The sequence below is a fragment of the Stegodyphus dumicola genome, chromosome 2 (assembly GCF_044657685.1).
Source record: "Stegodyphus dumicola isolate Sdum_Otavi_A_Nest chromosome 2, ASM4465768v1".
In the NCBI taxonomy this organism is placed as follows: Eukaryota; Metazoa; Arthropoda; class Arachnida; order Araneae; family Eresidae; genus Stegodyphus; species Stegodyphus dumicola.
Window position 1 is genome coordinate 159,517,786 of NC_140769.1, and position 112,345 is coordinate 159,630,130.

Below are 112,345 nucleotides of genomic sequence, written 5' to 3' on the forward strand. Positions count from 1 at the left end.
GCAGAAATTAATGTTAGCAATAAATTTGATAAGCTAGGTGAAAATGCTAATGCAGATAATACTGCCACTATGTAATGATATGGAAGTTAGTGAAGAGAATGAGGTTATTGAAATGCAACAACCGAAGGTGAAACCGATAATGGTGAAGCCTCCAATTAAATTTTCGGATTTCTCTAAAAAATTGAGGGTTGAAACTAATTTAGACTTTGCAGCTAAAGTTACTGGCGAGTTTTTAAAAGTTTTTCCGAAAACGGAAAATGATCACCGTCAGATAACAAAATATTTGGATGAAAAAAGTGTAGATCATTATTTAATTACCAGAAAGATGGATAGGCCCATCAAAATAGTTATAAGAGGTTTACCTATCGATTGCCCCTCAGATGACATTTTGAGGAGCTGGTTAATTTAAAGTATAAACCTCGAAAAGTTACCCAAATGCACAGAACCAAATCTAAGGCTCCTATGCCTTTGTTTCAGGTTCATTTAGAGAATGTACCAGGGGTGCAATCTATTTATGATGTTAAAAAACTACTATGTTTCTTTGTTGATCTACATCCTTATAAAGTGCTTGGAAATGTTGTGCAGTGTCACAACTGCCAACACTTCCACCACAGTAGTGAAAATTGCAAACTACAACCAAGATGTGTGAAATGTGCGGGTGCACATCGTACTGATAAATGTAATGTTAAAAAATTAGACTCTCCTATTTGTTGTAATTGTCTGCAAGAAGGACACACCGCCAATTATCGCGGATGTCCGAAATTCCCCCGACGCACAGTCGGAAATAAAACTGTGAATAAGAGTGCAAACTCAGAAAATGTAAATAATGGTGTTAAAATGCCTAGTACTTCTAATGCAAATTTGAGTTATTCTGCTGTTGCCTCCGGGCGCAGTTATGCTAGTGTAGCCAAGGGTGACGTTCAAAGATCTGTAAATACTGTTAATAATTTTAATGTTGATATGCATAAACAGACTGTCAGCAGTGGTGGTGCTGCTAGTGCTACTGTTGGTTCGGGTATGCTTATGGACTTTCTCAAAATAATCAAAGAGGTGTGTGATGTTTATAAAAGCACCACAGTTATGAATGTTTTTCAAAAAATCTCGGCAGCCATGCCTGAATTGCGGGCTGCGGAGCATTCAATCGATAAGTTGTTTATATTATTTAATGTTTTTGACAGTGTTTTTTCCAATGTTGAATAATTATGTATAGTGTAAACAATAGGTACTTAAATATTATTACTTGGAACGCAAATGGTTTGTTCCGTAAGATTAATGAATTGCGGGATTTTGCAAGTGAGCACAGTCCCGACTTATTTTTCCTACAAGAACACAAGCTTGACCCTAAAATACCACTGTGTGTGGCAAATTACTATACCTACAAGTCGCACAGAAGTACTACCGCTCCTCGCCCACGTGGAGGTGGCACTGCACTTCTTGTCAAACGCTGCATTCCCCATTATCACGTGAACATTCCACAGCTCTCAGCCGTAGAGGCCACAGCTATCTGCATCACAACAGACACTAACACTCCATACACTTTTGTCTCCACCTACATTCCTCCCATGAGACCTGTGGCTGTCGTTCAGGCAGACCTTGAAATTCTACTCACACTTGGTACACATGTTATTATTGGTGGAGACTTGAACGCAAGACACCGCGCATGGAACTGCAACAGGCAGACTGATTTATTCCTTGGCCGCGTCGGCACGGTGTAAATTGGCAGTTCCAAGTACCCCAACACGGTATGCTGCTGGGTCCACCGCAATTATTGATTTTTTCCTGTTGCGGAACACCAGTTCTCCACTGGATATTTACGTACTGGACGAACTTTCAAGTGATCACAATCCTGTTAGGATTATTCTGGACCTCAGAAGATATACTACATCAGACACCAGGGCTTTTCGTACAGATTGGCAGGTCTTTGCCAAAGCCCTCTCCAACACCCAGTACACTTTACCCACGATACACAAGGGGAGTGACATTGATAGTTTGGTCAAGGACCTCACTGAAAATATACAAAATGCTTATGCGAAAGCACAAGTTGAAGTTAAACCTGGTATGAAACACAAGCCTCAAGAGCTCAGATTATTGATTAAAGAGAGAAATGCTGCAAGACGAGCGTATCAACGTACCAGACACCGTGATGATAAAAGGAACTTCAATCGCCTGTGCGAAGCGGTCAAGTTTCTTACAAATAAACTCTCACAAGATCGCTGGACTAACTACCTCAGATCTCTTTCTGCAGAGGATAACTCCTAATGGAAAGCAGTGAAGAGGTACAAAAAATGCTATAACGCCATTCCGCCCCTTCATGGCCCTCAACGGATCCATTACACCGGAACTGAGAAAGCAGAACTTTTAGCTCAGCATCTGGAATCTCAGTTCTGCATTAACAACATTTCAGACTCAAACACTGAACAGCTTATTGCTGACTTCCACTCCAAATTTACAACACAGCCATGCACAGACAACATTATCTCAGCCATGCCATCGGAGGTCTGTCTCTATATCATGCGAATTGCGAAAAGGAAGAGCCCTGGAGTAGACGGGGTCACAAATGAGATGATCAAGCACTTCCCTGTCAAGATAATACTCTACTTCACCAAGTTAGTGAATATCATACTACGATGGCAGTACTTCCCAACTTGTTGGAAAACTGCCAAGATTGTCCCTCTGCTTAAGCCCAACAAGCCTGCGACTGCTCCTGAGAGTTACCGACCAATCAGTTTGCTAAGGTCAATTAGCAAAATCGTGGAAGCAGTTATCCTACATAGACTAAACATCTTGGATGAGCAGAAGATCCTTATACCCTATCAGTTTGGGTTCAGGCGTAACACTCGACAACGCATCAACTCTACAGAGTTGTTGAGTTAATAAGCAGTGGGATGCAACAACATCGTGTCACTGGTGGACTTTTCTTAGATGTCGCCAAAGCCTTCGATAGAGTATGGCTGGATGCCCTCATATACAAATTACACAACCTGGGACTCCCAGGTTACATCACAAACATAATTAAATCCTACCTAACCAGTAGACTGTCGTTCATGTTTCTGGTTCATTATCCACAAACCGGCCTATACGGGCTGGTGTTCCACAGGGATCCCTTCTGGGCCCTACCCTATTCAATATTTACGTGAACGACATCCCCACTACACACAACACAACACTAGCCATGTATGCAGACGACACAGCGATCCTAACGCAAAGTGCATTTGTTAGTTCAGCAATACAACAGCTACAACACCACATCCATTCGCTAGAGACTTAACTGACCAAATGGAAAGTCAAAGTGAATGTCGACAAGACACATGCCATACTGTTTACTACTAAGAAGAATTTCCCGACTCACCTGCAAATGTATGGTGTGGACGTTCCCTGGGTCAAGCAGGTCCCTTATCTTGGGGTGATCCTCAGTAAATCTCTTACATGGAACCCAAACGTTACACATATTCTCAGGAAGTTTCGAGCTAGTAAAATTTCACTCTTCCCCTTAATTGCTCGAAACAGTGTTCTATCTATTGATAATAAGTTGCTCATTTACAAAACATGTTGCGTCCAATTCTTAGTTATGCATGCCCCGTCTGGGCATACTCGTGCAAAAGTTTGAGAAGGTAGTTACAAGCTGCCCAAAACGGGGTATTGCGTATGATATGTAATGCCCCCTGGTACATTCGGAATAGCCAAATTCGTAAAGAGTTAAGAATAGAGGATCTTTGTGATTTTTATTGCCGCCTATCTAGGGCATTTTATGATAAACAGGAACTTTTGGACAATCCTGTGGTTGTTAACTATTGCTATGATACTAGGGACCCCAATTTCAGTAAACGCCCAAGGGCGATCCTAAATGTTAGTAATGTGTAATTTTGTATATGTGTTATGCAAATTGTTGCTCAGATTCTTTGTTGTATATTGTTCTTTTTTCTTGCTTAAGGCGTCGCACTTAGTATTTTGTTTCTCTTGTGTGTACATGTATTCTTCTGTGAAATAGTTGTTAAAAAAATAGTTAATTATGTATGGATTAGTAATTAGGTACTTAAGGAAAAAAAATTGTATTTAACTATTAGCAATTATGAATTTAAACTCTTGCTCATTTAATTATTTAGCACATTCAGTTATATTTCTCATAATTCGAAACTTTTATCATGTTATTCGATGAGGGGTAGGGCTTTGGCGCCCAGGCACCCTGGTGGTTAAGCACCGCACATAGTAGATGTATAATTTGTTGATTGGCAGCAGTCTTTCAGTGACGCAATGTAAATAAAGAGCTGTATAAGCATTCTTGAATGTTTCCTCTTGGCAGCAGTTATATTTTTCAACTGTATTTCTGATTTGAATAGTTCGAGATGCATCTGAAACAGAGGCGTATTCTTTGTTTTGCACTTTTGTTTTGTAAGTAACTTCCCGGATTGTCGATTCTCAAGCATTTAGTTGTAAACATCACTAAAACAGCAAAATTCGGATATGTTACATTGGAAATAGGAATTACGAAATTTTATTGTTTACGCTTTTAAATGCAAGTCATGTTTGTGTAAAGATTTTTTTTTTTATAATTTATTTTGTAATCCTAATATTTTCATCAGTTAAAGATTTTGTTACACGCTAGAGATTAAGAGCAACTGGAATTTTTTTCGTTCTTTCAAATAATTTTATAAAATATCATTCAATGATAGAAAAAATCTGACTGTTATTTGCTTTACTTTTGTACTGTTTTAATAATAAAATTGCATGTTAACGTTATTCTTTTATTATCGAAAAAAGTGTGCTTATTTGATAGCATTTACTAAAACAACTTGCCAACTTTTGATGGACTTATTTTATGTTTAGATGTGTATGATAACTGTTTCAAAGCATTAAATAAATTGCTTATATGCTTGTAAATTAAAAATCTTCATTGCCATGCATATATGTCTGTGAAAACGTATTTGATTTTTCAGTTGTCAGATTTTGGCTCATGAATGGAAGGGAAATTATTAACATTAAATGAATGCTATCTTTTAAAATTAAATGGGTACTTTTCCGTTTGGCCGGCGCAATTTCCCATTTCGCCGGCGCAAGCGATAAAGTCGCTGAAAATGGTAGAACTGATGCCAAATGGGAATATCTTCGCTGATAACCTTTCACGGCACTTTTTCAAAAAAAGTCGCTGAGATTTATTATCAGATTTACCTTTTTTTTTCAATATTGGCATACAGTTACATACAATTTTTTTAATTATAATATTGAAATAATTCTTGCATTTAAACTCGTATTCCATACTGAGATTTAACTTGAAATTAATGTAGATAATTCCTGAGAGAATCGGATTTTTATAGCGTATTTTACGTGAGATGAGATCGTTTGGGATTACGTGATATTAACCTGCGAATCAAGAGGTTATACCATGAAAGCATAGTAAATCTTTAATTTAACGTCTTTAAATTCTTAAATTAACGTCTTTTACAAATATGTCAAAAATAGATGAAAAACCAATGAAAATTTGGGATTTGCCCAGGACAGAGGAAGAATCCGTCAGATTCTTTCAAGCGAAAGGCGTTTTGCCTAACATTGCTATTTGTGAAAATAATCATGAAATGAAATTATATTTCGGAGACGAAATTCAATGGCGTTGCAACCTTTCAACTTGCCGCAGTAAAAGAAATATACGGAAAGGCACATGGTTTGAATCATAGAGATTGAGTTGCTTGAAGTGTTTAAGATTCATTTATGGTTGGAGTGAAGAATTTACTTCAGTTAAATGGTGTGAAAAGCAGTTGGAAATCAGTCACGGTACAGTTGTGGATTGGAATAACTACATGCGAGAGGTTTGTGTGGATTCTTTAATGTTTCAAAGCATTAAATAAGTTGCTTATATGCTTGTAAATTAAAAATCTTCATTGCCATGCATATATGTCTGTGAAAACATATTTGATTTTTCAGTTGTCAGATTTTGGCTCATGAATGGAAGGGAAATTATTAACATTAAATGAATGCTATCTTTTAAAATTAAATGTTTTGCTTGCTCTGAAAAAAAGTGTTTGCATAATAATAAAGCAAATGCTTATGTTTGTTGATTTCTTTTAAATTTCTCCTCTGTGGATTAAACTGCTTATAACGGTAAATGATTAGTAGTTTATTTTTATTTTAATGAATGATAAGGCATTTTGGCACTTCCATGTTAAAGTGGCGACATACTTAGAAGCCTAAATTGGCAAATTTAATTGCCTAATCTTATAATGCACAAATTTCATATGTTGTTAAAAGTTTATGTACTGGCTATTTTTGGAGGGCAATAACATGCTTTTGTAAAACTATATTCTATATTCCATTGCTTATAAAATGAAAACTGTCAATGCTGATATGCCATAAAACAGCAGCCAAAAATTAATAAGTTCAAATTATTTTATAGAACAGGTTAAAGTGTTTAGCGTGCTAAAGATAAATATTTTGTGTCTTTTAGGCTTTTACTTGAATAATTATTTTGAAATAGTAGAAGCTGGCAAAACCAAAAAGATTGCAAAAACTGTATTAAAGTAAGTGATGTTATAAAATTTTCCTTTTTGTGATATTTTATTAGCTGTTTATTTTTGGTACTTTTCAATTATTGGGAGTGGTTTCAGAAATGTGTGTATTCATGCATGTGTATATGTGTGCATGCATGCATATAGGTATGTACACCTTGCACAAAAAAAGGGGACAGTTCTATATCTCCTGTTCTACTAGACCAATCGTCGAAATTTAACTTGTGTTTTCCATGTCTTGAAAGTGCAACTTAGGATATATATTAGATATATATTAGATTTATATATATATAGAATTGTGCTTACATAGGTATTTTGACACAGAATCAGACTTTTTCTGATATGAAATACTGATTTTATTCCATATTTTGATTCTACAACTCAAATTAAGCCAGAGTGCCAAGTTTTATAAAAATCACATGAGTAGTTTTTAAAAAATTAGCTCACAAAATTTTAGCTCCTCCGTGTTCATTCAATTTAGTGTATATTTATTAATATTTCTTTTTTTATTAACCTTATTTGATTTTTCCTTTCACATTTTGAAATCTAGGTTAATTCCAAATAAAATTTCCCCATTTTTCCTTCCTTGTACAAAGTAAAATGGAAGTATTGTAATCATGAAAAGTTTCAGGCAGCATATTTCAACACAAATATCCATTTTCACTGCTATCGAATGTAATTTAACAATGTTTTTGCGTAACATCTGTACGTAAAGACAGGATAAAGGACTCTTTTCTCCCCAAAAAATTGTAAAACTAATTTAAAATGAATTCTAAAGAGAATTTTTCGTGGTGTCTCTGTGCGTGCATACATAAGTACGTACCTCACATAACTCAAAAACAAGTAGCCTCAGAAAGTTGAAATTTTGTATTTAGGACTGCTATAACATGTAGATGTGCACCTCGTATTTTGGTTTCAATCGGCCGCACCAAAAGTCTCTATATACAGTCAAAAGTCGTTAATTCGGACCCCCATAATCCGGACCTCAAAGTTACAAACTTTCTGCGCATGCATCGTGTTGACGCATGCACATAGGCATTTATGGACCTTTACGGCTGCGAATATGCGTGTATGCATGTGCATAATACGTTTACGCATGCGCGTTTAATGTATAACAGACGGTATAAGCTAAGCTAAAATTATCCAATTCAGTTAATGTTGCAGATTGCTTTGTTCCTTAATCTACGAATTGGATCCAGTTTATTATTTTTTGCAGACTGTTAGAGCAATTTTATAAAAGTAAGCTTGAACTTTCGATTATGTCAAATAGAATTTCCAATATATATTTACTAATATGTAAAGGATCTACAAAGCGAAGTCCATTAAACAAAAAGTGGAATTGCTGCAAAAAATGGATAAAGGCATATCCTTTGTTTCTCTAACCATTCCGAAATATGTTTATCAATTTCACGCTGCTCTGCGGCAGGCCGGGGGGGGACACCGCAGCACGCAATGAATTGGAAGTTGATCTGTCAACACTTTCCTTATCTTCAGGGCAGATGTTTTTATTTTATTCGGCTTATTATTCCTTACTAAATGTAGTATTTCATCTCGATGTACTCCGTCTTTGATATGATTTAAATCAAATTCCTCGTCATAATAATTCACTTCCGATAGAAGAAAGTGACAGAGAGGTTATTGAAAACGAAAAAATTTCGATTGACAAATTAGTCGGTATTCTCGACACAGCAATTATAGGAATTGAACAGCGGAACTTTGTAACTGAACAAGAAATTATGTCTGTTTATAGAATTAAAGAGAATGTATTATCACATAAAAAATGAAGCAACTTAAACAACTTACATTGAAAGAAATGTTTAATAAAGTAAACAAATAAATATTAAGCTTTTTTTCTTTTGTAAATTTTGATACCCTTTAGATCATAATTGTTCTTTATTTCATAAATTATGGTTTCATTTTTTTTAACTTTATAATTTCTGCATGCCATCTTACCAGATTTAAACTGATGATCTATAATCCGGAATCGCCGAAGTCCCGACGAGTCTGGATTAATGACTTTTGATTGTATATCTAGTCTGTTACTTAGCTCAGTGATCTCAGTTTCTTTGTTCTTATATGTTTGTAAATTACGCATTTTTTGCTTTAAAAATTATTGAATTATGTTGTTCTTATCTTCCGGTTAAGGTTTTTATGCCTTTACAAAATCTGCAAGCAATATTTGTAGAATTATCAACAATTAAAAAGCTGTTTAAGTGCAGTTAAGCCTAATTTTTAAATAACATGGTGGACACGTTTGTTTACATTTGAAACAGCAGAATAGTTGATTTGTTGCCAATCTAAAGAGACTAAGTTTCGCAACAACAAAGATAATGCCTTTATTTATTATTGCGAATTAAGTCGTGCTTAATCCTTTCTGGAATTTTTTAAAGGAAATAAGTGTTTAAGATTTAATGTTTTAAATAATGATAAATAATGTTTAAGATAATTTTTAATATAGATGTTTTGAGTTTTTATGTATGTTTGCCTTGTCACGAAGTGAGAACTGAATTAATTGAATGAGAAATACTGAATCGTATGTGAAAAACTGTTTCTTTTTTGTTTTGTTTGCTTAATTTCTTTTATACATCGTTCTAGATTTATTATAGTATTTGAATAGAACATGTGGCAGCGATTAAATAATTCTTCAAATGATATATATTTTGTGCATTCTGAGTTATAATATGAACGAAATATAACGCTGTTAAGTGAACCTAGCGCCAGAGTGTCGCAGTGGTAAACAAATATAGTGAGTTTTAAAGAGTGCCTTTATTCTATTGTGGTTTATGCACTATCGAAAAAGTAGATTTAATTCAATATAATAAGTTTAAATGAAATGCAAGAAAAAATGGGTATAATTTAATATTCCGTACAAGGATATGGTGCACTCATCAGATTTTTTATGATTTATTTTTAAAATAATTTTTATAAATTTTTCAAAAAAAATGTAATTATAAAGTATAAAATCTTTTCCATCATCTTAAAGTAGATGTATCTAAGCATACCTGGAAAAAAAATAGAGTTTTTTTATTCAAAATTTCGGTACTATTCGGTTTCCTTAAGTACCTAATTACTAATCCATACATAATTAACTATTTTTTTAACAACTATTTCATAGAAGAATACATGTACACACAAGAGAAACAAAATACAAAGTGCAACGCCTTAGTGCCACTAGTAAAAACAAAATGCAATCAGGAGGAAAAAAGAACAATATACAATAAAGTATCTGAGCAACAATTTGCATAACACATATACAAAATTACATATTACTAACATTTAGGATCACCCTTGGGCGTTTACTGAAATTGGGGTCCCTAGTACAGGTTTGCCACTCAAACAGGAGAATGAAATTCCCTGACTTTTCCAGGTTTTCCAGGTATGTTTTGAGAAAATTCCAGTCTATCCGCGTAATGTTGGTTGTGCTAAGAGGTAAATTAATTATGGTATTACTTGTACTATGTAGCAAATTCACTTAATTATTCAATAAATCCCAGAGGACATTTATTCTTAATTATTCTTGGTACACTTTGATAATTTTGTTTACTTTTCCGCTTAAAACCTTAATAAAATTTAAGAAATATACATTGGATAACCAACTGTACGTTTTATTTAATTATTACTCATGATCATCCCCAGTTCAACACGAGGCTAATCCGATAACCAACTGTACGTTTTATTTAATTATTACTCATGATCATCCCCAGTTCAACACGAGGCTAATCCGGTTCTTATAAATCACAACACAATCCTAAAAGGTAAATTTAGGTAAATTTAATTTGTGTAAGGTGTATTTTTAAAAGGCACCTTAACACTTGAAAACACAAATATAATTATAATAGGAGTTGTTTTCTCCACTGAAGATTGAGATTAGAATCTGCCCAATCTGGAATAAAATAAGGTTTCTTTTGCTGACATTCTGCAGCTAAACGAAAGAAAGAAAGAAATCTATTTAATGATATTTTTTTACTAAATTGAGGTATTTTATATTTATTTCGCAGCATACAAAAGGAAAAAATATGTGCATTAAATTTCGTGATGTCATCATACTGCTAGAATTAATTTCAGGATTATGCCAGAGAAAACTTCCTGAAATTTGGAAATATTATTTACTAATGATAAATAAATTTAGAGGGAAGAAGCAACATTAAATGATATGAATAACATAAAAATAAAGATAATTACTTAAAAATTTAATTAGAATAATCAACGATATTTTAGTGAATATAGTTATATTACATGGTTATCCTAGATGATTGATTACTATTTTTTTATTTTACTGCCAAACTGACAAGGTATTTATTAAAAAGAAAAAAAATTAAATTAAATTTAAAAAAAAATCTGAAATTTTTCAGATTTTAAATTACGTTTAAAGGGGCGTTTTTTTAACGTTTTGAGTGTTACCTTTATTTATTAAATATCATGTTCTTTGCACTTAAACTATAAAATTCAGTTCAAGAGCAATATCGTAAAATAATGTTAAATTAAGCATATCTTTAGAATTTCCGATATACACAGTCTCGCGAGCTGGAGATAAAAGTATTTTTTTTCTATATAACGTTGCCATTTCTCGCTTTTAAAGCATTGAGTTTGTAAATCGAAAATTCGTTAAAGTTTTACAAAATATAAAATCTATAGTAAAACAAATTCCAAATTTGGGATTTCAGATGCCCATATCCGCAGTAGGATTTCGTCATTCAAAATTTGATGGCTCTATGTACCATTGTTTTATCACAATGCGAGAAATAGACAATCATTTATGCAGATTTTTCATTATTTAATTTCTTCAAATATAATGCAGGGCTCTAACATTTTGTGGCAACAGTTTGAAAAGTGAACCGACGTTTATGAGTCCGACGCAAAATGCCAAAACGAAAGCAATAGTCCTTCGGGACTGAAATCCCTTTGGACTAAAAAAAAAGATTTTGCAGTAAAATCCTAGTATACGATACGGCCTTCGCATGATTTTGAAAATTGTCGCCAAGAACAAAATGACCCATTTACTGCTCATCATCATGTCGCCAAATCCCGCTGTACCATACATGGAGATTATTCTGATCAAAGAACGTCATGTAAAAAGCGGAGGGAAAATTTGCCAAGGGATTTGACGACGGAACGGCCAGAATTTCCCTCTCCGCGATGTGTACAGGAAATTGAAAAACACGTGTTAAGAAGAAATGTTCTTTGACAAAAAAGAAAACTACGAAAATCCGTTTTTAAAATATTGCGAAAAATCCAAGAAGAAATGTTTTATCAAAGAACGTTTTTTCTTGGATTTTTCAGAATAATTTTAAAAATGGATTTTCGTAGATTTCCCCCCCTCAAAATAACTAATCCATGAATTAATTTACTTGCGCCAAAAAATATTTTCTTTTCCTTTAGTTTAAAGACCTTTAGTTTTCCTTTAGTTAAAGAGTTTAAAGACATTTTAAATGATATTCATTTTATGAACTCTTGATAACGTGACCTTCAAACTTCGACACCGGTTTCGAGCTTTGGTGACAGATATAACGCGCATGCACAGCTGTTTCCCGCTATGATGGAACCGAGCCACGTCTGTTGCAGAGAGGTTTTCCTTCTTTACGATACATATTTTTTTATTTCTAACCTTCATGGTACCGTATACCAGGATTAAGGCACCTGCTTGACTCAGGGAATGTCCACACCATACATTTGCAGGTGAGTCGGGAAATTCTTAGTAGTAAACAGTATGGCATGTGTCTTGTCGACATTCACTTTGACTTTCCATTTGGTCAGCCAAGTCTCTAGCGAGTGGATGTGGTGTTGTAGCTGTTGTATTGCTGAACTAACAAATGCACTTTGCGTAAGGATTGCTGTGTCATCTGCATACATGGCTAGTGTTGTGTTGTGTGTAGTGGAAATGTCGCTCACGTAAATATTGAATAGGGAAGAAGGGATCCCTGTGGAACACCAGCCCGTATAGGCCGGTTTGTGGATAATGAACCAGAAACATGAACGACAAAGTGTATACCGGTTAGGTAGGATTTAATTATGTTTGTGATGTAGCCTGGGAGTCCCAGGTTGTGTAATTTGTATATGAGGGCATCCAGCCATACTCTATCGAAGGCCTTGGCGACATCTAAGAAAAGTCCACCAGTGACACGATGTTGTTGCATTCCACTGCTTATTAACTCAACAACTCTGTAGAGTTTATGCGTAAAAATTGCTAAACATAACTGAATGGATGCCTGCATCGTTATTTCGCTACCGACTTATTGCTAAAGCATTTTATTTTGTTGGTTGTTCAAACATAATTTTCTATAATGAATGATGCCTTTTCTTTGAAAATATTCTCAGTAAAGTGCAGAATCGCTCACATATTTGTTTGCCGCTTTTTAAAAGGGTAAAAACAATTGGATTTTTGTCAATTTTCTTTTACTTTTTAAATGAAAATAGGTCGATGTGTACATAGATAAAGTAAAGGGTATGCGCAGTGCCATTTTTGTGCAATTCTAGGATTTTTTTTTAAGTGAAAATAGGTCGATGTGCACATGGATACCGAGTATGTGCAATTCTTAAAAATACGTCAAAGAATGGGTGATTCTGCACTTTACCCAAAATTCTATCGCCGACTTTTCATCATGGGCAATTCCCAAATTGTTAAATCCATAGGATATCAAAAAATGATTTAAAAATTAAACTAGTAAACTAGTATGTCAATGGCGTCTTAAGAAATATAGAAGTATATAAACTTATGCAATCTGAAATCAATGCGTACGCTAGATTTGGCGCTTTTGCGCATACATTTTCGCTGCAATTTTTTTACGGCCCTCAAAACCGAATAGTACCAAAATTTCCTAAGATATACATGAATTTACATATTAGCGCATTTTGAAATTTGCCATATTTGTCATAAGCGATAATAACACCAATTGTGGTTTATGCACTTTGTTAAAATTATTTAAAAGTATGAACAATGATCTTTTCTCCGCTTGTGTACAATGAAAAAAAGGAGGCTAAGATGTCATATTTGGCCTGGGATACATGTGGTCGCCAAATGTGACGATATTTTGTGTTGGATGGTTTAGTCGAGATTTTGTTTGTATGGGAACCCTTTTTAGATGGAAACTTTTGTGGGAAATGTGGTTTTATTTTGTAGTGGTAGTTTTTTGGTTATATGTTGAATAATGGCATATAGTTCCATGAAGAAAGTTGTGTAGTATTTAAAGCTAGATTTAGTTTGAGAAGATATATTGGAGTTATTAACCACTTGCCTGATTATTCCGAGTTATCTCGTGTTCGTATATATTGCAGTTAATTATTATCCTGAGAAAACTCGGGCGAAGCAGAATTTGTTAGTACAATTTCTTTTATCACGGTTTTACTCGGTCTTGAGGAAATGAAAGGAAATATTCAGCTTTGATTGGTAGTTTGCCAAATTTTGTTGGTTGCGCGGTTCTTTGAGGGACTGGTCGCGTGTTTCCCTATTGTGGATTAATAATGTATAAAGAAGGATGCATGCGTTGGAAAAAAAAAAATAATGCGATGATGGAAGATAGCGAAAGCAATGATTTTTCAGATAGTGATCATGAAAAGGTGGAGGAAAAAATAAAAAAAAATTAAAAAAAAAATCAAATCCAACGAGACAGTGTACTCTGTGCTCCCGTGAAAGAGATTCCAGCGGTAAGCCAGTAAGAAAAGAGACCAGATACCAGTGTAGAACGTCAGGTATCACTCTATGTTGTCCCTTGTTTCAAAAACTATCATACAAAGATTAATATTTAACTTTTTTTCGTTTGCCCGAGATAACTCGGGATAGTAAACTAATTTTAAAAATAAATGCTTTTACACCTTCAAAAAATTAAAAATTCAACTTAAAACCTACATATTTTGATTTGTTTCGTTTTGTTGTATTTAATAATAAAATAAAAAAATGTGATGATTTTTTACAATTTTTTTCAAAAACATTTGTAAGGGAAGCGGTTAATGAAGCATTTGTTCATGGTTGTCTTCATGCTGACAGAAGTGTATTTTTTAAGAATGTGGTTTTCAACGAAGTTTGCAGTTTGGATTCTGGTTTTCCTGTAGTTGTTTGTTTGAAATTAATATTTTGCTTTTTTGGGAACTATTTTGAATGGTAAGCGAATTTGCTTTGGCTAATCTTTGGAATATGGTAACAGGTAGTTTGGCGACATTTTGGTAAGGCGATAAAGGCTACTAGCTAGGACTTTAGGAGTAATCTGAGAAGTACACAGTTCCAATCACACATTATTTTGTGGTGACTTTTATAATGGATAATTTAGAGGGAAAAGAAAATTAATGTAATTTCTTGCATATTTTATTTATTTTATACGTACAAATGTTCATCGTTTGAAAGGATATATGCAAGCTAAACGTATAAAAGCTTGCATAGTATACATACCTTTTAGTGATCAGGTAATTTCATATATGTCCTTTTTACCGACTTCAAAGATTCACAAAATTTTCCTGCATTTTTGTGCACATTTTTCTAATTTGTGAGAAAAATTATTTACATGTTTCATATATAAATTTGCTCTGTAAAAACAAATTTCTGTGCGCGTTCATTCCACTGCTTTCCGGAAAATTCCGATCGTGATTTTAGCTAATAAGCACTTAGAAACAATTTCGGATCTAATCTTCGTCATGATTAAGCACTTTTGTTCCATAAAAGTTATTCCATAAGTGTAATTCGGCTAGCAGATTGTTGAAAAAATTTTGAGTTTAAAAAAAAAAAAAAAAAAAAAAAAAAGCGTAATGAAAACAAAATGGCGTAAAAAAAAATCTAGCAGGTTGTTGTAGCAGGGTTGATCGCCAAAAATTTGCCAAGTTACCATAATCCGAAGATTCACCTTTGCTTTTTATATGGTTTTAATTTTTGTAGAGAGTTATTTTAATTATTGCATTGCTTTAAAATTGTGATGTTACTTTGTGTGTAGAATTTGATGCCCCTTCGATTGGTGACAAATTTTGGCGATGTGTACATGGACAAATACAAGGCAGTGTGCAATGCAAAGTTTGTGCAGTTCTCTGATTTTTTTTTTTTTTTTTTTAAGTGAAAATAGATTGATGTGTACATGAACACAGAGTTTGTGCAAGTCTTTGATTTCTTATTTTGGTTTTGTGTAGTGGGCACCTTGAAATTCTGCCTTCCTGGCACCGATTTTGGGGTAAAAAAAATCTTCTCAAAAAACAAAGAGCACCTAATTGTAAACTTTTACCGTTATTTTTTTGTTTTTCAATTTTTAAACTTATTTGTTTTGAAATTTTTTGCAATTTATTGTTATTTTAGTTTAAATTTATAGTCAAACATTTTTGATGAGAAACTTCATGCTTATCTAAATGTTTTGCTTTTATTTCGCACTTTTAGTGTAAATTGAGTGCAAAAACCACGTTTTTTCAGACATTTTAGCCATTAAGTTTGAAATGTAAACAGAAAATTTAGATAAGTAAAATCGTGGAGTTAGAAATATTTCGCCAACCTGGTCTGTAGATGACAGCTGTTCCAAAAAGGAAAGGAAAATAGATTGCTATAAATTAATAAGTTTGCACTTAATGCAAACTGCAAAAAATGTGCCAAGATGAATTTTTTTTAATTTCACCAGAAATGACTCGCTAAAAATTACAAAATTTAATATCTAGGCATAATTGGAGTCATAGAATTGAAATATGGGGGGGGGAATGGTATGTTATTTCAGAAAAAGTCCAGTTTTGTGTTAAAATACCTATGTTAGAACAATAAAACTAAATTAAATGTGGCGCCACAAACAGCCTTTAGAGAGCCACGGCTGTCAGTGCCCTGATAATGTTAAAACAATGCTACATATAAATATAATATATATCCTAAATTGCTCTTTTGAGACATGGAAAATGCAAGATAAATTTCGACAATCGGTCCTGTAGAGCGGGAGATATAGAACTGTCCTTGTGCGTGTGTGTGCGCAAGGTCTACATACATGCATATATATGTAAGTTTTGTGTTAAGATTGTTTTGAAATTTCAAAGTTTTTTTCATTGTAGGATTTAAAATTTTTCTACAATGAAAGTTTTTATTCTTTTTAAATTGGAAGATTTTTTAATGATTTTACTTTGTATTTTTGCCATTTTGCTTCGCTTTCACTGCTGTTTGATAAGAGGTCCTTGCAAAATTTTGCGTAAAGATTATTTTGAAATTTCAAACATTTTTTCACTGTAGGATTTTAATTTTTTCTACATTTTAACGATAAATTTTCATTTTTATTAAAGATTCTTTTTAGATTAGAAAAATCTTTTTAAATTGGAAGATATTTTTAATGTTTGTATTTTTGCCATTTTTCTTCGCTTTGAGGAGGACCAGAATTTTCGGGTAAATTGTTATGATTCAAAAATACAGTCAAAAGTCATTAATTCTGACACCCATAATCCGGAATGATCTATAATCCGGACCTCAAAGCTGCAAACTTTCTGCGCATGCGTCAGGTTTACAACTGCGAATATTCATTTGCGCGTGCACAAAATACGTTTACGAATGCGCGTTTAATGTATAACGGACGGTATAAGCTAAGCTAAAATTATCTAATTCAGTTAATGTTGCAGATTGCATTGTTCCTTAATCTTCGAATTGGATTTGGCTTATTATTTTTTGCAGACTGTTTAGCAATTTTATAAAAGTAAGCTTGAACTTTCGATTATGTCAAATAGAATTTCTGATATATATTTACTAATACGTAAAGGATCTACAAAGCGAAAGTATGTTTCGAAGTCCATTAAACAAAAAGTAGAATTGCTGCAAAAAATGGATGAAGGCATAATCTAAACTTTAATGTTTGTTTATCTAAACTTTGTTTATCTTTAACGCTGCGGCCGGCACGCAATGAATTGGAAGTTGATCTGTCAGCACTATCCTTATCTTCAGGGCAGATGTTTTTATTTTATTTGGCTTATAATTCCTTACTAAATGTAGTATTTCATCTCGATGTACTCCGTCTTTGATATGATTTAAATCAAATTCCTCATCATTGTAATTCGCTTCCGATAGAAGAAAGTGACACAGAGGTTATTGAAAACGAAAAAATGTTGATTGACAAATTAGTTGGTATTCTCGACACAGCAATTATAGGACTTGAACAGCGGAACTTTGTAACTGAACAAGAAATTATGTCTGTTTATAGAATTAAAGAGAATGTATTATCACATAAAAAACAAAGCAACTTAAACAACTTACATTGAAAGAAATGTTTAATAAAGTAAACAAATAAATATTAAGCTTTTTTTTTTTTGTAAATTTTGATACCCTTTAGATCATAATTGTTCTTTATTTCATAAATTACGGTTTCATATTTTTAATTTTATAATTTCTGCATGCCATCGTACCAGATTTAAACTGATGATCTATAATCCGGAATCGCCGAAGTCCCGACGAGTCTGGATTAACGACTTTTGACTGTATATTGAAATGATTCAACTGCTGATTCTTGATTCGTAAAAGCAAGGATTTTGTTCTGGAAGGAGAACTGTAATTTAAATTCGACATATCTTATCCTTACAACATTATGCCGGAGTTGATTGGATTCCTCTTCTTTCTTATTCTTTTTTGTTTTTTCTTGTGATGGTTTATTTTAATTTTTACGTTTTAAAATATCCTTATTCTAGATTTATAGATTTTATGAAGTTCATTTTAATTTCAATTTTTAGTCTTTGTAAAAAATTGGTTCTAAATTTCTTTCTTTATATATTTACTGATTAATTTTCAGCAGCTAATGCATGAAAATTCTTGGAAGGATTTTAAATTTTCCTTTTAAAAAATTTAAAAATTGTATTTTTATAGATTTCTATAAAAGTACAATTTTTAAATATATAAATTTCTGAATCCAGTTCCTTTAACGGAAAAGTACCTTATTTTCTTATTATGTTCTGTTTCTAATTATTTTTGTTTTAAAAAAGATTAAGCAGTGATTTTTGTTTTATTTCTTTTTCTAGTTTTAGGCATTCAAAACCATTTTTTGTTTCATTTGGTAAGTCACATATTTTAAGTTTTGTAAAAAAAAATTAAATTCAGTCTTTAGTCATAAAATATAAATATGGCACAAATTAAATACTTAAGTAATATTCCACTATTAATTCAGAATATTTATTCCTTCTCCCCAAAGAGTAAGCATAGTTGAAAAAAATTACTTTTGTTGTCTTTATAATATTTTCTTTATGCAAATATTTTTACATATATATAACATATCATATCACATAATATATAATACAAGGTTGTTCAGTAAGTTCACGGAGTGCCATCTATTCGTCAATATTATACCTAAAACTTCGATGCCATTTTCATATTTGTTCTTTCTTAGGAACACATCAAAAGTTTCATTTCAATCTGTTAATTTATTCATTATTTAACCACCCTTTATATCTAACGTGTTGTGGCTTTTTTCAGGTATGGATAAAATTGAGCAACGTGCGGTTATCAAATTCTTTGTAAAGAAAGGTTTAAAGGCAATGGAAATTCATACCGAAATGGTGAATGTGTTGGGTGAATCCTCTCCTTCAAAAACAATGGTTTGCAAGTAGGCTAGTTTATTCAAAAGTGGTCATACCAGCCTTGAAGACGATCCGCGAGAGGGACGTCCAAAAACTGCATCAACACCGGAACTCATCGAAAAAATACAAGATATGGTATTGGAAGACCATTGATTGACAGAAAGAGATTTAACAGAGGCTTTAGGCATTTCAATGGGCACAGTGAGCAATAGTTTGAGTGTTAATTTGTGTTTCAAAAAACTCTGTGCTAAATGGGTGCCGCGTTCTCTAACGATGGAGCAAAAACACATTCGGATGCGACTTTGCCAGCAACATTTGGAGCATTTTAAGAAGAATAAAAGCGACTTTATCCATCGATTCATCCCAATGAATGAGACTTGGGTCTACCATCATGATCCTGAATCAAAACAGGTGGCTAAGGAGTGGTGTGAACCCGGCTCTTCAGCGCCAAAGCGAGTTTGTGTGCAAAAATCAGCCAAGAAGGTGTTAGCATCAGTTTTTTGGGATGCGAAAGGAATTTTATTTATACATTACCTTCAGACTGGCAAAACGATTAATTTGGATTATTATTGTAACCTTTTGAATCAATTAGATGAAAAAATTCGTGAAAGAAGACCCGGATTACAGAAGAAAAAATTCATTTTCCACCAAAATAATGCACCTGTGCACACAGCTCAAAAAAGCATTGCTAAAATAACTGAATTGAAGTACGAATTGTTGCAACATCCAGCCTATTCGCCAGATTTAGCTCCCTTCGATTCTGGCTCTTCCCACATCTCAAACAATATCTCCGTGGAAAACAATTTTCTTTAAACGAAGAGGTAATAGCTGCAATGGAGGGATATTTTACAGAGCTGCCGAAAAACCAATATAGTCAAGGGATCCATAAATTAGAAGACCTTCAGAAAAAGTGTATTGAAGTTGAGGGAAACTACGTTGAAAAAAAAAAAAAGTCATTTTTACAAATAAAAATTGGTTTTTTCATTTCCGTTCCGCGAACTTATTGAACAACCTGAACTAGGCAAACTCAATTTTAGAATTATGCTGATTCTAAATTAAAAGGCTGTACTTAAAAGACATTTTCGCATGGATTTTTTTAAAATGCATTTATTTATTTATTTATTAGATTTTATTTGTTTATTATTCATTTAAAACATATGTTGTAAAATTCTCTCTAACTGAAACCTCTTTCAAGTACTTTTTCTTAATAACTAAGGAAGGACTTGGGGAAGGGATATAGTGACTGAGAAAACCAATCAGAAGAACTGGTAGGGTGAGTAAAAATGGAAGTACAGGTGAGGAGCTTGGTGTGTGTGCAAGAAGATAGCTTAAAAAAAAAAAAAAAAAAAAAAAAAAAAAAAAAAAAAAAAGTATTCATGTACATTGTGTACAGGAAGTATAAAAGTACAGGTGAGGAGCTTGGTGTGTGTGCAAGAGGATAGCTAAAAAAAAAAAAAATATTCATGTACACTGTGTACAGGTACTGTGTTTGGCACCAAAAGAATGCTGTCAGTTGGTGTGGTCATGAAACGTATGAAGATACAATACAAATTGAAAGCACAAGGTGCCAGAAATACAAATTGAAAGCACAAAGTGCTGAAAGCAAAGCACGGAAAAAAAAGCTGCTGAGAAGTGGTAAGTTCATGAGTGCTGCAGAATTATGTAAATTGTTAAATTCAGCAATGTGGTGAACAAGACAGGAATAATCATTAAATGTTGAGGTTCATCAACAGTGACAGAGAGGTATTTCCTGGGTGACTTCAAATTAAAAAGTGATTTCAGTTTTTCAACAGGAGTCGAATAGAGAGAGGAAAGACTTGTAGGAAGAAGTGTAGTGACTAGGTAAACTGGCCAGGATAACTGGTGGTGCAAGCAAACATGAAGGACAGGTGAGAGCATGACTACTGAGGAGATTCGTATGTATGTGAGAGGATGGCTGAGAAAAAAAATATATTGTTGTGCTCTGAAATATAAGAAGTGTAATATAGTGCTTTATTTTCTGTACTGCTAATAAAGCTGTACATTTGAATAACAAAGTGGTATTTGAAAGTTCCTAGTACAATGAATATCCATCTAAAATAACTGAGACTTGGGGTATGAGTCACATAATGCCAAATACAACTTGGCCTCATTTTAAAATGCTACGTTTTCATACCTTTCTTGCATCTGTTGTTCTCTCTTAGCATAATGTAACAAATATTGAACTATTTAAATTAGCAGGAATAAATTTATACACTTTTTTTACTTTTCTATTGCTTTTTAAAAGGATTGATTTAAGGCATTTTTACAGTTAAAAATCTTTAAAAATACTAATTTTCTTTAGCTAGCATTTTATATATAAGAATGAAACAAATTATGAATGCTAAATTCTACAGCCCATTTGTGGATAGGAACCTAGATAGTGGTTCAACCTGGATTCAAACTTTGGCAAACATGTTAGCTGTACGGGCCTTTTTTGTGTGATTTTTTCCATGTGTAGTATAATTATTAATCAGGGTTTATTTCTTTTATGAGAGCATTTTCTTAGGTAGATGGGCCTTGTGTACTTTGCCTTTATCTAAGTTTTGCTTTAGTGAAATATTTCAGTCTTAAGTTCAAAAAGAGCTAGCACCTTAAAATTTGTTATGTGTTTAAAAAAATCACTTTTTTTATTAAAAAGAATTAATGGAATCAGGATTAATATTTGGTACTTTCTGATTATCCACCAATCCTGAAGAGAATCACCAGGTCGTGCACTATGTTGACAAAAGAGGCAAATCATAATGTGACAAAAATTTATTTATATGGCAACCCAGGTTGCAACCAATGCATATTACATGAGCGCAGATTTCAGATTTTGAAATTCAGTGGTCATTTTTTAAGTTTAAATAAATTTCCAAGTAAAAATGTACCTAAGAGTAGGGATGTCTTTGTAAACTTACACAAAATATCTAGTTACTTTAGGTTGTGAACCATGCACATACTAAGGCTTTCAAGTGTTACTCATAAGTATAATGACTGACCAAATGACATAATTAAATATTTTCAAAACATATCATTATTCAAAAAATGTACTGCAGTGTGCATCTTTATTAGCATTATGGACAGAAATTTATATTCTCTTCAAAAAAGATGTTAGATTGAACTACTATGATGATGTTAGGGAATACTAAAAGTTAAATCTGGATGATAATGAGGTGTGACAATTCCTATATTTGATTTACATTATTCCCTGTATTATCTGAAAAACATGGTCAAAACATGAGAGCATAAGATAGACTGACAAGAAAACTTGACAATAATTTTGTATGCAACATTACTTCCTTACTCATCATTCTCACAGCCATTGTATATGGTTTGGTTTAATTATGAAAAAACATTCAAGGGTTATCTGCCTAAGGGGGAATACCTTTGTGGAGGACTTTCTAAGGAAAACTGGCTTGTATACATATTACATGTGGAGAAAACCATGAAAATTCCCATGCAACCAGCCTGTTCACTATGATTCAAATCCCAGATCTAACTACCAGTGTTCAGTAACTTTACTGCTTGGTCGTTGCTGGATCGCATCATACTCATATATGAGTGGCAATATTAAATTTTACTATATTATGAAAAGTGGTAGTCTATGAAAATTGTAACAGAAGCCTCACATTTTTCTTATAAAAACAAAATATGAAAGTCTGATTAAATTTTTTAATTTTTACAAAAACAAAAAGTACAGATATTTAAAAAATATTTTAAAATTAAATATTAAAAAAATTATAGTATATTGCAAAAAATTGTAATTATTCTTTTATAATAGTTTCATAAAAGACTGATTTAATTCAGAAATTTCAATTATAATGTTTCCATTTCAAGAAAAATTAATTTAATTAACCTTTTATTTTGAAAGTAAAATACCAGAAAAAAAAATCTGATTAAACTCAGTTGCACATAATAGTTTAGTTTTACATTTTTAAAATTTGTAGTAGGTATGAAGATTTAAAGAACTAATTATTATGGAATTGGAGTTTTATATGTTTCTAAATGAACTGAAGTTGATTTTACATAAGTATAAAGAAGAGCTAATTTCAGTGGGCATTAAAAATTCCTTTTAAGTTTTTAATATAAATCACCAAATGTCACATTCTTTTGCTAAAATGCAATATTGCAGAACTGATAATAATTGGGTATGCTGTTATTAGTATCAGATTCAGAAATGTATGTAAGTATGTATGCATGATTTCTGAATCCGGTCCTGCTAATAGTAGAGTACCAATAACAGCTATATATGATTTAATTTTCAAAAGTATACATGAGGACTGTAAGTTATAATGTTTAAAGAAAGTTTTTTAGCATGCACAGGCCCAAAAAATCATAAAAAATGTATAAAACGTAAAAATTCTTTGAATATCTGTATTTATCATTTTATTCTTGTTTTTTTCTACTGATGACATAGTAAAAGCAAGAATGAAACTTCACATAATTATAAAGATTGAATTATATAATTATGTGAACTTATTACTATTATTGAATTAAACTTCACATAGATTGAAATAATGTAATACAATGTTTCCCAAACTTTTCTCTTTCAGATTTTAAGAAACAGTTGAGTAAATTTCTGTTTTTAGTTATAATAAAAACATAGATATATTAGATAAACATTAAAATAAATAGATATTTATTCCACTTTTATATCATAAATATAAAAGAAACATTTTTTGGTTTTTAATGTTAGAAACAATAACACATAAAACTAATTAAATGAAACAAATATGAAAAACAAAACATTCTTAGTTTTCAATGACTTCAGTATCTTTGGGTCTTCGTAAAGGTTTTTTTTAGAAAAGTGATCCTGAAATAACGAGTGAAATTTGACTTTTCTGGTATAGCTTTATCATAATGGAATATTGTATTCATTTCTTAAAACAATAGTTACGACCATTAGAAATGTTACACTTATTACTTAGTAAAAATTTTACATTTACTTACAAACAGGGCCAAATTAACCATTAAGCAATATAAGTACATAATTAAGACATCAACGCTTTGACTCTAAGGAAACCAAGATACAAATTTATTTACAAGGTGACCTTACAGAACAACTTGAGGTCAAGAATGGAATGAGACGGAGAGATGCATTGGCATTCTTCCAGTTAAATATTACACTCAAAAAAAGATTCTTGGATCAATACTGGAGAAAATATTTTTAATAAGATTATTCAATGTAGATGATATTTGCATTGTTGTCATTACTGTTCCTGTTCTTAAACAGGCATTCATGGCATTGAGAAAGGTGCAAAAAGATTTAACTTTTCTGTTAACAAGAATAAAACTATAGGTGTCCCACGAAGACCCCTCCTCCCCATTTTTAAAATTAATTAACTTGAAAACAAAGATCAATAGAAAAATGAAACAAAAGTTATGCTTATTGGGACAGCTATCTGATACAGAAGTTTCACATTTAGTTACAAAAGTTGCCAACAAGTGGCACTATAGTCACATTACGTTTTAGAAAAAGATAACAAACATGGCCTCTGCAAGCTATCGTTGCAATCACATCACAATCTTTTCAAAGTATCCACCTTTCATAGTACATAGGTGGCGCAAGCAAAGAAAGAAATTTTCACACACCTCCCATATTGTGTCAATAGAAATGGATGCACATGCCTCACAAATTGACTCTTCAAGCTCATCAAGTTTTGCAGGCTTCTTCTGGAAGACAGTGTCTTTCAAGGTGCCCCACAAAAATTAGTCACAAGAAGTAAGATTGGGTTAGTATGGAGGCCAAGCCATACCTGTTCTAGTAAATTTGGAATAGCCCAAAGCAATAACTATATCCCAAAATTTTCCTCAAGGTACTGAAACACCTGTTTGATGTGGAGTGGTTGGATCCCATTTTGCATGAACTACAAAGTGCCTGTTCTATCTTCCAGTGCTAATAGTGTGGCGACAAATTGTTCCAATATTTCAACATAGTGGTCAGAAGTGATCGTTTCTCGCAAGAAGAAGGGGCCATTAATATCTTTGCTGGATACTGCAGCCTAAACAGTAACTTTTGGGGAATGTAGTGGTTTTGCTTCACACAAATGAGGGTTTTCAGTACCTAAACATCACCAATTTTGTTTGTTCATGACAATATTCAAGTGAAAATGTGCTTCATCTGCAAACCATATTTGAATCTGTCATCATCAATCATTTGTGAGCATTTTGTTCGCGAAGCCCTTTCTCTATAGCACAGCTCAAACAGGAATGGTTTGGTGATCTTGAACTGAAATGTTTAACCTGTTTCTCAGTACTCTGTGTATGCTGGAATCGTGATAAGGCGGTTTCTACTGCAAGTCCTCAGATAGAGTTCCTCGGATTTTGCTGAATAAGTGTAGAAACTGTAGCAGCATTTTCAGGAGTAATTACATGCAGAGCACCAGTGTTGCACAGAACACATTTGGGGAAATGCTTATCTAGTATCACATTCCAGATTTTGAAAAGAAAAAGAAAAAAAAAAAAAAAAAAAAGAGTTAATTAGTTTATTATGATAAGCCCTAATATGTCTGCATGTGCTACATTTTACCAGCCTCAGCCTTAACATTCAAGTTTTTTTTTTTTTTTTTTTTTTTTTTTTTTTTTGAATAAAGTAATAGGCTTGATATATGACATTATATTATATTCCCCAAATTTATACATTTTTGTATCATAAAGCTTTCATTGAACATAGACATTCTGAAAACATACTGTAAATCAATTTGCTCGTAAGAAGATGATTTTCAGACCATCAGAGATCACGATAATCAGATTTTTCATCATAGATTTCATAAAACGAACTCTAAATGCTTCTTTTCATCTTTTGCAAAAGGGAAAATTTTTGTAATATTATTCTGTTATGAAAAATAATTGCTGACATACGTCTTTTTCAAAAGAATCGCAAAGTAAACCTTCATAAAATGGGAGTTAATTATGCAACTAAAGAGTCTTCATACCTTTTTTTGTTGTTTTGAATTGCTGTTAAGGAGGGAAAATTATGAATTAAAAGTTTATTTTGATATTGGGAATATTCTGAGACTCATTTTATGCTAGATATATACATACTATATGCAGATATACAGTTACTATATATGTAACTGCATATTGGAAAGCTTGTGAAATAGTTAGACAAAAGCCTTTTCAGCAGTTTCTCAATTTTGTAAGGTAACAGCTTACCCATGCCACCAGAATTTCAGTGAATGCATGATAGATTACAAATGCATTTAGCAACATAATTGTTAACTGTTGTCAAATAAATATTTTTAAAAAGGATGGAGGAGAAACAGTTGACAAAACTTTAACAGCAAAAAGAAACTTATCTGTAAAATTCTAAATTTTAATTTCTTTTACTTAATTAGATATCTGGCACTTTATATATAATAGAATAAATTTATATTCTTTCATATTATTATTCTGTTTAGTGCATATTGGATATTATCTTATATTTTAAAGCAAAATAAAAATTTTGCTTTAAAACAGGCAACTATTATAATATTAACTATTATAATATCAAATAATCTATGTATAAATGGTAGATAGAGTGATTAATCAACATTTTCTTGCTTTCCAGAAACACCGTCATGAAACCGCATCGTAAGTATTTTCTTTGCTACATACATAAAACTTTTAATATCCAGATGGAGACAATTTTCTTAGTATAAAATTACATTTGTTAAGATCTCATATTTTTATTCTGCTTTTCATTAGTAACAGTATTATTATTACATGTAGAAGTAAATTTCATTGTTCTGTAAAACTGAAAATTTAATTTTTCAAAAATAGCTCATTTTAAATAAAAATGAGTAAAGATTTACTTAAAACTTTATAAACAAAGTATTCTTTTCTTTAAAAAATACAGGGAGGCTGTTCCCAACTTGGGCAATAGTTCTACTAGTTCTTGGATCATCATCGTTTTTGGGTCTAGCAATCTTTCTGTATTGCTGCTGGAAAAGTAGACGTATGCAGACTTGCTTTTCACCTACAGCTGTATGAATGTGCACAGGAGTTTGCACTGTTTTGCATATCATTTTTAAACTTTAGATAAAAAGTTTGTAACAAGAAATGAGCTGTGCATAATATACAAATGTTTAATATGACATTATGCATTCGTATATTTTGGAGTAATGCCAAATATACATATATACTGTATTTGATGTAAATTATATATTTCATTAATTCATAGTCTGAGTGATAAAATGTTTAGCAAACATTGTCTACATGCTGATCATCTAGGCTTTGAATTAATATTAAATACAGATATTTGAACTTGTAACATCATAACAGATAGGAAGCAAATAAAAGCATTGACCTTTTTAGGTTTTCCACAAAAACTGATGTTAGGGAAATAAAAGTGCAAGATCCCTGGGTTTCATGACCTGAATAGGCTCATATCCTAGCAAATCAGCTGGTTGCATGGGCATTTTCATGGTTTTCCCCACGTGTATATACAAAACAATTCTCCTTAGAAAAGTCTGTCATAAAGGCTTCACATGCTTCACTTAGGCAAATAGCCTTCACATGCTTTGCTGTAATCAAACAAACCATCCATAACCTTAAGTGCTTTCAATCAAAATGGAGTTTAGGCAAAAAAATCCTTGTGTGTATAATCACAATTTATTAATAATCTATTTTATTAATTCATTAAGCCCTTTCAGTCAAAATTAAGATGGAGTTTAGGCAGACAACCTTTGTGTGTTTGCCATAATTTAATAATCCATTTGATTAATTCGTTACTGTAGTAATTGTTTCCTTCATGCATAAATGGAAATAACTAATAGGATGTGAGAGATAATTCTCTTGAGGAAGGATGTATTTCATACTCGGCAGATATGATTATAAGAAAAATTATTGACTTTCAATAATTAGTTTTAATTACATAAAAGTTTGTATTTCCTTGTTAAAGCAGTCATTGTATAAGTATTTAGTGACACTTAAAATTTGTATATTAGAGACTGGTTATTTAAGTTTGCCAGTTTTGGCAACTAAATGCAGTAGCTGTTTTAACGAGGAAGTACTAATGGTTTTATCATTTCAAAATGGTCTAATATTTTTAGCTTAAGTTAGGTTATTTATTGCAACAAAGCACTGTATGGCTATCTACATTTATGGAGAATTTTCTAAGAGAAACTATCTTTTAGAGTGAATTATTAATAAATTCAATTCCACCAGACTAGCAAAACTTTCGAGTTATCATATCCTCAGTTTATTATAACCGATTGGGTCAGTACATCAAAAATGTTTAACTTAAACGTATAACCAAGTTATTGTGAATATTGCATTATGATTGAGGAAAATCATAAAAATTGCAACCAACCTTTTCCCTTCTCAGAAATTGAACCTTTGAATTACCTGTATTCAATAGTCCCATTCATTATGCCATAGATTTGCCACTATATATTTTCAAATAGCCTTTCTGAATTCAGAGTTTTTAAAAAAAATTTAAATCATTGACAAAAATTTATAATAAATAAAGCATCATAAAATATACAAATTTTGCTTCTGTAAGAAAAAAAATTGAGTATTTTTGTATAGTTTTTATAAAGCAAAATAATTCATATCTTGATTAATAATTTTTTTAATGTCTTTACAGTCTAAAAAATTTTTATCTTGATATTTTAAAGATGTTATCACATGATTTCTAGCAGAATATCAAATCTCTTTTATTTTGCATACTCTGCTATCTATTGTATACACGTTCAGAAGAAACAGAGTTTAAATTTGATTTTAAAAAATTAGGATAAGTATTGCATCAAAACAACATATGCATGCATGTGCATGTGTTTCTTAGACAGGCGCAAGATGTGTTATTTCATGTAATTTATATATTATCTCTTTGTACGTAGATATTTTCCATTTTCAAGCCATTTTGGTATGTTATAATTTTCAAACATATGACACTGCTATAAAATTGTTGATCGTTAACTAAATGTCTCCAACATTTTCTTTCCTGTTGTGTGTGTCTATATATATGTATATACATACATTTGCCCTTTTTCTCTGTACATAGGAAAAAAAAAAAAAAATCTTGTGGGGCTTGCTGTTTCTAGTATCCCACTTTAGTAATAATACTGAAATGACAATTTTAAAAAGCATAGTATCTTTCTAGTTGACAGCATTTAAAATGTTTGATATATTATTATTAAATTGGAAAAATGTGATTTTTCCTTTTAGTTCTGTGAATTAAAAATGTACTTGTATAAAGATATTTATATACAGTAAAAGTCTTTAATCCAGATTCGTCAGGACTTCGGCAATTCCGGATTATCGGTTTTTCCGGATTATAGATCATCAATTTAAATCTGGTAAGATGGCATGCAAAAATTATAAAATTAAAAATATGAAACCGTAATTTATGAAATAAAGAGCAATTAAGATCTAAAGAGTATCAAAATGTACCAAAAAAAGTTTAATATTTATTTGTTTACTTTATTAAACATTTCTTTCAACGCACGCATGCATAAAGCATACATAACACATAGTTGAAATTAGAAAATTGCAACCAGAAAACTATTTGATGTGTATTCATGATATTTATAATGACGAAGAATTTGATTTAAATTCTATCAAAGACGGAGTACATCAAGATGAAATACTACATTTAGTAAGGAATTATAAGCCGAATTAAATAAAAACATCTGCCCTGAAGGTAAGGTGCTGACAGATCAACTTCCAGTTCATTGCGCGCCGCGACGTCCCCCTCTCCCGCAGAGCAACGTGAATAAACAGATTTCGGAATGGTTAGAGAAACAAAGGATATGCCTTTATCCATTTTTTGCACCAATTCCACTTTTTGTTTGATGGACAGCGAAACATGCTTTCGCTTTGTAGATCCTTTGGCAGCTCCTGAATCGGAAATTCTTTTTGACATAATCGAAAGTTCAAACTTACTTTTATAAAACTGCTCTAACAGTCCACAAAAAATAATAAGCCGGATAAGGAGATTAAGGATCAATGCAATCTGCAACATTAACTGGAATAGATAATTAGATAATTTTAACTTAGCTTACACCGTCCATTATACATTAAACACGCATGTGTAAAAGTATTATGTGCATGCGTAAATGCATTATGCGTTTAAGCTTGCGCAGAAAGTTTGTAGCTTTGAGGTCCAGATTAAAGACTTTTGACTGTATACTTCAAAGAATCATTGTGTGAAGTTTTATATTTCTATTACTGATAGTATAGCTAAACAGGTATTTATCTTTATAGTTTCATGGTATACGTAATAAAAAGTATTACTTTAGACAAAAGTCCATGGAAATGTATTATTTTTATTTAAATTTAAAAAAGTACATTTAAAAAAATTTGTGATTTCAGAAATTATTATCATTATTAAATGTGATAATATTCAAATAATAAAAATAGCTGGTTTCATTTGAAGATGAAAAAAAAAATATTCGTTAATTTAACAATTTTTAAGCAATTATTACTGATCTTTTATACAAAATGATTTAGAAGTTATATAACTCATTAACAAACTAAATCATAACAAATTTTAAGTTTATTTAGTCACAGCACTAATGCTGAAGCATTAGTGCTAATTTATTTTATTTAAGCATTTGAGAGCAGTTTATGGCCTTAGAGATAAATGTTTAGAATCAACAAATCATATGAACTAGGTAGTCACAATAAGCAATGTGCTGTGGAAAGAATTTATACAAGACGCATATTATCATTTGCTTCATATATTCTGCACTGCCCTGCTGTAATCTGCAGTTGCATCCATCAGCATCTAACATTATGATCTTAATGAATGACATTATAATTTCAATATCAATTATTAATAAAATGGTCTTTCTTAAAAAATATTTAAAGAATGTCTTAGGTAACTTAGTTTAGGATACAAGTGTAACAGCTGTATGCCTGAATCCTTAGTTATCCATGTAGTTTTGAAGAGGAAGGAAAGAAAGATAAATAATGTGAAATTTTTGGAGTACAACTTTCTAGAAAATGATTACAATTCACCGTGGCATTAACAGAATGATTAAGATTACTTTTCACAATGAAAGCGGTATTACCTTAAATTAAATGCTTATTTGCGTAGTCATGAGTCATCGATTAATGGTGGCAAATATCAGGCAGATCATATGATCAGTTCATCTGAACATTATTTCATATTATACAATCAATATTCACTTTAACCCAGTTTCAGTTTGTGAATTGCATAACTTTTGGATTTTCTATTATGTATGATTTTTTATGACTATTTGCTTTGTAATGCATAACAAACTCCTCTAAATTAGCTCAAAGCACTTCTGTTTAAGTAAATGGTATAATGCGACTTTTAATCAATGCACATGAATTTAAGTTTGATGATATAAAATAGCCTATCCGAAAATAAAATAACGAAAGATCAAATAACTGTACTTTCATAAGTGTTGCCAAAATATAAATATAAGAACTTAAAAAAAAAAAAATTTAAATATTGGTTTTAATCAATATAATTTGTTATCTATGTGGTTGCTATTGCAAATTATGAAATTTCATATATATATATATATGTGTGTGTGCATGTGTGGGAGTGTATCATAGATATGTCTTGAAAAGTTACACAGTTATATTTGAAGTTTCAGAAAGCGTATGTACCATTTGATCATAGTTTGAAATACCATGGTACCTCAGTATACATCCTGTTTAAGTGTAATATTTTAGATAAGGTAATTAGTAAGATATTTGTTTGATATATTACTCGAGTTTGATGAATCATGACTGAGCACACTACATTTGTTTACCTCTTCCAAAAAATGATGCAACTACCCATGAGTATCATTACACCTGTTGCTACTATTCTGCAAACAACTCGTGCTATAACTGATTTTTATATGTGTTTTTTTGAGTCAATTTTTTTGTAAACTCGTTAAAAATGAGTTTTAGAAAAGTTGATGAGAAGAGTTAAGCAATGAAGAAAATTATTAGGAGGTGAAAAAAGAGATTGTTAAAAATTGTGCATATGTTAAGAAAATGGCAGGCATATCCAGGATTTGGCTATTGCATACCCATATGCCAAGTAAGATGGTGTCTACAATTGTGAAAAACAAAGACACTATTAAATCAGCTAACACAGCAAAGGGGATCAAACCCATTTTTAAACAAATAAAGAGATATTAGAGAATTTTGAAAAATTGCTTTTGACCTGGCTATCAGAAAAACATGTACAAAATCATGCACAGTGTTTTATTTATGTAGAGTATATATTTCACCCACTACATTTGTACTTTAGTAGTAACAGTGTAATAATAGTAGTAGTGGGTTTTTTTTTTTTTCTTTTCTTTTTTTTAAATAAGAAGAGATAAATTATTTCCCTTTATTTCTCATTGGAAAAGTTTGTCTAGTTTGGCATTCCAAGGATCTAGAACAGATTAATGATGCATACTGAAGTATCAGTGTGTAACATTCTATATATCATAAACTGTAAAAAAAAAATCTAAAATTTGACTTCAAGACTATAATTTACAACACTGACATAAAAAAATTATACATTGTGTATTATTTTTAATATAAAAATGCAACAATTATAATAGCTATTAATTAACCATTACTAAAAATTTGAGTTGATGCCAAAGTAATTTTGGTTGGTTATATTCTCCCCCTCCCAATTTGGTTCTGAGATTGTTCTCTCTAGAGCAGTTTTATCTGTTTCATTCAATTCTTAGTAAAATGTAACAGATGTTTGACTTCTTGGATAATAGTAAATATAAATAATACATCTTTTATAAATGTCATCCACTTCCTTCAAGTGATTTTCTTATCCTCGTTTTTACCGTTTGTTTATGCTTTCCCATGTTTCACTCCCACAGTTCATTTTTTTAGTGATATATAATTTTATAATATAGAAATTAGAACATCTCCAATTGTTCAGTAGTATTCCACTGTTCTGGGAAAAAGCAGATAGTTTACATTTCTTTACGTTAAGAATATGTGAGTGTGCGAAAGCATACACAGTATTTTACGTCATAAGACTCTCTGCCTATGGAGAAGGATGCTTTTATGGAAGCAGGAGAATTTTCTAGGTAGACCTGGCACGTTGTACGTGAGGAAAATTGTAAAAACTTATCAGTTGCCAGCTTATCATTCAGCTACTGGGGATTCAATATGCATTATGAGAATAACGAATATAAATGTTGAAGTAAATAGAACAAGACAGAACATATGATTAAAAGATGACAAATACAGCAACAACTGTAATGAAATATTTCTTTCAATATCTTCCAATGAGATCAGAACATAAAAATTACAAAACTTTTATATGCTTGTACATGTTTGCTGGGTCGCCATAATTTTGGAATCCAGTAATAAAATCCTTGCATTTTACCATTGAGTAAATGCCAAAGACTTAATTAAGAAACCATAAAATATTATAGGGGAATATTAAAAATTTAGCAAATGGAGCAAGATTCTATACATGATTACAGCAGTCAGGCAAACAGCTATTGGCAGGTTATCACTAGAGGAGACTTAAGTATCAGTTAATATGTAAGTAATAGAAATACTTTGGCAAAAAGCTATTTAATCACTTGCGCTAAAAAGATGTGCCACACACGTCGAGATGCTTTTGTCTCAAACCACGAGCTGCGTGAACACCACTTCGATAGGCATTTATCGCAAAAATGAAAATAACGTGGTGCATGTCGCCTAACAACGAGATTGTTTATTTCTCAAGTTACAGCTCTGGATTGCACTCGCAGATGCGGAGTGGCGTAAATGAGACACTTACTGCTTGTTATATTGTAGCGCATGGCACTGCAACCGTGAAGTTTAGTCATAGCATGAGTGGTTAACAAACATAATTTCTTGTTTCAAAGTAAACTACATAAATTTTTAAAATCATCTTACATTTGCTGTGTATCAACAATAAGACAATGTTTTATATATTATATTTCCTCATAAAATATTTTTATAGCAGTTGAAGTAAGCAAAGTTCTTCCAGTTTTTAAAAATATATGAATCTCAACCATAAAAATGCACTTTATTATATACCCATGCATATATAGAAATATTTGTACAAAGAATTCTCTTTTAATGAAAATTTACAATGCAAATATGTGAACATGTATTTTACAAATGTTGTTTTATAGAGTTTATCATAATTATTGTTGTATTTGATGTAATTTCTAAAATTCTGTAGAATGTCATTTGAAGTTTTTCACTTTGATATTGCTCAGTCTCTTGCAACCCTGCGGCATTGTTCCCGTCAATACTTTTATTGATTCACTTTACATTCCTGCAATCTTCTCATTCTTGAGCATCATCATAAAACAAATCACAATTCTAAAATTTAAAAGTTGAATTAATATCATTTGCTGAAGTAAAACATGCCATTAAATTTAATAAATTTAATTTATTTTCAGTGAAATTGTTTATGCATTTATGTTTTAGTTTGACCTAAAGAAAACTCTGTTGTATCTAGCATGCACCTTCTGATATACTGAAAGTATATCATTTGTAATGAAATAAAATTTTTTGAACAGTTGTAAAAAGTGAAAAATATTTTACATCAGAACATTCATATTTAAGTAATATTCATATTTAAGCACATATTTAAGTATATTTTAAGTACACACATATTTAAGTATATTTAACATTTAACTAAGAAAGATGTTTAATAATATGTTTTGGGAGATAATATGCTCAGTCAAGAGCAAATATTACTCCACACAAGTACTGTGATTTATACTTAGTAAGCAAATTGCAGTACACATTTAAAATTTTTTTTATGCTAATCATCTGATGAAGAAAGAAATCCACAACCTAGGGATGTTGAATAGTGATACCATTTAGTTTTGCGATGAATATGGAAAAATTTACAGAAATCTACTTATCTAGTTCAAGGAATCTTTCATTAATTTTAGCAGAATAAAATTTTAAAGAATACAATCAAGTTCTCATTAACTGGATTACAGATTAACTGAACCTTGTCTATAATAATATTTTTTTTGTTTGTTTATTGTAGAACAAGGGGAAAATTACTGTCGCAAACTATCACAATAGCAAAATTTCTATAGAAGATAAAAGAAGAAAACTCATGAGTTAAAAGTAGTGATAGTAGATGATATCGCAGTATTTAAGAATTGCTTTTATCCATAACAGCACTTAATGTAATTATACATAATCTGGAATATATTAATGTTGTTCCAGTTAAAAAAAAAATAATAAATAAATTGCTAAATCATGAAAGTGAAGTTTACAGCCATTTATTTTCTATTGACTCCTATCAAAATAAAAGTATAATATAAACAAACAAACAAAAAAAAAAAAAAAAAAAAAAAAAACTTTGCTTTCTGTTTTGAATCCTGATTTTTCACAACACTGAAAAATATGAATCAATTTTTAACAGTATTTCTTCTTAATTATAATATGGGTTATGCATCTTTCATGTTTCCTGCCTTTTTTATTACTGCCAGAATAATAGTGATTTTGGGTAACTTTGGACCACAAGTTTACTGTATTTCAGAAATCAGCAGTGAATGTCAACTGAAGATTTATAAGTTCCTGTCAAAATAAATTTTATAATTGTTAATGTGAAACTTTGAAACATATTTGGTTATTCCAAGTGTATAGCAATAAAATGTAAACAAAAAATGCTGTAAATTCCCTAGAAATTCAAATTTGGTATAAGACCAGCCTTTAAAAGTTTGTAAATGGCCTTTTGGGACACCTCATGTGGTAATAAATTGCAGTTTTATGGATATCAATATTATAAGCTCAAAACTGAATTAAATGGCAAAATTCATTGAAATCAAAATTGATAAGATAGTTTAAAAAACTTTTTCTTGTCATCATAATAGACACTAAGTAGAGAAAAATATTCATACAGTATATTTCTTAAGAAATATAGTTTCCTTTCAATGCAGTTTTTTATTTAATTTTTAATGAAAATGATATTTAAAAGCATGACTTAAACAAGTCTACTTATATATATGGTTTGTAGCACCATACATATTTTTCAGCTATACAAAATTCCACTTCTATGCCCAAAGTTTAATTTTAGTTCTGATTATTTCAGTACAAAGCTAATTATTTACACTTTTTAATTACCAAATCTCATTTTTTTAGCTGCATGTTATTGCATATTTATTTATAATTACTGTATATTATATATGTAATTTTTTATGTACAGCTGTACTTAAAAATGTGTTTTAATCTGTATTTTAAAATAAAAATACATTACCATATTTTGCTTGCAGTCTTCTATGATTTCAGGCTTTTACACTTTGTTTAAACATTCCAGTATTAAATCATGAAGTTTAGAACGCACTGGGTAATCATCACCAGAGATAACATGTGTTGAATGGTCTTCAACTTGAATTAAGATATCATGATTTTGCTGAAAGAAGGTGAAATTATTTTCATAATGCCGCAGAGGTATATGGTAGCAATTAAATATAGAAAGGTCTACACTTCTTAGTATTCACAATAAGCTATGTGAAGTGAAATTATTTATAAAAGTTTTCTTATATCAAGCGACAAAAACAAATAACTGACATTATTACACAGCTATCTAATCTTCCAGTAGCTGCAGAAGACTCCTGATTTTTCATCACAACTCCATGTTTTTCAATGTAATTTAATTATTATATGAATTTGGATCATCTCTGTCAAATGCAGTTTTAGTGAGTTTTAAAGAAAAAGGGGGGTTCTAATAAAAAATTCATAGATAAATTATTTTTAAAAAAGGGCAACCACATTATTATTTTTATAAGAAACTGAAATTATGCAAACTCAGTCTTTCTCCTTGAGATTTTTAACATAGTTTTTCAGTTTAAATTTTATTCATGCTGAATTGTTTTAATCTGTTTTAAAGATTTGCAGAGCATTTTACGAAAATTTATGTTTGATGCAAAAATATTTGTACTTAATTTTACTGCTAATGTTTAATAGGTGAATATTTGCATGTAATTTTGTTTTAAATTTACATTACTAAGTTTATCTACATGGTTATATGCACATTTATTATTAATTTTATTTTCAACATGTCTTAAATCACTCTGATAAACACTTACTTATACTTTCCTATACTTTTTTTTTTTTTTTTTTTTTTTTACCATTATAGAATTTTTACAAAATTAAATGCATTTAGCCAAAAAACTTAAAATAAAAACTTGGGAAAATGATATTTTACATCAAAGTCCTGTTATAATTAATTTCATAACTTGAATTATGCTTTGAAGTGATTTTAAATCAAATTTATGAATGAAGTTCCTTTGAAATACTCTGTGCAAGTATGAAAACCTCCCACTTTTTCATATTTCAGACTTAGCAGTTATGTTATTATACATTAAAGCCCAACTATACTACGAGACAAAGTTGTTATACAAATCTCCCTTGCTGTTCATCTACAGAGGATGATTTTAAGTTGCTCTGAGGTACTAAACCAATCAGAGAGGTCAAAGTAGATGATATGATTTGTATCCAACGTCACAACAAACATAAAAATTTGCAAAGTTTTCAATGCCTTCATTTTTGAAGGCTAAATTAAAAAAAAAAATAAGTTCTAATAATAAAAATAATAACCATAGTAATAATAAACAGGGAGCTTAATAACAGTGATTAAAATATCCAATAAAAATGCGAAATATAAAAAAAAAAATTAAAGCAAAGCAATTAAATAACACATAAAAGAAATCATTTACTTCATATATAGCATGAAATATGGCATTGCTGATAATTCGATTTATAACAAAACAAGAGAAAAACAAATTTTATCACTTTATGAACAATGTAAAATTTATATAATAAATATAAAATTAAGTAAAATTAATTAATTGATATAAAAATTATGATATGTTACATGGAAAATTTTTTAATAATTTTTATTCATTTATCATTCAAAATACACTCAACTGTTTCATTGAACAAATGCTAAATAAAGTTAAAATTTTTATCAAATATTAAAATTCAAATCTGGCAAGCATTCCTTCCAGCTATTAATGTTATATGCTAAGTCAGACTTGAAAATTTTTCTTAACCCAGACACAGATACTCTAAATTAAATTTTTTAAGAATTAATTTTAGTAACTTGATACATTATATACATTAATTTAATCATTTAAAATGAGGTAAAGTAACTGTTTGTTTATTTTCTATTATGTTTTCTACCATAAATGTATTTATTATTTTTACATAATTTTTCTAAGATTACACTCATGTCAATAAATTAAAGATAATTCAGAATTACATAGAAATCGAACTCTAAAGTAAAAATTTCACCTCTTGAATTATTGCACACATCTTCAAGAATAACATGCAAATTGCATGAAGCCATCAGATGATGCCAATAGTACATCACAATGATGAGAGTGTAAGAGAAGTGTATGTAAGGAATGGTAGCAAAGATGCAAATTGTTTATAAGCGTTCTGCAAGCTGCTCAGTGCCACAGCTGAATAGTTACGACACTGAGGACACACGTATATGATTTTTTACGTGGTAAAATTATCGGCTACTTGGAGTATGGGCATACTCAGATGGAAGTATTCGAGGAACTTGAAATAGTCCAAAATGCCATCTATAGGCTTTAGCAACAAGTCCAAAATGATGGAAATGTCGGTAGACATTTCAGTACAGGTCACCCCCAAGTTACAACGCCGAATAATGATGAGCATTCGGCAGTAACTGCCAAAAGAAGCAGACGGAGCACAGCATCAAACCTGTCTCATCAGCTGTCTTCAGCCATGGGTTTCATAGTTTCAAGACAAATCATGTGCAGAATTTGGAACAGATTAATCTATATGCTTGCAGGCCTGTCAGATGTGTTCCGCGCACGGCAACTCGCTGTCATCAGCGGCTAGCCTGGAATAGAGAACATGCAGTGTGAACATTGGGACAGTGGGCCTTGTCTGATGTTTTCCGATGAGTCCAGGTTTAGCTTGCGGTCTAATTCACGCCAGACTTTCATATGGAGAACTCCAAGTACATGCTACCATCAAAAGAACACCATTATGATGGTGCAGGATTGCTCGTTTGGGGTGGAATTATACTAGACTCCAGAACAGATCTGCTTGTTCAGATTGGAATAAACCAGATTTATTGAGACATCTTTCTGAAACAACATGTATATTTGTTCAGGGTGCCAGGGGTGCAGAATTTGTGTTTATGAATGACAACGCCCATCCTCACCATGCAAACATTGTGAAGGAATGCCTTCACTCTGAGGATATCACACATATGAAATAGCCAGCATTCTCACCTGAATTGAATCTGATAGAGCATGTGTATCACATGGTTGGCCAACGAATTGTAGTTCGTCATGCGCCTATATGTGTAGCGGGACTTCGGAGAGCACTGCTTGCTGAGTGGAATAATCTTTCCCAAGATCAGCTCGATAATTTGATATCCAGCATCCTAGGCATTGTACAGATTGTATTTCATCGTCTGGGATACATACAATATATTAACCATCATACCAACCATGTAACGTTAAGTTTTTGTAAGGGAGATATTTTTTGTAATTGCTCCCGGGAGCAAAAATCGTAGTTTTTATGAATGGTATCATACATACACCACCTTTTTTGTTTAATAAATGGGCTTTATGAATGAGTCATTTGTTTTGTTTCTGAACCCTCACTTGCCGGAGTTGGCATTATCCTTGATTTATGGATATGATTGTTTATCAGTATTTTTTATAGATATTTTAAATGTGCTTACTTTGACTCTCATGCTTGATTTCTAATCATACAGAATTTTTTTTTAACCTTATGATATTTTTATTCGTATCTGAAACTGATTAACAATCTGTTAATTTTTTAACACTGTGTATTGCAACTGCAATAAGAATCATAACTGTAATGACTGTAACTGTGACAGCCATATGTACATTAATGCAAAATGACAAGATGCAATATTTTTTAATTTAGGAATAAAAGAAGTGTTATACAGAAAATAAAAATAATTTTGATACAAATATACTGCCATACCAGATCAATAATGAATCCTGATGGTCTTTCTTCAACTTTTGCACCAGTTATTCCTGCCTACAACAACAATAATTAATTAACTTCTTTGTGAAAATTCTTTATTCTATTTTCAAAAATAAGTATGGAATTTATACATATATAACTTCTTAACTGAAACCTTAAATATTTAAGTATACACAAAGGTTTAATACATGGGAGATTTACTAACTGATAAATTTTAACATTGCTGATGATTTAAAATATTTCATTAATATATGAATGGCAAATACATTAAAAATAACTAAAATAAATTTCAAAATTAATGAAAAATATGGGTGAAAATAAACAAAGCTGATGTATCATTTATTTCCATACAGTAAATAATTTATTAAATAAATTTTTGATTGAAAAAATTGCCTTAATATCCAGATACCCATAGGATATCTATCACAGTTTTCAAATTTAGGCATAAATATGGAATATATTTATTTATATAACTGCCTTTTTTAAATATAACATACTGTCTTTTTAAAAGTATCTGAAAATGCTGGCAATATGAATTAAAGGACAGAACAACTTGAATGATAATATTTTTTTACTAGCAATAAACCCATTCTTTGCACAGGGAGAAAACAGATATCATTTCAAAGAAAGTTTCAAAAAAGTTTTTAGAATTACCAAGAAAAAAATTTCAACATTCAGAAACTGAAAATTAAGTATGTGATAGTATGCACGTCAAACATATCCTTTTTGTTTGTTTGAAATGCTTTTCCAGCTTGTTTGTTGTCGAATAAAAAGTTAAATATGAAAGTACTGATAAATATTCCTGATTTTGTCATTAATGTTAGCAGAAAATAAAATATAAATTTTAATGTTATTCTTAAACATAATTAGGGCTCCTTTGGCAATTTGTTCCTACCCTATTTCCATTGTAACTCTGTGAGATACTTGCACTAAACATTTCTAATAGCAAACAGTCTACTATAGATTCATATTCAAAAAAATTAATGGAATAAAACTTCCTACAAAATGCTATTTATTGGCAACAAACTTGGAAAAAATAATTCTTGTTTATATTTATACAGATGTCACATAATAATTATTAAAGGTTACTATCAAACTTTTCAAATGCTAATGTTTCCAGATTCAGTTGCATGCGAGTGATACTAACAACATCTATTAAATAAGGGTGAAATCATATTTATATGCCTCATAGATAAATTTGCTATTTTAAACTCTAACCATCTGTGAGAAATAATATTTCATGCAATGCTGATTTAAATACTAAAAGTTAAATGCATTTTAACATTACGTGATATTACTGATGAATGAGATTATTTAGTGTTCTCAAAATGTATTAAATACTAGTGAAGGTAAAAATCTAAATTTAAATCCTTACTGATCTTTCTGTGGGGGTGGAAGGAGGAATTATAAAATACCCCCTTACCAAAAAAACACTAAGTATCATGAATGCATGCTATAAAAGATCCACATTTTGCGGTACAATGGAAGTTATCAATGATTACCTAAAATATTGTCAGAAACTTTGATAAAAGTAGCAATTCATGAGCATATTTATGAGACATGCATTTAATGGATTATAAATAATACAGTACACCATGTCTATTAAGTTTGACATTAATGTTTAAATTGCACTCAAAAACATAATTTATTCTTTAGCATTTCTAAATAACATGAAAAAAATTACTTTGTTCAATTTTTGAATAAAAAGTGGAATATCCAAGGAATCACAGGCATAAGATGCTGGATAACAGTATTCTGTAACGATTTGTTTTTCTTTGGTAGAAGTAACTTCATTATCTTCTTGTAAGCTCTAAATAAAATAGATAGTGAATATAATTCAAGATCTCTAAGTCTTTAAAAACAAAATTAAAATAACTCTTTAAAATAGTATTGAATTAACATAAAAGTATGTAGGAAATAAAACTATACTCCAAGTATTGTATTAAAATATTATAATTAATCCTCTTTACACATGTATTTGTTATTCTAGTCAGATGGTTAGTATTGCTGGCCCAGATTCAAACCTCAATATTTGATATTTGATTACAAATGTTTGTAAATATTTGATATTACAAATATTTGTAAATTATGTTTGTCTTTGAAACATAGGGACACTTAAAACACAGAGCAAGCCGAAATTTCTCTCAAGTGGTTTGGTGGTAGAAAAAAAGGGATATGAGACCCTTGGACCCATCCCTCAGTTTCTTTCAAAATTGGGACAAAGGTGCAAAATCATGCTGTCACATGTAAGGTGCCCGAGGTGCACTCCTCACCATGTAGACTTGATCTAATGTTACTATCAGGCAAGTGAGATAAATCACTACAACATGTGTATTTTTCTTCATTACTAATTGTATTTTTTAATGTACTTTAAAAAAAAAAACTGCATAAATCTTCTGAATAGAGACACTTATTAATAAAAAGGTTCGTAAAAATCTACAATGCTCTTTTTTTTTTAATGAAACCAAAACACACTGCTTCTTCTTCTGTTTGTCAGGTATCAGGTACCTCTGGCTTTTTTAAATAGCATTTTGTGCCAAACACACCAAACCAAATACTTTCTAGCTTCATTTGTTTGGTTTTTCCACTTTGTTTATAAATTCTAACAAACCCTTAATAGAGCTCAGGTGGAACTCGTTAGTATTGAGAATACCTAAAGAAGTCAGTGTTATCAGAAGTTCAAGGTCAGTAACCTGTTCCCGAGATAAATGTTTTTCAGGATGTCTCACCATGAGTACAGCCGTATGAGCTGATGGAGACCACTGTATGAGCCTCCCTGAAGGTATAACCTTCATGTGTGCCTCTTTTGGAAGTCTTCGGGCTGTATTCTGCTCCATCGCCATTTTTTCCCTTGGGTTGAAGGGAAAGGTGAAAATTGGCAATTTTAAATTCTGGGACATGGTGTTTTTTAAAATGTTTACCAAAGCACTAAATGAATACTAAATGAATTTAAAGTAATATAAAACTGTAAAAAGAAGACGTGCGATTGGAATGAAATCAAGATGAATTCTAAACTTTCTCTTTTCCATGGCCAACATTCGTCAATAAAGAAAAAACAAAATAAAGCATTCACTTGGCTCATCCCTACTTGGAATATATTAACCCCGTTGCTATAGCAACTGCCACCAACTATACACAATGGCGAGAGAGATTCTCCTCGTAGTCAGACAATATGTGTACAAATTAATTCATGACTTCCCTTTTTCATAAATTTTTGTATTTAAAAAAATATATACATTCTAATCTCAGAAATAATCATTAATACTTTCCATACATTTTTCTGTTTCTTAGGAAGCTAGTGAACACCTTTAATACTTAAACAAAGTGCACAGGAGAAGTCAGAGGAATTTTGAATTAATAAATAATGCTTCTACTTCTCTGGGTTCAAATGATGTTGATGAGCAAAACAAGTGGTTTTCATCAAGTGGAAGACGAATGTTGAAATTTTAAGTTAAAACTGTTAATGTCTTTGATGTAGTTTCCATTGATGGTGTCAATAACTTTACAGTGGTTTTTAATAATCCAGTAGAAATTGTGATCCTAACGATGGAAGAAGTAATAAAACAAAATGTTTTTGAGTTTTTTTCAAAATAAAAATCAATTGCATTTTATAATTATTGGTCCCAATGGATATGAAGCAAAATTTTATGGGAGTATTGTGAAATCAGGGAAGTACATAAAGAACTGAAAATTTATTAAAGTGAGTTTGTGTAGAAATTTTTAGTTTTTCATAAAACACAGTAAATTTTTCATTGGTACGTAACCTTTAATGAGTGACAGGATTAGGAAGTTGCTGAACTATAAGATGGTGGTTGCACGCTTTTTCAACAATGGAAATAATGAAAATATCTTTTTGATGCTTGTATGGTATTCAGTAAAGCATATTTGATATGATAATCTGATGGAGAGCAAATTTTCTATTAATTTCTTTTCAGTAGTTTAAACAAAGAAATGTTTCCATTCATGGAAAGTTTCTGCAGGTACTGTATTAATAATTAGTTTTAAAAATAAAATGGTCCAGGTCATCAATAATACTTTTAAAACAGGTACTTTTGGAGATATTAAAGATGGGTCGAAATTTAGAGCCTTTAAACTTTGGATAAAAGAATTTTTAAGACCAGAATCATCAATAATGTTGAGATTATCAGTAATGATGTGATGATGGTGTGAATTAATAAATTCTTCAAATTTGTCTTCTAGGGAATGTAAAGCAAGTGTCACTAAATCTTCTTTTAGACAGTATTTATATTTTCAAGATTTTTCTAAATTCCCTTTTCCTATATAATGTATATATATACACACAAAATGAAGCAATGATGTGCTTTTCTAGTAGAAAATTTCATTTGCAAAAGACATGTTTAATATTACCTAACAATTTAACACTTTTGTTATGCAAAGTTCAGAATAAACTAAATTATAAATAAAACAACAAAAAAATATGATGATTCATTTAGCTTCAATATTAATAAAATAATAAGGTGCAGATTACTGTGAAAAGAAGAGGCAGTTATTGAGAAGGTTCAATTATTAATTCAGGATTGCCACTCAAACAGAAGAATGAAATTCCCTGACTTTTCCAGGTGTTAAGGAAATTCCAGTCTATCCACATAGTGCACATTGGCTGTGCTGAGAAGTAAATTAATTATGGTATCATTTGAAAACACAAAAATTTCGCTACTACATATGACTTTATATATCTAATCCCTAAAGCACTCTCATTATAACTATAAAAGGAATTGTTTTCTCCACTGAAGATTGAAATTAGAATCTGCCCAATCTGGATTAAACAATGTCTTTTTGTGCAGATATTTTGCAGCTAAATGAAAGACAGAAATCTATTTAATGATACTTTAAAATAAATTCAAATATTTTGTATTTACTTAGCGGCATACATAAGCAAAAAATATATGCATAAAATTTCATGATGATATGTCATCATGCTGCTAGAATTAGTTTCAGGAGTATGCCAGAGAAAATTGCCTGAAATTTGAAAGTTATTATTAACTTTCAAATAAGGAAGAAGATACATTATATGAGAATGGGAAGGTATTTTCTTTTGTTCAACATGCACTGCACATGTGCATGCAAGTCTCTCGATTCTCAAGGTTACTGGAAACCAAAGTTGCTGGAATCTGATAGGAGCTACGAAAACTGGCTCTATGCCAGCTGCCCAAATGACGCTCATGCGATACATAATTCGCCAAGAAAGTGATCACTTCTCATATTGGCACAAAAACCACTTTTTTGGGGGGTGGGTGGTGTGTGGTGTATTTAATTATGGCAAAGCTCACTAGAGCTATCTGCCTAAGGGGAGGGATGCCTTCGTGGAGGACTTTCTAAGGAAAACTGGCTCGTATACACGTTACACATGGGGAAAACCACAAAAACACCCATGCAGCCATCCCGTTCGCGGGATTCGAACCTCGGACCGAACTACCAGTGTTCAGCGACTTTACCGCTCGGCCGCTGGTGGGCCTTTTTGGGGAGTGGGATTGTCATATGAAATTCCCTGACATTTCCAGTTTGACTAAAATATTTAAATTCCCTGACTTATATGGTCAATTTTCGAATTTCCAGTTTCCCAGGTAGCGTAGCAAACCTGTTAATTGTTTACAGCAAAGCATACAAAGGCTGTCTATTATGAGCAGGAATGCTTTTTGTGAAGGACTGGCTTATCTTCAATGTTTTTTATGAGAAATACCATGAAAATATATACAACCAATCCATTAATTCACAGAAAATATCAGAACCATTTACATCTATTGGCCATTAGATGGTTATAAAAAAAGATAATACACAACTACTCATTAACATTCGATTAACAACAGTAATTACCTAAATTTATTTACCTTCAAATCAAATTTGTTATCTTTTATATTTACTTGACCAGTGAAAGTTGAAATGAAGACTCCTGGGCGGCATTCTATAGGTAAAAGATTGCCAGCCAACTGAAAAAAGAATTGTTTTGCAAAATTTGATGTCTGTTATGAGCTTATTTTAAAATTATAAAAACAATTACAAAAATTAAATTAATGAGAATCTGATCCAATACAAATAATAATAGCTTAACAATGAAAATTTTTCACTTTATGGCGTACGGTTGAAAAAAATCTGATGTGTACACCACATGACTTCCTTGTACGAAATATTAAATTATATTCATTTCATTTAAATTTATTGGATTGAATTAAATCTACTTCGTCGATAGTGCATAAACCACAATAGAATAAAGGCACCCTTTAAAATTCACTATATTTGTTTACCATAGCGACACTCTGGCACTATGTTCACTTAATAGTGTTATATTTTGTTCATATTATAACTCAAAATGCACAAAATTTATATCATTTGAAGAATTATCTAATCATTGCCACATGTTCTATTCAAATACTATAATAAATCTAGAATGATGTATAAAAGAAATTAAGCAAACAAAACAAAAAAGAAACAGTTTTTCACAGACGATTCAGTATTTTTCATTCAATTAATTCAGTTCTCACTTTGCAACAAGGCAAAAATGCATAAAAACTCAAAATATCTATATTAAAAATTACGAAGTAAATCTTAAACACTTATTTCCTCGAAAAAATTCCAGAAAGGATTAAGCACGATTTAATTTGCAATAATAAATGAAGGCATTATCTTTGTTGTTGGGAAGCCTAGTCTCTCTAGATTGGCAACAAATCTACTATTCTGCTGTTTCAAATGTAAACAAACATGTCCACCATGTTATTTAAAAATTAGGCTTAACCACACTTAAACAGCTTTTAAATTGTTGATAATTCTACAAATATTGCTTGCAGATTTCCTAAAGGCATAAAAACCTTAACCGGAAGATAAGAACAACATAATTCAATCATTTTTAAAGCAAAAAACACAAAATTTACCAACACATAAGAGTAAAGAAACTAAGATTACTGAGCCGGGTAACAGTATATATATATATATATATAAATTTAACAAATTAAATTTTAATTTTAACAAACATGTATAAAAGTAAAAAAGCAAATTTAAAGCCAAAATTAAAAAAAGCAAATTTAAAGCCAAAAAAATTTTAAAAATATATATACATATGTAAGATAAAATTATATGAATCAGAATTATAATATAACTAAAAACATTAATTCTTCCTCTCTATTCTAAAATTGTAATAACTTCTCTGCATTGCGTCATTTCTAGATAACTCTATGGCCCGCGCAACTCTGATGACGTAATAATTAAGAACTGAAACTGTCGTTGTAAGCCAAAACTTTTCTCTTCGCGTGCTTCCATCTTTCATAACTACACACTTCAGCTTTTGCTATCTACTGTGCTAAGATGTAATTTCGCTGGCTTGCTTTCTATCTCAACAATATCAAAAATGAAAATCTTCTGTGGAAAGGCACGACTAGAGTGCCAAGTGATTGTGGCCACAAATATCATTTGCAAATAAAAATGGAATTAAAACTGCCTCAACTGCCAAGTTCTTTAGATATTACCAAGTTAGCATTACTAGCATGCTACGCAATCAAATTCTTCTTCAATATGGGTCTAATCACGCATCTACAGTGTTCTGTCTTTTCCTTGTGCTTTTATTATGACAATTAAGCCGGCAGGATAGTTTCCAGCAGCCTGAAACCTCAATGGAAAATTTAGTTCAGCTCTTCAAATCATCGTTTTGTGATAAATCCAAGCTAATGTGAAAGAAGTGAATCATCAAATTTGTTTTTTCAGTGTTTAAAAAAATAACAGATCATTCTTCTGCTGCGGGGTTTTGCAAGTGCTTCAAAAAAATAATCACGCATAGTGTTTACAGATTGAAAGTAATCTCTCAATAAATTGAGAAGTTCGAATGCTAGTGAAAAGGAAATCATCAGTGAATTACCGTTTAGGAATTAAGCATTACAGCGGGTTCAAGGTCGATCTGAGTTAGTGTTTGTAAGTATGTGCGACAGAAAATATTTGCACTTCCGCTTTTTCAACAGCTAAAAAATTATTACATTCGTGTGAATCTAGCTCAGAAACTAAATTATTTAATGCGTTGCGGATTCTATAGTTTTCATTTCAACTTTGGTTAAAATTTCTGCAATTTGTCTTGAGAAAATCTGAAATTCTTATTCATTAATTTTTCTAATTTTTCATAATTATGTGTAAGCAAATTAAGTAACGAATTTTAAGATATTTAAATTATTCATAGGGAAGGATATTAAGATAAGTTTTTATGTTTTTGAAATTTTGTTGAGAATTTTGAATATGAATTTTATAATTATTCTAAAAATGAAGTAGGTGTAAAAAATAAGTGAAATTATTACAGATACGTAATATTAAATTATGGTAAATGCATGTTAAATTTATGGGTGATTGTATGTTAAGTATAGTGTATGTCGAAGGAATATTGGGTTCCTAAGCAGAGGCCTGTAATTACCTCTGTACAGTTGTTCCCTTCACCCTCTTCAAGTAAGACAATGTTGGAGGCTCTCATTTTATGAGTGTTTGTACTTTTTTATATTATTATTATATTTTTTTATTATGGAATGTATTAGTGCAGTTCTCAAAGGCCAGTTACCTTAATGCAAAGAACAGAGGCCTTTTCAAGTAAACTGCCTAGGCACCCTGGGCCACCAGTGACTAGAACACACTGGTTAGCTCAAGAGGACAGCCCTATTGATGGATATGGTTTGTTTAGAGATATTGCGAGGCCTTCCACTTGGTAAAAGACAGGAATTGTAAATGAAAGATAATAACGATGAAACCATATTTTCTGTAGCTTACTCCTATTATTATATGGTATTAAAATATAATTTATCAGTATGGAAATAAGTATCATAAATATCTACGTGCATTACATTTAATTATAAGTAATGATTATGTAAAAGTTTATTTTGTGATATTCTGTAATAACAAGAACCTTCCCTGAAGAATTATGATTATATGAACTCTGAAACAAAAAGACTTTTATACTGAAATGCTGAAAAATTCAACAGGACTCTAAAAATTAAAAAAATATTTAAAAAATTTGATATTTATAAATTATACTTTACAGGACAAAAAATTTATGATTTATGTTTTTTACATTTCCTAGTGCTTTAACTCTTTCTCTTTAAAAAGGCTTCTCTGTCACTACGCCTTTTTCTTTTTGAAGGGGAAAATATGCAAGATAAAATTATATGAATCAGAATTATAATACAGTCAAAAGTCGTTAATCTGGAATCGTCGGGACTTCGGCGATTCCGGATTATCGATTTTTCTGGATTATAGATCATCAATTTAAATCTCGTAAGATGGCATGCAGAAATTCTAAAATTAAAAATATGAAACCGTAATTTATGAAATAAAGAACAATTATGATCTAAAGGGTATCAAAATTTACAAAAAAAAAAAAGCTTAATATTTATTTGTTTACTTTATTAAACATTTCTTTCAATGTAAGTTGTTTAAAGTTGCTTCATTTTATGTGATAATACTTTCTCTTTAATTCTATAAACAGACATAATTTCTTGTTCAGTTACAAAGTTCCGCTGTTCAAGTCCCGTTAATTGCTGTGCCGAGAATACCGACTAACTTGTCAATCGAAATTTTTTCGTTTTCACTAACCTCTCTGTCACATTCTTCATGTCTTTATCCATTTTTGGAGCAATTCCACTTTTTATTTGTTGGACATCGAAACATACTTTCGTTTTGTAGATCCTTTGGAAGTTCCAGCATCGGAAATTCTATTTGACATAATCAAAAGTTCAAGTTTACTTTTATAAAATTGCTTTTACAGTCTGCAAAAAATAATAAGCGGGATCCAATTCGAAGATTAAGGAACAACGCAATCATTAACATTAACTGAAATAGATAATTAGATAATTTTAGCTTACACCATCCGTTATACATTAAACACGCAGGCGAAAACGTATTCTGCACTTGCGCACACGCATATGCGCAGTAGTCAAGGTCTTACGCGCACGCGTAAAACGCCTGTGCGCATGTGCCAATGCGGCGCATGCGCAGAAAGTTTTTAGCTTTGAGGTCCGGAATATAGATCATTCCGGATTATGGGCGTCCGAATTAACGACTTTTGACTGTATAACTAAAAGCATTAATTCTTCCTCTCTATTCTAAAATCGTAATAACTTCTCTGCATTGCGTCATTTCTAGATCAATCTATGGCCCACGCAACTCTGATGACATAATAATTAAGAACTGAAACTGTCGTTGTAAACCAAAACTTTTCTCTTCGCATGCTTCCATCTTTCATAACTACGCATTTCAGCTTTTGCTCTCTACTGTGCTAAGATGTAATTTCGCTGGGTTGCTTTCTATCTCAACAATATCAAAAATGAAAATCTTCTGTGGAAAGGCACGACTAGAGTGCCAAGTGATTGTGGCCACAAATATTATTTGCAAATAAAAATGGAATTAAAACTGCCTCAACTGCCAAGTTCTTTAGATATTACCAAGTTAGCATTACTAGCATGCTACGCAATCAAATTCTTCTTCAATATGGGTCTAATCACGCATCTACAGTGTTCTGTCTTTTCCTTGTGCTTTTATTATGACATACATATATATATATAAATGTGTAAACATATAAAAGATTTAATTCTTGAACTAATCTACAATATCATTTAAATTCAGAAGCATAAGCAAATCAAGTGCAAAACCAATCCATGAAAATAAATTCACTAATTTAGCAAATTAAAATTAATGCATAGAATTTTTTTAAAAAATGCATAAGTGAATGACTGCTGAGCAGACAGGAGACAGACTTATCAAGGGGAAGTTGCCTCCAAACCTAAGTCTCCAATCATTCAATTTGTGTTTCGTCATTCATGCAGGCAAGGGTAAAAGTCAAAACCAAAAGTAAAAAGTGAAGAATGTCCAACACGAATATGCATATCAATAGAAAGAACTAGACATAATCCATATAAACCAATAAGAAACAAAGAACTAATTTACAATTTAAAAAAAAAAAAAAAAAAAAAAACAAATATATACTTAAAAATATAATTTCATATCTAGAAAATACTTAAATACTACATAAAAAATTTTAAAAAATACTTAAAGCAAGTAAATAGTAAGTTTTAATTCTAACTTACCTACTAAATGAGCGTTGGGAGTCTGCAAAAGTGTTTTTAAAGAGAAGTAAGTGTGCTCTTTAAATTAATTATATAGATGGTGCTTATGTAGGTAAAGTTGAGTGCCAAGCTGCTATCTTTGTTATATTAAAAATTTTTTGCAAACATTAATATTAAAAAATATATCTAGAGAAAATTAAATTAAAAATTAAAAATCCTAAAGGTATGTAATTCAAGTTTTAATTTTAACGATAAATTATTTAGGGAGTTAAGCCAATCAAGAGAGGTAAGTTTGCTTGAAGTAAAATAGAGTTAAGTGGTATTGTGAATTAATAAATGTAAACTGTTTGTAATGCGAAATGTGTGTTCTATTGAAAAATTGCGTAAAAATTGCAAGGCAAATAATTAAAGTAAATAAGTAAAAATGAAATGTTTTAAAATGAAAGTTTTAAAGCAAAATTTAAAATGTCAAAAAATTTTCGAAGTCCTTAAAAAACCTCTAAAAAAATTCCCAGTAATTTCCCAAAAATTCCTTAAAGAAGTCAAATTTAAAGAAAGAAAATATTGAAAGTTTAATGAACTTGATTTTAACTGGTATATCAAAACTTAACTAAATACTGGCTAAAGTATGGAAAATTAGAAGAAGAAGATTAAAATCTTCACTCAATTCGGGCTATAATTGAGACATTTGAAAAGAGTTGGCCCTTTATTAGTAAAAGGAAAAAATCCAGTATTGATTAAATATATATATTTACAAATTTATTTACAATAAAAATTTACAAATAATTTCTTTACTCTTCTTTATCCTTCATTACCCTCCAGCTAAGGTTTAAAGTAATGTTATCATATCAAAAAGAGCCAAAACATTATACAGTAAAGTTAATGCCTGCCTTTTTAATATATAAATTAATAAATTTTGGTGGTACTTAGTTATCAACTTGAACATTAATTAGCTTTATTATTTCTTCCTTTAAATCGTCTATTTAAGTACATATATTTTTTATTCTGATTATTTGGCTATGAAACGTGTTTTCTATTACTTAGATATTAGAGTTCCAATTAATTAGTTTAATAGTATAAAAATGGAAATTCCTTCTTTTATCATATAATTTAATTTGTCTGTGTTTAATAATTTGCAGGTCTAGGTATTCAATAGTATCTTGATTCGTATTCGTTTTATTAAGTGTTAAACTATTTGGGTAAATTTTGAATTGCTCAAAAGTAGAATTATTATTGAAAGTTATAATATCATCTATGTATCTAAAAGTATGAGCAAAAAGCTTTAATTCATTTTTATTTAAACTTAGTTGGAATTTATATTCAAAAGTAAAAAGAAATAGGTTACAAATTTGTGTAGAACTGTTTGCTCCCATAGGAATTCCTCTAACTTGCTGAAAGATCTTATTATTGAATTTAATGTAGTTATTAAATAATGCACATTTCAGATAATTATTCCATCTTTCAATACTAAGGATGTCAAGTATGTCAGGAAAAAGTTGCGGGAGTTGCATTAAACTGGTAAAAATTTCTTCTAATGGTAGAGAAGTATAAAGGTTTTCAAAGTCATAGCAGTTAATGTTCTTGATTGTTAAACTTTTAAAACTGCTGAGAACTGGAGCATTATTATAAATAATCCAACTATAATTGTGTTGTTTGTTAACAAGTTGTTGGATTAAATTAGATTTTTTTAAGTATAATTGCAAATATGTAATCTATATTCTTTTTATAATTATTTGTACCATTAGCAATAAATCTAAATTTGAGTGGTGATTTATGAAATTTTGGGAGAGCATATAGATTTGCTAATCTATTGTAGCTAGATGGTTGTGAAATTTGCAGTTTCTTATGAAATGCTTTTACTTTTTTAGCAATAACATTTTCTTGTATATTGGTGAGTTTGTAAGTAATGGCATTATTTAATTCAGTATTAATTAATGAGACATAAAAAATTTTCAATTATTTTATTAGTTTTTTAAGGACTTTGTTTCAAAAAATTAAAAAATTTTTTGACATTTTAAATTTTGCTTTAAAACTTTCATTTTAAAACATTTCATTTTTACTTATTTACTTTAATTATTTGCCTAGCAATTTTTACGCAATTTTTCAATAGAACACACATTTCACATTACAAACAGTTTACATTTATTAATTCACAATACCACTTAACTCTATTTTACTTCAAGCAAACTTACCTCTCTTGATTGGCTTAACTCCCTAAATAATTTATCGTTAAAATTAAAACTTGAATTACATACCTTTAGGATTTTTAATTTTTAATTTAATTTTCTCTAGATATATTTTTTAATATTAATGTTTGCAAAAAATTTTTAATATAACAAAGATAGCAGCTTGGCACTCAACTTTACCTACATAAGCGCCATCTATATAATTAATTTGAAGAACACACTTACTTCTCTTTAAAAACACTTTTGCAGACCCCCAACGCTCATTTAGTACGTAAGTTAGAATTAAAACTTACTATTTACTTGCTTTAAGTATTTTTTAAAATTTTTTATGTAGTATTTGAGTATTTTCTAGATATGAAATTATATTTTTAAGTATATATTTCTTTTTTAAAAATTGTAAATTAGTTCTTTATGTTTCTTATTGGTTTATATGGATTATGTCTAGTTCTTTTTATTGATATGCATATTCGTGTTGGGGAGGTTTCTGTAGACAAGGGTCTCTAAAATGCATTAGTTTCTAGATTATTTTTTTATAAAAAATTAGTTTTCTTAAAAAATTTAATTTTTTAAAAAAAAGTTTAATTTAATACTTGACTTTACTTGTTTCTCAAAAGACTTCATTAGTATTTTCCTTTTAAAACTTTAATTCTTAAATGCTAATTTCTAAGGGTACCACTTCATTGGTATTTCTTTTTGGACATTCTTCACTTTTTACTTTTGGTTTTGACTTTTACCCTTGCCTGCATGAATGACGAAACACGAATTGAATGATTGGAGACTTAGGTTTGGAGGCAACTTCCCCTTGATAAGTATATCTCCTGTCTGCTCAACAGTCATTCACTTATTCATTTTTTTTAAAAAAATGTATGGATTAATTTTAATTTGCTAAATTAGTGAATTTATTTTCATGGATTGGTTTTGCACTTGATTTGCTTATGCTTCTGAATTTAAATGACATTGTAGATTAGTTCGAGAATTAAATCTTTTATATGTTTACACATTTTTTTAAATATATATATATATATATATATATTTTAAAAATTTTTTTGGCTTTAAATTTGCTTTTTTTAATTTTGGCTTTAAATTTGCTTTTTTTACTTTTATACATGTGTTAAAATTTAAATTTAATTTGTTTAAATTTAAATTTCATTCCTTGCAGCAATGGCACAAAGAATTATTTAATTAAATTTGTATTTAAATTTATTTTAATTAAATTTATTTAATTAAATTCAATTTATTCTTATATATATAAATATATTTATATACGTTTGGTGCAGCTGATCGCAACCAAAATACGAGGTGCACATCTGCATGTTATAACAGTCCTATATAAAAAATTTCAACGTTCTGAGGCTACTCGTTTTTGAGTTATGCAAGACACATACGTACGTACGCACAGACACCATGAAAAAATCTGTTCAGAATTCATTTTAAAGTAGTTTTATAATTTTTTTGGAAGAAAAGAGTCTTTTATTCTGTCCTTCCGTACAGATGGCATGCAAAAACATTAAATTGCATTCGATAGCAGTCAAAATGGATATTTTCGTTGAAATATGCTGCCTGAAACTTTTCGTGATTTCTTCCCTCTTCTTACTTCCTTTTTACTTCGTACAAGGAAGTAAAAATCGAAGGCTTAATACTACTAAAACCTATTAACATCCATTTTGTGGTGTCAAACTGAGATAATTCTAATGTCAAATCCATTATTTTTCATCTATCTGATCATGTCAAAGAATTTCAGTTCCTGCTTTCAAATAAAAATCACAAAAATTTACCGAGTTTTGATTTTTTTTTTTTTTTTTTTTTTTTTTTTTTTTTTTTTTAGTGTAACAAAATACCACTTTGTCTATTTATGTTCTAATTATGGGTTCCATGCAAGAAAATTATTTATATTTACAGCATATAATGGGATATGTATGCCAGAAACTGAACCTGATGAAGCTCCTAGTTAAATTGTTATGCAAGGGCAGAATTGAAATACAGCACTGATTTTCAAAAATTAAGCAACAAATCGGCTAAAAATAGTTCTTCTTTTTTTTTTTTTTTTTTAATTTGGATACGTTACAAATAAATGCAAATTGCCCTGAATAGCATTATTTAAAAAAATGTGGTTTTGCCAATGCTTTACACACATATCATACAGCTTAAAACAAGCAATTTAGAGGGAATCGCTATTCAGTGAACAATGGTATATTAAAGATTTCTGAGACAGCCAAAGTGTAAAAATGAGGTGACACTTACCATTAGCCAATTAGGAGCAGGTCAACAATAATTTGATGTTGCAAGATTGCTAAATGTCATCCATTCCAAGGTAAGCCAATTATGGAACCAATTTCTAATTATTGGGCCAGCCTCTCGCAAACCTACCAAAGGTAGTCTAAGAGTTACTACTTCTGCAGATGAATGTTATTTGCAACTTAGTGCATCCTACAACATAAATGCAACTCCATCCCAGCTTAGATCTGTGCTTATTTCTGCTACAGGAAGGACAGTGTCAACCATGACAGTACACAGATGGCTGCATGAAAAGAGGTCTGTTTACTGATGAATCCCACTTGCTTAACAGAGTGATTCTCAACGTGTTCATATATGAAGAGAAGCAAACACTTGATATCTTCCATCTAGCATATGGGAAAGGGATACCTATACAGGAGGTAACGTTTTTGCATGAGAAAAGAGTATTTTTAGGTGGGACAGATTATTTACAGACCAGTCAGTGCTGCCATATGGAACTTTCAATGCTCAGAGGTACAGAGATGACATATTTGATCCTATTGTCCATCTGCATGCTGCTACAATTGATGATAACTTCATCTTGCAAGCAAATAATATGGCCATCTTCCTGTTGCTTGAAAAAACTATAGTCCAAATGGAATGGGCAGCTGAGTCTCCTGACCTTAATCCCATTAAGCATGTGTACAACACTCTTGAGAGGAAAAGAATGCTTCGAACCCCCTCCCCAAACCATATATGGGTTTAAAATTGATTTACAAGACCAATTGGGCATTGCTAGAGATGCAGTTCATTAAAAGCATCCATCACTGTCTGGCATATTGCTGTTTGGAATCATTCTACTCACACTGAATTTTTTTTTTTTTCGTATTTAATATGCATGTTCAAATTTAGGAGATATTAATGTTGCTGTTGATATCACAAAATGTAATTATACTATATAACATAGTCTTGTGTTTTTAAGTTAAAATCAGTATAATAAATATTATCACCAAGTTTCGTTCAACATACATGCATACCTTTTGGAAACCAATGTATTTAATACCATAGAAAAGAATATTCTGTATTTATTTTTCAGCTATATAACACTTAAAATAAAATAATATATAAATTTTTCAACTAATATGCATTTTATATGCGAAGGTATTGCAAAGTGGATAACATATGCAAAGTGCAAATGGTGGATAGTATATACAAAGTGGATAACAAAGTCAATTACAAAACAAAATACTTACTTCAGAATCCATGTTCATCTGTTCCCATTTTCGCTTAATAGGTAATTTAACAATATCCCCACGCTTAAAAGGAATAAGATTACAATCCTGAATGAAAGGGAGGAAAAATAATATTAACAGGATTAATTAATTAATATAAATATTTTATATAAAAATTCTTCTGCATTACAGCAAAAGTTTAAGTTTTGAAATATTACAACATTATACAAAACAACATCATTACAAATAAAACTAACAGTAAGATTACACATATGAGAAATTCAGAATGCTGTTTTGAATATGCATATATCTTTTAATATATATGTTTTTAGTCTGCACATATGCTCATAGAAAGCAATAAATTCACTAGTTTTTACATTTATGCCATCAAATTATGCATTTACTAGAAAATAGTAATAGTAATATATATATATATATATTTATTTAGTTATTTATCCTTACTGTGCAACACAAAATAGGAATTCATGGACTGCATATGGTCCATGGGTTACCAGTCAGCAGTCACTAGCATAAATAATAAAGAACACATGACATCAATTAATGTTAATATCCTACTGAAAAAACACAATCATACATTAAAAACACTTACAGCTTCAACAGAGAGGCTCTGGTCAGGTCTATGCCGATAAGAGGGTGATGGAACAGTATATTGTTCTGGCAATAAAAGATGACTGGGTTTTAATTCTCGAATCAGCTTATTTGCCTGATTAAAACTCAAACTAGTATCAATGGGAAAATACACAACCTGAAAAATAAGTAATTTCATTTACATTATACAAAACTAAAATGCATATGCTTAATTATTCCAAATAGGAAATCATAATTACAGAAAGAATTTGAAAATGCAAAATTATTGTTGTAAAAGGGAACATTCTTCATTTATTCTTGAATGCATAATAGTTACATAATGTCGTAAATAATCTAAGTGATTATCTTTTGAAAATAATCATGTTATTTAGTAGGTTTTAGAAAACTTGTTGCAATGGATAACATCCAACATTTCTAGGTTTTGAAATATCTGCCACTAGCATATGGTGCTCAAGACATTTTTTATTTAGAGAACATTTACAAAAAACCAATGGAGCATATCTTGTAAGAATATGGAAAGTGCCTGAAATGAAGGCACATACCAGTGCAGGTTTTGAGATGTGAAATTTAATATTCTTCGCATGTAGGATGTGCTAGTTAATTTTGTCTCTTGGATGCTTTCTAACAGACACAATGCTCACCTTATAGATAGCACACTGAAGAATAATATAATCAGTTTAATGAATTGTTTGTTGAATTCTTGTGAAACAGCCTACAACTTTGCCTTTTTAAGCTATGGTGTGTTTTCTGCTGTGATGAATACATCCTAAAAATGTTGTGCTGATAGTAGTAAGAGCTTTTTAGTTACAAGTAATAATGGTAGTCCTAAAAAAGAGGGAGAGAGAGGGAAAGATAGAAAATGTTATTTTCATAGCAGATGACAAAAGTTATTAGAACTATACATTTTTTGCAACAATACTAAAACTGGTTTAATCCAGGACTTATTCTTAACATAACCTATGGCATTAAGCTAAAATATGTTTCTCTAATATAATCAAGCTGAAGCATCTGGTCAACACTAAGTCTAATACAAAAAGTATTTATATGCAGCAACTCACGGAATGCACATAGCCCAAGCAGATTTCATTTTTTCTAATTTAATGGTCAATTTTCTAATTAGTATTTCTTTTTGTATTGAGTACGCTTTTTTTCAATAACAAATCAGTGGGACTAGGGAGTTTGCTGGCTGAAGAAAAATGGTGTTTCTATGAAGCTGCAATTTTTTAACAACCAAATTTTATAGAAATGCAACATGAAAAATTGTAAGCATGGTTTTAGAATGTAAGCAGGAAACTGGTTTGAAGACAGCCATATCTCATTCACAATAGCTGTTTGCTTTATTTATTGTTGGACAAAGGAATAGGCAGTAAAATTCTATAGAAAATCACTAAGATTATCCTCAAACACTACTATCGACATAAAATTTTCTTCGAGTAGTGTGTGTGTCTTCTATAGTAAAAGAAGAGCATAAAAAATAGGCTGCACTTGAAGTATCATTGAAATTGAAATAAAGGTACCCAAACAAACATTTCTCTCCAGTAATGGATTTATTAATGCTCTCCAAAGTTGTCAGGAATGCAGGTTCAAATAATCAGAATAAGTACTCAATTATATTTTCCCCTTGAGCATCTTTTATATACAATGGGAGACCAAACAAATTAACGTGATTTTGAAAGAAAAATTAAGTTCCTGTTCCTTCATGCAAGGTTTTTCTATATTACTGGGATTACAGCAATGACTATACAACAGAAAAAGGGTAAAATGTTATGAATAATCAAAGAAGAGGGGAAAAGCACAATAAATAACAAAAAATTTGTAGAAATCTCTCACACAGCATGGTTTTACTGAGATCATAACAGTAATATAAGATAACACATGTGTTACATGGGTCCCAATTAGTGTCTTTAAATATACAGTGTTTTCCTTAATGCAGTTTCTGGCTATCAACAACAGCAGCATGTTGAACAGTACTATAGCTCAAAAATGCATTAAGAAGAAACAAAATTAGTTATAATCATATACAACTGTTCATGCGTGCGAGCGCAGCACCCTGGTGAGAAAAAATGTTTCGAAAGTATTTCTTTCAAATATTTCCTCTAATTGTGTGTTATGTGAAACTGAATATCACCATTTACCTAAATGTCCAAATTATTTAAAATTATCAGTGAATGATAGAGTGGAAGTAGTTAAAAATAATAATATGCACTTTATCTGCATGTCTAATAAACACTTTATATTAAAGTGCTCTTCAAAAATGTTTTGTTTCTGCAAAAAGAGGCATGATAAATTGCATTTTCCAAACCGAAATTCAAATGTAAATCATAACCCATGCAGAAAAAATGAACTAGGAATTAAAAGTGAGTCAGCAAATGCTGCTCAAAGTTTACGGCCATCAACAACCCCGGTGTGTGAAGATCGTAAGTTTTCTAATATAGAAGCCCAAGAGTTTGTGCAAAGCTTGACCTTATTGAGTAATCATTCGAATAAAAAGAAAAATAAAGTGTTACTGAGTACTGCGATTTGTATTTTGACAGACACAAACAGAAATGAATATAAATTACGATGCCTTTTGGATGGGGGAAGTGAATCCTGTCTATTAAGTAAAGAAATCTTAGATACCATGCAATTAAAAAAGGAAAAAGTAGATATAGTAGTTTGCGGTTTAAATGCTTCATCTCTAAGAATAAAACAAAAGTTAATGCGAATATTCATAACAAAAATAAGAGTTATATTAAAAATATATATTTCTTGGTAATTCCGAAAATAAAGACAGACTTTATACTCTCACAGAAAGTAAACATTTCTCTTGACAATTTTGGACATATAAAGTTAGCAGATGACAAGTTTAATATTCCCGAACGTATTGACTGTTTGCTTGGTGCAGAGGTATATTTAGAGTTGCTACAACCAGGTCAAATTCGATTTGATAATTCTAACATCATTCTGCAAAACAGTGTGTTTGGATTTTTTGCATCTGGGAGTTATGTAACAGAAAAAGAGAATGGGGTTCTTTGTGGTATGATAAAAGAAGAAACAAATTTAGATAAAACACTAATGCAATTTTGGGAACTCGAAAAAAATGAGGCTGCAAAAACGGGAAATAAAGAATCGGAATTCTGCGAAGAACATTTTAAAAACAACTATACCCGTGAAGAGAATGGGAAATACGTAGTTAAAATGCCATTTAGGGAAGATGCAATGTGTTTAGGGAATTCGAAACAAATCGTGTTTAAAAGGTTGAACTCGTTGTGGACTCATTTAAGTAAAGATGAAAATTACTTTTTATTGTACTCAGATTTTCTACATGAATATACTGAACTAGACTGAACAAGGTCAAATGAATGACGTGAAGGATGAAGATGAGCAAAAGGGGACATATTATATTCGACACCTTGGGATTTATTGCCCTGAGAAAAGTTCGATAGCTTTGAGAGTAGTGTTCAATGCTTCGAATGCAACATCAAAAGGTAATTCGCAAAATTCAATTCAGTGTAATGGCGGTGCAATTCAAGAGGACTTGTTTTCAATTATGGTACGTTTTCGAAAACATATTTATGCTTTTACAGTGGATATCAGAAAGATATACCGAATGATATCGATTCATCCTACTCAATGGCAGCTACAGAGAATTTTGTGGAAAGAGTCAATTAATGGTCCAGTTTAAACTTTTGTGTTGAACACGGTCACCTATGGCACAGTAAGTGCACCTTTTTTAGCCATGAGAACATTACATCAGCTTGCTATAGACGAGTTCACAAATTTTCCATTAGCAGCTGCAGTTCTACAGAGGGATTTTTACATGGATGATGTGCTAACAGGGTCCAGTTTCAAAGCATTGAGTTTGGCAAAAAAGCTACAGCATGAATTAATTGAAATTTTAAAAAGTGCAACTATGCACAAATGGTGTAGCAACAATCCTGAGCTTGCAGTTAATGTTGATGATGAATACACATTTCAGTGTGCGAATGAAGTTTCAGCTCTTGGTGTTTCCTGGTAAGCAGATAAAGATTGTTTTATTTTTAAAGTGAAACTAGAAAATGAGTGTGGAATTGCTAAAAGGCAAGTTCTGTCGACATTAGCGAGAATCTTTGACCCACTTGGTTTATTGGGTCCCATGATAGCGAAAGCATACTTGCCAACCTATGACACTAAAAAATCAGGAGATTTTTTTAAGAAATCAGGAGATTTTTCACAATGTTAAAAATACTTTTTAAATGATAAAAATATAGTTTTTAATAATGAATTAACTTTAAATAGTTACTAAGTCTTAAATGCAAGCAAAACAAAAATACCTTAGACATAAAAAACATTTTTATTACTTGCATCGTTAAAAAAAAAAAAAAAAAACTACAATCAGTTTTCATACAAATGTTATGGACAGTGGCAGATTTTGCTTTCATTAAGAAAGAAACTTTATAATTTTGTTCATAGCAATTGCCACGTAGGCCTGCTTTCGCTAATAAAAGTTTTTCTAATGTGTCATCACTAATATTAGATCTAAATTTAGTACTCGTTTTCGCAACAACACTGAAAATCCTCTCACACTCCGCATTACTATGGGGAACTGTCAAGATGGCCAACATAATTCTAGAGAGTTCACTATATTTTAAAATTCCATCAGCACCTTTCAATTTTCCAATTAAACTCCACTGGATGTCAATCCTAGCTGATTTATAACTTCATCCAAGTTTTCTAATTGTAAACTGCAAAATTGCGACTGCAGTATATCAGTAGCAACATCAATATCGTCATCTTTCATGACTAAACGAAGTAACACAGGAAATCTGTTCAAAAAGTACCTTATATCAGAAAAAGATGCATTTGCTAGAGCAGAAACATCAGCAACTTTAGCATGCAAAATCACTTCAGCGTTGACAGGAAATTTATGTAGTATGTAATCACGTACTCGACAGAAGTAACTTCTAACATGAAGATAAAACTTCTTTTTGTCTTCTTCTGAAAGTTCTTCCACTACTTTTGTAGTTGCAGCTCCTATTACCAAATCTTCATCTTTCTTCTGATTTTCTGTTTCACCATAAATCACATCATATATAGAATTACAAGACAAAACACAGACTGCTTTTACAAACTTTGATAAAATGTCTTTAAACAGATCATAAATCATTGATTGCAAAACATGAATTAACGGAATTCTGCTTTGTAGAATTGCGTTAAGAACATGAATTGTAAAAAAAAGCAAAAAGCTTTGTTAAGGTCTGAAGAAAAAAACATAAATATTCGTTCTTCACAAGATAAACTTACAATAATCGAAAATGTTTCGTGTGTTGAGCAATTTTTTTATTTTGAGAGAAATTTGTATCAGCTTTACGCTTATATTTTGCAGTATTATATTGAGAACTGCCAGTTGAATTGCTGAATGATGCAGAAATTACTTTATTTTTCTCAAACCTATTTTTAACAATGGAAGTAGTAACTACATCTCCATTTACTTTAGGTGCTTTATAACTTTCAATAGAGCCTTTTATCTTAACTCTCGAAGCATTTACTTCTTCTTTAAAAAATTCAAGAAGTGGGTTCCAATGATCGGGGATTCTAGATAAGCATTTCTTTAAAGACAGCCAGCGTGTACACACGTTTCAAAATTTTTCTTATTTCAGTATTATGCAGCTGTTGGAACTGTTTCAATTTTTCCTTTCTTTTAGAACTCCTTTCAAGATAATAATAAATATCAACAATGTGTTCATCCACATTTAATGGTAAAGAAGCTGCCCCTTTTTCAGCTGCTAAATTTAAGAGGTGACAGGTGCACCTCATAATCTGCAAATCTGAATTTGCCTTTCTTAAGATGCCTGCAACACCAGTCTTCAAGCCTACCATTACTGGTGCATTATCGGCACCAAGTGCTAAGGAATTATCCAGAGGGACTGCATTTGAGCTGTGCTATATTAAAGCCTGTCGACATAACAAAAGACAATAATTTCTGAAACTATTTCCCAAAGGCACGTGTACTCACACAACTCAGGACAAGATGAACGAAATAGTGAAAGAACATCCAAATAACGGCCAACGGCCTTCAGCTTGCTTTGTGCTCATTGGCTAATATATGCCAGATGACACGCAGTGGAGCTCGATGCCTATTGGAGAACGACGTTTCTGGATACGTATGCTGTCACTCACAAAGCAGAAATTCTCATCTGATTCGCAAGGTTTTATTTTAGATATAATCTAGAGAAAATTCAGTTGCTTTCAGAAGTCCAAAATCACTTTTTTTTTTTTTGTTCATATAATGAAGTATCAAGCCAAGTTCCATAAAAATCGTGAGAAATATTAAGAATAAGAAAAAGTCGGGAGAAATATATTGTAAATTGGGTTGGCGGGAGAGCGGTCGAAAATCGGGAGTCTCCCGCCTAAATCGGGAGAGTTGGCAACTCTGCGAAAGCTAAAATATTTCTTCAGAGACTATGGTTTTTGAAGCTCAATTGGGACGAGCTTTTTACCTGACAAAGAAGCCAAAGAATGGCAACGGTTTTTCTCTGAACTGCCACATATTTGTAAATTAGAAATTAACAGATGCATTCTTGTTACAGAAGCAATTGCTATTGAGTTATATGGATTTTGTGACACCTCCGAGTTAACTTATGGAGCTGTAGTTTATTGTAAATCCGTCTCCCAATATGGTGAAGTAGTAATAAGGCTTGTAACAAGTAAATCAAGAGTTTCTCCTATAAAGCAAGTTACCATACCAAGATTAGAGTTATACGCAGCTGTATTGCTTGCGAAGTTAATGACTTGAGTAGTATCTGCTCTGAAACTTAATGCGAATAATGTATTTTTCTGGAGTGACTTTTTGATAGTCTTGTCTTGGCTGCAAAAGGAGCCCTGCTGCATGAAAACGTTTGTTGCTAATCGAATTGGGGTGGTTCAATGACAGATGTGCAACAGCGACGGCACTTTCCATCCGGTGAAAATCTGGCTGATATTATCTCCAGGGGACTTGACTCAATCAAGCTTGTCCAAAGTGAATTATGGTGGAAAGGTCCTCGTTTCCTGATAAAGGATGAGTATCCATGTAAAGTGATTCCTTAATGACTCTAAAATTTCACTTAATATAAAAGTAAATTATTTCCTAAGTGAATTCTTAAATTTGAGTAATAACTATATTAAACTTTCGCATATTTTAAGCTTTATTTACAGGTTCTACAATAATTACAAGGCTAAGAACAAGATTAGCGATCCTCTTAGCAGTGAGGAAATTAAACATGCGGAATTAAAACTAACCCAAATCGTTCAAGAAGAAGAGTTTAAAAAAGAATTAGCTAGCCTCCAGAAAAATGGTAAAGTGGTTCCGAATAGTAATTTAAAAAGTTTGTATCCCTTTTTATATAAGAAAAATATTTTGTGAGTAGGCGGAAGACTAGCCAATAATAAGTATAACTTTGAAAGAAAATTTCCTATAATATTGCCGAAAAATCATAGATTAACGATCTTAATAGCAGAGATGATCCATAGATGAAGAAAATTTCCTATAATATTGCCAAAAATTCATAGATTAACGATATTAATAGCAGAGATGACCCATAAAAAATACATGCACATTGGACCTCGAGGATTACTGTGTAATATTAGACAAAAATTTTGGCCTTTAAGTGCTCGTAATCTTTGTAGGAAATTAGTCCGTGACTGTGTGATTTGCTTTAAAGCAAAACCAGTCCCTAGTCAGCAGCTCATGGCCCATTTACCACAAGAAAGAGTTACACCAAAATTCCCATTCAATTTTGTAGGAGTTGATTTTTGCGGGCCATTTATGATAAAGTACAAAAATCACAGGAAAAGAGTTCTTGATAAAATATATTTATGCATTTTTGTTTGTTTTGTAACAAAGGCTTGTCATTTGGAGATTGATACAAACCTCTCTAGTGAGGCCTTTATCGCAGCATTAAAAAGATTTGTTAGCAGAAGAGGTAAGTGTGCACATATCTTTTCCAACAACATAAGAAATTTTGTTGGAAGTAATTTGAAAAAACTGAACAAGTTGATCAACAAATCAGACGAGAAGTTGGGTAATTATTTATCCATCGAGGGCATTGATTGGACTTTCATTCCTTCACGTGCTCCTAATCATGGAGGGCTCTGAGAGGCAGCCGTCAAGTCCGTCAAAGATCATCTCAAATGTGTGATGGGAAATTTAAAATTAACATTGGAGGAATTTCTAACTATAATTACTCAAATTGAGGGGATACTTAATTCACACCCACTGTATCTTATGTCAGCTGAGTTAGATGACTTTGACGTCTTGACGCCTGGTCATTTTTTGATTGAAAGACCAATAACTGCATTAGTAGGACCCAGCATTTTAAATGCAAATGATAACATGTTAAACAACTGAAAAAAATTAATGAAAGTAATTCAGTCCATCTGGAAATGTTGGTTAAACAATTATTTAAGTACACTTCAATAAAGAAATAAATGGTATTATGAAAAAAATAATGTAGAAGTTGGTACTATGGTCATTCTACGAGAAGATAATACACCTGTTTGTACTTGGCCACTAGGTAGAATTATAGAAACGGTAGCAGGTAAAGATAATAAAAGTAAGAGTCGTAAAAATAAAAACAAAAAATAGAACTTTTACAAGGCCAATTTCTAAAATTTGTGTTTTACCTTTACCTAAATGAGTAAAATTAAAGTAATTACAAGATGTATATCCATAAGATTTATGTTCTTATATTGTAATTAGATTGTGTTGTAATGCTATACTTGTGAAAATTTTAAATTATTGAATGTAACCATGTCACCGGGCGGTATATTTGCGCCTGCGAGCACAGCGGCCCGCAGTGAGAAAAAATTGTTACTGGTGAGTCAGTCAACAACAGTACGAGATGGAGTAGGTTTAATAAATGAATGTCTTTACATTGAGTGCCAGTTTTATTTACAGTCCATTTTAGAGAATGAGTCTATATTAATATTATCTTTGAGAAAGTGAACCAGCCAACAAAACTATTCTTTAAAAACTATTCTTTTAAATTGCTACTCCACATATAAATCATACAGTGCCCCTAATGATAAATTTTTGTTCCAGTTTCCTTGGCCTTAGATGCTTAGATGAGTAATTTCTATAAGTTCAATGGATACCTATAAAAAAGTACCAAAAATGCTACCAAAATACCTGTGGTACTTTTATCAATCTTTTTTTAATGCATGTTTATTCTTCAAGAGATATTATATGCTCTCCAAAGAAGAATTAGTGCAAGTAATTAAACACAGAAACTGAATGATTTGTGCAGTGGCTGCAACTAGAAATTTGTGTTTCAAAATTTTGGATAAAATGGATGGACATTAACAATCTTAAATGGTAATTTAGGGTTAAAGGCAAAATACACTGGTAAAATTCCAAAATATTTAACAGTAAAGTTTAGAATTATTTCAAATACTCACTTTCATTGCAAGAGGTTGATAAGGTGCAAGAGCTTCCAGATGAGGAAAATCTGGTTCTATAAATATGAGAACATATAAATAAATTCAAGCATACTGAAATGTTCGAAAGATACATAAGACTCTCTACAGCAAAAATTTTAAAAAGGTGTAATAACACATATTGCATTTAGAAGTTATTTACTTTCATAAATATAATAAATAATTTATATGCTACCAAACCAGTGGCTTAACAGTCATCCAGAGAAGTACTGATATAAAAGAAACAAAAAAGATAGAAAATGTATTTTTACTTTTTCTTCAAAGGAACTTTCAAAATGATGACAAACAGAAGACCATATAATTATAACATCCTATATAATATAGATCATAATAAGATTTATATTATTCTATAGATCGCATATAATTTTGATTCTTTTTTCCACAGGGCCGATTTTGTACATTACAGAATCTTAACATATATGAAAAACACCTGAAGGGAAAAAACTTACTAAGAATGTTCACTGTAGAGGGCCCATATACAAATTTTGCTAAGAATTTATTAAAAAATATCACTAAACCCTATGGTGGTCCAAAATGAAATTACTAAATTACTCAATTAGCCAAATGGTGGTCCAAATGAAATTACTAAAAGATATCATTTAACCAAATGGTGGTCCTAAAGCTATATCTTAACCAAAATGGTTGTCCAAATACCTATATAGTATTTGATTTATTTCTTAAACTGGAATCATGTATCTACTACAAATTAGCAATCTTGCTAGCTTTTCCAACACTGCATAATATAAAACCATATAATCAATTACATAAATCAAAAAATGCCACAAAGCATATGAGGTCTGTTAAAAAGTAATCAATCTTTTGATGGGGAAGTACTCAACAGAGTCTCAAGTTCTGAAACTCTCAATTCCTTTAAAACAGATTAAAGCTTTTTTCTGAATGTATCTTGTATACTTAATCTAGAATTGCACTGTTTCAACTTTTTTGCTACTATTTTTATCATTTTATTACAGGAATTGTGATACTTCTTTACTATAATGGTCTTTCTCAGTTAAATTGCACTAACAGCCTTTTTATTAATGCACTGTGCCTAAAAGGAAACCCTATTCACAGCTCTTCTTATAAGTGGTAGACTATAAGTGATGACAAGGTTAGGACCGCTGCTTTGGTACAGTCCATTAACAAGACTCATTTAAATAATGGAGATCATAATAATAAAGAAGTACCAGAATGTTTCAAAAATGTCATTATGAATGTTAGTTTAATAACAAGCAATGACACAATCTATCAAGCAGACACAGAGTCTTAAAATTAAAAACTTTCATTAGCTATGAAGACATCAAATATACTACACTTAAAATTTTACTTGGCAGTATATACATAGATAAAAATAACCCTGCCTCCTTGTCTTGGGAGAGCTTCCTCTGAAGCTATCTAAAAAAAACTTAATCTGTATTTCTATTTAATATCAGAAACACTGTGAAAACTTGGGCATAGCTAGTTCACTCTGCCAAAAATTGAAAGCAAAGTAAAATTATCAATAATCAATGAATTCACAGGAATGGCTCACAGCAATGGGCCTTCTTTGAATATTCTAAGAAATAAACAGTAACCTCAGCTTAGCTATAAAATCTACTGTTTTAAAATAATGTTTATGATGACTGAAATTCGTTTATAGTATAAAGTGTTAAAAAATTTTCGAGAAAAAAATTATTAATTACCAAAATCAATAATCATTTACTGTTACCAAATGATTACTAATTAATTAATGTTACTTTTTATGCTTTCATTTCAGGTCTAAACTTGAAGTAGAATTTTACAAACATATTAAACAGCACTCGAATATAATATTTAATAACTGAAACAAGATATGAAAAGGAAACCCCTAAATACATACTTTAAATTGAAAGTGTTAAAAAAACCTTCGGAAAATAAGATGCTAATACAAAAAGTTTAAAAATTATATAATATTGATTTTTCAATAATCTCACTAAAGAATATGAAAAATCAAAATTATGCATTTGGATACATACCAGTGAATACAATAACATTATTTGGACTATTTCCCCACAGTTCCATAAAATGCACACAATCACCAAAACGCAGTGAAGGATGTCCAGCAAATACAACACATGGAGTGCGAAATTCCTGGCTAAATGCTTCATCTGAAATTTTTATAAATTTAAGGATTTAACACTTTACATATCACATACAAAAAGGAAAATATCAATATAGTACAAAGTCTGAAATCCGGACGTCCATTATCCGGAATAATCTAAAATCCGGACCTCAAAGGCACAAAAAAAATTTTTTTGTACGCTTTACGCATGCGCATATGATTTTTCCTTCCATAATAAAACATGTGGTGATTTTCTCTTAAAAATTCCGAATCTTAATTTCACTTAGGCACTAAATAAAATACTTAGTTATGGAAAAACAATCATGTAAGCATAAATTTGTGAGATTACTAATTTGGCTCCGTAGCTGAGCGTCTGCTTGGCATACATCTCAAACTGAAACATTCACCTATTTTATATCCCTGATGCCAAGCTGAGTGAGTCATTATCTCTACATATAACAAAACAAAGAGTCTGTGTGTGTGTGTGTCTTTCGTTAGCGCAGCACGTAAGCTAATAGACCCACGGCTACGAAATTTGGTACATAGGTGCATCTAGACAAGAGCCAGTGCACCTCAAAGCGAATTTTTCGAAATTCAAATTAGAATTTTTTTAATATTATGTTTTGTGACGAAATCGCGTCATTTTGAGATATAATGGGCTATAGGAAAGCAAGATTTTACTCTACGCACTCCATTTTCACATCGTCATGAAATGTAGGCACTTAGCTATTTTACGAACTTAAAATAAATTTCGTGTTTCAATAAATCGATTAAATACGAATTTATTTAACAAAGTGAGCTTAACACTTTTTCAATGGGATATTTTCTGAAAAAGTTTATTTTTAAAAATGTACAGTTTATTTTTCTTTGATTTTTGGACACGTTAAACTTTCATCCTTGCAACTGCTTTTACAAAAAGAATTTTAGAAAAATGATAATATTTTGTACTTTTAATTTTTTTTTAATGAAGCTTCCGAGTACACTTCTCACATCTCACATCTTTAAAAATGTGATTTTGGCAACAATTTTCCTTTCTTATTGTTTTTGATAGATTTTTGATGAAATCGCATCATTTTAAATAGTTTCATTCTTTTAGAAATATGGGTTTGGCAACAATTTTTCATCATATTATGTCACTGTTTTTAAGAGATTGGCATATTTCATTGCCATTTTTTAATATATATAATATATTTTTATTGATGTTTTTTATAAAGTTGTTCTGCAGAGTAAAATTGTGCATGGAATTTTTTGTTTTTTGAGTTTCTTATTTTTTTTATTAGAATAATTAATATTTGTATTAAGGGATATAGCTTATTTCATTATAATTTTTGGTGCTACTTTAGTAGACGGTTGCACGGATTTTGGTGATTTTTCTTTGTTGAGTAATATGACTTATGGTAAACCCATTGCTGGATAAGTTATTTATGATAACCGATACTTTGTTGTCATTTTATTAAAAAAATAATGCATTTTATTATGCATAAATTCCGTGTTTTAAACATTATTTATGGCTTCTAAATATTAAAAATCTATTTAATTTTGCATTTTTATTTGAAATAAAAATTTTGTTGTTTATAATATTTTATGTTGTGGATGATGTAATCAATGACGTCACTTTATTTAAAAAGTAATTCCTTTTATTAATATCTATAAATTTAATGTTTTAAACATTATTTATGGCTGTTAAATATTAAAATACAATTTAATTTTGCATTTGTTTTAAAAATTATGTTATTATGAATGATTATTTCAATAATTTAAATTCTATGCGTGATATAATCAGCTCCCTGATTGGTTACTGAATATTTGTACATTACCGCGCCATTTTAAAATTTTATTATTCATCTCTTCGAATTCCTCAGATTTCAAATGGAATGGATATGTCTGTTTTGAAGATGAATGTTGTTATTGGTAATTACCAAGAACTATTGGTATCGGAATAAAAAAATCGCCCTTTGAGACCTTATTTTGGCCAAACTGGTTTTCCTAATAAAGATTTAGTTATAAATTGTTAATAGCTTCAGAGGAAATTTATTTTAAATTTTTGGAGAAAACCTCGCTAATTGCTTCTTAAATGAAGTGCGAGAGATGTGGAACAAGAAGATGACCGTTAGAAGACTTTTTTTTTTTTTTTTTTTAATGTGGTACTTATCAATATATGACAGGTAAAATACTTTAAAAAAATGTAAGTACATAATTTTCTTTTACTTTATAATTGTATACTTCAACTTTTATTAAAAAATTAATACAATGTTTTAAAAAATTCCTGAGATATTTATTGCCACATATGTTTTAATGTTAAATAATTAAATCCTATAAAACTTATTTTAAAGTATTTAAGTAATATTTTAATTCTTTTAAACGTTGGTATGATGTTTTTAATTCGATATTCAATTTAAGTAATATTTTAATCCAATTAAATGTTGGCGCTATGTTTTTATAGTGGTGTTTTTATTCTATTACATGAAAGTAATAATTTAACCTTACTTTAGCATTTTATACTCTTAGTAAATGTATTTATTTACATTTGCCAGCCATCTTAAAAAACAACGTTTTCAACAAAAAATTAATCCATTATTTTTAACGATATTAATTTTTTTAAAGTTTCTAATACTTTACTATATGTGTAAAATACGTAAAAACAGTCTTTTTCAAGAAAAACCGTGCCAACAATTGCGCCAATATAAATCGCCAAAAATCCATGCAACCGTCTACCAAAGTAGCACCTAATTTTTTCTCTTGAAAATATACGATAAAATATCATTAATTTGCTTTTCAGAATTTTTTTATTTGTATTCTTTTATGTTATTTATTGCTCATATCACTGTTTTTAAGATATTGAAAAGTTTTGAGTGATTTTTTTTAGGAAACAAAGTTCTTAACCTCCTTTATACCATTTGAGTTCTTAAGATTTTGCAAAGGGAAGTTGGTTAATTTATTTATTAGGATAATTAATATTTGTATTAAGGTGTTCCGTTCAGCCATTTTTCAGGTACATTGAAAAGCCAGACGAAGGCTGGCAGCGAAGCTGTTAGTTTATTATATTTTACTTTCATCATCATAACTCATGCAGTGATGTCTAAATTTTTTTTATATATTCGTAATTGAATAACAAAAGAATGGCAACCTTTTAAGCTAACAGTATGCTTGGCGATGATTATAGATTTTTAAATGCTCTAAGAAATGTTGACGAGAAAAATTGAACAAAAATTTCTTTTTATATGCTAAAAATAGATTTTGTTATTGAAACTCATAGGCCAAAAGATTACATTTAGTGCTATTTTAATTAAGAATAACTGATATGTTATTCACCATAAACCTAGAAGTGGCGGCAGAATATGTCGGCACCGGACGACAGAATTTAGGGAAGACAAAATTCTTGGAATTTGGTGAAGCAATTTGGGCAAAATTAAGGGATGGGAAGTTTTTTATAATGCAAACTTTTTGTATTCTCGACACAGCAATTACAGGAACTTTGAACAAGAAATTAAGTCTGTTTATAGAATTAAAGAGAAAGTATTAGCACAAAAAATGAAGCAACTTAAACAACTTACATTGAAAGAAATGTTTAATACAGTAAACAAATAAATATTAAGCTTTTTTTTTTTTGTGTGTGTGTGTGTGTGTAAATGTTATACCCTTTAGATCATAATTGCTCTTTATTTCATAAACTACAATTTCATATTTTTAATTGTATAATTTCTGCATGCCATCTTACCAGATTTAAATTGATGATCTAATATCCAGAAAAATCCCAAATCCAGAATCGCCGAAGTGCTGATGAGTCCGGATTTTGGGTTTTGTACTGTATTTGTAACCCCAGGGTGAATAAAGTTAACATAGTTAATCTATCATATAACTAATTTTGAAACAGTATTTACTTGACTAATAAAAGCCAAAAAAGAAAAGACAATGGCTAAAAATGACACTAACCCAAGAATATGTTAAATATTATTCTATACAACATGTTCTGACCTGGCCTTTATTTTCACAACTGTTGAGCATATACATATATTACCATTTACAAAACTCTTTTAAATGAGGCAAATACTCATATGATGGCATTTTCAAATTTAAAAAATAATTTTTGTAAAAAGCATAAAGCCTAAACTTTTATACAGTCTCATGGTCCGTACAGTTACATTTAATAAAAAGTTATACTGAATCAAAAGCTAAGTACAAAATGTGGAATCCTTAAGATAAAAATTTACCACATGTCTAAATTATTTCGTTGCATCTTGAGTTTCAAGAATGCAGTTAAATATAAAAATCAATTGACAAGAGATCAGAAGAATTTTCAAGATTTAACATTAGAACATGATTCTAATGTTATTAACAACACTTAAACTACATTGTTTAATGAGTCCATTTTGAATTATAACAAAATTACATAAGAAAGAAAACAAAAAGATGTTGCAAAAGAAATACAGCAGTAAGGTGCAATATCATGAATTCTTTCAATTCTTTATACCCATAATGCAATTTGCCTATTCTTATTATTCCAAGCACAGATCTTAATTCTAGGCCTTTTATGCTACCTCATGTAGTAATTAAAATTTTTCCATCAAATGACAACAAAAATTATTATTAAATTACCTATAATTAATTAAATAAAAGAACATATTTTTTAAGAATGAATGCTTTAGCTTGCCTTTCAAACTAGAAAAAGCTTTCAGTCTTCCACCTTTAACCAAATGAGCATGAGGAAATGGTTCTTCTGGAGTATAAACTTTACACTGCTTACTCTGTGTAAGCCTATGGGTGGGAAAAAAATATAAAGAGATATATAAAAGAAGGTCCTAAGTTTAGAGTAAATATAAGTAACTTAAATAAATTTAAATTACTTATTTTTTTTAAAAAAACCTGACTATTAATTTTAAATCAGAAAGAAATCATACATAATCTAATTCAAGGGTAGTCAACCTTTTTATACCTATTGCCCACTTTTGTAGGCAGTAAAATTTCTATACCACACCACCCATTCATAGTAACTTAATATAGCACAACTGCACAGAAATTTTTAAGTGGACGTTTAGTAAAAAATATATAGTTAAATTTATGCATTTATTTATACTAAAATTTACAATATTAAACTTTTAATAGACAGAAAATTCATTAACAAACAACAAAGCCATATAAATACATATATGAAACAAGACAGCATTGCATGAGAGGAAATAGTCAAGTAGAGAATTAAACTTGAAATGAGCATGCATATATCTATACATCCATGCATGTTTTGATCTTCCTTGGTCACTTGCAGAGAAAAACCTGCATTGCACATTGTGAAAGCTTAAACTGCGCATTAGTGGGCAGTAGGGAGCAGGTTGACTATCCCTGATCTAAATTATTTAATTTCAAAACCAGAAAATACAAATAATACATAATAAAGATTTTATAAATATATAATGTCTATAGGAAAATTCTGTTCAATATTGTTATTTCAGGTTTCTACATGCATGCATATGTTAACCTGAAATATATATGACTGTTTCTCTTTATCATTGCATTTATACACATGTGCTCTTCTAGATTAACTACAAAAGTGTTTCATATCATTATTAAGTGAGATGTGATCCTGTAAAAATGGCTACCAATAAAGTTCATTTACAGCACTGTATTTTGTACGAATTCCAACAAGGAACAACTGCTACAGAAGTGTATTGAAATTTGCTGAAAGTTTTTTTTATAGAAATGCAGTTTCTGAGATAATATCCTAGGTAGCTATAAATTATGAAGTTTGCCAAGTGGCTGAAGTTCTTGGCAGAAACTGAAAAAAATGCGCCAAGATAAATTTTTTAATTTCTACACAAATTTATCACCAAAAATTATAAATTTAATATGTAGGCATAATTTGAGTCATAGAATCTAAGTATGGAAAAAACTGGTATATTACTTCAGAAAAAGTCCGATTTTGTGACAAAATACTCATGTTACAACAATGCTAAATATAAATGTAATATATATCCTAAGTTGTGCTTTCAAGACATAGAAAATGCAAGTTCAATTTCAACAATTGGTGCAATAAAGCGAGAGGTACATAACTGTCCCCCACAAGGTGTACATAAGCACATATAATTATCATTCTCCAATGCACTAAAAACAAATAATAAAAAATGAGCAGTGAGTCTATAATTAACATTAATCCACAAAGTTTATAAGCAAATTAGATTTTATTTGCAAACAACCAACTAGAAGTGATAGATTACTTAAAGCTTGTTGTCATTCTATCAATTCTATCTCTTCAAAACAATAACATGGAAGGGATCAAAATAGCATGTTCTTGCAGGTTTCCACTGCAGTTATAGATGTCAAAATTGCAGATCCATGGACAGACAGTGAGCAATGACTATTACATAACATCTTATAAATGATTTGTATGGAACCATGAAGGAAAAAATTCTGATGCTGAAAGCACATTCTAAATTAAATTCAAAGTTTCACTAATTCCATACTAATACATGGGTAAATGTTTCAACTCTGTTCACAAAGTCTAACATTTCCAATATTTTGGCACAGCTCTTTCCAAGTTTAACACAAAAATTAAGTTACATCTTAGCTGTATAGTCACAGTGACATCTTCCTCACTTGCCACAACACTGCAAACTATAATTAGTATTTCCACTCACATAATGAAGTTCAAAGTTATCCAATTGCAGATTCAAAAATTCAAACACATTAATGTATAACCTTCGTAAAATCCAGTACAAGATTGTCACATCCAGCTGTTTCACAAGAAAAAGAAACAGGCAGTCTCAAAATTTTCATTCAGTCTATATACATTACACAATAATAATAGTAAAGAAATTGGCATTGTTTTTCTGTCATCATGTACCCATAACTCACTGCAAATAGTAAGCTGTTTAGCTTCAGCCTAATACATGTATAAATAAGCTACACTGATTTTTGTTTGCCATATATAATACATAAATAATTAAAACAAAATAGGAAGAATACATTCTTACCAGTCTGCTAAAATATTAGAGTAAGCTAAAGAATTTTCAGCAACAGGTGAAAGAAAAAACATAGGGACTGTCAGATTACCAGTAGATTCCAGATGTAAAGATAAACACTCAAATAAATCAAAAGTGACACCAGATGGATAGCATGGGATGAGAACATTTCCTCCATTACGAACAGTTAATGCTAAAATGATAATGAATACTGAACAATGAAACTGTTGACAGTAATCAATATTTAATATAAAATATATTCATTATGCCTTCATAAATTATTAATAACAATATGAAATTTTTAAATTATAGATACATTAAATCAAATTTTAAATCCAAAATAGTATTATAGAATTAGAACAATGAGTTTAATAGAATTAATGAACATAAAATGGAATCTTATTTCAGAATTCAGAGTACAATGGATATTCAAATATTATACAGAATGTCCCATAAACGTTGCGACAAACTGCTGGGGGAGGTAAGGCACATCATACAGATTAAGAAATGAATAGGAACTCATGCCCAGAAATGTCAGGGGTAAGTGGTAGCAGAAGTAGAACATGGGAAAGGAAAAAAGATAGTGATTCATTTGAAACATTTATTGGACATGAATACAAATGGTGTACGGCAGCTTGAATGTTACAACAGATGCTCGAAGTTTGCACCATCAGATGCCAAACATGCCTGGCACCAACGGAACATTGAATGATGGACATATTCAAACACACATGGAGTTTCTTTGACTGTAGCAGCTGTGCAGGCGAATCTTCCCACAAGATCCATTTCAGACACAACAGGATCATGATATATGACACTTTTGGTGGCTCCCCACAAAAAGAAATCAAGGCTTGATAAATCCAGTGAATTCTGGGGCCAGGGAACCTTTGCACCACGCCCAATCCTTCGATGTGGGAATGATCTCTTCAAATGGCTACGAATATCCAGTTTAAAATGAGCAGGTGCCCCATCATGTTGTGCCTCACATTTGGTAGAACATCATCAAGCAAGCTGGTTAGAACATATCCCAAAAATATTAGATAATTCATGGCATTCGACCTGAATGATAAAAAGTATGGCCCGACTAATCAGTCACCGACCAAACCTGCCCCCGCATTAACTTTGAAGCATTGCTGCGCGCACACTGTGGGGGTTTGAGCCCACAAATGCTGATTGTGGTGATTCAATATGCCATCCCTATTGAATGTAGTCTCATCTGTGAACAACGCATAAGCTGGGAAATTAAAATCATGAACACTTCAAGACTTGCAGAAACCAATGTGCAAAATGCACATTCAGGATGATCATTGGAGAGCAGTAACTGAACCCTTTGGAGACGAAAAGCATGGAAGGATTCAGCGTTCAAGACACGCTGGACACTGGTATGAGACATTCTTAATTGAGAGGCAATGGCATATATGCTGGTCCTTGGATTACTCTCTACCACATCCAACACACTTTCTTCCCTCTCACGATCGACTCGCTTGGTGTCAATCGTAGCCTGCCATCACTTGTCCTGCACATCTGTAACTTTTTAATGACTCATAGTCGCACAAATTTTGATGCAGATGTGCAAACAAACTGTGGTATGCTTGATGTTTGTCGGGAAAGTGTTCTGGATAAATGCGTTCAGCGGCTTGCCCATTACCCTCAGCTATTTCACACACCAAAGTGCATGTCTATAAGCTCTCCATTCTTATAGCATTCCATGCTCTTCATATGGTACCTACTCCTCAAATGACGCTATCCTCACTTTCCATTAGCATTCTTCTGTACAGCACCACCTGGCGGTATACAGTGACATTTTTGGGTATGGGTTCCTATGCAATTCTTAATCTTCATGATGTGCCCTACCTCCTACAGAAATTTGTCACAACATTTATGGGACACACTGTATGATACATACAAACATGTATAAGAACACACACAAGTTAGTGCTTACATATTTTCCAACCAACCATGTTTGATAAATAAAAACCTGCCATCAAAACAGTGCAATTTAATGTTAATAATATGTAAGCACACAACACAGTGATAAAATGTTTACTTTGGTTTTACATAACTGCAATTCTCAATAAGCAGTTTAGTTTTTGTAAAGTATTATGTGAATTGGCTGATATCTCTGTGCACTTTGGAGGGGAGGGATTAACATTTTGGCAAGAACCTTCTATAGAATAACAAGCAGAAGAGTATTTTCATAATTGCTGGACTAGTTAATAGCATAGTAGTAAGGGAGCTTACTACTAGCTTAGGAGATCCAATTGTCAAATCCTGGTGGTGATGAATTATCATCCACCACTTTTTAGTTCAGGCACCATTGTAGAGTCATTAGGATTTTTGAAGCAGGAGACATGAAAAATGAGAAATGTCCTTGCTGGGACTTAAATCTGGACTTCTTGAACACATGCCATGTGTGCTACCATTACACCGTGAAGGCATGCGGAAATAGGGAGGAAATACCTAATACACTAATAAAAAAACTGGCTGCCAAATATGAAGGTGGAGATTATATGCTCATCTGCTGCGTGTGCTTGCATACCTGTGTTGCCACATACATACATTTACTGACATTATGGATTGCCTATTTTGGTGGGTTGCTTCATGAATACTTTTCAGGGAGGTGCAGATAATAATAAAAAAAAAAAAAAAAAAAAAAAAAAAACAATATAAATATAAAGAGAATAAAAATGGATAAAATTATTTTTAAAAATATTCTATAAAAGTCACACTAAAATAAATATCTACATATAAAATCCATCCATAAAATAATTACCAACAGTAACACATAATTCTCCCAACATAGTATCTGGATTTGCTAAAGGTGTTTGGGTTAAGCTCGTTAGAATGAGAGCATTGAAGTTTTTCAACTGAGAATGTTCCATTGGTTTTGGATGGGTTGTCAATGTTGATGATGCTGAAATATATCCAATCTAAAAAATAAGAAGAAAAAATGCACAGTATATTCAGATTTGAAAAACATAATTTATCACACAATAGTTTAGACTGTAAATAAAAACAATACTGATTTAAAGGAATCCAAAATCAAAGCAAAAAAAGTTTGAACATACTCTACAGAAATATGAGAGGAAATACAATATTTCAATAAAATAAACATTAAAATCTTAGACTGTTTAAAATTGACACTTATAGAGTACACACTAAGTTATTTAATATCCATTTTAATACAATATACATTATATACACTAAAGCAGTCCTCTCAAACTGGCAGCCCATGGGCTGCATGTGGCCCTCGAAGCTGTTTTATATGGCCCTTCAATGCATTTCAATTATGTATTTGTTTTAATAATACAATGCTTATAGATATTGATATAGTATAAATTCATTGGTCAGTGGATCACAATACAGTGTTTATAAATAGAAAAGCACTAGCAAACATTTCAGTAGTAATTACATTTCAATTGAGTTCAAATCTAGTGCTGGCACACAGCCAGAAGTACATATGTAATGCATATATAACAACACTCTAAAAGAACCCACAAAAGCAGTTATGGGAGAAAAGGACATTAATCATTGCATCTCAGATAAAGATAATTTAAAATATCAATAAACATTAGAAACATATAGAAAATATGTTTATATGTATATTTCCTAGTAAATGAAAATGAAATAGAATGGATAGATATGCAATGTTAGTTAAATGAAAAAAATTACATGCTTTGTATGATTGCATGCCAGGACACATGATTAGATGCATAATGTGGCACATCGGTATAACCAATAAAATTATTCGCTAGCCAAAAGTTGGTAAAATTTTTATATTCTGGTGTGTTCATTCCTCCGCCCCACAATTAGTTGGTACTTTTACTTTCCTTGAGTTAGTCTCAAGTTGGTTGAAAATTAATAAGTCTAACAAAACAGCCCGGTTGACCCATAATCATCTATAATCCAGGATGAAGTAATTTTTCTCCAAGGCTGCAAATATCATCAAACTCAAAATGCTATCTGCTGTAGTAAAAAATCGAGAAATGCACAATTATTAACATACAATCATTTGTATTTTTTCTGTATGCATCGATAAAAAATTTAATACATAAAGGAGAGAGTCTATTTATTTTCAAGTTTGTTCCACCAGCGAAGTTTTCTTTGAAAAATATGTTTTTCATAATTTGGTTATGTTAAAAGCAAATTACTCAGCAGTTAATTCAGCTTATTAGAAGGTTAGACGTATTTGAAATAAATGTCAATCCAGAAATTTAATACTTAACCCCTTAACTGAAAAGGGCGTATATATACGCCTTGCTCAGCTGATGCGTTAACTGCCCCGGGCGTATATATTCGCTCTTCTAAAATACTATCATTTGCTATGCGCTGCTACCCGTAAAATTATTTGCAAAGCTTTGGAATGCAACACCACAATGACCTTGACAATGTATGCGAAGGAGGATACTATTTCACAGAAGTGTGGGGAGAAATTGGAGAGAGGGGTGTGTCTAAAGTGGTGAAAGTAATGACTGCGCGGTATTGGCTGGTGTTGTTTAAGTAAAACGTATTTTTTTTAATTCTGTCCTAGGTTTTCGTTTACGTTTTGTAGTAGGTTTCAGGAATAAAGAAAAATATAACGGATGTTTCAAACCCATTTATCTTTTCTGAATTATTTTTTAATGAACTGCTCGTGTTTCATATTGTTACTGAAACTAACTGTTTTGTAGACGAGTATATGAACTAATACCTTGCAAACGAAAAATCGAGAACAAAATCGAGGCATTAAACCAGTTCAGAAGAAATATATGTTTTTTTAGGCATACAGATTTCACAAGGTATAACACTGAAACCTGATATTATACTTTACTGCTCTAAAAATGAATTGATCGAAACTCCATTGTAGGGATCTTTTTATTATAAAAACATCATTACTTACATCTTTTTATTATACTTTTACTCAAAACATTAAAGTTTGTGCATTCATTTTTTTTTCTTTTATTCTTTATTTTGTGAAAGTAAACAGTTTTTAGAAAGTAAAACTTGAACTTATTTCCCCCCTAATACATCGAATAATTTGCGTGCCTGTATGAAAAACCATGGCACTGGGAAATGAATCTTGTACGTTTTCTGCGGCAGTTAAGGGGTTAATGCTTTTGTATTATGAAATGTAACCAACAAAAATTTGTTAGATAGAAAATAAGCATGATAAAATTTAAATTTTTTTCCTTTGCATTATTATTTGTTTATATGTTTCTATAAGAATTTAGTAAAAGAAATTTGAAATTAAGTTAAAATTTAGTTAGTTATATGAAATTTTGTTTAAAAAATATGGCTTTTCAGTTGCTTTCAGGTCATGCATGCAACCTGCACACAGTTTGAATTTGAGACCAGTGCACTAACATCACTCAACATCAAAAATGAAACAAATAAACACGCTATAAATAATATTTCATCAATGACTGTTGAAAATTATATTAATTAAAATGTTCATTTGGAATAAAAATAGACTGAAATGCAAAATACACTAGTGACATCTATTAAAAAAAAAAAATGGGATTGTTAGGTATTAGGAAATGCCTACTGATAACATCACCAAAACTTTACTGGCACATTTTTGCAATGATATATATTTCCATCATCAACAGATCATAAAAATAGAATTTTTTATTTCCAGCAGCATTTAAAATTGCATCATGTTGTTATTCCTACCAGACTACAGCCTCTGCTTTCATATTATTTCTGCTAAATAAAAAAGCAAGTGACTTTTCTTAAACCATTTCTCAGTTCTTAATTTATGTCTTTGTTGGCAGATGTTGATACAATATTTTCTCTCATACATCTACCGGTGTGTACGATTTAAATGCATAACATAACGATATTTCGGCAAAACATCAAATGCCTGGAAACAATAAATTGATTCTGCTTCATATCTCAGCAAGTCTAGTAAACACATGATGCAAAATGCAGTAAAAATGAAGACAAAATGGAAAAACAATGCCCAAAGACTTTTTCAAAGGGAAAGATTCATGAAAAGTACAAAATTGATACAATGAAGATATGCACTTGCTTTGTATGAAATTACCATTGAAATGAAAAAAAGAAGCCATCGATACTCTCCTTTAGCCTTCAAAAAGAAGATACAAACCACAACAGAAAAAGAAAAAGAAAAAAAACCACTTCCTTCTAGGAGAATTTTGAAGTTTTTAGAGTTACCAAACAGTCACAGGAATCAGAGTCAGGAATGGCATTTTTGACAGTATATCGATAGGTGCCAGTTAACATGCAAGTACAAAAAACTGCATTCTGTAACACTTTTGGGAAAGAAAAAAAATAAAATAAATAAATGTAGCATCATTAGCACAAAGAAAAATAACTCACATTTCAAGTTTTTTCAAACATACACACTTAAACATATAATATATATGTAATAATCCGGTAACCATAGAAGAAAAATCAGCTTGCATTCATTGTGGCTGAGAGTAAAGGCTTACACATGAAGGTAAACATGAACTTGATGAATTTCCAGTCTTTATTTCCCTGCATATAAAAATCATCTCTAGAGATGTTTATCCAATCATAATGAAATCCAAGACATTTCTATGATTACGCAGGCAGCTTAGACAGGGAAGCAAAGAGAGGAGCTATTAGCAAGGAAGAAGATGGCAGAAAAAGTGACATAATTAGTTATCAGGGGTATTTATGCCAAGTTTGATGTACAAGTACAGCTAATGTATGATTCGTTAGTTAGTAGTGTTACATAATGTAGAAAAATCTCGAATTTGGGAGAAGAGATGAATTTTGGGGGGGGGGGAGGACAACACCAAACTTAGAATGTTAATTTTGAGGTCGTCTATTATTTTTTAAAACAACTATCCTAGTTTGTTACATCTTACATATATATATATTCTATTACATATAAATACACATGTATATGTATATACATATAAATGTAAGACATTACATGGCTATAACATCAAGATAATTAATTAATTAATTAATAGAAGCTTAAAACTAGATGCAATTCAGCTTTAGATTGAGAAGATTTTACTGAAAAACTCTACGTATCTTGAGCGATCCATGTCAGATTACTTCAGAAAATACAATTTTTTATAAAACTGTCATCAATCTAAGATTCAATTTTCCCAACTTTAAAGTTCAAATTTCCATGTTTCTCTTGAAACTATAAACCAAGAGACAATTTTGATAAGCTTTATGCACGGATATCACATCTAAATAATTCCTGAATAGAGCTGATGATCTCACTGATGAAAAATTTACGAGAAATTAAAAGGTAGTTCAACGAACATAGGCAAAATGCAAAATAATAATTATAATAATAATAAAACTATCATCATTTTCACTGTTTTGTCTTTGTAAAAAAAAAATCAATCCTTATTTACAGTTTTTCATGCAAAATCAAAAATTCTTCATTATTTTCACATTTTGTCGCAGTGAAAGAGCTATCATATCATGACTTACAATTTTTTGCTGTTTTTAGTTCACATGTGTTTTCATGTTATGTTTTAGCACTATTTCAACAAGTCTTCCTCAATTTTTTTTAAATCTGAAAACTGGCCTACTAGACTACTATACATATTATCTCATAAGAAATATGAAGGCCAAGAGGGGGAAAATATAAATTAATAATAGTACTTACATATTAGCACAACCACCTTTGCACAATTTGGAGATTTTTAAAGAAGAAAAGAGTGATTCAATGGATTTTTGGGTTGCAACTTACAGTGGATATGGCTACCTAAAGAACTGTTACGTTACATGGTTGACTGAATTTGGTGACTTCTGCTAAGGTGGTTGCAATAATACATAAGTTTCTTAATAATTAAAGAACATTTTAATAACAAAAGAAATAGAAACAATTCTAAGAAAATTTTATGTCTTCTCTAAAAAATTTAGGATACTTTATTATAAAAACACAATTATGAATTTTATTTATTATTTATTTAAGTGCACACACAAATAAACTTTAAAAGAAAATGTACATTATTATACTAGTTACACAATTTTAAAGAAACAAAAAATACCTTTTCATGATTTGTCCAGAGTGTCCAGTTACAGCTCCCAAGACAATACCCAGAACTTACAGCTGATACTTTTAGAGCTCCATATACATCCTAAATAAGTAAATAAATAAATATATATAAAAAAAAGTTAGCAGAACAATGCATCTGGGACAGGGAAGCAGGTCAAGGGTAACTGAAAAACACGGATAATACAAACTATTAATTTTTCATGCATATTGTATGCCATTATTTGTTAAAAAAATTAACAATTTTGCTTTTTTTTAGAATGTTTAAATATTTGTAGAATTTTCCTCCATATTTTTCAAGCTGCTATTTCATCATTGTAATCAAATCTTCTTTGGTTGACAAAGTCCAATAGAGCTTCAACCTTCAACCTATTGCTGTCTCAGGACTAATGTAATTGTCAGCATCTTCTTTACTTGTATTTTCAGTATCTGGAATTTTTCACAGAAATACTCATACAGGTGTTCACAGTATTACAGAGTTCAATCACTAGTTATACTTCAACTACTAAGAACATTAAGACAATGCTATGCAAAGCAGATCCAAAACACAAAGCTTTCACGGATATTTCAATACTCTGAAGTCACTCTCAATTAACAACTCACAACAACTGAGTTCATACAGTTTTCACCCAGCCGCCAAGATATTTCTAGTACTTTCTCCTTTGCGAAATTTGCCCACCAGCGGCCCAGCAGTAAAGTCGCAGAACACTGGTAGTTTGGTCCAAGGTTCGAATCCCACAAACGGGCTCGCTGCATTGGTGTTTTCGTGGTTTTCCCCATGTGTAACGTGTATACGAGCCAGTTTCCCTTAGAAAGTCCTCCACGAAAGCATCTCTTCCCTTAGGCAGATAACCCTAGTGTGCGTTGCCATAATTAAATACACCACACCACCTTCTTGAAATTACTGGAAGGCATATGAGGGATGTGTGTGTGCGTGATTTTGGCAAAGCCTCGAGGGCTATCTGCCTAAGAGGAGGGATGCCTTCGTGGAGGACTTTCTAAGGGAAACTGGCTCATATACACGTTACACATGGGGAAAACCACAAAAACACCCATGCAGTCAGCCTGTTCGCGGGATTCGAACCTCGGACCGAACTACCAGTGTTCAGCGATTTTACCGCTCGGCCGCTGGTGGGCCGCATATGAGGGATGAATACGGTTACAAAGTATCTACAACCAATTACAGTTATTCAATTACAATAACTATTACGGTGGTATAGAGACCAAACCAAAATGTTACCAAATGGTCACCAAAATTGGCGCCAATTTTGGTGACCATTTGGTAACATTTTTAGAATTTCAAGAAGGTGGTGTGGCGTATTTAATTACGTGCCAAATTTGGTGACAAAATTTAGTCGCCAAAACCGTTGCCAGCTTGCCGATATCTCACCAAATTAACGAGATAGCCATTTACTCAGTGTCAAATAGATTTACACATGTATTTTTAATTTTCTGGCACAACATCCTCTCTAGATTTTTCATGCTACACGATACAGAAAAATACAATAATTTCACATATAACTGCACTAAGATCATCCATCTATGCACAAAATTCATAATAGAACCAATAAAGATGAACTATTCCAGAATACATATTTTTCCTAGATATTCAGAAGGGATTTCAAAACACATACGAAAAAAAATTCTCTGATCATTTATTTTGCCATAAATGAAATCCAAGATCACAATGTTCTACAGATTTAGTATACACTTCTGATAGCTATCTGATAGCAGTACGAGAACCAGTCAATTTTTTTTATGAATCTTATACAAATTGTTATAACAATATATTTCAGGTACTAGCACTCTCTTCCATAATATAAAATGAATATTAATTAATAAAATATATAATAATTTCATAATAAATGAACAGAAATTTAATACTTTGAGAATGCATGCTTTTTAAATTAGGTACATATTTAACCTTGATCTAAGTTATTAAAAAATTGCTATAAAATAAATAACTTGAAAAAAATTTTTTTTAAACTTCAACATTTTAAAAATTGTTGTATTATACAACAGTTAACAATTTGATTCAAAAATATAATTAAAAATTATTGATATATCTCTTTGTTTAAGATTAGTCAGCCAATCGACTAGCATTTGAGAATTTTAATAGCAAATGCAATGCATAAAAAACTTAATGATAAAAATAATCCCATGAAGCCTTGATTTATTTTTCAAAAACAGCAGGGGAAAGAACTCATATATTTACTATAAGTAAACAATTATTTTCCACGATTTTTTTATAAATTTATTAAATGCCTGATAAAAATAACTGCATAGTCTAGATAACTAATTTTCTAGTTTAAGTTGCTGCATAACTACTTGTGTGTAATAAATGATCACTTATTTAGTCAAAGACTCTATAATTTAATTTTGCTTTCCTTTAAAAATCTAAACCCCAGCCTTACTGAAATGCTGAATACTGTACACATCAGAAAAAGCTTTATGGCCCAAGTATTCTTTTAGCACTGGCATTGACTATTTAACCCTGAAGTGGATATTCGAATTCCATTGACAGTGTAAACCTAAAAACTTCAAAATTTATTATGTATTTGAAGATTAACTTTATATAATTCCTTTGTAAGTCATTTGGTACTCATACAAAATTCATCTATTTTTCCCTCCTCTTGCAAGAAGTTCTGATTTATCTATTTTGAATTATGCCCTACAGCAAATTTTCTTAACGGAGAAAGGAAAAAATGAAGTTATTTATGCCAATGTTTTTAACAAGAATCACATAAAAATTAATGAACAATATTTTTTCAGTATTTTTCCATAATCATGAGGCACTAATTTTTTGTCAATCAAAGCTTCTCCAAATGAATCAAAACACAATGAAGAATGATTGGAATAATTACATAAGAGAGGTATGTACCAAATCCTTGTTATTTTGTTCTAATGTTAAAACTGGTGGATGCAACAAAATTATGTAAATTCATGAAAACTTATCCACAAAAAGAAAACATAATGTAAGCTGTGTTTTACCCTCACAAATGAGTTTTTGAAGAGTTCTTGCAAGAAATTAGAGAATGTTCCTTATGTCTGTTTCCAATCATTCCCTTTTTTTCTAGTATGGCACCAAAGCCATGGAGAAAGAAATAAGTCAAAATGTACCAATATGGCACCAGAAATGCATGACATGACTTTAGTGAAATGGTACCATTTCTTCAATACTCATACATAAAAACATAAATAAATATTAGTGTTTAATCACAAAAGCATTAACAAATCTCCAGGATTACCAGCTTCTGAGCAAAACCAATAACTTGCACTTTTGACAAACTACTGTTCACTTCTTTCATTGAATAAACTTGCCTCCATGATTTGGGTTTCATGGCTTTGCAAAGTGGAAGAGGCAAATTTCTGAAAATATATTATTATAACATGGAATCTCAATAAATAAATAAACTAGTAAATAAATAAATAAAAATTTACATTACATAAATGGCTTAATAAAATAGCTGCCTTAGTTTGCATTATATGTAATGATAAAAATGAAAGAAGAAGCTTACTTCAAAACATGTGGTTGCTTCCACCTAGATGCTGATTTTATTTTAGGCGTCCTCTCAATTAAAGTGACTAGTTCCTCCATAAATTGCCTATTTCAGAAAAGAGAAAAGAAAATTAATGTTGTCATACCTCTTGTACTAATAGAAACAACTGCTATTCCTATCAAAAGTGACTGCTCTCCTGCTTCCTCTTATATCCATCATTACTCTTCCATTCCTTAATTCTATTACATTTTTTTCCCTCTTCCAAACTAACCTTATGCTATAAAAAATGCTTAAGAAATATCTTTTATATAAATGTCTCAGAACCTGCTATACGAATTAAAGATAAATTCTTTTCAAGGTTTCCTTTAAAAGCATTTACTGCAATGAATAACCAAAACTTAATCACTCAGCCTGCAATGCACATATTTCACATATTGCCAAAGACTTAATGCAATCAGCATTGTAAGAAGGAAATATTTCATTTTCTTGCGGTTACTTCCAGTAACATCCTGACAGTTACAGAAATTTTGTTTCAAACTTTTCATCTTCCACCTTTTTCACTTTAATGTTTTGACTCCAACATCTTCAAAGCAGGCCAAAAATTTTAGACCACTACATTATATTATGCTATGCATTTATCATCATTGTGTATTTATTATCCATGCCCTTTGACAAGTATTGCTCCTAAGCAAAACTAAGAATTATTAACTGAACTTTGTGTGGTCTTATGCACTAAGTTGTACAGAGATTTTATTCAGCATTTCCTTTGTCTTTCAAATTTAATCAATCTGTAACAGCTTAACAACTGAACAATTTAAAAGAAACATTTTCTTAAAAATTTAAATCTGTATTTATTTTGTTATAATTCATCTAACTGATATAAAATAAAATATATAGCAATAACTGTTAATTATTTTATAAATGTTTGCAATCCTATTGTAATTAGTAATAAAAAAATGTTTCTAATGCTAAATATTATATTATGCACCTGGTACAGAAACATTTTCTTTTTTTAAACCTTTTTTCTTGCCTTTATTTTCACATCAGCAGGTTGAATTTGTCTTGCTGTGGTTTCTACCCATATTTCATTTTGAGATACTTTATGCAGCACATTTCAGTTTGAATTAAAGACTGAATTTTATTTGTTTTTCACATTACACTTATTTTACAAACATTTCCTATAGTTTTGTATTCTAAAAATAAATGCATCACTTGAGAAAATATATCCTACTTCATCAGGCTTTTTATTGCTGCATGGTTATTCTTCCAAAACTTAACTTCAGCCTCAAACTATACTGCTACATTGTACTCGCAAGAGTGCATGGAAAATAATTCAGTACTTTAAATTCCAAGGCCTAGATTTTGATTCCATATGCACTTTTTTTTTTTTTTTTAATTTTTGAGTATTTTCCTCTTTTAAAGCATTTAAAAAGTTTTCAGAGCATTTTTGGTGTGTTTTAATAAGTCTTTTGGACATTTTGAGGCATTTTTAGTTATTAAACCGAAAAATAAAGTCACTCTTGAAATAACATCTTCTCAGGTCCTTTGAACTCATCTTTACTAGTCATGTATGTTCTATCCACAGAAAACTGATTATATATGTTAGACCAACTGATAAAATAATGACGCTGATGGTCTTCACGTGTGCAATGTAATAATAGGTTTTCTGAATCCAGATTTAGCTGGCAAGATATTTTCTGCACTGAAAAAATTAAAGGAAATCTTGAGTACACATCAGATCGAATTTCAGGATCCTAATTTCAACTATTAAATCCTTATATGAGCAAAATATGGAACCTGTAAATGCGGTAAACTACATAGACAAATCAGACAATGTTTTAAAAAAGGTTAAAGGTAAAATTTCAAATGCTGCTTTTGATAAATTCAACAACGTTTTCCTTAAAAATTATTTTCAAACTGTGCAGAAGATATTCTTCATGTTGATAGGAGAAGTAAAGTCTTTTGAAACTAAAGAAAACTATGAGTGATACAGCTTCCTCTCCCCCCCCCAAAGTATGCTCCAATAACTGCAGTAGATGTCAAGAGAAGCTTTTCATGATATAAAAACTAATATACTCATAAGCAAAGATCTTTTACTTTCGAAAATATCAAGATGCACTTAACCAATTCAGTGTGATTGTAATACATTTGTGTAAGGTTGAAAATTCGGAAGAAAAAATAAAATTCAAGTGAGAGGTATGTGTAACTGAGCACATACCACTATCACTATGTGTAATAGTGAGAGGTATGAGCAAAGTAATTTGAGCTTTAATTCACTTATCAATGTTTATCAATTGTGTCATTTCATATACTATTATTTATTTTTAGGGACTTTTTTTAGTTTTTTATTTTGTTTTTCATTGTTTATTTTTTTAAGAGAAATTTCAGTGAATTTTTAAGTTATCAAAATTTGGACCCTGGTAATTACAATCTTTTCATTTCATTACATATCAGAATGTCGTTTTCCCCGATTTTTTTTCAAGCAGCAAATATCAAATAAAATGTAAAATTATAATAACTTTAATATACAGTCAAATACCAAAAATCCACCGACCTGAAATCCACCAACTCCTGACATCCGCATTGCCTGTCAAAATATAAACATTCAGTTTATAGGTTCCGGAAAACGCAACATTGAGTACGAAATATCGAAGAAAAAATATTTATCGAACAATGACGCCATATTTGCTGAATAATAATAAGTCATAACGGAAATGCCAAATTACTGACATCATGATAAAAGTTTTTTCCCCCTCTAATCTGCATCGGGGTAAAAAAGGAGACGATTCACATTGTTGTATTTTCTGAGCTTTGTTATTTCACGAGATTATTTGGTGCTGCTTTCTTTTTTATCCGGATATTTTGTGGATAAATTAAGAATATTTTAAATTTCAGCCCTTTTTAATACAATTACAGATAATAAATGCACTCATGATTTTACTGCTTGCAACGTTGAAAAACGTAAACACGTTGCATTGATGGTAATGCAAAAAGTGCAAATTCTGCAAAAGTTGGAAGCCAATACTTATACCAATAATGAATTATGGCTGGTTTATCGCGTGAAGCATGACGTTACCAGCTCTGCTGAAATAAAAGATGGAAGCAGGTGCTACTCCTCTTATAGCAGAATCATATGGAATTGCGACACGATTGTGTACGATATACGGAAAAATAAAGAAAAACAGTTGAAATTTTACAGTAACAGTGATTCTAACACCGGAAATCTTTGCATGAGGCGAAATCGGCAAACCTCGATGCTGTGTACATATAATAATACGATGAATAATATAATCCATTTATATATGTAATAATAATTCAACACATATAATAAGTTATTGCAATAATGTATATAATAATTTAATTAAATGTATCTAATATGCCTGATTTATTTTGCACTTTTAGTCTGAATATCATGATTTATCTTTTCTGTCCTGAAATCCGCAAAATCCTAAAATCCGCACAACCTCTAGTCCCAAGCTCTGCGGATTTCTAGACTTCTACTGTATTACAAAACACATTTAAATTTAACATTTAACATATTAAAAATATACATTATTCATATCCTTATTCATAAATAATTATATTTAATAAATATAAATTAGAAAATATTTAAGGTTTTTTAGTGCTTACATCTAACTTTTTGAGCCTATGTAGGTCACATCATTTTAGATGAATTGCAAGCAGCAGTTGTCATCAGTCTTTTGTTATAGCTCCAATGAGTAGATGTTAATGGCACAGACCATGCTGATTGTTATGCACAAAAACCATGCTTGTGCAGTGTCCTGGCCATGTTAAAAGGTGATATCAAACATTAAGTAGTCTGTGAAGCAGCCTTGTGATATCTCTTGCTCTCTACTGCCTGTCTCTTCTCACCAGATGGAAAATATACCGGTCATCCACTGCCATTGTTGCCCGTGGACGGCCATTGCTGAAAGCTGCAATAGCTGCTCCTGCCATTGGAATGCTCTTCAGGCTCATGAAGCAATGCTGTGAGAGATCCTGAACTTCTTCCCTATACCTGCCCCTCTTTAACCTTCTTCCAACTTCCTAATGACATGACCTTGTATAAAATTATCCTAATGATGTTTCTGCAACTACCTGTTGGCCATATCACACAGTAATAGCAGTTTGATGTTGCTGAAATTGATGTACACCATACAATAACTTTTACTGAATTAGAGTGCACACCGCCCATGTGCGACAGACACCCTTTCCAACACTCCTCCTCCCCCAAAGTCATGCGCCATATAAGTGCATGCCCTACTGTACTGGTCCCAAGTCTATCTCCTGATTGGTCTTTTGGTCCATTGTGTTGCCTTATTCCATTTTTATGCTAATTTCTTAGCCTCATCCTTAATTTTTGCATACCAGCATACAAAATCAGTCAAGTTTGTATGCTTTCATATAAATCAAGGAAAATAAAGAGCAAATATATAAAGATTTCTTAATCCTAACTAGAATAAAAAATAACAATTATTGAATCTCACAGGTACCTAGAATAAAACTGTTAATATTTCAGAACTAAATTTAATAATTTATATTAAATATAAAATATTAGTGAATAATTAAAACTCTTCTAACCTATTTACTTCTTGGCTTTTCCTTCTGCTCCAAACACATAATTTTTTGTTTCTTGAAGTGAAAGAACCAATATCAGTCACCCTCAAAATTAACAGGAGTTTATATAACACCAATCTATGATTGGATTTTTAGGTCACATCATTAAAACTGTATTTTGATACAGTTTTAATGATACTTTAAACTGTATTTTGATACTTTTTAACTTTGTCAGAAAAAAAAGTGATACCCATTCTTTGAGATGCTTAAATAATAAAAATTAAAAGTGTTAATTGCATTTTTATCAGTCTTTGTCAAACCTATATTACCACTTTTCCAAAACAATGATTTTACTGATATGTGACTTTTATTCTGGTACCAAAGCTGCCATGACGATTTTAAAAGCAAAATTTCCGTTTTTACTCAGTCTTTTTTTTTTTTTTTTTTACTTGCATAAAAAATTAAGATAAAAATATATTTACAGGTGCCCCTTGGCGAAAATTGGCGATTTTTAACGGCACACAGATACCGAGTTTGTGCAATTCTTTGGCTTGTGTAGCATCTTGGCATTTTTTGTTGAAAAATAGCCGCTACACAAAGTAACAAGACAAAGAATTGAACAAACTTGGTTTCCATGTACATGTCGACCTATTTTCACTTAAAAAAACATCAGAGAATTGCACAAACTGGGCATTATGCACTCCCTTGACTTTGTCCATGTATACATCAAACTATATTCACTTAAAAAGTCAAAGGAGCAGCCAACAAAAACTATATAATTTCAATAAACTACATTTTAAATCAAACAATGATATAACATACAAAAGGAAATTCATCCTTGCACTACACAAAGGAAATATCCACTTACCTTATTTACGAATTCACATGTGTTCAGTCAAAAACTTCCGAAAATTATCTGAACTAGAATCTGTATACTGGCATTGCTACACAAATTCACAAATACAAGAGTAAAAAATATCCTCTCGTAGTGCCATTATCATTCGACCATACGCATTTCTTTCCTACAAACAGGACACTTAATAATGGCGACTAAGTAAACCTTCATTTACAGACCAGTCAATTAATACTGTTTTTCTCTTTCTTTCCAAACATACAGAAACTTCAAATTAATCTTACCTCATTCAGCCATTTTATCGTGTAAACCACAAAACAAGCAATATACTTCCTAACCAACACACACCATGAGCCCTTACAAACCTTTTCCCATAATTCAAATTTTCTCGCATTCATGCAACCGATTACGTCCTAATAGAGTTTCCATAACATTCAACTATTCAGGATACCATAAATGAAAACCAATAAAGGAAACAACTTCGCAATAATACAAACGACACCTTTCAATCCACTCTAACCAAAATTTATTAATAAAAACAAGTTCATATAGAAATACTTGCCTTCCAATATGAAGTGTGGGTTCTGTTGCATAGACAACACCTTTGAAACCTGTCCCTTCAGTTATATAAGGTAATGCCATCATACTCTGATAATTAGATATCAAGATGACATCAACTTGGGAAAAATCTACAATACGCTCCTAAAAATAAAATAATTCACATTTTAGAAGAAAAAAATATATAATTTCATTTGAAATAAAGGATTTAATCCTCTAAGTATAACGAGTTTAGCACTCAAATTTCACAGTTCTTCAAAATGTCATGAATAAATGGTATTTTCTTGCTTATAATTTTAAAATGACTCTTTCACTTTGTACTTTGATTCCTTTTCTTCCAATACATATCCAAACCGAAATCAGATACATTAAAATTTTCATGCGAGATGATTACAAAAGCCGCTTTTCTATACAGAATTTTCCGTCTGTAATGCTGAAAGGGTTAAACAAATAAATTCAAATGAAATAAGAGCTATTTCAGATGGTTTTCTGTTACTGAAGGGCAGTTGTATAAATAATGATAAAAGATCTATTGCTGGCATATTGAAAAGAGACCATGCTCATAATGTACCTATTAGCTGAGGACTGGACCACAGATTCTTAGCTATTGCATTAAACAGGAATCTGAAGGTGCATCTACATTTTCATATTCTTACCATTCTGTTGCTATATCTTTTCCATGTGCTTTCCAGGTGCAATTTAACACAAGAGTTTCAGTGACTAAGTAGAGAAATTTTTAGCATTATTACCTAATACATCTCTATTTGCAATTTGATTAGCTTCATTTTTTTTTCCTTCTATACCAGTGCTAACTTTAACACTGAAACATTCAAAAACTGATTTCTATTTATCATATTTATAATTAGTTTATAAATAACAAATGTAGGTGTTTGGAACTTTTGATGGCTGAAACTGCTAGATTATAAGCGCAATCTAATTATTATTTATGTAAATTTTTTAGAAAATGAATCATCAACAGCTTTACAGAGTTGCAATTAGTTGTTCTTGGAAACTGTTTTATTTTTTTTTTTAATGCTTTTCAAAGAATGGATTACTTTAAGAACTTCCTAATGAAAACTGATCTGTATTTATACTGCACATCAGAAAAAAGATAAGCAGCCAGTCTGTTCAATTGCAAGTACTTGGGATGAATTGTCTGCATTTTGTTGGTTTTAGTTCCTGCCATAAGTGTATTTGATTTAAAAGAAGAGCATATGGTAAAAATGCACAACTGTACCCAAATATAACAGCAGATTTTCAGAATGTTGCATTCTGCAATGCTGGAAATACATATTACACTTTTAAATGCATTTATAAAGGAAAATAAATAATAAAGACACATGGGGGGGGAAGTGCAAAATCAAACAAACATTGGAATCAAACTGAAAATTGAATTTCTATACCTGTAAATATATTTCTCATTTAAACCAGCACATGAATAACACTGCAAGTAAAGTATTTCAGTAAAAATAAAATTATTCAATTAAAACTAATTTTCATATTTCACTTCATGCATCATATGGTATTAAAACAATATTAATATGGTGATATTAGGAATGGTAATATTAGCATGGTAACATTAAGAAGTAGAAGATGATAGAATCATGTTAAGCATCTCAAAACTATAGATAATACATTACAAAAGGGAAAAAAATCATACCTCAGGTGGGCAAAATTCAGGGCAGCTATCAACAAAAACTCTACCACTGCAATCCTTCAACTCCTGTAACAAAACAAATACAACATAAATACTCAAAAAATTAAAATTAAAAGATTTTTTTAATCTGCTTAAAATAAATACACTTTATAATTTAATATTTGATAATAAAATTATTTTCAGGTAATTATAGATATGCAGTTTTTTAGAATATTTAGTAAACTTAACATGATAACAGACAAATATAAAATTCAATTTCAGCTAACAATAGGGCACTACAGATGATAAATTTTGATGACATTTAACTTGATATTACCAGAGATTAAGCAAAGAAAATTATTGCTATAATAGTAATTTGTTATAGCAACCACTCCATTATGATAACTCATGCAAAAAGTCCCCTTCTGAATAAAGTACTATGGAATCTCTAATTAGCAGACATTCATTAGGCCAAGACTTCTGTTCATTATCAAGCACTGTCCTCTAAATGGAAGTACACTAGTATCCTACTTTAACAGTCCCAGGATTCAGGATGTGTCAGTTAATGCTGAATATACACTAAAACAGGATATTCACTAACAGAGGTTCCACTGTATATTCAATCCATATAACCTATAGCAATCACTTGCTATAAAACCTTTTGTCTATAGGATGCAAGCTCTAATTTTAATGAGCATCGTTCATATTAACATTACATATTATAACAAACAATGGAGAAGTTTCCTGCCCAAGAAGAAATGCTTCACGAAGGACTTTTTAAAGAAACTAATTTTATTATCTTGTAAATAATATACATATGTAATTATTCATTTGACTAAGAAACAAACACCACTTGAAATTGCCAGTATTCCACAGCTGTGATCAATCAATTACCGATGAGCCTTCGTCATGATTACTACATTAATGAACAATTTAGCAATGAATATTGAAATGAATGTCAGCCGAAGATTACATTCATACGTTTGCCTATTCCACTACATTAATTTACTACAGCTCTCAATAACTCTACATAACACTTCAGATACACTACATGTTTTTTCTAACCATATAATAAAAAGAATATAAAAAAGTCTTTCCTCTTTTACCTGAAAACTTTCTAACAATTTTATTCCTTTTCCTGTTTCTTTCTTTTTTAATTCCCTTCATATAGCATGTTTTTCTTCCAAATCAGTCATGTAGTCTTGCCATGAAATTTTAAGAAATCTTCTTATCTTCAGTTATGTCATTCAGAATTTCTTGTTGCTGCTGCTGCATCATGAATTATTCTGAGCGCAGCTACAATAATCTCCTCAAATTTTTTTAAAAACAAAGTTGAATTAACGGAAATTCCACTTTCAATGGATACATTAAAAAGAAAAATGATAGAATTAATTATGTTTCTAAAGAAGAGGATGGACAACAGCATATTAACAAGTGGAAAGGAGAGCTGTAGGTTGATAAAACTAATCAAGATATGAGATGGGTAAAATATTTTCCACACACACATAAAAAAGGAAAAAAAAAAAAAAAAGAAGAAAAAAGCACAAATTAAAATATCTTTTAAATTGCTTTTTTACAGAAGGGTGAAATTTCTTTTTTTCTGGCTGCCACTTAAAGAAATTATAATTATCCTGACTATCTGAGATCATTTTTCAAATCCCTGATTTTTCAGGTGAGTAGAAACTGTATTTAATACTGAAACTATAGCTGAAATGTGAAATCCAAAAACCTTACATAAAACAAGGACCTCCTTAACTGTACAGTAATTTATGTGGTACTTGCAATATGATCTACATTTATTAAATACAGTTTCTGCAGATAAGTCATTGGAACATCATATTAATGAACAACAAAATTATTCCCAGAAATACATTGAGGGATATATGCAAAAATCCTTCCAGCAAATGGAACTTGTCTGTATGTATTACAATATGTACTTTAAATGGAAGTTAAATTTACTCATAACCTTAAACAGATTTTAAAAAAGGTCTAATAATAATATGTGTGTGTGTGTACATGAAAATGTTACTAACTACATTAAGTCCACAAAATGTTAGTTTGAAACTCCAATTAAATCATCGTAGAAATGAATTCAAACTTACACCTTCAAGCTGAGGATCAGTAGTATTTCTAGGAGTCCATGATGGCAAATTAAATAATCTAGAGCTAAAAAGAGACATAAAAACCTCCTTAAATTAAGGAAATATCCTATTAAACACTTCTAATTGAAACAAAATTATTTTTAAATCAAAACTTAATATACCTGTAAACTAAAGGCAATGGTAAAAACATCAAAGCTGATGTCATGTCAAGACCACAGTCTAACATAATTGTGGTTCCTTTGAATGTTAGAATACTGCATGGTTTGTTGGGATGTGCACTTAAGCAATACTAAATATAAAAAAGAACTTACAATAAAACTTTAGTACTTCTATCAAAACTATTATTTTAAAAAATTCAAAAACAGTACATAAAAGGAAAATTAAAAGTGAATACTGTAATGAATAAAAGATAACATCAAATAAACTAAATTATATACAACCAAAATATTTTGTATCTTCTAATAGTATATAATTCTTTAATTTAATTAAAGTTGACATTCATTATTGTAATATTAGGTACAAAAGTTCCCACACTGAACAATATATTAAAATTTATTTTCAGTATGGTATTGTTTTTCTTTAGGATATTAGGAGTCACTGTAATGAACATGAAATAAATAATATCATCAGCAGCACTGACACGACAGCCCCTTGTCGGCCTTGGCCTTCTTCAGAAGGCTTTTCCACTCTACCCTCTTCCAGCAACTGGCCTCCAGTAATTGATTTTTAGCATGGCAAACCTCATCCAGGCAGTACCTCCATCTTTCTTCTTTCCCCATCTTCGTCTAGATCTCCCACGAACAGGAGTTGCAGTAAAGATTTTAAGAACCATTCTCTCTGCATTCATTCTCAGGAGCTGACCTGCCCGTCAGCAGTTTGAAGCTATACTATTTACGCCATATATTATTCTCTAAAACAGCACCAAAAATAGTTCTTAGCTGTGGAGTCGGGCAGATTTTGGGATAAAAGGAGTTGCAGCTGGAGTCGCTAAAAACAGGTTGACTCTGACTCCAATTTCTGTTGGAAAATTTGAATTTGAAATGAAATTAAAATGAATTGAAAATTAATCACAAGCTGAGTTATTATTTTTATTTATGGACTGTATACACTAATAAATAGTTATTTTCTATTTTATTGACCTATTAATAAATAAATATAAGGGAAGAGGATGGATGTGATATTTGCCATTACTGATTAAACTAATTCATTTCGTTACAAATCTCACTGGTAAATTTAGGTAAGCAGCAATAGCAGCAAGAACTTCTAAAATTGATGCCATTCTTGGGAAGCGAGCAGGAAAAAGAGCAATTATTGATCAAACAAAGCAATAAGAAAATATTTGATGATAAAGAGGCTTTTAGAATTAAGAACTTTTTAGGAGATGTAGATAACCCTAATGTTTTACTAACAGAAAGACTGTGAAATGATCTTGCAGAATTGGAAACTCTTCTTTCTATACCGTATACAGCCACAAAAAAAGCTGCAATCTGAAGAACTGACAGCTAAGAAGGGGATGTTTGTTCTTTCTGAAATGGAGGGCTTATTGCAGAAGGAATCATTCTTCAATGAAGAAAAGGGACACTAGATTGCTAGACAATGAGATCTTGCTGGGTTCAATATATGGAGATTTGAAACACCAAATTTTCTTGGATGACGAACAAATTGAAAAGGCAAAGAAAGTCATCTATGAACTTTCATTAAGAATGAAATTATTCTCAGAACAATTGGAAAATTCGAATCAGGACAGTCAAACTGCCAACATTGCAATTCTCTATCATCCTTTTCCATTGATGAATTAGATTTTGAGAAATATTTTTGGATAATATTGAAAAGGCTAAGGCAAAGCGAATGAAATTAAAGAACCAAGAGCCTTTAGATATTATAAAAATGAAAATTACAAACAAGATTTCTACACGACCTTTGAAGAAATAGAGAAATATGATTGTGCTTGCAAGACACCTCTTTTGGAACTTACAAAAATCTATCCTGAAAAGTTAAAAATAAGTAACCCTAACAATAAGAGCTCTTCCTCCTACTTGAGTTAGTGTGGAAAGACTCTTCTCAGCCCTGAAGTTTATCAAATCAAATCTATGGCCCTCCGACAAAGAAGATCTTGCTGAAGATGTACTGTTTCTTGGAAATAACTGATGCCAGTTTTTCGATTTCATAATAAATGCTAATTAATATAAACAATTTGCTATGCCATCAATTTTTTTTTCTGTAGCATCTATTACTTCTTTTAAATTAAAAAAAATAACCTGTAACCCATGTGTATATGTTTACATATATATATCTATGAGGGAGTCGGAGTCATTAAAATTTCAAGAGTCGGAGTTTGCATCAGAGTCGGTCATTTTACCTACCGACTCCACAGCCCTGTTAGAATCTTCCTTTCAAAAATCACCAAGGCTCTTTCTTTGCCCAGAGCCCACATGGGTTAAGACTACTTTTATTAATACCTTGCATAATAGAATAGTAAATAATGTACTAAAGACTAAGGGACAATTTCAAAAATACTCAAGTAGCATAATGCTAGTTTCAACATCCAAATTTAAAATGATATACATTATTACTTAGAAACATACAAAGAGCCATATTAACACGGCATTACTCGCACAAGAAAAACGAACGGGATTGCTTGTGCTGAGTATGATATACCCAGGGCGGTTTCTTCCTCTCTTTTACCATTAAATCTGCACAAAATATAAAAGAACAAAAACATGGAAAAGAAAATATAGTTTTAAACATATATTAAAAACTTTATCTTTAATTTGCACATTTTAGGCAAAAGGATGCCATATGTTCCATGCATACATGTTTTTCACATTTTTCACAGACCAACTTAGCTTTTCTGTCTTTTTATAGCCCCGCATTCAGCACATCTTTTATATGTCGTCTTTACCTTCTTAGCAGGAGGTGTATCGGCCTCGTTGCCCAGTTTTACTTTTAGGCTTTGTAGGACCATTGCTTGTTGACTTCTTATCTTCTTATAATCTTCTATGACTTGAAATGAGCGTCGAACCCCAGTAAGTGGTTTCTTTGTTGATAACAAAAATTATGGGTGCATTTATTGCAACAACATTCATAACAGAATTTAAAAAAGCCGTAGGCCAACGACTTTTTTTTTTTTATCCGTTAAATACGTTGCAGCCATTTCATCCACGACATCCACAAATTATATTTTTAGCAGACATTCTAACATTTCCACAGAATTTCATTTTACTTCACTTTTTTATATTATTTCCTAGAAAATAGTCACTTTTATTTGAATGAGAAAGATTGCCCTCTAAATCAGATTCTATTTCAAGCGAAGATTCGTGTTCACTGTTAATTTCTTCATCATCCGCCTCTTCATTATCGGAAAACTCATTACCTTCCTCAAGACTTTCTTCAACCAAAGAAACAGTATCAAGTAAATTTCTTAAATGTTGCATTTCTTCATCATAACTTCGAAAACACGCCATAACGAGAGTACGATTTCAATGTGTACTCAGAATTGTAACAATAATGCTCGCATTGGGTGTGACATACTCTGATTACAAGGATATCTATTTTTAGAACTCTTTCCTTTATTCTTCCCTTCCAAGGTTATGACCTTGGGGGCAGCTACAGGAAAAATCATCCATTTTTAAAAAAAGGTTGGAGAGAAACAGCAAACAAACGGAGGGGGTGGGTATGACATACCCAGCGTGATCAAACCCAGGTTAAAATTTCCTCTTTAATCTTGTGTAGTTCATTTAAATAACATTTCGATGCACTTTTACATACACATAAGTCACTTTCATTAAAAAAAAACATCTTGAAGAAAGTCAGCTGTCATAAATTAAAAGTCTTAACTAATTTAACAGTATTCCTTCCTTCAAAACTGGAGCATTTGTCGAGTGATAGAATTAGCAAAATTCATTTTTCTTTAAAATATACCATTACTGGCACATGTCAATATTGACTAATATTAAAATATTAACTATATCAATAGTATAAGTTGTTAAATTGTTTACTCAAAATATATTTCAAGCTATTCCTTAAATGGGGGAAAAAAAATTATTACATTATAAATTATGATACGTGCTTGGTGCAGCCTTTATTAACTGTAAGGATTTTTTTTATTCTAACCAATTATTTTTACTAATTCAGAAGTCAAACAACAAAAATCAGCGTTATATTTTCAAATTTTCAGAGGACTAGTTTCGATGGTTTTACCGAACCAAAATCATCAGCTGCAAAAGCGCAAATGAACAAGATAGGATATAATGATCAGATAAGATAAGAAAGCCTATACAAAAAATAAGATAGTGGTGCCATCTGTTGATGAAACTAGAACTAAAACATAATTTCTTTAAAGGCAAAGATGGATTGGAATTAGGATCGTTAACTGGAACAGAAAGATTTTTTTTGAATGTGAAATGCCTCTAGAAAATCCAGTTCTCCAATGGAAGATGTTTTTTTGAATAATTTTGGCAGCAGAAAAATTGAAAGTGTGATTTTCAGACCAACAATGTTGAGCAACAGAAGACTTCTGTGTTTCTTTTTTTCTAACATATGCCTCATGTTCCTTGACGTAAAATTTTAAGGCTCTCTTAGTTTGGCCAATGTAAGTTAAACCACACTGGCAAGGAATCCTATAAATACCCCAGGAATTCATATCCGGAATGGGGTCCTTGAGTATGGAAATCGGAATTTTATTGATGGGAGAATAAACGACCCAAAAGTTAAATTTCTGCAAAATATGTGCAACTTTATAGCTAATTGATTGAAAGAAGGGAATGACAACAGAATTTTCATAATCTCCTAAAACAAGAGTGTGCCTTTTAGTGTGTTGAGATGAGAATTTTTTAACTGCTTGATTAATAATGTTGGGTGAAAAGCCCCTGTCAACAGCTATTACTTTTAAATAATTTAGTTCTTCATCAAGGGATAGTTTGGAGGAGCAAACTCGAAGAGCAAGGAAAACATAGGAATAAAATGAAGCTAACTTTTGTTTAGTCGGATGACATGATTTAAAGTGTGGTGGAAGGCAAACCGATGAAGGTTTACGGTAAACTGTAGTACTGAAGTTGGATCTGTTACGTGTGACCAGAATGTCGAGAAACGGAAGAGAATTACAAGTCTCAAGTTTAAAAGTGAACTGAGTAGCAGGATCAATAGAATTCATTATTGAAAGAACTTTATTTATATCCTCTTTACTACCTTCAAACAGGGTAAAAGTATCGTCTATGTAGTGGAACGATACCGGGAAGTTTAAAGTTTCAAACAATTTTGATTCATAATAATGCATGTAGATATCAGCCAGAATGGGACTGAGGGGGCTACTCATGGCTAATCTATCAGTTTGCTCGTAATATTTATTTTGGAAAACAAAATGTGTTTGTTTCAAACAGAGTTGAGTGAGAGAAATGAGCTCATCAATTCCGATGCAAGAGAAATGAAATTCGCAAAGTCTGGTTTCTAGACATCTTAATGCACCCTCCACTGGAACATTGGTGAATAATGATTTTACATCAAAAGAAACCATCAGTAAATTTCTAGGAGAAATGTTTTTAACCTTTTTTACAAACTCTATTGAATTTTTTATGGTGTAAATGTTATTGTCTAATAGAGTTAAAAATTTAGAAACTAAATATTTAGCTAATGGATACAAGGCAGTACCTAAATTTGATACAATAGGGCGGAAAGGAATTCCTCTTTTATGCATTTTGGGAAGAGTATATAATCTGGCACAATTCGCAACAGTTGGTATAAGCGAATGTTTTAAATTGCTCGAAATGATTTGTGAAGATTTGATCGCAGTTTTTATTTTTGAGAGGTCCAGGGGTTTTTGTGGGATCCCAAAAAATCCCCTGAAACTTTTATGGACTTACTACCGACATTTTGGAGTTTCGAGAAGGGAGGGAGAGAAATGAAAAATTACAATTATGAAGTATTGAATGACCTAATTATAAAAGTTCAATGAATTACTTTTTTTGCAAAATTAATAACCATAAATTTTCAAACATATAAACTACTACATTTTATGTAAATATTTTAAATTACCTGAATTAATTCTTTAAAAAAAATTATCTAATTTCTGCTGCTTTTTTTTATTTTCTGATGTTTGTGGGCTTGTCTTTCTTTTGTGGTGAACTTCATAATTGCAGGAAGGTTGACTTTTATTTTCCTCATTTACAGTTGAAGAAATTTCCTCGAGAACTGCACATGCAGAGGTAGAAGCAGTTTGCTTTTCTGCTAATGTAGAAGGTTTTTCAGAGACTTTTATAGGTGACTCATCTGAAATACATGTTTTTAAGTCCTCTTGATATGTTTTCCAACTTCTGTTCATATTCAGTAAGAGATCTTTGTGAATTGGATCAGTCATTGGATTTTTTTAGCCATATTTTTCACATGAGGTTTCTTTAGAAGCCATTAAATCATATTTAATAGTCTGCACTGCATCTAGGGAATCAATCTTACGAGAGGTTCTATATTCAGTGACAAGTGTATCCATTAAATTGAATGCACTTTCCACTAATGGGCCATGGAAGCGGCTAAGGCAGGCTTTGACCAATTTAGCCAATGTAGGATACTTATAATCATTTGTGAAATCATCTTTTAAATTAAAAACTTTAGACCAATAATTTCCACTTTCATCAGATCTGTAGAGCATTTCTTTGGTGATATCAATATCACTCTCGTATAACCTTATTTCAGCTTCTACTTTTGACTTTTCATTATCACTAAAAATATGGAACATAAAAGATGATAATTTTTCAAAAGCTAATATTGTACTGGTTTTACCTCTTAGCTCTGGATCTAATGCTCTAAAACTAATTAGATATGAATTTTTAAGGGGTAATTTCTGTTTCATATGCTGTGCTGTATTAGTATAAGCTTTCATCAGAGAAATTTGGAATTCTTTTGCTATTGGATGATTTTTTGATAATTTCTTCAGGAGAGTGGAAGCTTCTGCACCAGTTATTATTACTTTGCTAGGTAGATGGAATTCTGGATTTGTGACATCAACCTTTAATAAATCATTATAAGATGTGCACTCTATATTTTCTGGCTTCATAAAAAAGAGAAAAATTTTACCATCAAGTTATAAATACTGGAATGTATTAAATGAAGCATTGGTTTTTTTTGTTTCAAATAATTTAATATATGTGTTGACCTCTGGTAATACTGCTGAATATAATGCCAAATGCAATAAAGTTTTGTTTTGCATAACAAATAACACATTTAGTATTCTTTTTTTCGAGCTAAAGCATCCTTTGTGAGTTGTTGGGAATGCAAGCAAGAATACACCCCTTCAACAATTTTTTTCTGAGCTGCAGAAATATTTCTTTTACTGTATACAGTTTCAACATAAGAAAAATAATCCCCTTTATCAGTTTTATCCAAGTAGTGAAAATAAAATGCAGTAAGAGCATCCCACAGATCTTTGATTCTTTCTAAAACACATAAAATGTACACCCACCTATGGTCTGGTCTCTTCAAGTCTTTTAATGGCAAGGGATTCACAGATTTTGAATAAATTTTCTCTTTTACTGCAGCTTTTCATATCAAAATAGATGTCATCAAACAAATCTTCTGAGTATCTATCAAAACATGAAGCAAATTTTTTTGCACAGTTATTAGCTGTGTGACATGTGTCACCATCAATATCTAATAAGTGAGGTGCTTTGTTTGATCGTAGTCTGGTTTCAAGACCCTTTTTTTTTTCCACGCATGGTGTTATATGAGTCCATTAATACACTAATTAAGTTTGCCCATGGAATATTATTATCTTCAATAGTATTAACAACTGCTTTAAAAACAGCTTCTGAATTGCAAGATTCCATCTTTAGAGATGCAAAATGATGAACTACAACTTCATTTTGATTGTTGTCATAAAACTGCACCAATATTACCAGTATACTTTCTTGAGCATTGCTAGTACTTTCATCCAAATTTAGAGAAAATGGAGTCTCCTTTAAAGTTTTAATGATATTTTCCTTAATAGTTTTTGCAAGCCCATATTTCATCTTATAACATGCAGTAGTCCTGGACATTTCCAACGAGTTTAGTGCCGTCTGATCGCGGCTCAACTGTTTGCAGAGTTCAATTAAATTGGGAGCTACATTGAAAGAAAGAGAATTCTCGGCGATAAACGAAGTTATTAATACCTCTTGGCGTGCTTTTCTTGTCACTATATCCAATGGCCAAGCATCAGTCTCCAGTAAATCATCAGTATTTTTTGAATTAGCATAATTACTTAAAGTCATTGAATGTCTAATGCACTTTGAATATTTTATGTGCATCACAATTTTAGTGAAAGCCTTGAATCCTTCCCGACCATACTTCAGCAGAGAGTTACAAAAAACACATTATGCTTGTCCAGCAACATTTATTTTCTTGCACCATGTGCCGATGGTATCCCCATAACCATCTCTCCGTTCAATCCAATTCCACCTAAATACATTCCGGACACCTTCTTCTAATTGTATAACATCACTATTTATATCGAGAAATTTCATAGTGAAATTCTCTTGCGTACATAAATAAAAAAATATTTCAATAAACGAAACGAAAAATTTACACGTGCATCAATAAATGAAACGAAAATTTTATACAGCGGAGAGAAAAAAGTTGAGAAGCGATCAATGACAAATAGCTAATACAGCAAAAAATTCCCCTTCTCTACTTATTGGTGCCACGCCAAGAGAGATAAGGCCTTTGAACCCAGAGTCACATGATTGCACATCTGGTCGAAGGAAGTCTCTCATTTCTTTTTTCTGCCGTGCCTACTTGCCGAAAAGAATCCAGAAGAGAATGTCCGAGAACCGGGGGAATGACTCGTAACTCGCAATAAGGAAAGAACAAAAAAGAAGTTTTTTCCCCCTTTTCACGCATTATCACTGCCTTTGGAGAAAGAAAGGAAACGTTTTCACCACACACACTGACCTTGCACTTTCTGCTTTCAAAGCAAACAAAATTACCCAGATCAAAATAAATAATTCATTATTATTCCTACTTCCTTTTGAACGACGATCCCCGGAATTTCCGGGCATCGAAGTTCAAAATCCCCGGGAATTCCGGGGTTTCCTCGGAGCACAAACACCCCTGGAAGTCCGAAGGTGAAGGATCTTTAGGGATTGGATTATATGGTCCTTCATTTAAGAGTTTAGTGACACGATCGATGTAAGTGTTCGGTTGATCTTTGGATTAGGGTAACTTGGCGATTTTTTCACGAAAATTTGGCGACCAACTCTGCTACAGCAACCCTCTATTTTTTTTTCGCTGCCATTTTGTCTTCACGAAGTAAAGACATGTTTCTTTTCTTTTTATTTACTGAACACTTTTTCCAACAATCTACTAGCCGAATTACACTTATGCTAGAAATTTTATGTAACAAAACTGCTTAATCATGACAAATATTAACTGCAAAAATGGGGGAAAAGTGCACAATCGCAAACTCCTTGCGCATTTTTCAGAATGGCACATACACATAAAGCATTTACACATCGACTTATTTTTATTTAAAAAAAATCCCAGAATACACTCTTAACTTTATCCATCTACACTGCTATTTTCTCACAAATTACAAAAATTTGCACGAAAATGCAAAAAAATTCTGTGAATCTTTAAACTCGGTAAAAAGCACATATATGAAATTACCTGACCGCGAAAAAGTATATACCCTTTCCCAGGATGAATATTTCCACGTATAAAATAAATAAAATATCCAAAAACTTTTACCTCTAAATTATCTATTATATTATAAACGTCACCAACGAATTCATACCGCAAACATTACAAATGGTTACAAATACTTAGTGTCACATATTTAAATTATTTTCATACACGTTTACTTCAACTGAAACATATACCAAATTCCTACAAACATGAAATTCACAAAATAACTATCATTTAATTAAAATATCACTAAACCATGTACACGTCGACTTATTTTTACTTAAAAAAACATTCCAGAATTGCACAAAAATGGCATAGTGCACACTCTTCACTATATCCATGTACACTGCTTTTTTCTAATAAATTAGAAAAATTTCACAAAAATGCATGAAAATTTTGTGAATTTTTAAATCCGGTAAAAAGAACATATATGAAATTACATGATCACAAAAAGTATATACCCTTTCCAAGGATGAACATTTCCACGTATAAAATAAATAAAATATCCAAAAACTTTTACCTCTAAATTATCTATTATATTATAAACGTCACCAATGAATTCATACCACAAACATTACAAATGGTTACAAATACTTAGCGTCAAATATTTAAATTACTTCCATGCACATTTACTTCAACTGAAACATATACCAACTTCCTACAAACATAAAATTCACAAAGTAACTATCATTTAATTAAAATATCACTAAACCATGTACACGTCAACTTATTTTTACTTAAATACTCAACGTATTCTACTCAAACGTATTCCAAAATACTACAAACATATAACTCACAAAATCACAATCATTAAATTAAAAAACACTACTTAAAATATAAATAAGCACATACACTAAATTAATAATTAGATTACAATCCTAATTACTTTAAACTAAATCATTGCTAATAACAATTTTCCAATAATATCATATTAATTTATTTACTCCTTACATTTAGAACAATGCATAAAAATAATATCCTGAAATGATTAAAAATACTAACTTACCTAATCTTCAGAATCTTCATTACGTGGCATGCACACTTCCACTATTTCACACAACACACAATGAAGCTTAATACAAAATAATATAGTACTACAGTTTTCCAAATTCCCCCCTTTTCCGATTAAATAACTGTAATTCATCCATTAATGTCACATGACATATCTCATGATCTCTCATTTCCCTCACACAAAATAATGCGTAATCGGAACTAAGTACTTTTCACATTATTACCAAAGTCCTAGGTAGTAACCTTTATCGCCTCCAAAATGTCACCAAACTACCAGTTACCATATTTCAAAGATCAGCCAAGTGTTCTTATCCATAACAAGTATCTGGCCACCTTTGTCGGCCTTTAAAATGATAATATCCGGGTTAGAATGAATTTCATGCATTGTAGCTCTTTCTCTCGCAGTTAGATTTGGTTTAAAAGGTTTATTATTGAATTTCACATTATGAGCGATAAGATACCTAATCATTTCTTTCTGAGAATCTGAAACTTTACTGAACTTGGAAGCTTTTTCGATAGGAGCCAAAATCTTTGGAATCAAGGGTTTACAGGTTTGTGAGAAGTTAAAATTATATTTTAGAATTCTCTCTTGTTCTTCTGATAAACTAACATTAGAAATATTAACTATTGGCTTAATGCTTACAATGGGAAGATTTCTTGAACTACTTGAACTGGAAGACTGTAAAAGAAGTTTTTCGAATTTAACTGCAAGGGTGTTTTTACGATAGTTAACTGCTTTCTCCGTTTTAGACCAAGACTTTTGTTCAAGGGCAGTGAATTTTGGATATGAATTAGCGAGTTCCAGATGAAGCTTATAGAGCTCATGTTAAATTTTTGGCAATTGTTGACGTGTATCCCTTATAATGGACTGAAGTAAGGCAAGCTTGCAGTTTAACAGAATTCTTGAAATGTGACTGGAAGGTTTTTGATTAGATTTGAATGAAATTGAGGATCAATTTTTTTACATTTACACTTAAGTAAAAAGTCAAGATGATTTGAAAAACTTCTTTTACAGTCTTCCAGTACAGTCTTCTTTTAGCTGCATATTACGAAATTATCGATAACTTCCTATTGGTAAAACTGGATATTATGGTCCAGTTTGGCAAGTTTTCAAAAAATTGTCAAGTCGGTCATTTTCGAAAATTGCTAACTCATCATATCGCCATACTAGATAGTCGCGAATTTTAATTAATTCTGTTAACATGTAAAAAATATCTAAAACAGGACTTCAAAAAACAACGAAAAAGGGGGAAATGCAGAATATGCTTGGCGGGTTTTTAAGAATTGCACATACTCAGTATCCATGTACACATGGACCGATTTTCACTTTAAAAAACCTCCCAGAATTGCACAAAAATGGCATTGTGCACTCCCTTCACTTTATCCATGTACACATCGACCTATTTTCACTTAAGTCAAATAAAATTGACAGAAAAAAATACTTCTTACTCTTGCAAACGCCAAACAAATAAGTGGGCGATTCTGCACTTTAACTAAAGTTTTTGAAAGTTAATAACTATTTATTTTATAGGATCAACAATATTAAAAGTTTTCATATCATATACTACTTTTATGACAGTAGCAAAATGGAGTAAAGCGTTTTATCACGAAATTTAAGCAATTGTTATAAGCAGTAAATGAGCAATAAATGACCGGAAAGCATTGATTCCTATTTAATCCACGAGGTTACCAGATTTGTCGCGATTTCGGTTACCAGATTCGCGATTGGCGACTGGACCGTAATCTCCAGTCTAGCCTCTCCTATTGTATTCAAAAGTTACCAACGCAAATAATGAGCCAAAGGCCGTCACCCCAAAGAGTTTGACACTTAGCGTCTTGCAGGAGTTACATGATGCAGACTTCTGGTCATCTCGGCATTACAGAGACAATTAAATGTCCACCAGAGGCGGTATTGTTTCCAAAATTACAAGAAATTGTTACAGAGTATGTCAGGTCCTGCCATATCTGCCAAATAGTTACATGCTAACTACCGGCCAGCCGGATACCTAAATAGCATTCAGGCTACTTTCACCAATGTTTCTTAGTGACATTAACATTAGAATCAGAACCTGTGTCATGAAATATTAAATACAAAGCGCTTATAAATTATCTTACCAACTTCATAATAAAAACTGTTTAGCTCAAAAACCGTCTTTAATAATTTAAACGTATTTCATTTAGTTCACAATTCTACAGATAAATCAAAACAACTTTCGCACGAAGAAAAGTTTTGTTTCGCATCCCTTAAGTCTTTCTGCCCGCAAAGCAAAAAATCAACTTAGGTGCGAATAAAAACCCAATGGAAAAATAGCAATTTGACGTGAATTGCGAAATTTTATTTATAAAGTGAGATAAAAATTCAGTTTAACAAATCAAATCAAATAAATAAATCTAGACTTCGTAAAAATTCACAGATAGACAAAATAGACAGAAGTAGGTTCCTCCTTGACTTCTGTAGTCTTTCTTTGCATTCACTAAGTCTTTCTGCCCCTAGAGTAAAAGTTTATTGTTCAGTTATGGTTGTGTTTAACAATCATTATACTTTCTTTTATCTTCCTAGTGACGAACACTATCCATTATGGACGCTGATCATTACTAAGGCCGGAAGCGGTGGTCACTTTATTGTGGAAGCGCCTATTAGATGGGCCGCCATTGCCTCCTATGAAGGGATTGACTATTTACGTCTATGCCTTCTCTGGATTGGAACCTGGGCCCTTAGGCACGGCAATAAGCGACTGCCGTGACTATACCTTCAGTAACCACTTTACCTACACCACCACAGTATCTCTATAAACTATTTAGAGACAAATATTTCATAAAATATAAATGAAAAGGATACTTATTTAGAAATTTTATAACCCATATTTTATATATTTCATATAATCATTTATTAGTCGCCCAGACGGTATAGTGGTTAAGTGAGCCTACTACGGTGCCGAAGGGCCAGGGCTCTAATCCCGGAGAAGACAGGGATGTTTGTAAATACTCTGGTGTGCAAAAATTAAGGACGAGACGGTTTTTTTCAATATAACTTTGCACAAAAGCTTTCCAAATCAACACATTTAATACCGTAGGATCCCCAATACGTAAGGACATGAGTAATGTAAGCAACACTTACTAAAAGAGAATTTAGAGGGATAAAAAGAAGCTTTATTGAAAAAGTAGCATGGAGCGCAAGGCCGAAACATCCCTGTGATGGGTGTCCAGCAAGAAACATCCTGCCTTTAATAGGGGATATAATCTCCCCTGACTGCTAGGCAGGTTTCATAGCGTCTGCCCATGCTGAGAATGAGGGTGTCAATGAGTTGTTGAGGCATTGCTGCCCATTCGTCTTGCAGCGCCAATCGAAGCTCCGGAATCCTTACTGGTGGTAAGGTACGAGCTGCCAAGCGTCTGCCTAGAAAATCCCATACATGCTCGATGGGATTGAGATCCGGATATCGTGCCGGCCAATCCATACGTTCAATATCCTCACTCTCTAAGAGCTGTTCGGCAGCGCAGCTACTGTGCGATGACATGGTGCATTGTCGTCCATGAAAAGGAACTGCGGACCCATAGCGCCTCTAAAAAGAAGCACACATGGAAGAAAAATCTCGTTACAAAAACGGTCCCGTTGACTGAACCTGCGTCGAAGATGTGAAGGTCTGTACGACTACCAAGCATGATGCCTCCCCAAACGAGAACACCGCCACCTCCATACCTGTCCCTTTCAATGATGTTCGAGGGATGATTGCGGCTTCCCCGCTCTCTCCAGATAAGAATGCGATGAGAATCGCTACTCAGACTGAATCTGCTCTCATCTGTAAAGAGTACTCGTCCCCATTCATTGTCTCTCCAATTCCGGTGTTCCTGGCACCACAGAGAACGCCTTCTCCGATTGGCAGGCGTTAGAGGTACACACCGTACAGGGCGTCGTGCAAACAGACCACCACCGTGCAGTCTTCTGGCAACGGTAAAACGCGATATCGGTCGTCCAGTCGCCTGTGTCGTGTGTCTAGCAATTTCTCCCGCTGTCTGCCGCCTGTTTCTTCTGGCCTGTAAGGCAATATACCGGTCATCTGCGGGTGTGGTTCCTCGTGGACTACCACTACTAAACCTCCGGATAGCTGTTCCTGTAGTTTGAAATTATCTCCAAAGTCGTAAAACGATGCTGTGAGCAATTCCGAACTCTGCAGCCACACTTGACACACTGCGGCCTTCCTCCAACTTCCCAATGATTCGACCTCTGGTAAAAGCATTCAGATGTCGTTTAACAGATTGATTATTCGCCATTCCTCGCTGAGGCAGCAACTCGGTGTAATTTTAACTGCTATACGGCGTGCAATCTCTTTGCCAGAAATACTGATCTTACACCGACAACATGCTTTATACTACTCAGACACTCCCCCATTACGTCTACCTGCATATCTGCGCATGTGCTACCGTACATCACCTTACTTAATCTCCTGATTGGTCTTTCTGTCCGCTCTGCCTCTTTGTTCAGCTGATATGCTAATTTTTCGACTTCGTCCTTAATTTTTGCACACCAGTGTATATAGTGTCTATGCGGCATGGCGGCATTCTAAATATGCGGCGAGCGGTAAGTCCTCTCGTGTGAATTGGTGGAAGGGGAGAGGGGTGGATGCTCTTCCTCAAAATTTGGAATGGGGAATAGAAGTTCAACCTCTCTTCGGCTCTAGCAATCATTGTTCCATGTAATATGGAAAAGACAACAACCATTTATTAAAGAATGCAATTTGTACATCTTAGGACTTTCCACTTTCAGAAAATAAATTTGTATTAAATTCAAGTGATCACTCGCAAGTCACATTCAAGTGATCACATTCAAATGAAAGTTCACATTCAAGTTCTTCTTGAAATA

The 112,345-nt window shown here is 31.4% G+C and overlaps 1 protein-coding gene and 1 long non-coding RNA gene across 8 annotated transcripts; one reads left to right on the top strand and one right to left on the bottom strand.

The window, feature by feature from the left end:
* Nucleotides 1–4,233: 4,233 nt before the first annotated feature.
* On the top strand, nucleotides 4,234–36,139 carry LOC118204513 (uncharacterized). Of its 4 annotated transcripts, none has more exons than XR_015039632.1 (5): nucleotides 4,234–4,389; nucleotides 6,437–6,509; nucleotides 18,432–18,466; nucleotides 26,539–26,561; nucleotides 26,827–36,139. It is a non-coding gene; the product is annotated as an uncharacterized LOC118204513 (long non-coding RNA). The 4 variants fall into 4 exon arrangements; XR_004760811.2 differs by lacking the exon at nucleotides 4,234–4,389 and adding an exon at nucleotides 4,396–5,801; XR_015039631.1 differs by lacking the exon at nucleotides 18,432–18,466.
* IntS9 (integrator complex subunit 9) lies at nucleotides 33,915–109,756 on the bottom strand. 4 transcript variants are annotated; one of them, XM_085811372.1, is made up of 20 exons: nucleotides 109,600–109,756; nucleotides 96,987–97,114; nucleotides 96,826–96,889; nucleotides 94,748–94,810; nucleotides 93,092–93,231; nucleotides 87,138–87,224; nucleotides 86,868–86,988; nucleotides 83,615–83,704; nucleotides 78,403–78,559; nucleotides 75,642–75,822; nucleotides 73,328–73,431; nucleotides 68,591–68,722; nucleotides 66,561–66,616; nucleotides 57,166–57,321; nucleotides 56,577–56,663; nucleotides 45,731–45,829; nucleotides 41,566–41,691; nucleotides 39,879–39,935; nucleotides 36,136–36,291; nucleotides 33,915–34,235 (listed from the first exon to the last, which is right to left on the bottom strand). In XM_085811372.1, the coding sequence occupies exons 1-19, from the start codon at nucleotides 109,606–109,608 to the stop codon at nucleotides 36,172–36,174; spliced, it is 1,977 nt and encodes a 658-aa protein (XP_085667498.1). In that variant the 5' UTR covers nucleotides 109,609–109,756; the 3' UTR covers nucleotides 33,915–34,235; nucleotides 36,136–36,171. The 4 variants fall into 4 exon arrangements, with proteins under 4 accessions (XP_085667498.1, XP_085667500.1, XP_085667501.1 ...); XM_085811374.1 differs by lacking the exons at nucleotides 96,826–96,889; nucleotides 96,987–97,114 and having other exon boundaries at nucleotides 109,600–109,654; XM_085811375.1 differs by lacking the exons at nucleotides 96,826–96,889; nucleotides 96,987–97,114; nucleotides 109,600–109,756 and adding an exon at nucleotides 95,830–96,783.
* Between the last annotated feature and the right edge of the window lie 2,589 nt (nucleotides 109,757–112,345).

Coding starts and splice junctions, on each gene's coding strand:
- IntS9 (XM_085811372.1), bottom strand. Junction 96,890..96,986: donor CCATTGCCTTTAGTTTACAG/GTATATTAAGTT, acceptor GTCTCTTTTTAG/CTCTAGATTATTTAATTTGC. Junction 36,292..39,878: donor CAGGATTCATTATTGATCTG/GTATGGCAGTAT, acceptor ACCTTCTTTCAG/CAAAATCATGATATCTTAAT.